We start from the raw sequence: 142,210 nt of genomic DNA on the forward strand, positions 1-142,210 counted from the left end.
ACAAAATATTGAAAAATGATTTTCCATTGGCTCACAATTGTTTATATGTATTATATACATCGAAATTCCTTGAATCTATCATTTTTAAGTAGTTTTTGACAGATTTAAATTTCAAAATTTTTTTGATTCTAAGTTAAAAACAAACAATCAAGTGATCTTTCCGCTAGCGCCTTCTATCGACAAAAATCATGACCAAAAGCTTTTCAACAAGCTTTCTACTCATATTTATACAATCTACAATCAGTTTGTTTATTTAAATATACTTTGTACAAAATAATTTAAATTATTCTTTAAAAAAAACCATGAAATTCCAAATTTTTCTCGAAGCTGGCGCCATCTAACGTCAATAACGAGTTCGAAAGCTTTTGAACAGATTAAAAATAGCTTTTTCGAAATTGCTGCATAAAATTCACCATAGAGAGCGCCAGGAAAGTGTCGAAAAAAAGCTTTTGGCAAGTGAAAATTGAAAATGATCTATAGAGAACTGAAAAATGATCAGTTTATGGAGAGAGATTTTATATTTCATTGGAATCCCTTTTCTGCCATTTAATTACCCCAATAAATAATTTATAAAGTTTTCCAACATCAAGTATTTTTTTATTTTTATTTAGAGTAAAAAACATACTTTGACACGTTTTCGTATTTATTTATTTTGCTTTTTCGACAATAAAACACAAGTAATACTATAGTCCCTCATTCTGCACGTAGTCGGAGATTGCGGCTAGTTAATGATCCTTGCGATCGCAGGATCAGAGGATGCGCAACACGTAGAGAGAATTTAAAACGAAACTTTCTTTTTTATAAAACTGAATTAGAGACACGCACACACACAGAGAGAAGAATTAAAGATTTAAAACTTTGGCATGAACAAATCATAAAAATAAATAAATATTGAATTAAAATGTATGTAAATATGTATGCTTAATATCTAAATCCACGATTTGTGCTCGAAACGTTCAAATTTCCGGTTGTGCTGGCTGCACCGAGTGGATTCATGGCGGTGCAAACGTAGCTGCCATTGTCGTCTGCAAAGATGAATCAAACATGAAAATTATGGGCTCCATGAAGCAGTCAAATTGTCGCACAGTGGTACTTTTGGTTGAATAAGCTCGGATTAATTCAATTATATCTTTTGTTTAAGAATACCTAGAGCTTGTATTTTATTGAAAACCAATAGATCTGTTCTTTTTTTGAGTGATATGGGAATAGAAAAGGGGTTTTTTTTTAGCTAAGTAAGCTAAGTTGACAAAATTATTTAATTTAAATTTTTTTAATTTAATTTAAAATAAAATTAACAGTGTTTTTGAAATATGGAAATGTGGATGCAAGGAGAATTCAGAATAGTTATTGTCTTAATTAACATGAGTAAACTAAGTTGAAGAGTTAATTTTTTTAAATTAAATTTAATTTTTTTTTAAATCTAATTTTATTTTAATTTAAAAAAAATTAAAACTTTTTTTTAAAATATGAAAATGTGGATGCAAAAAGAATTCAGAATAGTTTTTTCCTTTTTAACATGAGTAAACTAAGTAGAAGAGTTAATTTTTTTAATAAAATTTAATTTTTAATATTATAAAAAAATATTTAAAAAATATTTTTTAAATAGTTATTTGAAATATGCTAAAGTTAAGTTTTTCTTATTTATTAAGAAAACCAAGTTAAAGAGTTAATTTTTTTTAATTTTTAATATATTAAATAAATATTTTAAAAAAAAATTTTAAATAGTTATTTGAAATATGCAAAAGTTAAGTTTATCTCATTTAGTTAAGAAAAATAATTAAAGAATAAATACATTTTTTTTTTAAATTAAAAAAAAAATATAATAAAAATTAAACATAACGGGTAAAAGATTAAAAAATATGTAGGAATCCTGAACATTTCCGATTCATAAAAGTTCTTTTTTTTATGTAAGCAAACTAACTTGAAAACACTAAACATAAATTTGATAAGTAAATATATCCAATTATTTTTAAAGAATAAATTTTCCTACACTAATTCGTTTTTAGAATAAAAATTAAATATATTTCATTACAATTGTTTATTAATCCAAGCTAAAGCGAGCTAAAGAACCACTGTGTGGTGCAGATTCCGGAACAAACTTACCCGGATACGCCTGAGGCAATGTGAGACGGCACACGCCATTCCGGTACTCAATGAGATGACCCGCCGGACTGCCCAGCTCCAAATGGTGGCCATTGTGGGTCCAGTTGACCTGCGGCTGCGGATGCGCCTGCACAATGCACTCGAATCTCGCCGTGCCGCCCACGCCCACCGCTATATCTTTCAGGGGCTGTAGAGCAGTGAGGGGGAGTACACACATTACAATTGGGGGCATGAAATGGCGATTCGGGTCAGGTTAATGACTCCCGCTTACCGTTATGAATAATGGCGGCCTTTGTGCCTGTTCATCGCGGTTCAAATGGGCATTGACGGGCTCCGTATTGGGCAATTCCGGCACTAATGATGGTCGAGAATCATTAGAAACTGCAGCTTAGCTCAGACAGCGTCCATTAGTGGGATTAACACACACACACACTCAAAAACACAAACTCAACAACAAATATAGAGCAAGGCAATAACACAACACAAGCTTTAATTTCATTCGCCAATATTTGTTCACTTGAAACTTTAAAGCACAAGACACAAAATGTGGTACGAAAAACATGCAACAATAACGAGCACAACAATCAAATCAATTTTTAATTATTTTTTAATTTTATACATTTTTAAATACCCTTGCAGAAATTATAAGAAACATTTTCTTAATGTCACAAACTTAAAATAACTAAAATAATAAATAAAGTAAATAAATTAAATGTTTTTATAAAACAGGGCACATATAAAGTTTACTTCATTGAAATTCCTATTTAAGTTTTAGCTACCAAAAAATAAAGCTTCCTGTTATTTTAAATAGGTATTTAAAAACTGAAAAATAGTAATTAAATTAAAAAGTTTATTTAAAATAAGTCTCAATTATTCTATGACTGCTTTTAATAGAATTTAATTTACTATCTCTATATTTACTTTATTTAATTTAAAAATTTATATTAAAATTTTACGTTAATTTTATTTTTAAAATTTTTATTAAAATTTTAAACAACCTTGAGTTTTAATTTTCCAACAAAAAAAAACTGTCTGATTTTGAAAAGAAGTTATCTTACGTTTAATTAAAACTTTTTTTTTTTAACTACAATGGTCTGCAAGGGTATCAAAACTTCGGCAGGCCGAAGAAGACTTTTTTATTTTACATGCTTTTCAATTTTTTTTAAAAATTTTTGGTTAATTTTTGATAGACATGCACTTTTCTTTGATGGGGGATTAGCTTAAAAGGCATTTCATATCAAGTATACGCAGAGTGTAGCGCATATAAAGTATGCGCAGTGTAGTACAATAGTATGCTGCTTTAGCAGGTGAATGACAGTGACAACGACAACATGTCCTAAGCTAAGTGACAACATCGAGTAGCCGGAGTAGAGTATTCTGCCAGTGTAGAGTATCAATGTGTTCAATACCTGTGCGCACCAATTGCTCGGGTGGCAGACGAGGCGCCTGAGCGTGCAGACGATCGAGGTGAATGTCGAGGCTGTGACTGCTCGGCAGACTATAGCGCTTGTGTGCAAAGCGTTGACCTTGAGCCTGACCTTGGGCTGACCTTGGCTTGGCGCGATTCAAAGACGGTGCAAAGCTGCTGTCGGAACTGTAGCCGGTAGTGCGTTCATGTTGCACCGGAATCACGAGCTCATTGCCAGCGGCAAGTTTCAATGGATATGGCGAGTGTCGTCCATTTTTATTAATATTGATGTACTTGTTGTTGTTGTTGATGGAGTTGTTGTTGTTGCTATTTCCTTGACTGTTCCACTGGCTGCTCACAAACCTGTGACCCTCGCCCGGAAACAGTATGCCAAACTCATAGCCAAAGTCATATTTGAAATAGATTAAACCGGTATTGGGATCGACGCATTTGGTGCCTGAATTACGTTTAGGGGTTTCTTTTTATACAAAAACTTATCCATAACATGTTCAAAAATATATTGGGGGTTAGGTAAGCACACCTCATGCGAATTTCAAATATTTTTGTTGTAATTACAAAAACAAAGAAATTATAATTTAAAGCAACCAAAAGTGAGACGGAAAAAATTGAAACAAAACATAAGAAACTAAAATGAGCAAAACTTTCAAAAACTAAAATATTCCTGTTTATTAATACATATTAGGAAAACCAAGCTTTGATTATTTTGACTATATGAACAATTTTTTTTGTTATTAAAGAAGAAAATTTTAAATATATATTATTGTAAGACATTTTTAACTAAGAATTTTTTGCTCTAAATGTCTCAATTTTGCAATGTGATCTATCCAGTTATAATTTTCCTTATATAAATTAGATTTTTATACTTTTCCGACTTTTAACTTATAAAAAAAAAAAATAATTTAAATTTGTGATCCTAAATTTTTTCTGCTTGGTTTCTAGGCATTTTTAATAAAATAATTTTTGTTTTCTAAAATTTAGCGATTTTATTTTAATTTCTAAAATACATTTCTAAAATACATTTTCCTACTCTAAATTTCCTTCTTAACACTTCCTAATTTTGATATCCCAATAAGAAGTTTTTTAGTTATTTGTTCCCAATTTTGTGAACTCAATTTTAGTTTCTTCGTTTTGCTTGTCAAAATCCTTGACGAAAGTCTTAAAAGAGGATACGCTTTTTAGAGCGGGCTCGGGGTTAGTTTAATGCACTCAACAAATTTTCAATTTCAATACTTAAAATCTCAATCTCAACTTTCAATACCAATTCAAAGGGAATGTAATTTTTGATACTACAAATTAAAATTTTGGGTACTCACCATATTGAGAGACTCGAGATTCATCCCTGTAAGCCTGCGGTTGATTGCTGCCCTCGCTGGGAGCGCGTTTGAAGCCGGGACGTAATCCTGACGAGTTCTGCACATCCCTGCTGATTTCATCGATGAATTGATGCGACTTTTGCAGAAAAGTCGAGTTCATTCGCTTGCCCTGTCCCTCCGCCTGATGCTGTAGGGAACTGTAGCCGTAACGTGGCAAAGTTCCGCCTCGCTGTTGATTGTCGAGCTGATCTTGACCGTAGTGTGGTTGTTGTTGTTGTTGTTGCTGTTGTTGTTGTTGCTGCCTCATGCTGCTGTTGCGATTTAAAGACTGTGTGCGATTTTGTATGGTGACCGTGCTGCCTCCACGTTGCTCCTTTCTCAATGTATTAATGTCCACATGAATTTTACTGGGCATTTCGGGACCACGATCGAACTCCATGGGGGAAAGCACACGTTCGTAGGTGCGGGGCAAGCTGCAGGATCTTCCTCCTGTTTGTGGAGGCGCCACACGGCGATAACCCTTTGTCAGGCCATCGCCGTAGGGTGACCATAGCGGCTGTATGCGTGCCCCTTCTACCTCACTCTCGTAGTCGCTCTCCCGACACTCGCCCGGTATGAACTTGGTGGGCGTGGCCGGCGGCGGTGGCAGCTGCGAGGGCGTGCGATATTCTGTTGAACTATAAGGAAAAGGTTTATGTACTTATATTTATCAAATTGTTTCAGCTACGTTGTGTACAAATTTCAGCTTTCTAGGTCTTACGATTTAGTCTACACAATGATCAGTCAGTCAATGGGAGAGTCAGGACAAAGGCTCAAGAATATATTTATGCTTTATACTTTATGAAATTGTCTCACCTATGTTGTGTAAAAATTTCAGCTTTCTAGGTCTTACGGTTTTGTTTCCACAATGATCAGTCAGTCAGTGAGTGAGTCAGGACAAAGGCTCAATAATATATTTATGCTTTATACTTTATCAAATTGTCTCAGCTACGTTGTGTACAAATTTCAGCTTTCATAGTCTTACGGTTTAGTCTCCTCAATGATCAGTCAGTCAGTGAGTGAGTCAGGACAAAGGCTCAAGAATATATTTATACTATATCGAATTGTCTCAGCTACGTTTTGTGAAAATTTCAGCTTTCTAGGTCTTACGGTTTGGTCATCACAATGATCAGTCAGTCAGTGAGTGAGTTAGGACAAAGGCTCAAAATTTATTTATACTTTATACTTTATTGAATTGTCCAAGCTATGTTGTGTGAAAATTTCAGCTTTCTAAGTCTTACGGCTTGGTCTCCACAATGATCTGTCAGTCAGTGAGTGAGTCAGGACAAAGGCTCAAATAATATTTATTCTTTATCAAATTGTCTTAGCTATGTTGTGTGAAAATTTCAGCTCTCTAGGTCTTACGGTTTGGTCTCCACAATGAACATTCAGTCAGTGAGTCAGGATAAAGAACATTATTGATGTATAAAAACTGATTTTTGTTACCTATTGTTATCGAAGTGAATGACGCGCTTCGTCTGTTGCATGTTGACAACGCGCTGCGAACTCTCTGTGGACTCGTGCATCTGCATCACGTTCTTGGTCTCGTGTGCAACCTTTGCGGTGTGGTGCAGTGGTGCACCTGCCACCGCATTGTAGTACATGGTGGGTCGCGAGCTGGGCAGTGGTTGTTGCTGTTGCTGTTGTGTGGCGGCTATAAACTTGGCTGCCACAGGCTTTGGCTTGAAGACATGTTGTTGTTGTTGTTGCTGCTGTTGTTGTTGTTGCTGACTTTTCTTGAAGCTGCTTTCCGTGCGAATCTCATGGCGAATTTCCCTGCCAATTGGCTCGAACTTGGGTCTCGAATAGCTGCCGATTTCGGCTGGAGTTGGCTCAAATTCCATGGGAGATGGAGTAACCACAACCACTGGAGATTTGTGACCATTGGCAACATTGGTTCTCGGTGTTGGAGTTGGTGGGAAAACCACACGATAACCTTTGATCTCGGCATCGGATTCATTGGCACGGGAAACGGAACGGAAACGCTCATCAATTTCACTGCTGTAATCGCTGAATTCACCGGCGGGCGTTTTACGCTGTGCCGGCACGGGACTGGGCGTAATTAGGGGCGTGGCAGTCGAGGAGTACTTGGTCTCGTGCTGCATCGAACTGCTGCTACTTTGTTGCATACTCGAGCTGTACTTGTAATTCTGTGAAGGGAAATGCAATGCGGCATTAATTTAGGAGTAGATCAAACAACATTAAATACATATATCATTAAAGAACAACTAAAATTATATTAGAAAACAGGCAGATGCAGAAATAATTAAACAAATTCTTGAATTAAATAAGAAAACAATGCAAAACACATTAGCAATAACTAAAATAAATGCATATCAATTATTAAGTGATATACAGAATGTCCAGTAATCATTTTTATAATACAAAATAATAATAATTTTTATAGCGATCGGACATGGATATTTTCATCCTCCTAACGGAGTAAAGATGTGCAATTTTTAAAACAAGAGTTATTCTTTTATTTTAAACAAAAAAAAATGCATTTTTTATTCTGATTTATAAATAAAATAAAATTTTATATTATAATTTCATAATTTTTTTGTTTAGTTAAATATATGAGAGTATTTCTTTTTGATAAAAATCAACAAATAATTTTTATTATATTTGTATATTTTATTTTTAAATTATTATCATTCCCTGCAGCTTTTCAATCATTTTTAGGTTTCACTTAGTCAGTCTTCAGTCTGTATATTTTAAATATGTATACTTAGTAATGATATTAGACTAGAAAACTTAAACTCGAGCAATCGCTGGATTAAAATGGCATATGAAAAGCTTATCGAGATGATTTGTAGATCTCTGACTGTATGAGAGAGTAAGGCAGAAAGAGAGAGAGAGACAGAGTTAGGGGCAAGCGAGCTTATGAAGATGGTTAGAAAAGGACAGAAAGAGAGAGAGACAACAACACTGAGGCATTTGCAGAGTAAAGGAAAATGGAATTTTCTCCATTTTCCAAGTGCAACACATAATAACGACAACAACAGATAGATTTAATTGAGATCTGTAATCGATCTACGATAGAGCTGAAGAAAAATCGATTTATTTAATGTAGCAATATATTTTAGGCTGATAGCATCGATGCTTCTAAATATTCTGAAAGTTTTATTACATTTAAGAAATTAAGAATCTATCACAGAATAGATTAAAACTGAAACTTTGATTTTATGAGATATATATACTAAATAAAATAAGAAATAAAGTATTATATAATAAAATTTTATCGATGTTTTTGAAAAAAACGCAATTTAAATAATACTATGAATAGATCACTTTACATTTTAATATAAATCTTTTAAAAAAGTTAAGTTGATATTTGAAAAAATTTTAATAAAAAAAAATTTAAATAATATCGATTTATGTATGATTTTTAGACCCCGTTCTTAAAAAAGTACAGGGGTCTATTGGGTTTGTTATCGATGTTTCTTCAGCACTAATTTAAGATCGATCTATGCGAACCTTCGCCTCCTGACTGTAACTCGTCTGAGATTGTTGAGATTGCTGAGATTGCTGTGGTGGCTGTGGTGTAAAGTAAAGCTGAGCTGGTGGCTCAGGTTGTAGCTTCGTTGGTGGTGCAGTTGTGGTGGAAGAAGAAGACTTTGTCTCATAGAAACTCGACTCGGATTTGCGATAACTGGAGTGCTCCTCCGTGTCGGCAGCATAACCACTGGACTTGAAGAAGCTTGAACTCTGCTGTGGTTGTTGTTGTTGCTGTTGTTGTTGCTGTTGTTGTTGCTGTGGTTGTTGCTGTCGTGCACGTGGCTCATCGGATTCGCTGCCACTGTATTTGTAACGATCGCTTTCGTAATCGCTTTCATAGGAGGCACCCAGAAGATTTCGTGTGGGCAACACAGGCGGCGGTGGCCGATAGATGGCGCCATTCGATCTGGGTGGCGGTGGTGTCAAAGTGGGCACCGAGTGGGGCAACACTTTACTGGGACCCTGTATTAGATTCTGTTCCAATTTCTGTTCCATGCTCTCAACTAAAGATGGACGTCGCACTTCTTGCACTTTGGGAGCAAAACAAATCTCTGGTGGTTCGCCAGGCTCTAGTTCAATGTTGACACGGTGGGTAACAGTGGGTGGTACAGTGGGTGTTGCTATTGTTTTAGCCACCTGTTGCACCAAAAAGGGCGCATTCAATTCCTTTGTCGGCGTCGGAGTTGACAATTTGTTGAGGATCGTTGGCGGTTCCGGATCTGCACCACTTGAACCACCGACAACAGCGACACCACTCGGTGTCCACAGCTTGGACATGGCCACGCCCTCCGCCGAGGGCTTGGGCGAGGGCGAACGTGTGTTTTGTTGTGCCGGAGTGGCCAAAATCGCCGCAGGACGCAAAATAGGGTGACCATATTCCACTTTGACTTCCTTGGTCATGGTGGTTTCATGCTGCACACTCTGTAGATTCAAAGGTGGTGGAAAGACGGGCACACCACCCTGTGGTGGTGTCTCCTTTGGCTGCACTTCCTCCAATATTTTTATTTTATCCTGTATTAAAGGCTTTTTGGGTGTTTGTTGCTCCGTTTTTGGTGTATAACAAAATTCTGGTGGTGCTCCGGGTATCAGATTTAAGCTCCTCAGCTCCTCGGCAAGTGTTTGAGCCTGTGGCTGACGCACCACCGTCTCTAGGGGCTTCTGGGCAAGTGGTTTAGGTCTTTGGGTGACCGTATTCTCATCCATTTTCTTGAAATACTCAAAGGATGAGCTCGATTTATGTTCGTTTTTGCTGATCTCGTAACGCGTTTCCATTTGCAGTGGTTGCTCGGAGAGTGGTTGGCCAAAGGGCGTGGCCACAATGGGCGTACAGGGTTTGGGTGGCACTGGTGGTGGGATTTGTTGTGTTGCTCTAAAACTGGAAGTTTGTGTATCGATTTGATCCATGCTGGCAGTGTTATTGTTATTGTTATTGGTGGTTGTTGTGGTTGTTGTGGTGCTAGTGGTTGTGGTTGTGGGTGTCTTTGGTCGCTGTGGTGTCAGCTCATCGGGCAGATCGAGATAGGTCGATTTGTGTTCTAGACGCATTGTTGCCTCGGTGGTGCAACGATGCTCAGTGGTTACTTTCGACTCGGAGAGACCATGCATATCATTCTCAGTGGTTGCATCGCTTTGATTTCTCTGATACGACTGTGGCTCTCGATTGAAGTGGTTCTAGTGTGGCAAAACAACCCAAAATGTTGGTTCAATGAAGATGTTTTTGTTTTATGAGCAAAGCGAAACGAACAACGTCGAAATCATGAGAGAAGAGAATTCACAATAATTGTTTATTATAAATATTCAAATGGCATATATATATAAATCAAATCAACGTAACAAATTAAAGAGAAAATAAATAAATAGAAATAGTATATAGTATAGAGTATAGATAGTTTGAGAGTTATATAGCATATGTGGATGGGGTAAAATTTATAGATAGATTGTTTAATAGTTTGATAGAATTCGGAGTTTGCAGTCATGTGGTTTTTATTTAGATATTGAGCACATGCACACTTACTTCAGTTTTGAATTCACTGGTGGCTGGTGCCTCATAGACGATCGTCTTGACCACCTCCTGCATCCGTTCCGGCGATGGTTCCAATATCGCACAGTCCGCAATACTCTTCGCCTCACCTCCGGCATTTGTTGCCCTCACCATATACTTGCCAGAGTCAGAGATTTGCGCTGAGTATATAAAAAAAAAATAGAAATAAAAAAATAGATTATTAAAAATATTTAAATAAAAAAATATAAATTAAACATTTTTAAATAAAAATGGTTCAAATATTTTATATATAAAATATTAATTCTAAGTTTTTAACAGAGCTCCTAATGTACATATTTTTAAATAAAAATAACGAAAATATAAATGCAATAATTTTGTAATTATTCAAATTAAAAAACATTGAATAAGTGGTATAATTTTAATTTCTATAATACAAATTTAAAGATCGAAAAAAGAGTTGTATATTCAATATTTTTAAAATAAATTATTTATCATTCCAAGTTTGTCAACTAAATGAAAAAAATAACATTGTACATAAGTCCATTTAAAATACACTTTCCAGCCTTAAGGCATTAATTTTTTTTTATAAAATTGATTATAGGTTGTTTGATTTTAATTTTTATAATACAAATTTACAAAATGAAAAAAATTCGTATTTTCAATGTTTTAAAAATAAATTAGTGTCAACTATTCGTTTGAAAACTAAATAAACAAGATTATAAATATCTAAATATATTGGAATATTTTATTAAGAAGTCACAGCATAATGTTATTTTCTAAAAAAAAAACTTTTCTGCTTTTTTTCATTTTTTAAATTGAACATTTCTTAGAATACTGTCTAGATAATAAAAATTTTGCTATATTAATGAGGGGAACAAATTAGTAAAAATTCCGAAAAATTTTGTCAGCTTAGAAGTGGAAAGTTTTCTAAATAAACACTCCAATTCAATCGATATTTCTTTATTTTTGCTACTTAGAAAAGCAAAGAAGAGTTAAAATTAAACTAATTAGGTTATTTTGAAGGTAAAAAATAGGTCCTGTTTCAGGATACAACATCCAAAAATAGCATGCCTGAGATTTTCTTATTCATACAAATAATTTTGAATATTATTGAATTTTATCAGTTATATCAAAGATTTACTTACCTCTCTCAATGATCAGCCTGTAACAGTTGCCCTGGGCAAGCAGACGATGCTCGGAGAGTCCGGCATCCTTGATGGGTTGATCGTCCTTGAGCCAGGTAACTGTTGGCTCCGGCAATCCTGTCACCTCCACTTCCATGATCAATTTCTCACCCTTTTTGCTAACCTGCGCCTGCAAACGACGACCGAAGACTGGCGGAAAGATGGTCTCTGTAGAGTTGAAGAGAAGTCGGCAGAAGAATTGGTAAATAGTTGTGGAACATATGTTGTGGTTTGTCTGTCATTGCAATCCACTTTCGTTTGAAAGCCACAACAAACGAGCCACAGCAAAAAGCAAATGAAAATAAATATTTGCTTGGTTTTTTGTATGTATGTCATTGCAACAGATCTTAAAGATCGCCAAATAATTTATAATTTACTTGTACATTTGTCCGAGATACACAGCGATCAGCTATAATGAGTAATTCATGTAGACAGGCAGTAAAAATCTATGTATTTAAATCTTGAAACAGATTTCGGGCAGAGAAACCACACAAGACGACAAAATCCGCGAATAGAGTTCACATTTAACAAATTTGTATTATACGGAATTTACATAATTATTGCCCATTTTTCAACGTCTTTCTCTCTCTCTGTCTTTCACTTTTCTCTTTGCCTTCCCATTGAAAAAATATTTCGACAAATGCTGTAGGAAAAATCGTTTGAATCTTTGGCTGTTTTCCCTTCGGGGCCATCATTTTGAATATAAACAAAACAGAAGAAAATGCAAACAGCGAACGCCACCTAAAAACTCATCAATATGGCAAACTGGCGGCATTGACGTTTAAAGATCTATTGACGCCCCCGACAATGACACTTTAATGTTAACCCAACTGATTGATGGACCATACAAATATTGACACACGATATAGGCCATATGCCATATGCCCGACCCAATTCGAATGATTTACTCCCTAGTTTTAGCTCATAATAGTTCTGGGAAACTGTTTAAATTCTGGGAAAAAACTAGTTTCTCCAATAAGATGAACATAAATAAATTATAATAATAAAAATAAATTTTTTAGACAAAAGATCGTAAAACTATAATTTTATTTGAAATTAATACAAAGAATATTCGATTTAAAAAAATGCGTTGGACACCAAATTTTTTATTTAATTCAATGTATTACGTTGTAAAGAACTTTGATAAATAATTTTCAGAATATCGAAAGTTCAATAGCAAAATATAAAAAAAGAATTCATTAATTAATTTTAATCTTTAACGTTAAAAATTTTTTTTAATATAATATTTTTTTAAATATTTAATATCTTAATTTGAAGCTAAGAGGAAAAAACAATCCATGCATACATTTGAATCATATGGAAATAAAAAGTCAAAATATTGTAATTGTGAAATTAAATTTTTGTTAAGTAAAAAAGGAGAAAAATAAAAAAAGGCTCTATTCTATATTGCGTGATAATTAGTATATCGGATATTTTCTTTTAATTACTACTCTTCAAAAAAAAAGGAGGTGTTATTCTTTTTAAATTTTTTTTTAAAGTTTATCATAGTACATTTTTACTCACTTTTGACGACCAAATCGGCGGTGCTTGTGGATTGACCCACTGTATTGGAGGCGGTTACCGCATAACGCCCCGCATCTGCCACGCCCACTTCCTTAAGTTCGATGGTAACACGATTGCACTTGTTGGAGATCTTGGTATGGGCATTATCGAACAACTGATCGCCATTCTTTTCCACCTTGATCTCGGGCGAGGGATAACCATCATAAATGGCCTCCATGCTCACATTTGCGCCCTGATCCACAATTTTTCCACTCAGGGGTGTGGTGAAACGTGGTGCGATCTCCTTTCGCAGACGTGTGGGAGAATCGGGCAGTGGCGAAACTCCATTGGAGGACTGGACGAGAGTAAAGGATTTCTGCTGTAGACTCGGACTACTCATCTCCTTGCTCTTGTTCAGCTCCTGATAATGATGACTCTCGACGATCTCGGGTCTTTGTTGTCCGAATTGTTTTAGGGACTGATCGATGTGGGCTGAGGAATGATGCACTTCGGTCTGTGGCACATTTCCCTCATAGGAATTCACCTGAAATTAAAGATTAAGAGAAAAGATTTACTAAAAACACTAAAATATAATCAACTAGTCGGATAGGCTCAAAGTGTGAACTCTGATCCCGAATTTGACCCTCTTACAATTTGAATTTCGCAAAGCGCCGCCTTATTGCACGATAAAAGTATCTAAGTTATGTTGTGTAAAAATTTCAGCCTCCTACTCCATGTGGTTTGGGCTGTGCAATGATCAGTGAGTCAGTCAGTCAGGTCAAAGAATTTTATATTTATAGATATCGAAATATCTAATATTTGTATTTAATATATCGCCCAATATAAATTAAGTTAATTTATATGTTCAGATTCGACATTCCTACCTGCGATGTTGAGGTTGTGGTAAATGTTTGTTTCTTGATCGTGACACGAGAGGATTCCGTATTGTGTTCCTGGGTCATGGTCTGAAGATCACTTGAGGCCGGAGGACCGCTGCCAATAATGTTGAGAAAAGCAACACAGGTCGCTTTGCCAGCTTCGTTTTCAGCCACACAACTGATCTTGCCAACGGCATCATGGGTTAATTTCTGTATAGTAAGAACTTGACGATCTCCGCTCGTCGAGACGAGGAAATTGTGTCCATGCACAGGCTGATCATTGAAATACCAATGTATCTTGGGCATCGGTTTGCCAATCACAATGCACTCGAACTTGACAACATCGTCGATCTGTGCCTGTTTATCACTGAAAAGTTCCTTGAACTCGGGACAGACATGACGCTCCACGATCTCTATAGAGGATTGACTCTCCCGACGATTCTCCGGCATATTTACCGACTTGACAATCAGATGGGAGAAACACTTGGCATCTCCAGCATTATTTGAGACTTTGACAGTGTAAACACCTTTGTCATTGGCCTCCACATTGTTGAGGATCAGTTTAAAGTTCCCCTTTTCGGGATTGGATTGTGTGATCACCCGCTCGTTCAGTTGCAGTTCCTTGTTGGTCAGATACCACTGTGCTCTTAGTGGTTGATCGCCACTCGCCTGCACCTCTAGAACCACCTGTTCCCCCTCATCAGCCAGTACATCCGAGAGTAATCTCTCAAACTTCGGCTGCGTCTCCTTTGGCAGAGATTGTCGCTCGACTTGTGCTCGGGTCGCCGGCTCGGCCATGTTGAGTGGTGTCACCTTCAGCTCACAGCTGCTCGACGTTTCCCCAGCCGAATTAATGGCAACCACTTTGTAATTTCCCGCATCCTCCTGGTACACTTCCTGTATGAAAAGCGAACAGCGATCGCCCTGAAATTAGAGAAATAGATATTTTCATAGATATTATTATAGGCAAAAAAATTAATTTTTGTGCTTGATATATCTAAGAAATATTGATATTATTTATATCTAAATGAAACTTGTTTTCACTAAATATTTTTGATAATTAGAAGTCAATATAATCGATCATATTTCAAAATGAAATATTTTTTTCCTTATATTTATGACAATAAAGTATCGTTGTTATAGAAAACAATTTGAAAATGGTATATTTCATGATGAAAATCAATATTATCGATAATATTTTCAAAAAGGTGTAAATATCAATAAAACATTTTTAATCATTCTTCATAAAAATAATATTATATTGACCTGATATATTTAACAAAATTGTCAATATTTAGTCGGGTTTTCACTTATTTTCAATGGCAAAGTTTTTAATTATTTAACAACTTTTAAAAATATCGCACAAGAATATCGATATAGAAATTGTCGACTGAAAAAATATCGCTTAAAAAGAATTTGGTTGTGTAGGTAAGAATAAACTTTTTTTTTAAATTTTCTCATTATTTGCTACTTTATTTAAATGGAAATAATTACTATAGTACTTTAATAATAATCAAAAAAATTTGAATGCTAATATATCAATTTTGTTTTCCAAATCACTTTCTTTAATATTTTATCTTTATAATGATGAAAAGATCAGCTTTTAAAAATATGAATAAAAATGATCAAGCAAAATAAATACAAAATAAAACAAAATTTAATTTTTATCAAAAAAAAAAACTTTAAAATTGGATTCTAAAATCCGACATGACTTTCTTGCCAAACCAATGAAATACAAATATATTTAACGATATTAGATTCAGTAACCTACCTGAAATAGCAGCTGAACATCCGCAGATTCCTTGACAGGTCGCTCATTGTGATACCAAATGACCTCCGGTTCCGGTTGACCCACAATCACACAGTCCAATCGGACGGGCTTACCCTCGAACATGGAGACATCCTTGAGGGGCATATGGACAGCCGGTCGAATCGGCTCAATATCGCTGGCCATCTCCGAATCGGACGTCTCGTTTGGCAGACGACCCTTGACAATGATATTGCAACTGCTGTACGCCTCGCCAGCTAAATTCTTGGCACTCAACACGTAGGATCCGGCGTCGTTTGGATACGCCTGTGCGATTATTAACGTAACGCGTCCGTTTTCGTACTGAAAGATGAAAAGATGAGAAAGTCCAAGATTGTATGTGCTGTGTTAACCACTGACTGCGTATTCAACATGTGGTGAATAAAACCAACCGACCGACCAACCGAACGACCGACCGACCGATCGAGACGAGGCCGTTGTTGTATTCAACTTATTCAGCTTATGGCCAGGCTAATGCTTTCAATTTCAATTTGTGTCAGTTTATGTGCGAGTATGAGCAATTTTTATACCCTCAGTATAAGTATATTGACTTGCTGAGTAAGTGTGTAGATAATCGAAAACGTATAGAGAAAATATGTTTCCCAAATCGACAATATTTGGATACAGAATCAATTTAGAGACCAAATAATGACCAAAATGACATTCCTCTTGAATATCGGTTCAGTTTTGACAAAGTTATGCAAGTTTGAAGTCTGGTAAGACATTGCACTGACTACTTAACAAGTCAAATTTTTTGTCAGATTTCTCTTGATTTTTTACAGAAAAATGAAACCTCTCAAAATCAACTTTAAAGTGTCGATTTTTACTAATTTAGGCACCAGGAGTTGAATAAAAGTGAAAACTCGAGATTTAAAATTTTGAAAAAAATATTTTTTACGAAAAGTCAAAGGGGGGAGTACATGATTTTTTCGGAAAAAAATCGAAAATAAATTTTTTTTTAAAGTTAATTTTTTTTGAATGCAGAATCAATTAAGAGACCAAATAATGACCAAAATTACATTCCGAATGAAAATTGATTGAATTTTGACAAAGTTATGGCAGTTTGAAGTTGGCGAAACCTTTGACTGAGCAACTTTATAAGTCCAAATTTTTGTCACTTTCAGCTTGATTTTTTACAGAAAAATGAAACCTCTCAGAATCATATTTAAAGTGTCGTTTTCTACTAATTTATGTCTCAGGAGTTGTTTAAAAGTGATAGCTCAAGATTTTAAATTTTGAAAAAAATATTTTTTCCAAAATGTCAAAGGGGGGAGTACATGATTTTTTCGGAAAAAAATCGAAAACAAACATTTTTTGAAAGTTATCTATCTTTGAATGCAGAATCAATTTGGAGACCAAATAATGACCAAAATGACATTCCTTTTGAAAATCAGTTCAGTTTTGACAAAGTTATGCAAGTTTAAAGTGTGGTACTTGTGTATTTAAAGCAGGGTATCTCCTAGTCGACTTCTCGTAAACTACACAATTTTCACTTGTTTGCAATTCAATTTTCATTTTACACCCATCTCAACTTATTTATGTTGTGGCGCGGATGTGTGATCTCCAATCCCCGATCTCCTCCTGCTTTTCTTCTCCCGCCTCCTTTCTCCGCCGTAAACCGCTGCCCGGTGAGCGTATCCGGCGCGGGAGTCTTGAATACAATGTTGTACATGTATTTGGCTCTCATATTTGCCACTGACGTGTTGTTTATTTGCTATGAAAGAAACTAACAGTGGCCGCCTTTTGTTTTGGCCCAAATTGCAGGAAGCGTGTACTGAGTGTAGAGAGTGTACACACTGCACAGGTGTTGTTCTAATCGAACAATAATATAATCGCATAATGGCACAATTACAAGTACAATGCGATTAATCGTTTCGATTGTGGATTTAATTTAATCTGCAATGAGATCATGTTTTTTTGGCTTGTCAAAAAAAGCAATTAAAGCAGCAATGAAAAACATTTTGCAACGCTTTTCTTTATGAAAAATCCAAATTAAATATCAAATCAAATTTTTCAACATGAGCATATAGTATGCTTATATCTATAGAGATACGAGTATGTACTATATAGATATATAAACAAATTGCTTGACAGCGCCCACGATGACTGTGGTGAATTAAATTCGCAATGGATTCGGCTGGTTGCATTTTTTTGGGTGCTTCTTCTTATTGCTTTCTTCTCATATACTGCCTGTAATTTATAGTATTGCAACTGCAACACAGACAACACAGTATTTGCCTCAGTTGCCACGTAGTGCAGTGTACTCTATGCGTTGGCGTATTTTTAAAACATTTGCCTTGAATTTTACATTTTACAAAATATATGCATATATTTTTGCAACAAACTGATTTTTGTTGTTGTTGCTCTTCTTCATTTTGCAATAAGATCTATCTAATGATGCTAATGATTTACCCCCTTACCCCCTTTCCCTCCCTTGCCATACGCATTGCTGACGTCAGCACAAAACATGTTCATTGAATATATTTTAATTTTTTTTGGAACTATTCGACCAGAGTCTTCCAATACACACAACGCCCACCACAAAATGTTCACTGATTTTTTGCTGGAATAGCAAAAGATTGTTTATACATATCTGTATGTATTTCAAGTAAATAAATGTATGTATAATTATGTACTTGTATATATATTACTGAGAGATCGCGCCATCGACCGTTGGCGGAATTATACTCTGTGCAATTTTTATTTGCAATTTGTATATTTTCCCAAAGGAATCACAAATTGTGCACAGTCTGTGTGCGACATGAAATACTTATTAAATTTATAAGATAACTGGAAAATATTTAATAAAAATATATAGTTTTACTTTAGTTTGTTTGTCTGTTATTATTGCAGATATATTCAAGTTTTTCCATTCCACAACTCATTCAACTATTGTTCCTAAAATTCCTATGTAATATAGTGATACCCTCATTTTAAAATAACATAAAGAAATAGTTTTACTTAATCTTTTCACATGTTTTCTTTATAAATAGATAGATGGATGGTCTAGTCTATTATATCAATAATTAGCTCATCCATCTGAACAAGGTTTTATATATTATTTCTGCGGTCTTACATGCTTTTCTTTTCAAATTCCTTCCCATAATATTTATATTAACAATGTACTAGAAAATAGTTCTGATTTAATTTAAAATATATTTGATTTTTAGTTAAGAAAACAAATTTGGGATTGAATTAAACTCACTTTTAAGTCGCGTGGCTGGAAGGGTTTTCCATTGTGAAGCCAGTAGATTTCGGGCCTGGGAATGCCAGTGACCAGAGCTTCCAGTTTGATCTTCTGACCAACACGAGCCATGGCATTCTGTAGTGGCATCTTAAAACAGGGCAGCTCAGTGGGTTCCAGGGCTGCAAAAGGGAAAAAACAAATTATTTTTATATAATTACATACACATTTTGGACAGTTGCGATAATTTTAAAATGTTAGAAACCATTTTTAATTAAAGAAAAACGATATCAACTTATAAATTTTAAGTTTTTAGTTGCATTTATATTTTTATATTATATTCAGACTTTTTTGGGTAATTTTTTTTTGAAAAATGGTTTTTTAACTGTCAAATTTCAGGCAATTCTGCATAGTTGATTTGTTGAGACTTACGTTCCACAATGAGACTGGCTGAACAGTGTTCAATGCCAGCGGGATTTGAGGCACTGACAGTGTAGACGGCGTCATCCTCGAGGAAGACTTCATCGAATCTCAAGTTGGCCTCTCCATTATTATAGCTGATGACATAATCCTGCGAGTCATCGATGCATTTGTCGTTTTTGAACCACTGCACAGTGGGTAGAGGAACACCACTGACTACGCAGGAGAACTGAAAGGAGGTACCTAGTGGACATAGATTTAAAATTAAAATTAAATAAAATTAAATTAAAATAGATTAATAATTAAATTTATTTATTATTTTTTAAATAAGAAGCGCTTTTAAAATTAATTTAAATTCAATCATTACTATTTTTCAAATCATTTAAATTTGATTTTTTTTCCACTTAAGTTTAGAAATTTGTAAAAAGTCCAGGACACCTCGAAAGTTATTAAAAACTTTTCCCTTTCAAGCAAAATTTTAGTAGAGATATTACCTGCCTCAAAATTTATTTATTTTTATAAACTTGTAGAACTTTATTGCGTTAATTTAAATTATAATTGAAATTTTTAACTTCACTTAATATTAAATCAAGAATTTATTGTCAAAATTGCTATTAACAAATATATAAAATTCTCATCTCCACTAAATATTCTGTTTAGATCCATAAAATCCATAAAATTACCATAATAATAAATTTATCTAAACTAAAACTTCACTTTTTTTTCTGCTCCACTAAATATTCAATAGATCAATCTATTTTCGAAATCTTAATAAGTATTAGAACAAAAATTATATAATTTATAGCTAAATTAAATACCTTCAGTGGCCTTGCCGCTCTCCAGGAAACGCACAATTCGCGGCGCCACAAGTTGCAACTCGGCGGCATTTTCGCGGACTGTCAGTGTGGCATTTGTGTCGCACGTTCCCACCAAATTGGAGGCACGACAACTGAATCGGGCGCTGTCGGCAGCGAAGGTTTCCTCGATGACCAGACGACAGATGCCCTTGTCGAAGCTGGTCTTGTAGTCGGCATTGCTCTGGATGCTGATGCCATCCTTGAACCACTCCACACTGGGTTCCGGAGTGCCTGTAACCTCGCATTCGAATACAAAGCGATCTCCCTCGCGGGTCAAGGCGTCTTTGAGGGGACGCACAAAGAGGGGAGAGGCATAACGCAGCTCGGTGAAGATCTGATTCACCTGAATGTCCTTGCGTATGTTCTCCGTGACAATGCGCTGTTGATCCACCTGATCCCGTAGTGTCTGCAGTCGTGAAATCTCCTCTCTTTGGATGCGAGCTTCCTCCTCTCGCTTCTGTCTGCTTTCCTCCTCACGCTTGACTCTGATTTCCTCCTCTCGCTTCATTCGGATCTCCTCCTCTCGCTTATTGTGCAATCGCGTCTCCTCCTCTCTCAACATTTGCAGTCGCAGCTCTTCCTCCCGCTTGGCAATGTCCCTAAGAGTAGAAATAGGTGTATTTTTATATAAGTTTCGATATTAAAATTGGGAAAAGATCATATAATATTGAAAATATCGCATTCGAAGTCGATAAGATCCATATTACTTGGTTAAATTTAAAATAATCAGTCTAATTCAGTTTTGCTCTATCTGCTATATTTTCAAAATCGGCGTCGGATAGGCGCACAAGCACTAGAGCAAACAGTGGAGTTTGCCTATTCTTTCTGAGTAAACTAAAATATAAATATCCATATTACTTGGTTAAATGTAAAATATTCACTCTAATTCAGTGTTACTCTAGCTGTTATATTTTCGAAAGTGGCGCCGGATAGGCGCACAAGCACTAGAGCAAACAGTGGAGTTTGCCTATTCTTTCTAAGTATACTAAAATATAAAGATCCATATTACATGGTTAAATTTAAAATAATCACTCTAATTCAGTGTTGCTCTATCTGTTTTATCTTCAAAAGTGGCGCCAGCTAGGCACACAAGCACTAGAGCAAACAGTGGAGTTAGCCTATTCTTTCGGAGTATAATAAAATATAAAGATCCATATTACATGGTTAAATTTAAAATAATCACTCTAATTCAGTGTTGCTCTATCTGTTAAATTTTCAAAAACGGCGCCAGATAGGCGCACAAGCACTAGAGCAAACATTTAAATTTTTTTAAATATAATTTCTCTATATTAAAATAGTATCACTTATTACTTAATCCCACCTTAAAGTTTGTATGCGTTGTTCCTCCTCCCGCGCAGCCTGTTCCCGAGCGAACTGTTCCCTGGCCGCCTGTTCCCTGGCTGCCTGCAGTCGTGCTTCCTCTTCCCGCACCGCTTGTTCCCTCAGGGAAAGCTGTCGGGCTGCCAGTTCCCGTTGTGCCTGCTCAATGGCCGCCTGTTGACGTTGTGCCTCCAATCTGGACTGCTCCTCTCTGGCCATTCTCTCCCTGGCCTCTGCCTCTCTCAGTGCCTGATCTCTCTCCGCCTGATCGCGTGCCTCTCTCTCCTGTTGCTCCCGCTGTCGCTGCTCCTGCTTGAGGCGCTCGATAACGATATTGATGTCCATCTTCAGCTTGATAAACGATTGGAAAATGTTCATCACATCGTTGTAGAGAGTGGACACCTTGCTCATGTCATGGGCACACTGGGAGGCACTGTCCAACTTGGCACGCAGCGCCGATTCGCGACTGGTCACATACTTTTCAATGTCATTGACCAGATTGGAGGCCTCGACGGGATCCCTTAAATAGGGCACCTTGTTGGAGACGCTACTGTAGAAGTAGCTTATCTCGCGGTACTCTGCATCAATCTGCAAAGAGAGAAAAGAGAATTAGTGATGAGATTCAATTAAATTTTAAATCTAAAACATATTTATTCGGCTTATGTTTTTAATTGATTTTTATTATATCTGGTATTAATAAAAATGTTTACTTAAAAAAATGTTGTTATATATTTGTATTTTCCATTCATGCCTTGGTCTATTAAACAAAAATCTGAATTAGGTTCTTGTCAAACAAATGAAACCAAAAAATACTGTCTTTTAGATGTTTAATTCAAATATTATTTTATTTCTTTTATTACTTTATTTTATCAGTTAATTTTATTTCTGGTGTGAAATAGATTTTATATTTATTATATTAATATTTTTAATTTCCATTTAATTTTAATCATTTTATTTTTCTCTTGCGGAAAAAGATTTCATTTGAATTATATTAGTATATTCAATTTGTTTTAATTTTGGTGTTGTTAATTGAATAAATAAATTCTTAATTTTAGTTGTTTCATTTTTTTTCTTTTAATATTTTATTATCTTAGTAATTGTTCGCTCTGATTTTATTCTATGTTTGTTAATATCTATGTCCACTGCTTTAGGCGGACGTTAAAAGAAATAAATAAATATTGAAATGATTATTTGAATAAATTGAAAATTAATACAGTAGTAGAAGTAAGTACATTTAAATCATATATTTTTAAATTAAATTAAAATGATAAAAATCATAAAATAAAAAATTAATAATAAAATAAAAGATTTAAGTAATTGTAATTTTATCAATATCTAATTTTAAATTTTTGTTCTTTACTCAATACTTTTAGTAATAAATAATATTTAATTTGATTAACGACAGCTGCCGCTGTCCATTCAACGCCGCTGACAGCCAACAACAACAAATACAAAAAAAAAAAAACTAACGAAAGCATTTTGAAAGTTGAATCTTGTAGTTATTTTCGAAAATGTCCCAACGCTTTTTTGGATAATTTTGATGAATGTGCCGAGGCTGTGCCGAGCAAATTGTGAGCTCTGACCACCCAAAAGGGCCATTCACATGCACTGGGAGAAATTAAGGGTGTCTCCATAATGGGGCTACCTCAATTGTTGGCGCTGTTTGACCCCAGCGTCGTTGATGTGCCGTCGATTTCAAAAACTTGGGCATTGAACACTAGAAAATTAGTTAAAGTTTTATATCAGCTGTGTTCCACAAATCTCTAAAATTTTTGATGACAATTACTTTTGAAAACCAGTCAAATAATATTTTAAAATTATTTAAAATATATCTTGTGACTTTTAAGTCATTCTAAAATTAGTTTTAAATTTCATTTAATAAATAAAAAATAATTTTTTCCATTTTAAATGAGTTAAACTGTTGCTATTTGCCTTTAATAATAATTTAAACTGTAATTTTTGTTTATATTTTAATTAAATTCAATAATCTTAAGCAAACTTTATGTATTTTTATACAATTTAAAATCAAATGTATATTAATTCAATTACTGAAATTGTATTTTTGAGTTTTTTATGCAATTTAAAAGTGAACTTTAATTTTTTTTAATTTTAGAAATGCATATCAATTAATTAAAGAATTTTAAATGTATTGTATGTAATTTTAAAATACGTTTCAATAAATTAAAAATATTAGTATATGAGCCTTTGCATTTGTTTTCTGTTAAAAAATGAATTGAATTTAATGCAACACATTTAACATCTATTCAAACTCTCTCAACAAATCAAATCTTCAAATTTTGAAGTCAATCAAAATAAATTTGAGGAACACTGAAAATTGATTTTAGATTTTTGACTGCTGTATAGCTGCAGTAGTTAAGGATCCACAGTTTTAGGAAAATATAGCAAACTGATCGGCGATCTTTGGCTAAAGTTCAACTGGTTGAAAGGTCACTCACCTCTATGGTACGTTCAAAATACTCGAATGCCAACGATGTGGTCTTCGCAGCAGCCAGACTATCGACACTCTGCCCATTAATATCGTGCAATTGTTTGCTGACGCTATCCAGACTGCGATCGATGTCATCGAGATCGTTGCGGAATTGTTCGATCTTCTCGAGACGCTCCAGCGACGACATTCTCTCTCTGCTGTTCGACTCGAAGTGAATGCGCAGATTCTCCAACAACTTTAAAATGCGATCAGTGTCGATTTCGCGAGCACCCGGCGGTTCCAAAACTCGCACACGATCGATCAACAGTTCGGATTGTGTGATTAACGATCTAAATTTATCCATACACTGATCGCGGAATTTCTCATGCTCGGCAATGTTGCGTTCCACAGTTGTAGATCCCGTTGTAGATCCCGATCTTGCAAAATATGCATCGATCTCTGTACGCAACTGCACAATGTTCTCTAGGAATTGCAGTACACTCTCCAACAAGGTGCGATAATCGTATTTGATTCCATCTAATTTCGCCTTTAACATTCTCAAGTTGTTGATCACCTGCTCGATCTTGGACAATGATTGCTGATCCTTTGTCTGTATGCCTAAAGTGGTCTGTATGCGTTGCTGTATCTCCTCCTGAGCACGTTCAATATCCTGGCTGACAAAGGACAGCTTTTCCCGTGTGCTCGACAACAATTGCTTTGAGTCCAGACTGGAAGTGCTAAACACGGGATACAGCTGAGTATCCACCTGTGTGCTCTTGGCCACAGTCTGAAAAAAGGGAAATATTTGAGTGTAAGTCTTTGCAAATTATAAAAACTCTCTCTCTCTTAAAAAAAAAAAAGAGAGAATAGTTAGTTTATAATCTTAAGTGCTTTTCTTAAATTTACTATAGTGTTTTCAGCTTGAAACACAAAATTTTAACAAGCACTTCATCTTAATGGAATTTCTGTAATTTTTATCACCACTTTTATCACTTTCAATTAACTTTAAAATTTTTTCATATTTATTTATTGTTTATCCTTTCTTTTAAATATTAAAATTTGTACATAATTTAATACAATTTTTAATTTAGTTTTATTTATTTTTATTGCCTTTTGATTAATAACTCTACGTTGTCATTAAATAAAATTATTTAATCCACTAAAGTTTTGAAATACTGGTAAACTATATTCTTCCTTAAATTGTGACGACAATTAAATATGTCTTTAATATTTTTCCTACCACTAATTAAATATATTAAATTTATATTTGGGAACACTATAATTTTATGTGAATAAATAATAATAATAAAATTAAAATATTTAGTTCAAATATGCAATTTTACTCAACATTTTGAGTGGGAAAAGTACAAGTAAATTTTAATTGACTTGAATGTAAAATTTTAATAAATTTTCAAAAGTTCAAGTATTTGTGGAATAATAAATCAAATAATTGTAGATTTAACTATGTCAACTAATTAAATCAATTTAAATTTAATGCACTATTCACATGTCTGTTATTTATTTACCTCCTCGTTATCACTCATGACTTTTTCAAGTAGATACTCGACTTGTCGCTTTTCCTGTATATTCGTTGTCCAGTTTTCCAAACTGCTCGTCACGTCGATCTGTCGCTTACTGAAGCTGTTCAAAGTCTCTTCCACTGCCTGCACTGAGGATTTCGTCTCGAGATATGGATCCACAATCTGTTTATGTTAAAAATAGCAAAACAAAAAAAAACAAAAAATGAAATCAGTTTCTATTTATTTTCATTTTTAATTTATTTGGGTTTTTTGCCTTTTGGGCTGAAAAGTGTCTGGCTGACAAGTTGGAAAATTCGTGGAAAGCGCGTGGCACGTGGCAAGCATCTGACTTCGGCCAGGGTCTGTCGCCTTCTGTCTTCTGCCTCAATAAAAGAGTCCAGACCACAGACTCTTCTCTTTCTCTATCTCTATCTATAGACTGAAATTGCCTGCCTTTTATTTATGGACTCAACTCAACTCAACTCAACTCAAAGCGACTCAACTCAACTTGAGGCGTTGGCAGCCAAGCGAATTTTCTAATTTCAAATTTTTCTTTCTTTCCCATTTCTCTTTCTTTTTTTGCGGGGAAAAATGACGTTGTCGTTTTTCGCTATGTATTTTTGCTATTTTATGTCTAAACCAAATTCATATTGTTTGCAATTTATGTACCGCGTTTTTTGTTTGCCAGGCAAAAATGAAGTTGCCTGCAATTATCGACAATGAATTACCTTGGCCTCAGGTGGAAAATTTACTTGTAAAACTATTGCGACTAAAAAAGCAATAATTCTTAATTGAGTTATTCCAGTTGTGGCTTAGTTGGAAGAAGTTAAAAAAACAGGTAGAAGAGATACTTAAATAAAAAATGCCTCAAGTGCAAGGCAAACACATTCCTGAACACATTGTTTTGAAATTTTATATGACAAATAATGCACTCAAGCTTCAGATATAATCGAAAAACTTTAGTTGATATAATTTTTATTAATATTTGACATCAGCTTCAAAATTAAAAAATGTACTTGCTTCAATTTGTTATTTATATCTAATTTTTTAATAAACAAATGTATCATATTAATCAAATTTTTTTAATAAAAGAAATTTAAGCAAGTTTGATGCATTTCAGAAAATTTCGAATCTTGACACTTAAGATAAATAATACTTGCTCAACTTGTCTTCGATGTCATAAATTATAACAAAATAAATACATAAATATTTGTACAACATTGAAACACAACTTAATTATTCAACGAGTCAATTAATTATTGGATTTTTTAAATAAAAAGTCGCTATTATTATTTAAATTTTTTTTTTTCTGAAATAGCCTTTTTTTAAATAACGGAAACAGCTCGATGAGACAAGTAAGTCACTCCTGCTCTAAAGTATAATTTCCTCTGAAACTGATGTATTTACCCAATGTACATATATATATTTTTTTTAATTTTTTAGGTCTTTCATATTTTTAAGGTTTTAATATGCTTTTTTGATCTTAACGCTCTAAAAAATTTCCAAGTATTTCTGCTTTCTGAAAGTCATTATATTGAACTAACAACTCCTCTTAAATATTATAAATATTCCTTCCCTTTAATTGTCTTTCCCAGACTTATCTTTCCATTCTTTTTGAGAAATTCAACCACAAAACTCTCCCTCGCTGAACTAGCGCTCTCTAAAAATATATCTATTATATCTCTTTTTGGTAATAAGGCATAAATAAAGCTGTATAAGCCACGACACGATGAACTGTCGTCTGTTTTGCAATTTTCAGCCGCAAGTCTAAAAATAGCAATTGTTGCATCACATTATGGAGCATTTTAGATGAGTCTAAACTTAGTTCTTGTCTGGATCTGACAGATTTGACAGACAGACAGCAGCAAATGTGCAAAGCTGTCAGCGGTTAGTAAAAAATTAAAAAAAATGGAACTAGACTAAAGTAAACTAAAGCAAACAAAAGAAAATTGCATGCAAGGCTGAGAGAATTCCAACAAAATAAGGTTTAAAAAAGGGGAATGAAAAGAAATAATAAGTATAGATGATTGTGTTATATGGATACCGACTTTCAAGCTGATGAATCTCATTCCAGATGACTTAAGCTCCCCATAACTGGCGGCAATGTTGGCCCAAGTGGCCTTCAGGAACTGCAACTTGTGCTCGTCTGGAGTTTGTTGCAGTTGTCGCTGCAGATGATCCAGTTGACTAGAGAGCTCGTTTGCCTGCTCAAAGAACTCGATGAGCAAAGAGACATAATCGACTCGTTTCAACACCAAATCCTTAAGCTCGATCCAATGTTTGTGCAGTGACTCCGCCTTGGAGTCCACATCGTAGCGTTGTTGTGGACTGAGAGACTCCAGATGTTGTTTGATGGATTCCAATAGCAGATTAATGAGCTCGCCTTTGATCTGGAAGAAAAGGGGAAACATAAGTGAGGATATTCTGAGAGGGAAATTCAAAAATAAAGACCAAAGAACTAAGAGTCAATTTAAAGAAGCCAAAATGAAGAAGAAAATGGTTCGAATAATCATAAAGCTATTTCAAAAACTTCAAACTGTCATAACTTTGTCAAATTTGAACTGTTTTCTTGCGGATTGTCACTTTTATAAATTTTTGGCCTCCATCTTTATTCAGCTTCAAAATTTAAAAACTTAATTTTTTTCCCATCACTGTCCATTTTTTTCATACCTTTTCCCTTGACCCTTGACCAATTTAACATTAAAAAAAAAAAAAACTCTAAAACTTCAAACTGTCATAACTTCGTCAAATCTTATCCGATTTCCTTGCGGATTGTCAATTTTTTCATTATTTGGTCTCTATTTTGATTCTGCATCAAAATTGGAAAAATGAATGTTTTGTCAATCACTGTCTATTTTTTTCATACCTTGACCCTTGACCCTTGACCCATTACACATTATCTAAAACTTCAAACTGTCATAACTTCGTCAAATCTTATCCGATTTTCTTGCGGATTGTCAATTTTTTCATTATTTGGTCTCTATTTTGATTCTGCATCAAATTTGGAAAAATTAATTTTTTGTCAATCACTATCCAATTTTTTCATACCTTGACCCTTGAACCTTGGGACCATATCTTAAATTTCAATTTGTCATAACTTCGTCAAATCTTATCCGATTTCCTTGCGGATTATCAATTTTTTCATTATTTTGTCTCTATTTTGATTCTACATCAGAATTGGAAAATTGAATTTTTTGTTAATCACTGTCCATTTTTTTCATACCTTGACCCTTGACCCTTCACCCATTACACATTATCTAAAAACTGTCATAACTTCGTCAAATCTTATCCGATTTCCTTGCGGATTGTCAATTTTTTCATTATTTGGTCTCTATTTTGATTCTGCATCAAAATTGGAAAAATGAATTTTTTCTCAATCACTGTCCATTTTTTTCATACCTTGACCCTTGACCCTTGACCCATTACACATTATCTAAAACTTCAAACTGTCATAACTTCGTCAAATCTTATCCGATTTCCTTGCAGAGTGTCAATTTTTTCATTATTTGGTCTCTATTTTGATTCTGCATCAAAATTGGAAAAATGAATTTTTTGTCGATCACTGTCAATTTTTTTCATACCTTGACACTTGACTCTTGACCCATAACACATTATTTAAAACTTCAAACTGTCATAACTTCGTCATTATTTGGCTATTTTGCTGCTGCATCAAAATTAAAAATTTGAATTTTTTTCGTATATTTTATTTAAAACTTCAAACTGTCATAACTTCGTCAAATTTTATCCGATTTCATTGCCGAATGTACGTTTATTCATTACTTGGCCTCTATTTAAATTCTGCATCAAAATTGGAACACTTTTACTTCACTGTCGTATAGGGAATAAGAGGCTTACCTCCAGATCCTGCATGAGTTCGTGATGTTGGAGTAGAAACTGTTTGGCCTGCGGCAGATTGCGACCCATGTTGATGCTCTGTTGCAGTTGCAGTTGTCCCGAGGCACGCAACCAGGCGAGGAGCTCATTGTGCTGAGAGAGGAACTCGGAGAGAGCACGCTGGACACGTTCGTGATCCTCGCTGCTGTTCGCACAGATGTTCTCGATGTAGGCCTTGCGATTCTCCAGCTCGTCGAGCACTCGCTTAATGCCCTGAGTCTCCGGTTGAGTGCGTCCAACTTCATCCAAGATGCTATAACCCAAACGAAGTGGCTCCTCCGTAAAATTGCGCACATCCCGAGAGACTTTGGCGAACATGGCATAACTCTCCGGAGAATTGGGCGGCAATTTGACGCTGGCCAGCTCCAATTCGAGTTTCTCTAGGACACTCAGAGTATGCTCCGCCTTGGCAAAGAAGTCCCTTGACTGCTGTAGCCAATGCTCCCGCTGATCCACCAAATCCAGGTGCTCCGTGCAACCACTCAATACGGCGTAGGCACGAGCACAAGCTTCTTCTCCGGCAAAGTGACCGGAAGCCTGCACTTTCTCCTTGGCTCGGGTGATCTTCAAGGCGCGATCTCTTAGGATTAAAGCCTGTTTAAAAGAAAAAAATAAATAAAATTTAAAAAATTTAGTATTCTATTCAAACAATCGGAAAATAACTTTATTTGACCTTAAAGCTTACATTTATGAAATAACCCAATTTTTTTTTAAACTGCACACCATTATACTATTTTTAATTTAATTTTAGTTAGGGTTCAAAAATAGAGCTGTGAACATGAAAATAATTGATCTAGACAAATTTTAAAATCAATTTTTTTACGAAAAAGTAATGCACATACCACAATAGAAAATTATACCAAAACGAAACTAAGAATTCAAAAATTTTTAAAATATACAAATATTATGTTTAAGTCGTTTTTTAGATAGGTGCTTTCAAGTTCTGATAGAATAATCGTAAGTAACTTTTATTTTAATTTTATTTTAATAAAATTAAGTCTTTTAAAACAACTTTTATTTTTAATTTGTCTAATAAAAAGAATTAGAAATAGCTTTCATGATAAAATACAAATAAAAAGGATACCCTATAGTTTTTTAAATATACTCTTAAAATTTCTTTGCGTTTATTGTTTTTGAACTGATTTCTGAAGCTTTGCTCAAGTTCTAATCGAAAAATTGTAAAATCACTTTTCTTTTAATTTTTTTAAATAAAGTTAAGTCTTTTAGAGCAACTCTTATTTTTAATTTGTATAATAAAAAGAATTAGAAATAGCTTTCATGATAAAATACAATAAAAAAATGCTCTATATATTTCAAGGATACCCTATAGTTTTTTAAATATACTCTTAACATTTCTTTGCGTTTAATGTTCTTAAACTGATTTCTGAAGTTTTGCTCAAGTTCTGATCGAAAAATCATAAAATCGCTTTTATTTTAATTTTTTTTAATAAAATTAAGTCTTTTAGAACAACTTTTATTTTAAATTTGTATAATAAAAATAATTAAAAATAGCTTTCATGTTAAAATACAAAAAAAAGGATACCCTATAGTTTTTTAAATATACTCTCAAAATTTCTTTGCGTTTAATGTTATTGAACTGATTTCTGAAGTTTTGCTCACCTGTTGCTTCCACTCGCGGTACTTGAGGAGAGTCTGATTCGCCGAGTGCTCGCACTCTCCCAGACTGTACATGGAGTTGAGTTCGTGCCTCGCCAGCTGCAGAGACGCCTCCAGATCGATGAGCTCGCGTCCGAGCAGCTTCAATGCCAGACACTGTTCCAGTTGCGTTTTGCGCGTCTGCCAGCATAATTCCAGGGTATTGCGACGGTCGTGCAATGCCTCCAGCCATTGTTGCACCTGGTGCACCGCTCGTGTGGCATCTCTTTTAATGTGCTCCGGTCGCGTGTCCAGTGTCTCCAATTTCTCCAGCTCCTGCAGCTGGGACAACAGCTCGTTGCCATCCTTTAAAGCCGCCATAACTCCAGTTAACATATCAATTCTCAATTGTTTGAATTTATTGAGAAACTCCTGAACTCCAGCGACTTCTGTGGGCAACATGGATTCACTGCAGGCCAATTCCAATTGATCCATTCTTCGGAAACACTGCGTCATCTTGTCGTGAAATTGTGTACACAAATGCAGAATATGTTGTCGATCCTGCAGCAGATTCAATATATCCTGCCAGATGATATTTAAGGTATCTGCCATCGCATTTACCAACTCGGAGCTGATTCTTTTGCTGGCCAACAATTTGTCGGCCTTTTGCACGAATTCATCCATGGGACCAGGCAGGTTCTATTAACGAAATGATATTATTTATAGGAAATTCAAAAAATTAATTTATTATTTTTTAAAATATTTATATATATTTATTTATGAGCATTATTTTATTTAATGTATTTTATTTATTCTAAAGTATTAATATATATTTATTTATAAGCAGTACTTTATTTATTTATTTATTCAGCATTTTAGCATTTCAAGTTATACAACTGATTAATTATTGTGCTAGCCACATTTACAACTTTATTACATAACTTTTATCAGACAAGTTAATTGAAAAAACAATAAAAAAATACAGAAAAATAATATAATAGAAAATACATCATTTTAATTAGACAAATAAATAGAAAAATAATAAAATAATATAAAGAAAAAATTAATAATAAACAAATAAATTAAGAAACCATAAAATTAAATAATACAGATTTTCATAATTACTCTAAATTCATTTTAGTAAATTTAATAGGATTTTTATAAGTAGTTAATTTATGCGGTTTCCCTCTTTTTTAATTTACCTGTAGATTGCGCAGTGTTTCATCGTGTTCCCTTTGCATTTCCAGTGATTCATCAAAATTGTCACCCAATGCTGTAATCTTTGGTTCCAATTCGACAACTTTAATGTAAATCTTTTCGGGACTCTGCAAAGAGATGTGCCAAAAATCGATCGTATACAGAAGGGCAATAAAAGCAGTGACTTGATAATCATACAGATAACTCCTTATGATGACTAAAAATGGCATTTTTAACAACATAAAAATTTATTTCTAAAAGCAAATAATTGGAAAATCTAAGGCAGTTCTTCCTTATGCCCTAGAATAGCAGGAACGAATTTTTTTTTAGAATAATTTTATATTGTTCGTCACAAAATTGAATATCCAAAAGACTAAAATGAAATGAAATGAGGATTTCAAATATTGCTAATTTTATTAGTATGTACACTGATAAAAACAATGTTTTAAAATAAAAGTTTTGGTTTCAGAACTAAGATTTTTGGTCTCCAATTGTTTTAAATAAATTATTACATATTTATACTTATTTTTTGATTAATGTGTTTAGTATTAGTAATTTGGTCTTAAAATGTTTTTATTTTAAGAACAAAATATTTAGGATGAATGTTCTTGATTTTAGAAGCTGGTTTTTTTTTCAGTGTACTCTTTTCTAAAGTTTCACTGCCACTATAATTTTAGGTAGATGTTTTTGTACAATATTTGATTCGAATTTTGTCTACAACTCAAATTTTAGCTGTGATTTTTAGCTGCAATAAATTTTATGTCAAGTAGAAATTGAAATCTTTACTTTTATTTATTTTAGTTGTGCATTTTAGCTTTACGCTTTTTCAAAAAAAAATGCAGTTAAGAAACCTTTCCTTTGAAAAGGGCTAATAAAATTCTTGACTTGGCATTTTTTGGAGTCACGTTCACGGTTTTCGTTGTAGTTGTTGTTGTTGTTGTTGTTGCTGTTGTTGTTGTTGTTGTGTTCGTTCTCATTCATGAAACTTGTCGCTGACATTGTCCAAGATCTTGTGTGGAAACCTGCTTAGAAGAAGAAGACGACAATGCTGCACAGCAGCTTCTAATTTTGGTAGTCCACAAGGCGAGTCATCGATGCAACAGCAACAACAACAACAACTGCAACAACAACAACAACAACACTGTCAACTCTATTGAAACTCTTCTGCTTCTTCTTCTTCATCTTCTTCATCTTCTTCTGCTGTGTGTGATTGCAATGAAGGTCAGCATTGACTTTATATGGTAATGGCATCCGTTAGATTTTTCCTGTTGGGATATACGTGTATGTATAGATATTCCCCTGCCACCCTGCTACCCAGTCTACCCCCTTACCTTGCTGCTTACCTTTCCCCACCTTACATATTTGGCCAGAGTTATGTGGCACCAGTCACAGTCCGGGGCAACAGCGAAAGAACATTTAGTCAGTGAAAGCCAACGACTCGGAATCTCAAACTGACTCTGACTCTGCCCCATGTTGCTGCCACACATTTTCAAGTAGCGTTTGTCACACATGAAATACTTCAGAAAATTCCGCGTGGGCGTTCATTTAATTCGACAGTCACGAATTAACGAAAATGTTTTACCAAAACCAACTGACGATTTAAACAAGAAACTAACAATATATACAGCATGGAGAACTTCTTATACCCTAACAAAATTCAGTTTAGAATTGAAAACAAAGAGAATTTAAGTAATAAATGTAATAAAAAATAAAAAATAAAAAAAAATAATAATAAAAGTAACAATCCGTTATATTCTATTTTTATATTTCTGATAGCACTTGTTAGAAAATTTAAAAATTTATTTCTTTACTAAAAAATTAGGTGCAGAATATATAAATTTTTTTTATAATAACTAGATCAAATTTATGCATATTTAATATTTTGATTTATTTAATAACATATTTAAAAATTTGATTAAAACGAGAAAAAGATTTATGTCAAACGTACTTTAATTTTAATTTATTTAATTAATTGATAAATTGTTTAATAATTTCTAAAAAACTATAATTATATTCATGTCAAGTGAATTTTGTAACTGCGAGAAAGTACAATGGAAATTTTTATATATTTTTTTTACACTTTTCTAACAGACCAAATTCGAAATTTAAGTCATGTCATATTTCAAGATTAATTGAAAATACCCTTTGCAAGAGAATTTGGAAAATAAAACCGACGCATCTTTAAACCGTTTGAAAGTCGTTTAGACGTCTATTAAATCGATCTTTAATTTGTTTGCTGAGGGAACAACGAGAAATTTAATTTCCAAGTTGAGTTGAGTTAAATGTTGATGACGATGACGATGGTTGGGATTGTTCAAGATCGAAGTTAATGACAGTAATCAATCAATTATAATGGAAACTAATAACCATGCTATTAGACGGAATTTACAGCATTGGCGCCTCAGGGGCATTCAACATTGACTGCGACGCGGACTGTGCCGCACTGTGCCACACTGTGACGTGAGTTGAGTTTTCAATATGCATATACAGATGCACATTTAAATTCATATTTATACGTACACTTAGAGAAAAATAAACCAATTGAAAACTAATATTAAATACGAAAAATATTTTGATTCAGTATTTTTAAATAGTTTAATATATAAATTGGAAAATTAACCCATTGAAAATTAAAATTGAATACATAAAATATTTTAGTTCAGTATTTTGAAACAGTTTTATATAAAAATTTGAAAATGAACCAATTGAAAATTAAAATTAAACACGAAATATATTTCAATTCAATATTTTTAAATAGTTTTATACATAAATTGTGTGTATTTTAAATAAATATAATTTTAAGTTGCACTAAATATGCCGATTTTAGTAAGTATTGCCGATTTAAGTATTGTTAAATATTTTTTTTTCTAAATATATTCAATTAACTTTAATATTTTAATATTATTGTAGTAAATGCAAAGTGTTTACATACGTTGTCTAATTAAATATGATAACATTTAATAATTTATGTAGTTATTTTTAATATGCATTTATTTCTTCAAGTGTATGTATAAATTGTATGATTACACTCGTAAACTTGATGTAACGAACTTTGTTACACCCCAAAAATGAAAATCACGTCACAGTCGTCTAACTGAAATATGAACCATATATGGAATGACATCACTATCAAAACAGTCAGACCATAACTAAGTACGAGTATTCGTATAACACTCACATCACTCATTATAATAATTCACATTCACATTCATTGCGAAACATTTGAATCATATTTCATGTGGACAATTTCTGTAATAAAGAGACGGAAGTTTAAGACGATCATGTCAAAAGAAAATAGGATACCGATCGATGATATAATGCTAAACCAAAGGCAAAAAGGTTCTACACATAAATGTATAAATATATGTGTGTGTGTGTGTGTGTGTGTGTGTGTTTAGCCCCAAACACGTTTTTGGTTTATGTTTTTGTTTTTAAATTAACACAGAACACGATTTCGATATAAAATTACCTTGACGTTGTTATCGTTTTTATGAAATCATTGAGCGTTTCTTTTTTACTTTTTTTTCTTTTTTTTTCTTTTTTTGTTTCGTTTTATTAGAGCGCTCTTTCATTAAATTGATTTAGTACATTAAAGTGTAGGCGTTTTTGCGAATTTATACTTGGAAATATAAAAGAGTTTGTGATTTTGCGATTTCTTGCCAATTGACAGCAATCAACTAGTTTTCAGTTCTTGGCACGCGACACAAATTGGAGTGCATTATTCCAATTGGAGTGCAGTATAAAATCAGCTTATTATTTTATAAAGATTATAAACAAAAGTTGCCGCACGTTTACCAACATATTTGTTCTATAAAAAAACAATATTTAACTATATTTTTTCCATTTTTTTTTTACAACATTTATTAATTTTGATTTATTATAATATTTTTAATATTATAATATCTTTTCCAAAAATTCAAAGGGGGGAGTACATGATCTTGACGAAAAAACAATCGAACATGAAAAATTTTCTTAAGTTAATAATTTTTAGATGCAGAATCAATTTAGAGCTTAAATAATGATCAAAATGACATTCCTCATGAAAATCGGTTATGTTTTGGCAAAGTTATGAAGTTGTAAATAAATACAACAACATTCCAACTGGCACAAATACTTGCACACAATGTAATGCACGCATGTCTATCGATATTCTATGTTAACAGTGTTAGCAGTGTTATCCGTGCGGCGACTTAACATTAACAGTGGCCACACACGACGAACTATGTAAAGCTAACATAATGGAGTCTGTCTGTTAAACTAATAACATTACAGATTTCTGTGGTTCAGTTTGCCGGAAGGTGAAGACGGAAAATTATAAGAATTGCAATTGTTGTTGTAGAGCCGCTAGTTTTATTTGCGCACTTTAAACGGCACGGCAAAGTTGTGTGTGTGTGTTTGTTGAATGCCAATTAAGTGAAATAAGCATAAATCAAATATCTAATGTTTTATGTGCGTGCGTGTGTGCTGCATAAGTTTATGCAAATAGTCGAAGACTATAAAAACGGCATTAGCATTATCGTAGTGTGAGTGTGAATTGATGGGGAGCAAACAAAAATTGACAGATTCAACATTGGTTGACTGACACAAGCTGGCTGCTACAACTGTTACTGTTGTAGCGCATTGCCATATCAGGCAGCCCGATTCAACTTGACTTTGTTGTGTCATAAAATCGTAATTATTGTTGCGCTATTTTTTGTTTTTGTTATTGTGTTTGTTTGTTGTTGCTGCCCAGTAATTTGCATTGCGCCAGCTTTAATGATCTAACAAAGGTTAACGCGTGTGATGTCAGACTTTTGTGTTCTATAAATAATGCTTAAAATCAACTGAATAAGTATGTTCTCAGGTATGTACTACATGTTATATTTATTTACAAAATATTATTTTAATTTAATTAATTCTACTATAGACAGTAAGTCAAGTAACTGTTGTGGCAATAAATTAAATTAAAATAGTTAATAAAAGTGAAAAACAAGTATGTAAATTTTTTGTATGTTAAGAGAATTTTTTAACATAATGTATCTATTTATCGTTATGTTTTAATTCAACTTATTTCTTGATATTTATTTTAAATAATATTGTCTTTCGTAAGAAAAAAATGCATATATTTTATTACGCTAAAAAAAACATTTATATTTTTTTAAATTATAAGAATGTATATTTTATTCACATATACATCAACCAATTTTACTAGCATTATTTTTGTTTATTAAATTTTTAATTTATTTGCATTTTAATGTTTATTTGCTTGATATTTATTAATTTTTTTTCTTTGTTTTTTTTTTTTTAATTTTGTTATAATAATTGTAATATTATAATCTCATATTCAAACTATGTTTTAAATTCTCAATTAATTTTTGCTATCAGCTGCTTTAAGTTAGAGTTAAATAAATAAATGAATTTAATTTCCCTCTCTCTCTCTATCATTTTACTCTGTGTGTTTTTCCTGCGCATCGAAAAGTTTTTCTTTTCCCCAGTAAAAACGAATATTATTAGAGAGTATAGACTCTGGTATAGAGTCTATACTATGCTGTAGACAATCGCGATGTTGCCGGCAATCGAATGCAATTTAAATTTCAATTTAATTCGCAGCCAAGCGAAAGATAATTTCTATAATTGTTTGTACAAATTGCTAACCACGACTGCAGATGCTTTTCAGTCCAAAGGCATGAAGCCAAAAAAGCCGCAGTTGCCACAGTTTCCACAATTTCCACAGTTGCCGTGGCGACTTTCATTGAGCGTTTATCGGCAAATATCAGTTTTCATGTAAACATGCAATACATTTCGCATCTTCCAGTCCACAATCTCCCAATCCTCCAATTCCACAATGAACTATGGAAAAAAATTCGATTTTTTTTGGCAATAACTCTAAAAGTTTCCCTGCAGATATGGTAAAATTTTAGAAATACTATTGGTGTATCCTGGAAGCAGGATAAATTATTATTTTAAATTTTTATTTAAAAATCATAGAATAACTGTTATTTTCAATTTTTATTACACTTAAGTAAATTGTTGGTTTGGGCGTGTGCAATGATCAGTCAGTGATCAGTGAGTGATTGAGTGAGTCAGGACAAAGAGTCTTAAACATTAAGGGTACTGCTAGAAAAATTAAAAAAAATTGTTTTTCTTTATTGAATACTTAGATGTAGAAAATCAAAAAATCAAAAATTTTCATCAACAGAAAAAATAGATTTTATGTCAAAATTTCGTAAACTTTGTCCCATAGTGCAGTGCTCCAATCTCCTGGGCAGAAACGTGCCCGCATCGCATTCATTGGTAATTACAGCAGCTGCTTTGCTTCTTGGCCAACAGATAACTGGGCTGGCAATGCACTTTCTGGCCAGTTCGGGCCAACTTCGGTCTTGGCCAGACTCTGACTCTGTCTCTGTCTCTGACTTTGACTCTGGCTAACTTCGATTATCAATCAGTGCGTGCCAAAACTGTTTTGTCAGCTAACGCTAAGTAGGAGCCGCATTAATGCCAGCCTGGAGCTGGCCAAGAGAGACAGTTGGCCAACAGCTGGACCGGCTTGTGAATGCGTAGAATAAATTATTTTTAAATGCCAGACATGTTGACAACATGCAGCGCCACCTTTTGGTGTGGATACAACATGTTAGGGTTGCAACAACTGAACATTAAATCTATGCTAATTCAACATGACAACTTCTTTACTCTTTTTCTATGATAAACTAAACAGAAGTGAAGTGAGCTTCCTTTAGCAATATAAGTTTTAATAAATGGAAATTGAGTTATAGATAATGGCAAAACAAAATAAAATTAAGATATGAAAAGAATAAGATATATAATGTATACTAAGATATTGTACTTCAATTTTTTTTTGTTTTCTTTGAAGAATATTTGAAGTTTTACATACATTTTAAAAAATAAAAAAAACATCTTAATTTTATAGTTTTAGTTTTGTAATTATCTTAAGCAATATTTAATTCAATTATTAATGTAAATTAAATTAAATTTCAGCATTTTAATTCAATTAAGTATATTAATATGTTTTTATTAATATGTTTTTATGTTTTTATTATTAAAATCAAATATAACAATTATTTAAAGATGAGAATCAACAAATAATTATTATTGTATTATTTGTAATACAAAATTTTATTACGTTCCCTGCATTTATTTATGTCAAATTCTCCGCAACATTATAATATTCATTAGTTGCTTATGAGTTATTCAAAAATTTATAAGAATTTCACTATTTTCGAAGTCAGTTAGTTTTTTTATTTGTAAATTTACTTAAATATTATTAAGACGTATTCGTATTTAACAATAAAGTTTGTTCAATATAAACATTTATGTCAAATTCTTTCCAACATTTAGACATTCCTATCCATGTCTCAATTGGACGTAACAAATCTATCTTCAATTTAAATGAAGCTCAGAATTGTGAATGGGTTTTTCGCTCTTCGCATTTACAGTTGGATAATTGAGCCGCAAATCACTTTGTGAAATCACTGTGCAATAAATCACAGTGACAACGAGGCATGCTGTGACTTTAGTTGTCGTCCATCCCTCGTCCAAGTGTTGGGACTGGGATTGGGATTGAGAGAGGAATGCGCAGCTTTTCATGCGTAAATTTATGTGCCTGCCAAGCGTCGTAAACATTTCTCTAACTTGGCACACGGCTTTCTTTTGACCAGTTCCCCTTTCCCCCCGCTTTTCATAGTGCCAACTCGAACATCAACTTGGCTTAGACTGCGACTTTGTGGCCATGTCTTTTGGCCAAGTCTTTTGGCTTTTGAGCAGCTGCAGCCGTTTCTTTCACCCACGCCAGCCCAAAGCGACGGCACATAACTAATGCCAAAGTACACTCGAAAAAAATTCACAAATCACAATACACTAAGGGCTAAATATGGAATTAAACAATCTTAATTATGTGCACTTTAAATATAAATTTAATATGACCATGATTTTTTATAATTTAATAAGATTTCATATTAAATGTAAATTTCCCACATACTTAAATTTAATAATGAAATTGTGCATTTTTAAAATATGTATGTCATAAATCTTATATTATCCTATGTTCAATACTTATAAAATATTTTCATATTAAATTTAAAGCCCTAAATAAAAATAGTTCAGCCTTATAATATATTTCAAATTTATTTATTCTAAATAGTAGATAAAAATTCTAAGCTAAATATTAAAAATAAGTGTTTGACTTAAATAATTTGACTGAATATTAAAAAAAAAATGATCAAAATCTTTAATTTTATTGAGAATTCTAAATTTAATTGAAAAAGTATTTGACCTAAATCTTTTCAGTGAATATTCATAAAAGTTCTCAAACTCATTGATTTGAAATTTTATTTAAATATAATAAAAATATATAATTAAATGTATTAATAAACTTAACATTGAATGAAATATGATATAATGAATTTAAGATGTATTTAAATATGGTTAATATTAACTAATTATTTTTTTTTAAAGATAGTGTATTATTTTTAATTTAAATACGCTTTTTATTTAATATAAAAATATAACTATGTATTTATTTTGACTATGCGTTTTTTTCTCTGAGTGTATTTATCTTTGTATCTATGTGCACAAATGTATCTGCAATTTATGAGTGAAAAGTCAAGAGTTTTACAAATGAAATTGCCTTAAATTCAATTAGTGCTGCCTGCGCTTCGATTGCAAATCAGAGCATATCATATATAGTAGAAGATCTGATCAAATCTTAGAGCTGAGAGCAGTTCAAGACACTCGGAAAATGGAGAAAGAAAATCAGGCCGACTTTCCGCACCAATTGCCTTGAACACACTTTATTATTTTGTTGTTTATTACTAAGACTAATGCCAAATTAATTTCGCGCATTAGTTTCAATTATGGAGCAACTGAAGGTGTCTGTCTGTTTGTCCGTCCGTCTGTCCGTTCGTCCGTCTGTCTGTCTGTTTGGTTGGCACGCTTCAGGAAATTCCGACTAAATTTATTTAGAGTATGCTGGATCTTTTGAAGTTTTCTTGGTCTGTTTGTTTTGGCCTTTTAATGGCATGTAGTTAAAAAAGATACAATGTCTGGCCTAAAAAGCAAAGAAATGGTAAAACTATTTATAGTTTATATTAAGCTAAATAATTGACTTGATTTTCCACAGACCTTCAATGAAATTGATGCGTTGCACAAGAGTTACATGTGTCTAGTAAATGCTTTTTTATTGGGCCACATTTTAGGCAATACGTTGAAAGCTTTTTCTTGCCGAATTGCCAAGGAATTTTCAGCTTGAACAACTTTTTTTCGATTCGAAAAAAGAGTTTACATTTTATCTGCAAGCGAATCTTTGAAATGTTGCAAACATACTTGAATACTTATTTTCTATTTGCATAGTTATACAATATGAAAACTTTAATCTTTTTTCAAACTATCGAGAACTTTTGTAAGTGCTTCCGTTTTCCCCTTCCTTTTTATTTTACCATAGCAATAACAACAATAACAATAATAGCATAACAATAACAGAACTGAGCTCATCGAAAAGAATATAAATATCTCTTTAAAAAATCAAGACACGCCCTTTGTTGTAAGCTCTCTTTGCTGTGAAGTAAAGTACTATATGCTTATATATACACATCTGTTTGTATTTCTTATAATTCTTTTTTTTTTCAATTCTCTTACTCCCCCAACAACGTTGACAGCTCCTCTAATTTGTTTACCTGTGTTTATTTTCAGCACTTTAGAGTGAGATAAAGTGAGAGAACTTCAACAGGTAAGTCCACAAACAAATCAATTAAATTGTTGCCAACTGTAAAATTTAAAAATTGCTTCAATTTCATGCTAAAATAAAATATTTGTATATATTTTCTAAAGGAAAAAAAACATTCAAACTTTTTTGACATGTTTTTTCTAAGTATTACAATTTTTTATGATTTTTACAAAAGTTTAAAACAATATATAAAAACTAAATCTTTTGTATTTAGCTAGTTTTATAAATTAAAATTGATTCTTACGGTTTCCATTTTTAATTTTCAAAAATCCAAAAAAAATGTGTGAATTCTTTTCTCAGTCAAAACAATTATATGACGTTCTGTAACTGTATATAGTTTTTATATATTCGCCGAAAAACGTGTTGAAAGCAGCTAAACAAAATGTATTCTCAACTGATTCATGCATTTTGCAGACACAAATTGTGAGGGAGAAAATCAAAAAGAAGAGAAAAATCTGAAAAAAGACTGCGTGTAAATCAAATCGAATGCTAAACACATGTGAAGTGTTCAAAATGTGGCACAAAGTGGTCAAAAATTTCAATGAGTTTTGGCAAAGCGACTTGAATGAACAAAATACAGCAAAACAATAACAAAAAAAAAAGAATAAGAAAAAGAGAGGAAAAAATATAAAGTGTGTTGTGCCATAAACCTTCTTAGCCACGTCTATAATTATTGTAATTTATTGTTGTTGTTTTTGTCTGGGACATAAAACTTGTAGCGCTTCCATTTCTCAATCTTTTAAACTCAATCTCAAGTTCAGGGCAGAAATTGGCAGCCGCAAGTTTGGCCTAAAGTTTCTCATTGATTTAACATTCTTCTGTTTCTTTTTGCTACCAGTTTTCAGTTGTGGTTGTGTATTCTGTTTTTAAACAATTTTTTATATATTTTTTGTGGGGCCAGGTAGCAGCTGCGCCTAATTTGCCAAAAAGTATCTTGCAGATACATTTCTTTTGTCACGTTAGAACGCGCACGCTCGCTGTCTACGTTTCGGCTGATGTCAGACAACCTTGAACCTTTTGTTTTTGTTTCAAATACGTACACACACACACTTACACACACACACTAATTTAAAAAAATACTATCAACCACTTTTGCTTTCGTTGTTTGAGCTCTTAATGTGCTAATTGGCACGGAAATTATATTAAAGCCGGTTTAAACAGTCAAATATAACCAGTTTTTGTTTCTTAGTAAAAAAAAAACATATACAAAAAAATAAAAACATAAATCAAATGCTTGACTTTTATTTGTAATTTGGTTTTGAAGTAAAAGAATATCGATTTTTTTAAGTTAAAAATGCCAATGCCAAGTTCAAGCTACAGTTAGCTGTATTGCTTAAAGAAAATGTACATTTTAATTTACATTTTTCTTTAATTAAATTTTAGAAAATACCACCCGATGTTGAAATGTGTTTGGAACATTTTTGTTTTGTTTCTGTATCAAATATATATAAAAACATATGTTTCGTATATTTCTAAGAATTTAGGCATCTTTATGGAAGCGAAACTTTTAAAACTAGTTTGGTTGAAAGATTAATTTATGTTCGATTGGAATTCTCTTCAGAAAAAGTTAAACAATAGTTTTTAGAAAATACTGAAATAGGCTAATATTCAAAAATTAAAGACATGTTGATTTGTTTTAATACAATTCTTATTAACAATTGTGTGAACGTTTTCATAATCTAATTTTTTAGAAAGAGAATTCATATGCTTGCTGTCAGAAATTTTGTATTTCAATGAATTGAAGATTGAAGTAACTTGTATTAAAAAATTCAAAACTAAATCTTAAAAATTATAGAAATATTTTCTTGAAGTCGAAACAAATGCATGAACTGCACTCAGGAGTTATCTTTTGGTATCAGTAACTATGTGGCATGTTGTGCTCAATGCAACAACATGTAGAAAGAAGAAGAGGAGGAAGAACTCACTTGCAAAAGTGCTATCACCAGTTGTATGGGACCACAACGGACAACAACAGTGCCGATGGTTGTGGCACGGAGTGAGGATGAATTCAAGTTGGAATTGGAGTTGGAGTTAGTTGCCTGACTCGGAGTTGGTGATGATGATGACATTGTTGCTGAATAATTGAAGGCGTCTAGTTGTGACTGTGACTGCGACTGCGACGCCAAGTGCGACTGCGAAGCCGACTGAGGCAGAGGCTGTAGCTGATGTTGGCGATTCGAGGAGCTGGCCGAGTAAAGTGAAGACATCGATGAGTCTAACGTTTGGCGACGTTCCATGTTTGCCACAGCCAAGTGTCGTTGTTGTTGTTGTTGTTGTTGTTGTCAGTGGAGTGTAGTTGAGTGTTGTTGCTGTTGTTGCTGTTGCTGTTGTTGTGGTTGTTGTCGGCTTAGCGGCTACGTGTAGTTTTGTATGTTTTGTGTGGGCGTCGTTTAATCTTTTCCGTTTAGTTTTCTTTTGTTTTTTATTTTGTGTTTATTTAATTTTTTTTCGTTGTATTTCGCTTGTATTCTCTCTTCTCTCAGTCGTGGTGCATTTCTTTTATTTGTTGTTTATGGTTTTTAAGCTCTGCAACATAAATAATGCACAGCGCACTTTGTTTGTTAGTCGTTGGTTAGTTAAACTTTTGTATTTGCATTTGTTTTGTTTTGATTTGATTGCGCTGCTTTGCTTTGCTTTTTATATTTATTTTCATTTGTTTTATGTTTATTTGAATTTTTTATGATTGTTTCTATATTTTGTTTTATTAGATTTATATTTATTTTTTTAAATTTATTTCAATTTGTTTTATATTTATATTTATTTCATACATATATTTTTATTTTCTTTAAATTTATTTATATTTATTTCAATTTTATTAAATTTGTTTCTTGTGAATTTTCTCGTATTTCTCGTTGGCTAAACTTTTGTATTTGTTTTGTTTTGATTTGATTTGATTTCGTTGTTCGTTTGTTTTATTTATATTTATTTTTTTTTGTTTTATATTTATTTGAATTTTTTATATTTATTTCTAGTTTTTCTATATTTTTTATATTTATTAGTTTTATATTTATTTCTTTTAATTTATTTTAGATTGTTTTATATTTCTTTATTTATTTCATACATTTATTTTTATTTTCTTTAAATTATTAATATGTATTTCAGTTATGTTGTATATATATTTTTTGTGAATTTTCTCGTATTTCTCGTTAGTCGCACTCGCTATCAATGCTGGCGATCGTCTGACAAACACAAATCGCATAGCATACATAGAAGATTCTCAAATCTCAGAGAGGATCTCAGAGAAGAAGAAGAACTATGGCAAATAAATCGTCTATGACTTCATGCTTGTTTATTATTGTACACTAAAAGCACAACAATGTCTATATGTATATATAGATTTCAACTATACCTCAACAAATCTATCTGTGTATCTGTGTGTCTGTGTGTTTTGCATATTGGCTTGAGATACTTTTTCCCCAGTTGTTTTCTTTTTCCTTTGATGCGTGCGATGCGCCAATGCGATTTTCGCGTGTGTTTTCTACACTCAGGAAAATATACGAGTATGACACATGTTTTTATTAAAAATTCGCTTATCATATATTAATTTTTATTTATTTCCAAATAAATTAACGTGTTTAATTAATTTTTAGAAATTCTTTTCTGACATACACAAAGAGATTTCTTTTCTTAAAAATAAAAAAATGTTGCGTTGCAGTCATTTTTTAATTTTATGATGAAATTAACACTTCTAAGTTGGAACTTTTATTGAAAAATAAAAATGTTAAGAAATTATGCTAGTTAAAAATTGTATGAATATTAAAAATATTTTTTTAAATTTGCAAGTTAAATTCGAAATACTTTATTATTGAAATATGAAAAATGTATTAATTTTTTAGATATTTTTCATGCTGAAATAAATTATCGCATGTTGTTTTAAATTAGCAAAATAGCTCTTAAAAATATAAATTATTTTGAAGACTATTGTACTGAAAGTTTAGAAATTTTAGAAATATTTAGGAAAAAAAGCTCTGGTTATAAAACATAGCAAGTGTCGTATTTTATAAAAAAAATGCACGTTGCAAATAATTATCTAATAAAATTAAAATAATGTATGATTTTCAGAAAAATACTTTACGTTTATAAAAAAAACTGTCATATTGCTAAGAAATTTATTTCAATAATTAAATAAATAAATATATAATAGGAAATATATTTTATGAAAAAAATGCAATTAATGCCTGATTGTCAGGTGTAATTTGTTGTTTAAATTTTCGAGTAGAGTGTATTTGAATAGCCCACATTTTGGCGGATGTGCGTCAGGCTAATCATTGTGTGTTTGAATCTTTGAGATACTCGCGGCAGACAGATACAGATACAGATACAGATGTGCCAATTGTTGCATGTGTAACCTTTTGGTCATGTTCTGGCGCTGTCTCTCATCCGCTCAAAAATCAATTGCAACTGTTATGGCAGCATAGCATTTATTTTTGAAATATTACGCATACGCAATGTTAGCACAGTTCAAGTGTATGTGTGTGTGTGTGTGTGTGTGTGTGTGTGTGTGTGTGTGTGTGGCATTAGGTAATTTCTTTCTATTTTCCATTCTTTTTTTTTTCAATTGAAATTTTGACTTTAATAGCGTTGCTCGTTTTGGGGTAATGTAAACTATTTGAATTGTACTTTTCTGGCCCGTTTCTAAATATAGGCGGGCACTATAAAAATTTCTACACTCGGCACATGCCTGGAAACGGGACGTGGCTGCTTCGAAATTTGGCTGACTGCCTGTCGTCAAATTTTTTCCTTTGCCTTTTAGCCTAGACAATTATGCCCAGAAATTTGTATTATCTCGAGTATTTTTTACAAATATGCTTTTTATTTTATTTCTCAAGCAACAAAACAAAACAAAACATTAGCCAAACTAGCGCACAATATTTTCTCATAATATTATTATTCATATATAATATTCATATAGTATTTGTATATATATTTTTGTCATAATTTATGTTGCATTCAATGTCGTTAGCTGCTAATTTATTGTGCCGTCACAAAACAAATTCATTTACATTTCTATGCCAAAATTTACATTATTCGCACATATTTATTTGATTTGCTGTATATTTTTATTTTGAATAAAAACGTGTGTGAGACAGAGAGAGAGAGAGAAAAAATAACGCGCACACGCCGCGTTGCCAACAACCGAACGACGCGAACTTCGAACAAGACTGAAAACAATTTGAAGAACTGAAACGGAATTAACCCGAAGACACGAAGATTGGCAGATCACTCGTGTGATCGCTCGATCGCTCAATCGGATCGTGTGCGAAGAGCAACCGAGCAGCGACTAACGGGTCAACCCGGCACTTAACCGTTTCGCTCAGCTTTCGACTTGAGCTCTTTGAGCTTAGTTTGAAGAGCGGAGATTAATTCATTTATAAGGTGACATATTTCGCAAAGCTGTGCTCTTTATTAGATGAATTTAATGTTGTGGAAATAGTTTTCTTTTTAGTTCGAGAACTGACTATAAATCTAGACAGTTAACCTATTCAAACATTACAATTCAAAGATTTTTTTTTACTTCTCTGTTTATTGACACCAAAAATTTAAACAAGAAAAAATAGCCTGTTTTAATAACCCCAACAAATGCTGAAATATTTGTGAAATATAATATTATTTTTGTATAATATAAAAAAAAAATAGACATTCTCTAGTTACAATTTAAAAAACATTCCCAGGCTTTTCACATATTTGAATTTTTGTTATTATCTTTGTGAAATTGTGTGAAATTACACTTTTTATTTTATATTACTTACATTTTTTTTATAAGCTTTTTAAGTTTAAATCAAATTAAAAGATTTGAATACATGTGAAATATTTTTTATTTATATTAAATTATTTTTGTTGACTCTTTATTAACACTTGTTTAATTCTTGCAGAGTTCTAACATAACATATTCCTCCAATTCATACAAAACGTAAGATATTTAAGAGAGTAGGCTGTAGTTTTTTAAGTATCTTGAGACATTGAAGAAGGTCACCTTATAAATATTTCCCATTTGAATTTAAATGCTTCAAGCCGGCAATAAACCGCTCTCTTGGCTCTTGACTCTCTTTGAGCTCAGTTTGCAAAGCCGGCAGAGATCAGTTCTCTTGATGATTTTGTTGATGTTGTTGTGGTTGCTATAAGTATGCGAGAGCGAGAGAGAGAGAGCGAGAGAGAGGGGCGAGAGGTGTTCGGGTGACGACATAAATAAACAAGTGCTCTTGGCATTCGTTGCGTCGTTAATTCATGATTTCAATTTTTAATGCCCTGCGCCGGCAACAACAACAACAACAACAGCAAGAACAACAACTCAAGTATAGCTTGTACTTTAATAACAGACACAGCGAAGAGGCAGCAACAACAACTATAACAACAACAACAACAACTGCAATAACCTGACTGGCATCGTGTTTTAATAGAATGCAACAGGCTGCCGCCCGCATTCAAAACTCAGCCCACTTCTCCCCCTCTTTTCAAACCAATAATACTCACCCTCTTTACACTTAGAAAAAAAAAAGTACAAGTCTCCTTATTTAAACAGGCGATTTTTAAGTACAAACGATCTTAAAAGCTGTCCGAGTTCGAATTTCCATAACTGAGTACAAAAAATGTTAGAAAAAAATTTTTGGCATTTCGAAAATCAAACTTTACATAAGTTTTTAGCTTTTTGAAATCTTTAATATTTGTGGGTATATTATAGAATTATTTCAAGTCTATACAAAATAAAAACGTTCTACTTTAAGTACACAAATATTTGGAACTTATTCCAAAATTAATTGTTTCTAGTACAAAACAGTCTTTTTTTTTAGTTCATTTCAATCTTGTTAAATTACTATAACTATATAATACAGAAAAACTATAAATAACTCTGTTGTTTCTAGAGATAACATATCTCAATCAAACTCACAAATTTCATATTAGCCATGGTTTTTTTTATATCCTAACAAAATTTGGTTATAATTGAACCATTTTATTATACAGCCGTCATAGTTAGAATTTTAGATTTAAAATCGATTAATACTTAACTTTTTATTAATAATTTTCTTTTGTCATATTTTTGTGATGTCATATTTTTGTAAGTGTATTCTGTTTGATTCCACTCCTCCCCTTTCTATCTCTACCTCGCCCTTTGTTTTCTATCAAAGTTTTCCGCCACTTGAGCGCTTCAAAATGCGTGTGGCAGGCAACGGTCGACTGCTGATCGCAAGCTGCAACATGTGGCAGGCGAGTATTCAGGGAGTAGGGAGTAGGGAGTAGGGAGTGGGGAGTGGGGGGTATTCAGTTCGAGCTGTTCGTGTTGCCGCCTTTGCGTCCAATCAACGTTTTCTGTTATTATTTTGCAGCCTATCAACGAACACAAAATTTATTGAATTATATTTTCAGCGCCGCTTTTGTTGCCAATGTTGTTAGCCCAGTAAACATAGGAAATAAAGGCTTATCAATTTGTGAAAATCTCTGTCTGTCTATAAGAAAACAAAGATCTTTGAGAGTTACTCCTTTTTTGTTTACGCCACTAAAATTTATTTTTGAAAATTTTCGAAAAATAATCAAATATAAATGTAAATTTTGAAGCTTTTGTTTTAAGATTTGGCACAAGAAATCTTGACTATTTTGCTGAACTTTGAAGCTGTCTTCAGATTTGACTCAAGGAATTTTACTAGTTTGCGCAATTTTTCTAAAAATTTCACATTGATCAGTTAAATAGTTTTATTATCTATTAAATATTTATTTTTTAATGTTTGCTTTAAGCCTGCAAATATTAAAAAAAAATGGTCAAAAAATAATGTAGAATTATTAAAATACCTTAGTTTATTTTTTTTGATAAATATTTCATTTTAATATTTTTTGTACTTAATTTCATTTCTTTATTTAATTTTATTTTTTATTTATGGTAGTTTTAGATACGGTTCATAGGCATCAAACCGTCGAGCACCCTGCTTGATCTTATTGGTTATTGTTTTTTTGTTGCTCTTTTCTTGGTCAGTCACGAAATGCCAGCAAAACTGGCGGCAATTTGATTTGATTGCTACACTGGCGCTTAAATCTAAGAGCAGGTTTATACGTGGATTTTTATAAGGAATACACACACACACACACATACATATGTACAAAGAGACACGCATACACATATGTCACACATACCCATATATATTTAATTTATAACATTTTTATTGAGATTAATGTGACATTTTGAGTGGCTTGTTAATAAAGTGAGAGAGCGTGAGAGAGACAGAGAGAGAACTCCCTTTTCACCTAATTGACATCAATTAACACCCACAGACAAATACACATACACAGACAATCACAATTACAATCACAACACAACACAAACAATTTCTAATCAAACAGCTGTTTGTGTCCAAAATAAACCCCCAAACTGCACAAGGGTTAAGCGCGCTCATTAAAAACTTCAGCCTAAAGTTATGCACCACTTTTTGGTCTGAAGAAAAATTCCAAAACTTTTTTTAATCAAAATCAAAAATAGTATTAAAATTAAATTATTATTCTTACTCAATTAAAGACTTATTTTATCATTTTATTTATTTAAAATTAATTGAGCTACTTTGTGACTCATAAATGTAAAATATTTCAACCTTTTTTTGATAAATAAAAAAAAAACTAAATAATTATGTTGGGCAGGGTGATAAATAATTAATTCATTTTGTTGTAATTCTTTAATTGTTGCGCACGATTCATAAAATGTATTCAACTAAACTATATAAATAATTAAAAATAAATACAATTAGAGCATTGTACATTAAAAAGAAATAGGGAAGAAAATTGTTGCTAAATAATACAGATATTTTATAAACAATGCTGAAAAAACTGAAGAAAAAAATTAATATACAAATAAATTTGATGTGGAGAGTAATAAATAATAATTCAATTATTTTGTTATACTCTCACTGTTGGACATAAAAATGATTTAATTTATTTAACTAAACTATAAATAATTATTTATAAATAAATGCAACTAAAAATGCGCTTAATTAAATACAGAAGGGAAATTGGGATAAGCGGAAGAAAAAAACTGTTGATAAATAAAAACAAATGATAAATTATTATTATTTTGGGATTCGCTAATTGCTCTGCTCAATTTATAAAAATTATTAAACATATAATTTTCAATTTATTAAAAATGGAAAAAACTGTGAATAAATAAAAATAATTAATGCACAGTGATAAATATTAAAATAATAATGTTGGAATTCTCTAATTGTTGGGCATAATTTATAAAAGTTATTAAATGCATTTGGGTAGATTATATTCATTATTAATAAATTAATACAACTAAAACATGCGGGGAAAACTAAAGAAAATTGTTTAGCTCATTTGCTAAAATAGCCAAAATAGAAACGAAACTTAAATAAATTAGAGAAAAATTAGCTGCCAGCAATTTTTGAATTTTTTGGCAAGAAAACAACAAAATAAACTTAAAAAAATAACAAAATAGTAAAACGGCAAAGCAAATGGCGCGGGTTAATTAGGCGGGTTACGTCTTGGTCGTGGTCTGTCCTCTCTTCTCCTCTTTTCTCATCTCAATTTATCTCATATTAGCTCATTTAATTGCTCAGAGGAATCCCTTGATCGTTTGTTTCGTAATATTCTCGTAGTATTTGCTGCGACGCCAATTCGTCTTCTGTTCGTTGTTGTTGTTGTTGTTAGTCGAGGCAGAGGCAGCGCAGTCAGCAGCGGCAGCGCAGTCGGCAGAACTCACCTCCGGCGTAACAGCCGTAGAAACACTGGGCATAAATTCCGTGCTAATGACATTAGAGTCCAATCCGTAAGCTTCTATTTCGCTATCCGATTCGATGGGATGTTGCACCTCCAATTCCAATTCCATTTCCGGCGTGGGCGTAACACTTTGACTATGCAGCTCGGCCACGCCCACAACGCTATCCTGATCATCATCCGCCTCGCAGGGATGCAGCGGGGGCTGTTGAGCCGAGAAATAACTCAGCTCGGAGCTGTCAAAAGACATGTTGACGGGCGATTGAGGCAGCTCGGGAATCTCAAAGTTGCTCAACGTCGAATCGTCCGCCTCATCGAAGGAATTCTTCGCAGATCCAATATACGAAGCCGTCTGGAAGGACGAAGAGTGCGAATTGGGCGTGAAATTGCCCTCGGAGGCGGTGGCAAAGGATTCATCCTCCGTGGAGCGCGATTGCCAGTCCTGCAAAAAAAAAGTAGAAAAAGTTAGACGAAATCAAGACAAATCAGTAAAAAACTGATACTCTGTACATTTTTAGAAGCGTGTTATTGAAAAGTATTTATATATGATCAAAACAGGAAATTGAATTGATCCCAGCACTGTCCAGTTCTTTCTTTCCTACTTCCTGAACAACTTCAAACTGCCATAACTTTGTCAAATCTTATCCGATTTCCTTGCGGATTATCAATTTTTTCATTATTTGGCCTCTATTTAGATTCTGCATCAAAATTGGAAAAATGAATTTTTTGTCAATCACTGTCCATTTTTTCAAACCTTGACCCTTGACCCTTCACCCATTACACATTATCTAAAACTTCAAACTGTCATAACTTCGTCAAATCTTATCCAATTTCCTTGCGGATTGTCAATTTTTTCATTATTTGGTCTCTATTTTGATTCTGCATCAAAATTGGAAAAATGAATTTTTTGTCAATCACTGTCCATTTTTTCATACCTTGACCCTTGACCCTTCACCCATTACACATTATGTAAAACTTCAAACTGTCATAACTTCGTCAAATCTTATCCGATTTCATTGCGGATTGTCAATTTTTTCATTATTTGGCCTCTATTTTGATTCTGCATCAAAATTGGAAAAATGAATTTTTGTCAATCACTGTCCATTTTTATCATACCTTGATCCTTGACCCTTCACCCATTACACATTATCTAAAACTTCAAACTGTCATAACTTCGTCAAATGTCATCCGATTTCATTGCGGATTGTCAATTTTTTCATCATTTGGTCTCTATTCTGATTCTGCATATAAATTGAAAAAGCGAATTTTTTGTCAATCACTGTCAATTTTTTCATACCTTGACCCTTCACCCATTATACATTCTCTAAAACTTCTAACTGCCATAACTTCGTCAAATCTTATCCGATTTCCTTGCGGATTGTCAATTTTTTCATTATTTGGTCTCTATTTTGATTCTGCATCAAAATTGGAAAAATGAATTTTTTGTCAATCACTGTCCATTTTTTTCATACCTTGACCCTTGACACTTGACCCTTCACCCATTACACATTATCTAAAACTTCAAACTGTCATAACTTCGTCAAATCTTATCCGATTTCCTTGCGGATTGTCAATTTTTTCATTATTTGGTCTCTTTTTTGATTCTGCATCAAAATTGGAAAAATGAATTTTTGTCAATCACTGTCCATTTTTTCCGTACCTTGACCCTTGACCCTCACCCATTTCACATTATCTAAAACTTCAAACTGTCATAACCTCGTCAAATCTCAAACGATTTCCTTGCGAAACGTCAAAATTTTCATGATTTGAATTCTATTTTGATTCTGCATCAAAATTGGAAAAATAAATTTTTTGTCAATCACTGTCCTTTTTTTCATACCTTGACCCTTGACCCTTCACCCATTACACATTGTCTAAAACTTCAAACTGTCATAACTTTGTCAAATCTTAACCGATTTCCTTGCGGAATATCAAATTTTTCATGATTTGAATTCTATTTTGATTCTGCATCAACATTGGAAAAATGAATTTTTTGCCATCACTGTCCATTTTTTCCGTACCTTGACCCTTGACCCATTTTACGTTGTCTAAAACTTCAAACTGCCATAACTTCGTCAAATCTTATCCGATTTCCTTGCGGATTGTCAATTTTTTCATTATTTGGTCTCTATTTTGATTCTGCATAAAAATTGGAAAAATTAATTTTTTGTCAATCACTGTCCATTTTTTTCATACCTTGACCCTTGACCCTTCACCCATTACACATTATCTAAAACTTCAAACTGTCATAGCTTCGTCAAATCTCAACCGATTTCCTTGCGAAATGTCGATTTTTTCATTATTTGGCCTCTATTTTTATTCTGCAACAAAATTCGATTTTTCGGCCTACACTGTCAATTTTTTATCAACTCTCTCGAACTCACCTCGCTGCCAACTGCATGGGATCCGAGCTTCTTGGACAGGTCGACGTCGATGGCGCCACTGCAATCCCTGATCACCGCATCCAGGGACTCGGCCACCTCGGCAATTGCACTCAGCTTGTGGGAGATGGCGGCACAGGCTAATTCATTGCTTCCGGTTGGTGTCACTGTCACTGTGCTGGGCGACAGTTGCACAGTGGGGCAAGTTTCGCTGTCGGCGCTGCTGTTGCGTCCACTGTCGTGTAGGGGACTCGGATGAACGGGACTGTCGAAGGGCAGTTCCTCGGGGATAATGCTGTAATCACAGGGAAGTAAGGTCAGTTTATCGGCTGTTGAATCCTGGGAGGCGGTGCGTGAGTGCGAGGGCGTGGCATTATCCTCAGTATCGGTGTAATCACTCTGCGGATAGGTTTCACTGTCGTTGCGTATTAAAGCCTTGATCTTGTCCAGACTGTGCTGCTCTATAGCTTCCTCTTCCTCTTCTTCTATATCCGTGGGTATATCACGCTCTATGGAAGCTTTGGCTATTTTAGTTTTCACACTGGAAGTGCTGGCTGTATCATCATTATCGTCATCATCATCGTCATCATCATCTTCATTACTTTCATCATTGTCTGGCAATTTGCTGCTCAAATTAATTGCATCCAGCAGCTGAGAGAGTTCTTGACTAGACTTGCTCAGTGTTTCATTGAGACTTTCCGACTCCTCCTCCTCGCTGGCCAAAGGAGCTTTAATCTCAGTCTGATTCTCAGTTTGAATATCTTCGGAATTTTCCGCCTCTTCCATTGGTTCATTCACCACAATAATGGGCACCTCATCCGTTTTTGATTTTGCAAAAATATTGCGAAATCGGGCAAACATTTTTTCACTTTTTTCTCAAGCCTCAGTTGGTTTAAGGTTTTAAGATTTACAAAAACTAAGAAAATAACTAATAATAAAAGTTGAAGAAACCAAAATTGGATTAAGAAAAAATAGGAAGCATATAATAGGAATTTTAATAAAGAAAAAACATACAAAGTATAATAATTACAAAATTAAAATATAGAAAAATAATTTAGGGTAAAAAAAAAAACTAGACCAAGAATATTTCATTATAATTCGGAAATGAACTTAAATAAAAAAAGCATTTAGAGTTAACAATAAATAATTACATTAATGACATTAGGAAAACAGAAATCTGATTTTGTTTGAATTTTCTTTAGGATATAAGTATATATTTTAATTTATTTATACTTATATTTAAGTAAATTAAAAATGGAGGGATTGAATAATAACTTTTAATATTTCCAAATTAAATGCTTCCTAGTTCTTCTTCCCAGCTTTTTTTTTCTTTTAAATTTGAACATTTTTATTATTATTTCTCGAACTATGGGGAATTTTTGAGGTTTTCTAAATCTCTTCCCGCCTATTTCCCGCAATTTGTTTGACGCAAAACTTAAAACACGCTTTTGGCAGGCGGCCAGTCAAAAAATTATTACTTGATGAATTACTTGAAGTACACTTGAATATTCACTTGGAAGATAACCACAAGTGGATAATAAATTATATTAAGTGAGAGCGGAAAGTTGTTTCTATAATTATAGCAGAGTTTTCCCACTTTGACCCACTTGTTGACACCACACAACACGTTTTTCCAGTAGGAATACACAAGATCTCTATCTCTCTATATATATATATATATTACGAAGATTGCCGGCTGCCTTTATTTACTTGACAACTTGACAGTTGCCACACTATATATTTGTTCTTTCAATATATATTTTTGTATATATATATGTTTATGTATTTTCCCGAAACGACAGCGATGATTTTCCGACGCAACGCGCTGGATCACGCACCGAAATAGACTGATGGACCCAAAAATCACAATAGTTGGCGGCACTTTTCCGTGAGTGCTGCTCGACATTTATACCCTGTAGCCATGACAAAAAGGGGCTGTATAACTTTCAGCTAGTGTATGTGACAAGCTCAAACAGTCGCAAAAATATAATTATTGAATGACAAGACTATAATTACTCAAAATCTATTAATAGTCTTCTTCTTCTCTCCCCCATATCGGAAGATATGTTCATGAAATTTGTTGCAAGGATATATTAGCAAACTATTAAAATATCCTAAAATTTGTATGATGATTGAATTATAAACTCAAAAGTTATTTAAGAAACTGTTTTTCCATATTAAAATAATTTAAAGTTCAAGCATATAAACTTTACATAACAATATCACATACATTATCATACGCTCAAAATTTCATTGCGATGACAGAGCAAAAATAAAAGTTATTTAAAAATGTTTTATACGTAAAGGAAAGCTAAAGAAACACTGGCGCCATCTAGCGTGCTTAGCCTGCAAACATTATTATTTTTTTAGAGTCTTTAAATAAGTGTGAATTTGAGATCGATTTTAGTCATGCATACACACTAAACTATTATTTTCTACAGGGTATCTGTCAGTCAAGCAACGATTGCATTCGCCTTAGTTTTGTCAGATTTTATTTTGGTTTTATCTGATGTGATGTGTTTATTAGTGAAACTTTTGAGTGTTTTTTTGATTTTTTTCTCTTATACAAATTCAAATACCGGGTATCTCTTCGTCGTTCAGCTTTTTCATTTTGTGAGAATTTTATAATTAGTTTTATCTGATGCTTTTATAAGTGAAATAATTAAGTGTTTCTCTTGCCTTGTCGCTGAGAAGAATTCTCCCTTGCAATTAGAGTTGATTGCAGGGTATCTGCTAGTCGAGCAATGTTCTCATTTGTTTTCTCTGATATAATTTTACTTTTATCTGACGATATTTGAGTGGTTTTTTCCTCCTCCGCTCCGAATTTAACCTTCCCCTCGCTCTCTCGCCGTCGCCAACCGTTTTCGCTAGTGAAATCGTTAGTGAAAACTACTCACCTTTTGCCCGTGAGTGCGTCGAGCAGAAATGGTTCCTTCAGACGCTTCTTTAACAGCCGACCCAGTCGGACCATGCGACCCACTTCCACCAAAAGTTGCTCCCTCGCCAATAGATGGCGCTGCAGTCGCGCTCCAAGGCCGCCAGCAGGAAAGAGCTCTGTAGAGGCATCAACGTCGCCGTCGGCGTCAACGTCGGCGTCGGCGTCAACGTCGGCGTCGGCGTCGCTGCTGATGCCGCTGCTGCTGCGATTGTGTTGCTGTCGCTGCTGCTGCAGCTGTGTGGCAAGTTCATGAGTGAGCAGAGGTCGCAGATCGCGCAGTTGTCGATAATATGCCTCCACACTGCGATGAAAGACGGCGGAGACACGCAGACGCGTCATCTGCTCCTGGGAAATCGACTGTAGACTGTGCCAGGTGCGTTGCAGCTGCAGCAGAAACTGCTCCGGCTCCGACCGCTCCAACTTGCAACAGAGACGCAGTGTCTGCGATGCCTCCAGCAGCTGACAGCCATAATTGTAGATGCTCTGAGTGGGAAAATAGAAAAGGAGACAGAAATTTACATAGATGATTGTTTGTAAAATAAACACACAATATTTGTAAATTTAAATATATATTTTTCACGGACAGTAAATAATGATTAAGTTGTTTTTTTTTTTAATGAAAAAATCATTCCCTTCTAAAAAAAAATTCTAAAATTTGTTTCTTAAAGGGCAATCTGCAATTTCCCCATGATTTTAAGATTTATGATTTTTTATTAATAAACTCATTAAATAATCATTATATTTTAGCAAAAAAAATAAAACTCAAGAAAAAATAATTATATTTGAGCAAAAAAGAAATAAAATTCATGGCATAAAAATTATTTCTTGGGTATTATTATTTTTTGAATCAAAAATAAAACTCAAGTTTGTAGCTCAAAATAACAACTTTAGTTTTATTTTTGATTCAAAAAAAAAAAAACAAACTCAAGAAAAACCAATATTCTGAGTTTTATTTTTTTGCCCAAAATAATGATTATTCCTGAGTTTTATTTTTTGCTCAAAAGAAATCATAAGTAAAATACAAAAGCTCATAGAATAATGATTATTTCGTGAGTTTTATAACAAAAGTTATAAATACTTCAATCCCTGGAAAATATTTAAGTTGTATGATTTGCTCCCTTGCTTAAAATATAAAAAAGAATTAGAAAAAGAAATTAAATAAATATTAAATTTAAATATATATTTTAAAGACTGCTAATAAACATAAATGTGCTTAAAATTAGAATCAAAAAATTATTTTTATATTTATTATTTTAACTTAGACTTAATACATTTTATTCTGTCTTAGTAATTTTATAAATGTTATCTAACCAGAGCGCCACCAGTCCACCAATTGTTTTAAATAAAATAGTACATTTATATGCTTTTCTAACAATTTGAAATATTTTTTTCTGTGTTAAAAACTTTGATTTTTTGATTAATGTTTTTAGTATTAGTAATTTGGTGTTAAAATGTTCTTATTTTAAGAACAAAATATTTAAGATGAATGTTCTTGACTTTAGAAGTTGTTCTTTTTTTTTTTGTCAGTGTAAAGTCAAACTGTCTGACCAAAAATTGTATAGATATCTAATGCTCTCACTCTCTTTGGTTACATTTCTCTTTCTCTCTCTGTCACTCCGTCACTCTTTCACTGTCTTAAACTCACCCGTCCGGTTTCCTCGAACCCCTGCAGCTCGTCCTTCTGCAGCTGAATCTCGTGGATGTTGCAGCCGACATGGGAATGACAGCGCAACAACACCGCATACAGCTCGTTCATCCAGTTGAGAGCACAGTGCACCTCCTGCTCATAGCCATGAATGTGGGTCACCTGCTCCAAGGTGAGCCGCTGCAGCGCCACCCGCTCCCCGCACCGCTGCCTCCGAGCTCTGCTCGCGTCGAGGCGACGTCGCAGCTGGGCAATGTCGTTGCTGTAGTCCAACTGGAGGTCACGGCCCAAAGCGTCTTTCACCGGCATCGACAACATGTCGCTCAGCTTTTCGCCCTCGCGCACAAGTTCGCGTTCGATGTTGACTGTGAAAAAATGCCGAAAAACAACAACAACAAATCAGTTGCAACGCTCGAATCAGTTGCAACACAAGCAACAACAACAACAGCCACCATCAAAATTGATAGTGTTATCAATTGCTGTCTGATAAACTCAAAAAATTTATTTTAAATTTGGGTCTCAGAATAAAGAACTTTGATCGAAAACTTAGACACTTGTTTTTCTGGCTTAGTATATTTTTATAATTATTAAACAATTTAAGATTTTTATTCATATATTATGAACTGCTATTTTGAGATTATGATTATTAGTTATTTGGTCTTATAATGGTCTTATTTTAAGAACACAATACATAAGATAACATAAATGTTCTTGATTTTAGAAGTTGCTTTTTTTTTTCAGTGTATAGAATTGATTTGATTTGAATTTCGATTACTCTGTAGACCTTACTCCCAGAATTTTGGCCTAAAGCTGCACGAGTTGTATTTGAAATTATTTATTACCAAATGTTTCCTATTAGACGCATTTTTAAATATCCCTAAAAATATAAGAAAAACCTTAAATAAGATGATACGATCGAGCTCAAACGTATTTTCGAATATTTTATAAAAAAATCCTCCTCATCCTCTTTAGTTAATTAATGAATAGAAGCTTGATCTACACTTGGTCAGCTACAACAATAGATTAAGAAGACATTAAAACTTATATTTTTTTTGATGAAGCTTATCCAGTTATTCTTAAATTTTAATTTTTACCTTTATTAATTTTATTCAAAATTCTGTAGTATTTTTAGTTGACTGCAATGTTACGTTATTGAATCTTGAAATTTTGTTTTGTAAGAATCTAAATTTCATTTTTATTTTGAAATACTGATAAACATTTAAAGAGCTGTTATCGAGTCTCTTATCAATAGGTACGACCTAAACTCTTATCTATAAAAGTGGTTGCTGTGAATGAATATGAAATGTGTAATAAAATTCTAATGAAGTCAAAGTATGTCAAGAGTCTAATCAAATAAAAACTTGATTGATGTCATACAGTAAATGTTTTTATTGCTAAGATTGAAATGGTGATTTTACTGATGAAATTGGTTGAATTGCAATTTCAAATTTTATTTGAAGACTAATAAAAAGTGCATAAAGTGGTAGACTGTCAACTGTCTGCGAGATTAAAACACTCTCAATTGAAAGCAAGTTTGCATATATACTTAAACTGACAACTAAAATATCAGTTAAAATACAACAAAAGGCATTTGAGAAGATCGTTTACATCATCCTAAACTCGATGCAGCGACTTTCACTTGATAACTTGCCCCATTAAATAGTTACGACTGCAGTTGGTAGCATTTGAAGTTGCTTAACTGACATGGGAAGATCCCAAAGTTGCCATCGATCTCAACGATCTTTCTTCTTTCACTTACCCAACAACTTTTGACTTGTCTTCAGTTGCATTAGCAACTCTTTGGCCTGTTGGGAGTTTAATTCACTGGGTTCCGCATCCGCTGCCTGATTGGCGATCAAAAGTTCCGCCTCAAATTGATCGTATAAACGATGAAAACGCAACGAAGTCATTAGAACTTTTCGTCTTTTTTCGAGGCGTTCGGCAAAGGAGCGACAAACGAATTGCATAAAGTCGCGCTGGGAGAGAAGATCCTGGCACTTAAGCTGTGATCTCTCGCTGGAGAATTGCTCGATCTTGTAGAGCAGCTCGGCATAACAACCATATGTTTCTCGACACTCCAGTTCCAATTGATCGTGTGCCGATCGCAATGTTTCCGCGCCACGAACATCGCCTCCAATGCTGCGCTGTCGGCTCAGCAGTTGCTCGGCCTGGTTGAGAATCCAGTTGGTGACAAAGGCCACGCCCTCTTCCAAGGTACAAAGCTCACGTGCCTCACGCAGCGATCGCAGCAACTCCAACCACGCGGTTCGTATTGCCGTCTGCTTCTTCTCGATCTCATTGAGACGCAACTCGATGCGGGCCCTCTCACAACCCAGATCAGGGGGGAGAAGGGGTCTTGAAAGACCCATTGTTGTAGCTGCCGAGGTTGTTGTGGCAGTTGTTGTTGTGGCAGCAGGTGTGGCATGTGTCGCTGCCTGTGTCGGCGTCTCGTAAACCTCGTTGAAGCGAGCCAAGATCGCGTTACCTGAGGAAAAGGTTTAACCGCATTAGTTTCAATGAAAATATCTTTATTATACGCTCTTTTCACTACAAACTTTTTGTAAAAAATTATGCACATTTTCCTTTGACTTTACACATGGTTTTCTTAGCAACAAAAATTTTTTTTTTCAAAAAGTCAAAGGGGGGAGTACATGGTTTTGACAAAAAGTATCGAAAATAAAAATTTTTTAAAATGAATAAATTTTATATGCAGAACCAATTTAGAGGCAAAATTATGATCAAAATGACATTCCCCATGAATATGGGTTAATTTTTGACGAAGTTATACAAATTTTTTGTTAATATTGACATGATTTTTTACAGAAAAATTAAACATCTCAGAATCAAATTTAAAGTGTCGTTTTATACTAATTTGGGCACCAGTAGTCGACTAAAAGTAAAAACTCGAGTTTTAAAATTTTTAAAAAAATATTTTTTTCAAAAAGTCAAAGGGGGGAGTACATGATATTTTCGGGGAAAAAACCGAAAATTAAAAATTTTTTAAAGTTATTATTTTTTAGATGCAGAAACAAATAAGAGACCAAAAAATAAATAAAACGACATTCCGCATCAAAATCGAATGAGTTTTGACAAAGTAATGCAAGTTTGAAGTCTGATAAAACATTGAACTGACAACTTCACAAGTGCAATTTTTGTTGTCAGCCTTGGGAAGAATTTCCTTAAAAAAAATAAATTCTTTCGATCTATTTCTACCTTTTTTTTAAACCTTAAAATTCTGGTTACACCTTTCCCGTTTCCATTTTGAGAAATATGTTTAACCGTATTAGTTTCACTGAAAATCTCTTATAAAAAGTGTGTGTTTTGCTTGCTTAACACATTTACCACAATTTCCAGCGTTTCTATTTGCCTATTAACCCTACATAAAAGTGAAAATCACAGCTCATCTCGACTCGTCTTCATTTTTAATGTCAGTTTCGTTGCACGTCACAAAGGTGGCTCACAAATATGGAAACTAGCTTAGTGAAGGGTCACGATGTAAACAATGCCACCTACACGTGCCACAGACAAAAAGAAGAAGAAGAAGAAGAAACACCACAACACGAGCTTCAAGTGTGCGGTTTTTGTGGTATTCTCTAGAGAATCTAAACACTCTTATAAGCATGAAACACAGCATAACAAAGCTGACTGTGGGTCGTTTTTATATTTTAGATTATTAAAAACAATCTGATTTTGTGTTGTAAAAATTGTAAATCAAACAGACTAAAAAAGATGAAGCAAAAATAAGTTGCTTAATTATACAATCGTACTTATTGCAAATAAATTCTTTAATAATTTAATATATTTTTATTTGATTTAAGAATAGATCTTTATTGACTTTTACTCTTATAGCTTATACAATTTGTATGAAGAGTTCTTGATGATAAATTCTTTTGAAGTTTCATTTATTTAAAAAGAAAAGAGTTCCCAATTGGAGGGTTATTTTGATATTCAACTGAAGAATGTAAACGTATGATCTCTATTTAAGATTTTATCGTTTGAAATTACATAAAATATTTAATCTGTCAAAATTCTCTTACATTTAAAACTGAGTATTATTTATTTTAAAAAATCATAGCATTCAATAAGGTTGCGATAGAATTTATCCCTGACTCCCACAGTTTTCAAGTTCATTTTACCCATGAATATAATTCAATGTTATGCAGTGTAATAAAAGTCAACCCACAACTCAAAATGAGACACACGCAAAACAAGTTTGGCAAACATTTTCATTTCTAATTGAAACACGCACACGACTTGTTTTTGTTGTCTCAGTTGTTGATGTTGTCATTGTCTCAGTTGTTGTTGTTGTACAATAATAAATTACTTGTCACATTTCGCTTCGTAGACATTGAGAATATGTTAATTTTGTTTGGCGAACGCACGCAAAACGAAAGACTTAGGCAACGAACTTGCCGCTTACCCATCTCAATAGCTGCCTCAATGCTGCGTTGCACATGCGTGTGCAACTGGGCGCACTTCTTCAGCTCGACATCCGCTTCCGCCGGACGCAGCGACCTGTGGCCAGCGAGCAAAGTCAACAGCTGTTCCATGGTGCCCAAAGTTAGAGCATGCGTCCTGCTGAATTCGTCTATGGCCTGTAAAAGATAGAGTATCAGTTGTATATCAAAAATCTCTAGAGTTGACAGTCTTCAAATTAATTTAAATTGAATTTAACCACTTTACTAATTATTAAATTCTTAAGTCTTTCAACAAATATTTTGTGAAATAAATAAACAAATTTCAAATATATTATACACTTATTATTATAATTTTTATTTAATTTAAAAATGAATTTAATTTAATGGAAAAACATATTTTTATTAAATTAATACATATATTTTATATATACTTTGGTATATTCAATGTAATCAAAAATTAATTTAAAAAATAAATATTTATATTTAATCTTATATAAAAATTAATACAAATTAATTCCATCAAAGTTGTCAAATCTTTTTATAAATACTTTGGCATATTGTATACAAAAAAAAAAATAAACAAATTAAAAATCTGCTTATGTTAATTGATTTAATTTAAATACAAATCATTCAAATCTCCCACTGCTCTTTAAGTTTCGAAACAATTACTAGAAATTGATTTTGACTTCTTTTGAGTTGCTTAAAATATGTAGAAATGACTGCTTATATAAATTATATTTTTTAATTTTTTTGTGGCACTTACCTTGCGCTGTTGCAGCCACAGATCATAATTGAATTGCAGAGTGCCGCCCAATTCTTCGGGCAGATTCTGTGGCTCGATAAATTTGGCTAGACGTGTCTTCGAGAGCACCAAGGGCTGTAGAGTAGAGAGTTGGAATTTCAAAGCTGTTTCATTTGCAAGTGGCATGCGGCATGCGGCATGTTGCATGTCTTACCTCGCCTTTGATCTGCGACTTGGCGCATGGCTCCACGTGCTTCTCCCAGAAACCCTCCGCTCTGACTAGATACAAATCGACGCTAATGTCGCCACCAAAGAGCGCATAGATCTGACGCACGTGCTGTCTGGAGATGCGAGAGCTGCTCTCCTGAGCATTGACAATGACACTGACGCCATTTTGCAATATGGCAGCACTGAGTGCGAAAGAGAGAAAGGAGTCAAAATTAACAATAAATTTAAGGACAATAATTAAATGACTTTACAAATAATTATTTGGCTACAAAAATGAGAGTTTAATTATTATTTAAAAATATTAAAAATATAAATTTATTCTCTCCAATATAATCAATTTAAAATAAGTGTATCTGCGATTTTCATTCTAATTTATTAGGGTTTATTTTCTTAAACTCATCACACTTAATTGCGGTGCCTGTTTTGAAGCTTGTTAAGCATTTTGATTGTCGTTTGTAACTAAAATTTGTTCGCTTGATTGATTACATACATGTATTCAGCCATAATTTATTTCGTTGTTTGTTTTATTGCTTTTTGGTTAACAAATTCGCTTGTAAGAAAGTTTTGCTGTATTATAAAATTCAGCTGAAGTCTAGCAAGCAGGTTGATCCATGTTTCGGCTTTTTTTTTAACTTTTATCACAAAAAAAAGAACAGAACGTAAGAAGATCATAAAGTAGAATTCATATGCAAATAACAGAGAGTGATATTAACTTATCTTTAGACTATAGAACACGGCCCGAAACTAATGAAAAGACTTAAATTTTAAAAGCCTAAATTATCATTTGCATAAGAGACTTTGTCGTCTTATGTTAATTAATTTGTTTTCAACTTTTTAGTTTTTTAGAGTCTTCGCTCTCTGCTTGGACTCACCTGAGTGAACGCTTTAGATAGTCGAGTGTCAGTTGAAGACAGCGACGATTCCACAATTGTTGATCGTTGAATGCATTCACAATGAATATTATACGTTTCTCCCGATCGTAGCCACCCGAAAGATACGCACAGCGCATTTGCAGCGCATTCAACACATCTTCCTCCATGAATTCAGCGGATTCTTTTTTCTTTTTTTTTTTAATTATCAAAGGGCCTCAAAGTTTTGAAACGCGTCATTTCTATAAACGTGGCAGAGTAAGAATGTTAACTTCAAAAAAAAAAGACTAAAGACTTCTGACTATTTGTTTTTCATCGTTAGTTTTTGTTATTTATTCATTTGTTGTTGTTGTAAATTAATACCGAGTCACAGTTGTTGCAGCAACTGTTGCTGCTGTTGCTGCAACTGCAACTGTTGCTGCCACACAATGCACATTTTCCAATGCCGTCTTGGAACACGTTTGACAAGTCTGAAGACTCAAGTTGAGAGACTCACATGATTTTCACTATTTTCATGTTAGCTTAAGAGCCTAAGCTCAACGCTGTTTGTTGTTGTTGTTGCTAATGGAAAATGGAAAATGGTAAATGGAAAAATTCCATTTTTTTCGCATGGTATTTAGACCCTGTAGTTAGTATAAAAAGTCTGCTAAAATTGTCGCAAAAAGAAACAAAACATCTCGTTTTATATTAGAATTTTTTTTTGTATTAGGAATATTTGTATTTATTTAATTTCCTTTTTTTAAAAATAATTAAAATTAATTTATTTAATGTGACTACTAGTTCAAAGCTTAAAAAAGTTTTAAGACTCGGTTTTTAGAAGAAAGTAAAGAATGTCTGTAACACTTATTTTAACTTTTTTTGTATTAAAAACTTTTTACAGGCATATTTGTATTATTTTTGACTAATTTGCAAAATAAACACAGGGTCTTTCACAGTCGGGCTTGTTGGATTTTTAGCCTTTTTACTAGTTTTTTTTGCATTTTTTTTTTTACGAAAATTGCTTGACACAAATTGAAGTCAACAGGGGGGAAAAGAAGAGAGCACTAAACTTTTTCTATGCCAACAGCTGCAGGCTTTTGGCTTAATTTGTTGCCAACTAACTACTGATAAGAGGCGTGGCAGAGGCACACACACACATACACACAGTGAACACACAGCTATATGAGTGAAAATCCTGTTTCTGTCTGTTTCTATCTTACAGTTATGCGTAAATGACTGTAAAACTTGCTCCGTTTTATGGACAAGAATTCAACAACAACAACAACTACAACAACAACTACAACAACAATTTGCAGCACTTTGCGGCAACCTGTTGCCCGTTGCCCCAACTGATAATTGTGAAGACTACGGTTATGGTCCGTCTCCCTCTCCCTCTGCCTCTCCCTCTCCTTCTCCGTCTTCCGCATTGAATTACAATTACAGCAGCAACAACGACAACAGCAACTATGACAAACAACAACTTCAACATGAATTTCAAGTCTCAAATGTCAGATTCAAATTGAATAATTCGCTAGGCAGCAAAAAATAAAAATGTAGCAAACGCGGCAACAAATTTTATGCAAGAAATAAAATAAATCAAAGACAAAAAAATATTAATTTTCAGCATAAGAAAGGAATAGGCAGAGAAAGAGAGAGTGAGTGAGAGAGCGAGAGAGAGAGAGAGAGGGGGAAGAGGAAGGTAGACAGCCGCGGGGGCTTAAATGCTCCGCTTTTGTTTTGGGGCACACCTTTCATGGGGTTTTTAGGCCTTGCGGCATCTTAAAAATGCTACTAAAATAGGCAGAAAAAGTAAAAACACTGCAGCTGAGGTGCTCGACTATTAAAAGCCCAGTAACCGAAAAAAATTGAAGTACAAATTATAAAAAAAAACAATAAAATTAAAAAAAAAAGTATATTTGATAGTAAAGTGCTTCGAAAATACATTCCTAATAGCAAATAGAACATTTTTTATAGAAATATATATTAATTTAAAAATAAAATAAATTTTTGCTAGTTTTCTTTTAAACAATATTTTGTTTAACTGTTCTTAATTGACATTAAATAAATATTTTTTGCATATGTTACATTTTTTAAATAATAATAAAGAACTAATACTACTAAATAAATAACCTTAGAAGTCTCCTTAAAATAAATTTTTTATTTACATAATTTGCATTGTTTCTTAACTTTTTTTATTTTTTTTTTAAATATTTAATTTTTTTATACCAAACCAATTTTTTTTTTGTCAATTTCAGAAGTTTTAAAGTAATTTTGTTCAACTGTTTCTAGTTGCAATTGAATAAATAAATCCATAAGCTTATAATCCTGTATACTCTGCTGGCTACTGGGCTAACAACAACAAAAACAATAACAAAAAAAAAACAAAAGCAAACAGAAGAGCCGTTATTTTTCCACCGTTTAGTAAACTTTCTTGAAAAGAATTGAGTTTTGTGTGTGGTTTTATGATATGACGATAAGATCCATGCGGAGCAGGCGAAAATGAGAGACGTCTCTGCTTCCTCGGGTTGTAAAATTAATTGAAAAGTTCCACAACAACACAAACAACCGAAAGCAACAACAACAACTTGAAAGCCATTAGCATTTCTCGAGCTAAGAATTTGTTTTAGCAGCTGACAAATGTTCTTCGGCAACTCTTGACTTCATTTCGTATTTATGTTTAATTAATTATTTTTCGACTTTTTTATGCGCCACTCAAATTGTAATTTGACATTAAATCTCGTTTAATGTTTATCTCTTTTTATTTTTTTTTGTGGCACACACAGTTTGTAGAGACTTTCAAAAAATTGCACTTGAGTTGTTTATTTATTTCGCTGTTTTATTTGCATTTATTTTGGTCAAATACGAACCCGACCAACCGACGATCCGTTAACTCTCGTGCTTCGTGCGTTTGCCGACAGTTTGCGCGCTCGACTGAAGTTCGTTTTGTATCTTGTAGGTTGTATCTGATGGCTTGTATCTTGTAGGTTGCTTGGCGCGTGCGTTGATCGCTTTGCAACCCGGTTTGAGTTGCACTTGCAACCTCAACTTCAATTCTTGCGTGTCAGCTGTTTTTTCCTCTCAGTTGCATATCAATTGGTTGTTGTTATTGCCTCGGCAGGTTTTGCCCTTTTTATTAGTTTCTCAGTTGTTTGTGTTTTTTATCAAGTTAAAAGTGCATAAAAAACCTGTTCACATGCGTGATGCCAACTTGAAGTTTCTTTTCCGCCAGCTAAATTAAAACAAAACATGCGTTTTGTCTGCCACTTCTGATATCGGAGTCTGTGTTCTCTGATTACCCTCAAATTTAAAGGGTACATTCACTTTATGATGACAGCAATTGCAATCAAGTCATGAGTTTTTAAAAATTATTGCAAACATCTTATCTACATATTTTTTTTTATGTGTTAAAGTAAAAAATATTATGAAATTATTAGAAAATGTTCAATTTAATTATATATATTAATATTTAAGTTATTTGTGCATTTTTTTTATTGAAATGTTTGTAAATATTTCAATGTTATTAAAAATAAAAGTATTAAAGCTATTTGAATTTTTGTTTGTTCAAGATTTCAATGAAAAATTTAACGCAAAAAAATCAATAATATACATTGAGATATGTTAATGAAATTTTCCATTTTATTAAGTAATAATATTTTGGCAATTTATACCTAGTGTGAAAAATGGACAGTTCCTAAGTCTATCATTATTATTACACTGTCTAATGAAAATACCTTTATAATTTAATTATTTCTATAAATTTATTGACTCTCATTGTAATAAACATTTTTTAATTTTACATATAAGTTAGCAAAATGGTAAATTTTAAAATGTAACATTTTTTTTTTGAACTTGCTATCTTAAATATTTATTTTTATCTATTTCAAGTACAGCTCAATTACTTAAAGAGTATGCAATTTTCAGTATACAGTTGTTAACTTTAGTTTATCATATTGTTTTATTCATGGCCCAATCGCAACGTGGGAACTTTTAATTATGTGTGCGTATGGGATTCCAGGAATTTGAGTTGTGTTTTGTTTCTGCTTCTGCTTCTTCTACTTCTTGCTGTCTCAATAAAGCACTTGAAGTGCAAAAGGATATTTAGTATGCTCGGACAGTGCGAATATCAAAGATTTATTGAAACTAGAAAGAAGGAAAAAGAAAAGAAAAGGGAAGGAAAACCAGTTTTGGGCTTCACTTGTTATGGAGGTCCAATTCAAGAGGTTGGAATCCCCCACTGCTCTAAAAGGGAATAGGGAAACCTGAGTAAGGAAAAGAGCATGAAAGAATCTTTAGTTCCTGCTGTGTGTGTGTGCGACCCTTATAAACATGTCAATCACAAGTAAATTGTAGCAGATTTAATGGGCAGCCGGAATGTGGGTCGAAGTATGGCGATGGAAATGCAAAATGTTTGTCCTGTGGTGTTTCCACTTTCCTCTCTCCTCACTCCTCACTCTCTCCACTCTCCAGCTGTGTTGCTTTGTCAGCAAGCACTTTTTTCTACCCATTTTTCCACACATTTCTACCGTGTTTCCATCTCGCTGCTTAGCAACAATTTATTGGCAATCTTCTAGCATAGGCGCGTTTTTAAGACCCTGTACTTTAAAAGTACAATGGGGTATTAAGTTGTTTAATAAAAGGGAATAAATTGAAGCAAGAGACTAAAAAATATATCAATGCTTGTCCTGACTGACTGACTGATCATTAACGACCTAAAGAAAATATATATTTCTTCATTTTTAATGTATTTTTTGTTAAAATTATAGTTTTTGTGTCAAAAATTTATTTACCATAAAATATATACATTTTTTAACTGAATAAAATTATATACAGGAAAGTTCTTTCGATTTATAAGCTCCAGCAATTTTCAGAAGTAAGTCAGTGAATGCTAGGGCATAAAAGAGCATGAATGCTGGGTATCTCGTGTTCGGGCACTCTTAATTAAAGTTTTTTGTATATGTTTTTTCTGCTGGCTTTATTCATTTTTTGTTGCTGGTGCTTTGACTGGAGGTTAAAGTGCGTGATGACCTCAATGAGCACGTAGCAGCTGATAAAGAGCATTCAAGAATCCCGTGTGCTTTGTAGCTCGGACTTTGGCTGCACTCTCAATTGCAGCACTGCCTGCTTGGCCATAAAAAGTCGACCACAAAATGGCGTCGAAAGCACTTCCGGCCCAAGTTAAAAACAAAAACTCGAGCTTCTCTCTCTGTTTTCTCAACTCGCTGCGTACGTGAAATGTGTTTTGGCTTGTTTTACTTTTTAATAACAGACCCAATGGTTCTTACTCTCTCCCACTCTCTCTGTCACCTTCTCTCTCTCTCTGTTTCTCCTTCTCCTTCTCGCTTCTTTGATGCGTTAGCGGCTATTAGAAAATTGCGAAAATTGCGCGCACGTTTCTAGTAGCAGTCAACTTTGACGTCTCCGTCTCTGTCGCAGTCTGCGTTGACGTTGACGTTGACAGCGACGTCGGCAGCGACAGCGACAGCGACGCCTGATGTTGCATGCGTGCTGGCAATTGAGTGCAGTTTCAGATTTATTGCAGCGTCGAACGTGGCACACCAAGAATTTTAAACAGTTTTTAGTTTTCAGTTCTCAGTTTAGTTTAGTTTATTAAGCGGCCAGCTGAGAATCATGTGATGACCTCAACATGCATAATTTATACAGCCTAAGGCTTTTTTTCCGCTCTTTCCAGAACTTATTCCATTTGATTTGACTAGTTTCCAACAAATTGCTCTTCAATTTACACCACAAATTCTTACAGTCCGCCCAAAAGTATGCTATAATAATTAATGCAAAATGTTGAATAAAAAGTAATGAGTATCCTATTATAAATTACTATTGTTGTGTTGTAATGCTACTATTTTTTGCATTGTATGGATTCAACTCTTTAAAAAAAAAAAAAAAAAAAATAAATAAAAAAAAAAAATGAGTATCAGAGTCTAAAAAAAATATTGAAAGTATTAATAAACAAAAATTATACTTATAAACAGTTATTTTAATAGCTCTAATATTTATTTCTTTATATTTTTAATTGTTTTGTATCATTTTGAAGTTTTAAATATATAAATTGTTTTTTAATTTTTATTTTTATTTTCAGTTGTAGAATTTTAAAGTTCAATTGTAGAGCTAAAAAGCATTTTACTTAGAAATAAATGCAAAATAAAATATTTATAAATATAAATTATAAATATTTATTGTTTTCTAGGTTACATTACCAGAAAATTGTATTTATTTTCGGAATTTTCTCGTTCCCTTGTAAAAACATTTTTATTATTTTTTAAATTCCTTTTTTTGGATTTTCTTATAACTTATAACTCTTAGTAGCTAACTCTGTGGCAAAGTGAACCATTTTGCGTTGATTTTCATTTAAAAATCTAGGCAAGTTATCAAGTTGAGTTTATGGCTTCACTTTTATTCACTTTCATCTCCTGCCACAAAGAAGAGACGCCTCCTGCGGCGCTGAGGCGTCTCCGTTTACACATTTTACTTAGTAAGCCACATGTGTGTGTTGTGTTTGTGTGTGTTGTGTTTCATTTGCGAGTTAAAAAAGCAGCAGCTAAATTACAAAATCGATATTGCTTAAATGTTGTTGTTTAATCAGCGTATGAAAATATGCAAGAACTTTGCTTCGTTAATTGATTCGCATTTGCAGTCGCAAAACTTTAAGCATAAATATTAATATTTATATTAAAATGTACGTGCAATCAAAATGTATGACAAGAAATTATGCGACCAAAAAGTAAATACATATTTAATATTCAGCATTTGTGGCAATGCGGCAGCTGACAGCAGACACAGCCCAACAGATGTTTCAAGGACATTATAAAAATAATTAAACCAGCTAATAAAAATACCCTGTAAATATAACACTTGTCAATCATTTCTTTTCTGATCAGTTGTTAGGGTTTCTTTTAATATATTAGCTGATTTTGTAGTTGTAAGGAAATTAAAAATATTTGGCACAGCTGCCAGATACCCTGTAATGCTTATAATATTTAACAATAAATTGTAGTTTATCTTAATATATTATTTATTGATTTTCATTTGAAATTTAAGAATTGTTTATATCTTTTAGCGGTGAGATACATTTTAATTATATTACTAAAAATTATTTTATTTTATTTTTAAGTTATCAAAAATTTCTTATTGATTTTTAATAATGTTATTTTTTTTTTTAAATTTTAATTAATTTTTTTTATATTCCAATTCAGCACAGCTAGAAGATACTGTCTTAATATAGCTATTTATGGTTATTTTAAATATTCAATTTTTTTTTTAATTTTGTACGTCTACTGAGACCCCTAAAATATAATGATATATTATATTAATTTTAATTTAAATTACTCTTCATTTGCTGTGCAAATATACTCTTTGTCATGTGTATATTATAAGCATTTGAGACAGTGGGAAACTGCTTAAATTAAATAAAGTATGCGCCTCGTTGTTTCCCGTTCCGTTGCGGCTTCTTCTTCTGCTTCTTCTTGTCAGTTACTAGGCGGCACCTAAAAGTAGGCGTGGCAACTGCTGAGCGGATGCCAGAAATTAATTTTCACTGAGGCCGCCCGAAAGTAGGCAACGCCTATTGTTGTCACGCCAACAATAAAATGATTTTCAAATGCTTTTTGGGGCCAACAATTGATTACACTTCGCCATATTTAAGTGAGTTTACATGTACATGAAAGTGTTTATGTATATGTGTGTAGCTAAAGCTAATTGTTCGATAGATGCTCAGAGTTTCCTGCGTTGCCTTTTTGCTGATTATTTCATATATCATTGCTGTAGGCAACAATGGCTTAAGTTATAAGCCAGTTGTCAAGCAGACAACCACTAAAGACTGAAGACTCTACTCGAGAGAAAGCCCTGATTGTTGCTTAACTTTGGCAACTTGGCCAAGTCAAAACCAAAGCCAAGGCAATGCCAATCGCATTACATGTGCCACAGCTAATTGTTCTAAAGCGCTCAAGTGTAGTTAAGCAGCTTAAACTTGCTAAAATTACACAGCAGAAGGCATAACAAATATGTTCATATGTCTGAGACATAAGTAACATAATAGAATAACAGCCAAAAACAAAGACACAGGACTCTTTTTAGTTTTTATTACTTTTGAAGTAATTTTTCAAAGAAAATGTATTTCATCACTTATCTTTAAAAAGGTAAAAAGAGAGTGAGAAAAAACTAATTGGGTTTTGTCTAAGACTTTTAGTTTTTTATTTTAATATTATTTAATAAAATATTAATTTCATATTATCTATAAAAATTCATTGTCCATTCGTCTGTCTGTTTACAGAGTCAGAGAAAGACAGATTATTCGCTTCTTTTAAGACTTTTTGTTGTTATTAATATATATTTTTATCGAAAACTGTTCTCAATGATTTATCTGCACTGATAAAATAAAATTAATACTTAATCTGTACTTGACTACTGTACAAATTTTAGCCTTCTAGGTCTTATAGTTTTGAGTCCCCTTAAAACCCGCCTTCTTTCTATTTACCCCTTCATAACTCTTCTCTAAGCAAAGGCAGGCACAGAAAATTAAACAAAATATTTAATATTAAATCTAAGACATTAGGAGAGTGAGTAGAGTACTAGTAATTGGACTTTCGATTATGTTTATTATATTATCTGTTAACTTAAAAATTGTAGGAACATTTAAATTTTACTTATGTGTGAGAAAATTAGAGAAAATAAAAGAGAGAGAGAAAAGAGAATAAGACTGAATATGACTGACTGCTAAATCTTGAATTTAACGCACTTGCAGGTCAAATTTTTCAAAACGCCGTCCCATCTTCCTATGAAATTTTTATAACTTTGCTGTCCCAATTCGTAATTTCAAACTTGTATCTCGAGCAGTTTGTACTGAACAATGATGAGTGAGTGAGCAATGAGGTTAAGCAATTTTATTATTATATATTTTAATTAATTTATTTTTTTTAAATTAAATGTTACTTGAACGAATTTATATTGAATACCCGTCGACATGAATTTTATACACATACAGTAACCAAATGTTGCTACAGTTTGCCTTTTCCCGGTGAATTCACCACTCCTGCTGCAGGGGGCGGTCGGTGTCGCCTCAGAAAGGGAACTATAAACTTGGCACACTCTGTGGCATTTGTTAGATGCACATGATGTAGTCCAGACACTTCATGAAATTCAAAGTAAGGATTATTCTTGGCCAAAAAGGAAATAACCTCCTCTGATCTCGAGTCAATAAATGGAGAGTCCGAGCCCTTAATGATGAGATAGGGCTTGTCCTTAATACGTTTCGCCATTTCGAGACCCTTTTCAGCACAAAATGGTAGAAGAGCGTGATATTTTGAGCGACCATCACGAAAGAAATAGAATTTATCTGGATAGAGCTGCGATTTCCTCACACTTCGGTTGAGCAAATGTTGAGCAAACTCCACAGGAACCGAGTTGAAGGTTCCCCGACTAAGAACTTTTCGTAGCTGGGACATCGTATAGGAAGGAGGTTCCTGAACTTCCATTAGCCTAGTGCGATCTTCTTCCACCAGATGTCTTTCCATATATTGAGCCCTCTTCTCTATGCATTCAGGGGCATCAAAGGGGGGCAAACAAATGTCCAGTGTGATGATCATGTCCACAGTTTGAGGAGCGAGTGAGGCATGAATATAGCTCAAGATGCCGCCCAGAGAGTGACCCATCAAAGAGACCTTCTTCCAGTTGTACTCCTTCATCACTCTGCCTATGACAAGGACCCAATCATCGGCACTGTAATGCATTCCAGCTGGCAATGGTGAAGAGTATCCATGTCCTGGTAGTTCGATGCACAGCACTCCCAGATAATCAGGTAATAGCGGTATCAACGTATCAAAGCTTCCCAGATTGTCCTGCCAACCGTGTAGGGCCAAAATAGGACGGTCCTTTCGATTGCCGTACCAACGACCCATCAAATATCCATAGGGTGTTTCGATGCTCACATCTTCAAACTGTCCAAATATAATTGCATGTAGTAGAGTGTAACAAATAACGACAGATTGTAACTTTTACCAAATCCACTAATTTTTACATAAATTAAATTGGGTTTTCTTTAAATAGCTTGATCTAGTACACAGAAAAAAATCCGGGATTTCGGGATAAAATTAATCCAATGCGATGTCAGAATTGCGGTAACCCCGGATTCTCATAAACAAAGTACAAAATACTTAAATCAAGCTCGATTTTTCATAACATTATTTTCTTTCTTGCAGTAAATAAATTAATTTAAGCTTCTTTGGATTTTTTATTGTCGATTTTTTTATATCGTTGCGTTTTTATCTACATATTATATTAATTTAGGAAGTATATCCTGTATATATACTTAAACAAATTTATTAGAATGGATTTTCTTTAGAATGGATTTTCTTTTCTGTGTATATATTTAAATATTCCAACGTCACTCCTAAATTAATTTGATTATAAATTTAATAAATAAGGTGCATTTAAGCAAGAAATTTTGTAAGATATTAACAATTTTTTTTTAAAACATTTTCCTTATTTAGGTTTGGTAAAGTTGCAAGCAAATAAAATATAATTTTTAAGCCTAATATAATTGCTTCAAACTCTAATTGTGTTTTACTTACATCGTTCAGCGACAAATTTCCCATGACAACTCTCTGAACTTGTCACAACCCTTTGACTTCAACTTCTTGACTGTTTGATTATTCGACTGCCTTCAATGTTTGTCTTGCTTTGTATTATCTATTTATTTATTCAAATTCAGTGGGTTTATCTTAAGTTTGTGTGCTTTATCTTAACTAACCGATTAATTGATTAGTGCTAGAATTTTAATTAGATTTTCAGTTATCCAAAACTAATTATAAATAGATTCTATTTCTAATAGCTCAAACACTTGGCCAGCAACTAAACAAAAAATTGAGCTTTAACCATTCAAAACTTTTCTCAAAGCTTTTACGATTTGAATGCGATCGCAACTTATTATTGTGATCAGTCAAATAAGCTTTAGCTTAAACGTAGGTCAGGTGTGAGAAGCTTTTTGTGAGGTAAACAAATCGAATCAGCTGTTTGAGAATAGAGCTTACCTTCCAATCTTATCACAACAGAATTCCCACTTTAGCTTTAAGCTTTATCAATTTTACTATTACTTTCTGCGAATCGCATTCCACATAAATTATAATCATCGTAATAAAGTTTTATTAGTGCATCGAATGTTAATCGCTAAATTGATATTGAAATAATTTGCTTCCATTGTATAGAAACTAATTTTTGCTTAATAAATTAATGTGAAACAAATCCAACATTTAAACGGATTAAAATTTCTATTTTAGTCGTCATTAAAAGAATTTGCTAGACCCTTTTGCATGTCGAATTTCCCAAAAAGCCGTCTCATTGCACGATGAATTTTTCTTAGCTACATTGTGTACAAATTTTAGTCTTCTAGGCTTTACCGTTTGGGCTGATCAATGGTCAGTCATTGAGTCAGTCAGGACAAAGATTTTTACAAATATAGATTACAAAACAATAATTAATTTTAATTTTTATTGATTTACCTACAATATATCTTTTGCTTTTGTTTTTTGCTTTGCTTTTTGTCAATAAAATCATTAATTATAATCCCTTTATTTTTTCGCCTACAATCTATGTTTGGTTTCCTCTTTTTTGGGAGGTGGTCGATGTTGTCTCAGAAAGGGAATTATGTACTTGGCGCAATCTTCGGCATTTGAGAGATGTACGTGGTGTTTTCCAGGCACTTCATGAAATTCAAATTGAGGATTTTGATCTCTCAAAATAGTTATAACTTGATAGTCGTTATCGGTTATATAGTGTGAATCGGAGCCTTTGATAATGAGATACGGTTTATTCCTAATGCGACGTGCCATTTCTGTTCCGAGTTCCGGAGTCATGACAAAGTCATTGACAAACTTGGTGCGATTGTCCCTCAAGAGGTAGAACTTATCCGGATACAGCTGCGATCTGTGCATGACACGATTGAGCAAATGTTGAGCACGATCTGTGGGCACAGATTCAAAGGTGTAGACATTGAGAAAATCGCAGAAATGCTGCAGTGTATGGGAATTGGCCTCATAGATTGTCGAACTAGAACTGCGTTCCACCTCCTCCACAAACTTGTCAATATTGAATGCATATGCCGATAAGTCCTTGACCCTTCCAACTGGATTCAGTACTGCCTCAATTGTGATGATAAAGTCCACTGTGTGCGGTGCGAGACAGGTGTGAAGGAAGCCCATGACACCGCCCATGGAGTGACCCATCAAAGAGACCTTCGACCACTTGAACTGCCTCATTATCCTGTTGATGACATAGGACCATTCAACGAATGTATACTGAATGCCCGGAGGCAAACCAGAGGAGCATCCATGTCCAGGTAAATCGATGCAGAGCACTCCCAGATAGTCCGGCAACAATGGAATCAATCTATCGAAAGTTCCCAGGTTATCCGTATAGCCATGTATGGCCAAAATAGGTCTCTCCTTTCGGTTGCCATACCAACGACCCGAAATGTGACCCCAGGGAACCCAGATGCTCACATCCTCATACTGTTGAAAGTCAAATTGATGAGATAATCGAGTAATCAATATGAGGTTTACTAACCTCGCTCAATGACAAAGTTCCCATAATGTTAATGTTGTTACAATTGATTAGAATTTGAATTTATATGCTTATCGCTTGAATATGATCTAGATTCTAGAAAATGGATTATGTCCGTCTGGTTTAACACTTTGCCGGCAACTGATCAAGTTATGTTTTACCCAAGAGCAGGAAAACTTTTGGAATAGCTTATCAGCTAACTAATCTGATCTTAATTACTTTACTTTCCCTTTTTGCAAAAACAGTTAAACTTATCATTAGCTCAATATAATCAATACAACTTGCAAATTTATAATGAGATTAGATTTTTTGCTGATATTATAGTTTTTTTATTGTTCTGTGAGTTAAGCAAATGATTCGAGAATGGCTCTAATCTCATTTTAGATTAGATAACAAAACAATTATCGAATCAAATTTTTGTAATAATATGAATTTTTAGTTTTATTATGCTAAGAAATGTCTTCTTTTTTCCGTCTATAATTTGTGTGACTTTCTTGAAAATGCCTTCTCTTCAGAATTTGCTCGATGTTGATTTAGAAAGGGATTTATGTACTTGGCACACTCTGTGGCATTGGAGAGATGTACGTGGTGTAGACCAGACACTTCATGAAATTCAAATTGAGGATTTTGATAACCTAGAATGGATATAATTTCATTGCTCTGTTCGGTTATAAAAGGCGAATCGCAGCCTTTGATGATGAGGAAGGGTTTCTTCCCAATGCGACGAGCCATCTCTGCTCCAAATTCCGGACCGAACAGTAACTCATTGAAATACTTTACGCGATTGTCCTTTGCGATATAGAACTTATTCGGATACAATCGCGACTTGCAAATAGTTCGTTTAAGCAGATGATGGGCAAATTCCTTCGGCACAGACTGAAAGGTAATTTTACTAACAAAATCGGTGAGGCTTTCTAGCGTGTAGGAAGTTGGCTCATAGATTATAGCACTTGCATTACGTTCTTCTTCCTCGAGATACTTTTCAATACGTAACTTTTTTGTCTCCGTAAAGTCCGGGGTCTCCATGGGGCTGAGAACTGCCTCAATTGAGATGACAAGGTCCACTGTGTGCGGTGCGAGGGAGGTGTAAATAAAGCCAAGCAAGGCGCCGAATGAATGACCCATCAAGGAGACCTTTGACCATTTGAACTCTTTCATTATCCTGGCTATAAGAAAGGCTGAATCAAAGAAGTCATAGTGAATGCCCGGTGGCAAAGGAGAAGAGTATCCATGTCCAGGTAGATCGATGCAGAGCACTCCCAGATAGTCCGGCAACAGAGGAATCAGTCTATCATAGCTGCCCAGATTATCCAGAAAGCCATGTATGGCCAAAATAGGTCTCTCCTTTCGGTTGCCATACCAACGACCCGCAATGTGACCCCAGGGAACCCAGATGCTCACATCCTCATACTGTTGAAAGTCAAATTGATGAGATTATCGAATAATTCATTATTAATAATATTAATCTTACGTCGTTCAATGACAAAGTTCCCATGATTTTTTTTCTTTAGCAAAGTCTTTACTATATAATTTCAATAAGGCCAACGATCGATTTGAAGTCAAACTAAAATGCTTAGTGCTAGCTGTTATTGAATGTGATAAATAAAATTGATTAGGTCCGTCTGGTTAAGCAGTTTGTCGGCAACTGACCAAATTATGGTCTACTGAAGAGCATGAAAACTTTTCGAAAGCTTTGCAAATTACTGATCAGATTTCACTTCTTGCATGTACAGCTAAACTTATGAGACAAGCTTATCAGGCTCTTTCTAACCAATGTTTCTTGTTTTATCTATGTTGTGTGCAAATTTCAGCCTTCTACGTCTTACGGTTTGGACTTTGTTAGTGAAACTAGGAACTTTACCCCAGTTTTGTCAAAATGAATGAGCTTTAGTTTAGACATAGGTGAAATCTAATCAAATCTCTTGTCATAATATAAATCTATAGTTTTATTTTGTTACAAATATTTTTCATATCAGTGCAATAGTTTTCATACTGGATTGATTGATTTTTTCTGCGTTAATTAATACATATTAATCTTTTGTCATAATATAAATTTATAGTTTAATTTATCAATAGTTTTCATACTGGATTAATTGATTTTTCCTGCGTTAATTAATACGTTTTAAGCTTTTCCCCTCTCCATTTTCGCTTTACAATTTGCTGCGTCGCTTGAGGTTCCAGGAAAAGAAACGTTCCTGTGCCTTGCGTCTCTCCTTTTTGCTCAGGGTTGCCTCCTCGCCGGCCAGCGACCAACTTGCCACGGGGGGAGGACGGTGGTGTCTCAGAAAGCGAACTATATGCTTGGCCACCTCGGTGGGATTCGTGAGATGGACGTGATGAGCACCTGACACTTCGTGGTACTCGAAATGCGGATTCTGGCTTCTCAAAATGGAGATGACCTCTTCGGACGTGGAGTTGATATAAAAGGATCTGGAGCCTTTGATTACTAAATAGGGTTTCCGCTTAATACGTCGCGCCAGTTCGGCAGCAATTTGCGGATACATGGGGAATATGACATAATACTTGACGCGACCGTCTTTGGAGAAGTAATATCTATCCGGATACAGCTGAGACTTGGTCACACTGCGATACAGCAGATGATGAGCTGATTCTGGAGGCACCGACTCGTAGGTTCCCTTGCTGAGCACACTGCGCAGCTGGGCGAGGGTGTAGGAGGGTGGTTCGTGCATTTCCAGCTGCTCCGAGCGCTCCTCCTCCACCAGATGCTTGTCGAAAAAGGGGGACCAAGAGGATAATAATTCGGGTGACTCCAACGGAGGCAGCACAATGTCCAAGGCGATGACCATGTCCACGGTGTGAGGTGCGAGTGCAGTGTAAATGTAGCTCAAGACACCGCCCAAGGAGTGACCCATCAGGGAGACCTTCGACCATTTGTACTCCTTCATTACGCGGGCTATGATCAGCACATAGTCGGCCACACTGTAGTGCATCCCTGGCGGCAGTCGAGAGGAGCATCCATGTCCAGGCAGATCGATGCAGAGCACTCCCAGGTAATCCGGCAACAGCGGTATCAATGTATCAAAGCTTCCCAGATTGTCGAGCCAACCGTGTATGGCCAAAATAGGTCGCTCCGTTCGATTGCCGTACCAACGACCCGAAATGTGACCCCAAGGCGCCCAAATGCGGACATCTTCATACTGAAATCATTTTCAAATTGTTATGAAATCAAATTTTAAATAAATAAATCAATTTGAAGGAAATATGCTTAAACAATCTTAAACTTTTAATCGCAATTTCCGAAATCAATTTACAATTTATTCAGTACATATAATGTTAAATTCTCATTTTAAAAAGTAAAAAAATAATATGATGATAATATAATTATTTTAAATTGAAATTTGATATTTACTTTATTCTTTTGAAAAATGATTTTAAAAAATGTTTTTTTTTAGCTTTGCTTTAACACTAGATAGTATTTTTTTAATAGAATCTATAAAAGGTAATTATTTTTAAGTTTTTAGTCATCAATTAACACAAACCTTTAGATTATTTCAAGAAAAATCCTAATAATGTCATATTAATATATTTTATATTTATTAATATATTTATATTTTATATTATATTTTGTTAAATTAAAAAATGTTTTTTTTAGCTAAGTTTTAACTCTAAATATTATTTTTTTATAATAAGAATCAATAAAAGATAATTCTTTTTAAGTTTTAGGTCATCATTTAACACAAACTTTTAGATAATTTCAAGAAAAATCGTAATAATGTCAAATTGAAATTTAAACTAAATTTAGTTTTTTTCTAGAGTTTTTATATTTAAATAACAAGTGATTCATATTCATGGTTTTGTTTATAATAATCAAAAATAAAACTTTCGGTTCTTAGTACAGAAACTATTACATATTTCACATACATGTAATTGCTCAAATGACTTGAATTACGTGTAGCGCAGTGTATAAACAAATGTTGTTGTTGCTTTAGCATATGGTCTTGAGCTTTTTATAATGCTTACTCACGTCGCTCAATGATAATGTTCCCATTGCGCCTCTCTGAACTTTGGTCGACCCTTTGTTGTTGTTGATTTGTTGCTCTTGTTCTTTTTGGCACTTCCAAAGGTTATTTTCTATAAACTTGATTGAGTTGAAACGATAATCTAAGTAGCATGCGATTAATGCTAGTCATTTAATCACATAACTTTTATTTTTTTAAACTAATTCAATGTATGATTAATCGATTAAGCGACGTATGTCTTTCTACTTAAAGAGCTGACCGGCAACTGAGGCTAAATGTGTGACTAGTGTGCTTTCCATACTAGCAAAAGCTTCTCACAGAGCTTTTCACTCAATTTTCTCTCTTGAGCGAGATTCGATCGTAAGAGAACATTCGAGTGAAAAAGCTTTGACTCTGAGTGAAACCTGTTTGAATTCCACTTGAAGAGTCAGTGGCTTATTATTTGAGTTGGGAATGCAGCTTTGCACTTGAATATCTATTATTATCTTGAGGCTCTAATGACTTTTTCCGTATTTTTCCTCTTGACACCAACTTCGAACTGTCATAACTTTGGCAGAACTCAGCCGATTTCCAAGCCGAATGTCATTTTGATCATGGTTTGACCTCTTAATTTATTCTGCATTTAAATTTGGTTTATTTAAAATATTTTATATTTTTTGATCATAGCCATAATTTGATTTTGAAAATTCAAAATTTAAAATCTCAAGTTATCACTTTTAATCGACTCCTTATATCGTAATTAGTATAAAACAACACTTTAAATTCGATTCTGAGAGGTTTCCTTGTCAAACCTAACAAAAAATTGTACTTGTAAAGTTGTCAGACCAAAGTCTTACCTTATTTAAAATTCCCATAACTTTGCCAAAACTGGACCGATTTTCATGCGGAATGCCATTTTCATCATTATTTGGACTTTTAATTAAGTTTGCATTAAAATTTTATTTATTTACATTGATTTTTTATTTCATTTGATTTTTTTCCTTACTGTCCACTATTTGCACTTTTCGCCTTAATATTTCAAATTTCTTCCAATTTCGCAATAGTACCAATTAAATTTTCAAGTGTTTGATTTTTAAACTTTAAACTCTTACTTGCAATCTCTGTAAACATGTAAATAGAGAGTAAAATCAAGTGACTTTTTAAAGTGCAATACCAAGCGACGAATGTTACTCACTTTCAATCTACTTACCGAGTGAATACCAGAAGGATATTGTGAGGAGAGACAAAGCTCACCCAGGTGGCCATGTTATGCATCCAGCCGTAAATACCCCTGGAAATGCGAGGACTCTCTTGTCCCTGTCAAAGTCCATAAACAGTCTGGAGGTTTTGGGAATGCTGCGATTAGCACGTGACTTTCGAATCGAATTTTCCGCTTCAGTCACCGCATTGCTGGTCATTGCTTGGTGTCCATCGAATCCAATCCATTGAGGTCTTTCTGGTCAACTGAACGACACGTACTCGAACTTTGCCGCATTCACCTCGATCTGAAAAATGTGGAGAGACAGGAGTTGGGTCTGTTATTGGAAACTGACCTTGTGGCGATTGTAAACCGATTTGTTCAACTTTAGATATCGTGTGATGTGACAGACAGTTATACAAGTACACAAAATATCCAAAAAAAACTGAAATTTAGTTTTAAATTTAATATTTACGTACATATATTTTCATTGTCAATTTATAAATCTATTTCGGATTTAAGTTTAAGTAATTTATTCATACTTATTTATTACTATCGATATGTTAAAATTAACTAAAATATATCGTAGCGAAAAGAAAACTATTTGATTTATAATAATTAATTTTCATACCAAATCGAAAATATTTCTTATATATATAAAAGATCCTTAAGTAACCTTAAAAAGCTAATAGAAATAAATTGTATTTATAGAACTTTTTAATTGCAACTTAAAAGAATTGCATATACCATTTAATGTCTCAGTATTTATTTTTTATTGCTTTTAAGAACAATTTTTTATTTGATAACGATGAGGAAGGGAAATCAAATCAATGGGAGAAGGAGACAGGGAAAAGGAGAAGTAGTAGAGTGCTCTCAAGTTGAGTTTTCTCAACATTTTCCTTACACTTTCCGCCTGTCAGTCTGTCTGTCTGCTGGTCTGGGAATTTCCCCAGTCTGTCATGCTTTCTGCACCTTTTGAGTGACATTTTCTGCAGCTGTTCGGTTCCGTTTAAACCTGTCGCCTGAGTTGGCAGTGTTTGAGCTATATCCTGCAACTGTCTCTGCTCCTGCCCCTGCCACGCCCCCTTAAAATGCGAATGCATTGTGTAAATTTCCTGTGCATTACAGGCGCGTTAGGTATGATTTATATTTAATTCGTGTTTCAGTAATTTATCATGTCTGGCTCTGAAATGTCCTCTGCTGTCCGACTGCAACTTCCAGTGCTTGCCACATGCCCCATGCCACATGCCACATGCCACAACCATACTCAACCCCAATCCCAATTGAGTTGCTGTCTCACTCCCTCTCTCTCTTTCTATCTCTCTCTCTTGGGGAAAATGCTATGCAAATTGTCTTGAGCACACGCCCCAAAGTGAAAGTGCCATTTCACTAGCCCCAATTTAAGTGATATATATATGTGTACACTTAGAGAAATATGTTATTCTAAAATTAGGTACGTTCTTGAATTTATACTGTTTACATTTTAAGTTTGCTATATACTAAAATTCTTAATTAAACAATAGAGTCATTAGCTTTAAATTTAAATTTCTGACGGACTATCTAAATTAATAGTTCTAATATAAAAGACCATGTCTTATATACATTTTGTAAGTTCTGTTGAATTAGCTTCAGAAACAACAGAGATTTTATACTAAACATGAATAGTTTTTTTTTAGTTTGAAATGAACTTAAAAATGAACCTGTTTTGTACTACAAACAAGTACATTTTGGGATTATTTGTTTTGTTGCTTTTAAAGACTTGAATTAATCCTAAAACCTAAATAAAATTTCCGAAAAAGTCTCATTAGATTTCCAGAATTACAAAGACCAAGATATGGTTATATTGTACTCAGTTTTGGAAATTCCGTTAAGCTTGTTAGTGTTTAAATATTCCATGTTTAAGTGCGAAAATCTTGACTTTTTTTTAAGTGTACATATATATGGTTGTTTATTTATATGCATATATGACTGGGTGTTCTCTATGTACACATCATTTTATGGGAGCATTGTATGCTTGAAATCTTGGCCTGGCCTTGAATCCATAATTTGCCTGTCAACGACAGCAAACCCAAAATTTGTGCACATAATTGAGTTCAAGCATTTGGAAGCCAATTATGATTTCACATTTACCACGGTTGCCCTCGCCCTCCCCTTCCTTCCCTTCTCTTCTCCTCTTCTCCTCTTGCTCATTCTCTTCTCTTCTACTGGCAGAGTAGTCAGACTTGAATTGCTGCTCCTTCGCCTTTTCCTCTTTCTTTGTGCGCTTTTTCACATCTCAATCAACCGCGTCCTGGCAGCGACTTCGTCTCCCTCTTCGTCTCCCTCTCTGCCTCCCTTTTTGTCCCTTTGGTTGCGTGCCAAGGCTTTAATTGCTTCTGCCACTTAACATATGCAAATTAATTTCCATTCTTTTCTTTTTTAGACCCTGTACTTAAAAAAAGTACAAAGGCCTATTAAGTTTTAAAAAAAATAAATAATTTAATTTAATCCTATTTTCTGCAGAAACAATCGTTGCTCACTTTAGAAGTTTTTGGTTTAATAATTTTTGGATACTCCTAATTTAAATAATGTATTTAACTTATATTTATTGCCTAAAAATAACAAGTTTTTCTAATATTGACTTTTTTTAATAATATTTGTATGTAGGAGTTTTAATTTAGTTTTCTAGATATGCCTGATTTTGATTTCTCGTGTTTTGTTTTAATACTATTTAAGATCATCTATTTTCTATTAAGTTACATTTATTCATGTTTAAATTCAATGCATTTATTCTGCGATTAATATTTATTATTATATTTGTTTAACTCTATTTTATTAATTTTTTGTTTGTTTTTATTTGCAATCTATTTATTCTTCTTATAAGTATTTAAAAGTATTAATATTTTTAAATGTATTTAAAACAATATATTAATTTTATATTTTTTTTTTATTTTTACAGAATAAGTACAGGGTCTTTCGCAGTCGCTTTCTCTAGTGATTTTTGTGTTCGCTTTTCCAAATTATCCTGTTCTACTTTTGCTGTGTGGTTAACACTTATTGCTTATTGTCCTCACACTTTTTCGCTCTCTCTCGCTCTCTCGCTCTCTTTCTCTGTTCCCTGTACCTTTTTTGACACCTTAAGTGCGAAGCCCGTTGACAGCATTTCATTTGATAAATATTTATGATGTCGCTGCTGATAAGAGCAACCAACAATGCCAGCCAAAAAAAGGGTTAAAGTGTGAACTTTGGGTCTCTACATACATATCGCATATTCGTCATTTCCTAGCGTTTATTTTTCATTTTGCTCAACGGTAGTATATAAACAATTCAATTCTATAGAATAGTGCACTCGTCTCTCAACTGTCACCTTCAAACTGTCTGCTTTAAGTGTGTCTGTGTGTGTGTGTATGTGTGTGTGAGTGTGTACATACGTCAGGTCTTTATTTCAGCCAGGTTGAATTCTCAGCTCTCAGTTCTCAGTCCTCTTCCGGAGATGTTTCAACAAAGGAAAACACCGGAAGTCTCCTCCACATCAGCCAAACAAAAAAGTCTGTGTATCGAGAAGGGAAAGTGGGGGAAAACTCTCGGCTATTATTCTTTATGTGCTTTTTACCTGTTTTCCCTCCCCACTCTCTCCTGAGTGTGTGTGTGTGTGTGTGTGTGGGCTTTAAGAGCAACAATGGCATCCGGATTTCGGTCTCATGACCCGTACCCAAAAAACAAACTTTAGCAGAAATTGCATTAAGAAATCATTTGCCAAAATTGTGCAGTCCGTTCAAGTTTTACATTTTATGTCATTATACACTTTGATAACTCCTAAATAAGGGCATAATAATTTTTTTTTAAATGAGTAACAGGCAAAAGGACAAATCTTTAAATATAAAACGTATATATATTAAGGTGGGTAAATTTTTTAAAAATCGTAATCTAATTTTAAGACGAATTGCCCAGAAAACCATTTGTCTAAAATCAATATCGAGCTTTCCCTTTTTACGGAGAAGCTATTCGAGTTTTTTATATGGGAATTGTCTAATAGGTGAAACTTACCACATAAAAAAATAATATAACTTAGATTTTGATTACAAAACTTTTTTTTAGTTTAAGTCAGCTAGTTTTTTTAATTAATTTAAGAAATAGTATTGATTGTTAAAAAAATTTTAATATAATAATTCGAGGACTAAATATAATTATTAAATTGTATATTATTATTAAAATATTGATAAGAAAAAAATATTTATTTTAATGGAGTATTTTATAATATTCATAACGTTTTTTAATATAAATCTATCACGTGCTTTGTAGACTCCGAAAATGTTCTCAAGATTAAATAAGCAAGTTATTCAAGAAATCTGTGCTAGGGTATCTTATAGTCATGCATTCTCGCTTAGAGCGCTTTTATTGCTTCGTTTTGAGGTTTTTGGTTTTTTTTTTCAGTAGCCAGCGAACATTTTAATCTAATTTTAATGAATTATTTTCACATGAAAATTACTTAAGCTATCAAGTTTCGTTTTGTGGTTTCATTTCATGGCTTGGCATTTTATTTTATTCATATGCTTTGTCCATTTCAGCACTGATGCATTTAATTTACGTGTGTGCATTACAGGATTATTAAATAGTGTATGTGTGTGTGTGTGTGTGTGTTCGTGTGGTAAAACAATTAGAAAATTTACATTTTTGGCAGAGTTTATAAATTGCATTTGTAATTTGGACAGGTATACAAGGTTTCAAATGCCCTTTGGCTAAGCTTAAGGCTATATACAATTCTGTGAAAATGAGAAACACAAACAATTATAAGCTAAATTTAGTGCAGGGTATCCTCTATTCAAAAAAATATATAATGTATATATATATATAATTTTAATTAAGTTCTCAATTTATTTTCTTTTATTTTCTATTTAGGTGAGAATTTAACCTGTGTTGCAAATTTAATTAACTGCATTCTGTAAATTCAAATACACATTTATCAAATTACCTGCAGAAAATGAGAAACAAATGTGTAATTTGCGGAGGTGTGAAATTATTTTCCATTTTCTAGCTGGCGATCAAATTATGCAATTAGCATTGTCACTTGTATTTACTTTACTTTTAATTAAATGCTGAGTATTTAATTTTAACCGACTTACACGTATATCAATTGCATCACCTTTCTATTTACTGTTGTCGCTTAAGGAAATTCTATATATATATATTTTGTTCTAATTTCTCTGCTAAATAATTTTGTGATTTTATAAAAGCGCTTATAAGTATGCTATAATTATTTGTTCCTTAAGAAGAATATTTTGTTTCTATGTAGTTAAAAGAATCAAAACATTTGTTTTATTACATGCCAATCTATCAAAGTATTATTGTTATAATTAAAATTAAAACTATCTGCTTTGTTTTTTTCCGCTCGTCAGCTAATTTTGTCGCCTGAAAGTAAGCAAAGGATTTTTGTCTCTCATAGTACGTATACTTAATATATTTAATACTTTGCTGCCACAAGCCATATTCTGTGGCAAATGCGGAAAGCCCAATGTCGATAAATTAATTAGCTACACAATTTATGATACTATTCGAGTCAAGTTATTTTTTTTTTGTTCCGTTTGTTTGTTTTGTTTATTCGTTTATTAGTTGAACCGTTGGTTTTGTGTGCTCATAATTAATGCGATTTATTTATGCATTGTCATGGCACAGAGTCATATATATTTGGGCATTTGTCAGGCATAAATCTGTTTAGCTTCCTCTCTCAGTCTTTATCTTTTTTACTCTCTCTCTCTCTCTCTCGCACAGCATATCATAATTCAAATAGTTCGATTTATCTGTGAACTCCGTTGTTGGCCACTTGAGTCGCATGCCAATCGTTATTTACGATCGACCAACAACACGCACTGCAATTTCCCCCGGCTTGCCGAAATTTCCGAGTTTTCCGAGCTGGTTTTCCGTGTGTAATGCCAAGACAATTGCACCAAAATCGCCAATATCTGGCAACAGACTCCAAATTGCAACTGCAACAACTACTCGTATTCGTATTCGTACTCGTATTTACTGCCTCGGTGCTTAGTCTGGTCATAAATTTGCGTTTTTGGTTAACTGCTGTTGCAACACTTGCTTGCAACTTAGTCCCCAGTGTGTTTTGCCAGTTTTTCGAATTCCCATTGAGCGAAAGGATACTTGCTCTGTGAACTAGGTAATCGAAACACACAGAGAAAGAGAGAGAAAGAGAGACTGAGAAAAAAGGTTACAAATACAAACGAGTGCCAACATTTTTGGTACACAGGAAAAAATACAAATATAATTCTTACTATTTACACATAATTCAAACTATTTTTACCTGCAGTTTTTTGGCTGATTTAATGTTTGTATCCTTAAATTGCTATTTTAATATGGAAATATAATTTATTAAAATAATAACATAAAATCGTTGTTAAATTAAATTGAATTATATACAATTTTTAAATATAAATAAAAGATAAATATAATACAAATTTATTATCTTTCGAAAAATTCTGTAAATTAATGAAGTTCTACAACCCATTTATTTTTATCAGTGTATTAAATTGAATTATATACAATTTTTAATTTTTAAATATAAATAAATACATAAATATAATAATATTATATTATCTTTCGAAAAATTCTGTAAATTATTAAAGTTCAATAACCCATTTATTTTTATCAGTGTATTAAATTGAATTATATGCAATTTATAATTTTTAAATATAAATAAATAGATAAATGTAATAATATTATATTATCTTTCGAAAAATGCTTTAAATTAATTAAATTCTACAACCCATTTATTTTTATCAGTGTATGGGTTGGGGGCTTTAAAATGTATATGCCTGAGCCTGGAATTGGCCAGAAAATGGAACTGCAACCTTATGGGTTGCTTTGTAATTGGAAATTGTAGTTAAAAAGTTTGTAATTCAAAGTTTATTTTAGATTTCAGTCTGAGGAAAACAGTTTTTGGGATTTGTATTTGCCAATTTACGTGCAGTGTTTCACTGTGTGTGTTTGTGTGTGTTTTTGGTTGTAACTTTTGGCATTTTGACCAGTAATTGAACTCTGAACTGTCACAATAGCTCAACGGGGTCAGTAATTAGAATTTGGCATTGTGACTGCTCTTTCAATTGTGGCTAGAAAGTTGCAAATTTGCTAGAATTGCGATTAATTTCTATGTATAAAGGGTGAAATATATGCAAGTCAAATAAATCGCTGGCTTTTAATTAAAAACAAATTCATAAATGCAATTTGCATGAAATCCAATTAAACTTTTTATCTAATAAATCATACGCACTGTTGTACCCAGCTATAGGACGACAAAAGGCCAATCAAGATAAATATCTCTGAGCTGGGAGACAGCTTGAAATGTGCACATTAGTTGCTCATCCAGATAAACTCTTCTTCTGCTCATTGTTGTTATTTTTGTAGTTTATTTAAGCCAACATTTGCTGAAATTTGCTTGCGGTGAAATGCCAGCAAATATATATGCTTTAGTTGCCACACGAACGTGCCGCAAAAAGAAGTTAACGAGAGGAAAAAAAAGTGGCACGTACATGGCCTAAAATTCCCCTCTTCTTCCCCTTTTCCACCACACTTCCTCCCCTCTTCCTCCCTTCTCTTTGTTGCCTGCTCGTCATTTGCATTTGCATCCTTCGTTTTGTTTATTTGCACTCGTATTTATTCACTTTTTGGCTGCTTGTTTGCCATTGGCGAATGGCGAATAATTTGTTGCAAGTGCACCATCAACTTTCTGATATCAATGTAAATTTTAATTTGTTTGGCAAATATTTTAGCCAACATTTTGTGGCAGGAATTGAGCTGTGAAATTGCCAGCAGCAGCACAAATACAACTAATTTTAATATAAATAAAATAGCAAAGGGAAAATGCAACCACGGAAATTGCCATTTTGGCAACTCTAAATAACACAGCATATTGCCAAGTGTTTAGTGTTGCAATACCCTGTAAAGCATTAAAGTTTACTCTATTTTATTCAAATTACTAAATGTCAAACTTTTTAATTGAATTTTTAAAGTCAAAATATAAGTTATAAAAATTTTAAATACATTTAAATATGATAAAAAATGGAGATAGTTTCAGATCATAAAAAAATGTTCAATAAATTATTATAAAAAGAGGAAAAATTCTGAGAATTAACTTATTAATTTTATAATACTAGTATTAATATGTATAAAGAAGAAATAAAGAGATTTTAATTAAAAAACATAGAATACAAAGAAAAAATAAATTTTAATACATTTTAATTTAATTAAATAAAATTTGACATACTAAAGCTTAATAATTAAAATAAGTATTTGTATTTGACTCGAAATTCTTGTCGAGGGTAAGGAAAAATTAATGCTTTAAATTTAGATTAAGTTTTTGTTCATTTTATACCAATTCTAGCATTTCTCAGCTGTATGTAGATCACTGAAAAAATCCCAATTCGTTCAAAATAAATAGCTATAATTTAAATTAGTCCAAAAAGGGAATTTCGTAGTCGTCACTTACGGAATGTGAAAAGTTTTTCTACTGAAAACCAAAAGCATTTACCCAAAAAAGCAACTGCAAAATGCAGCGGGTAAATTTCTCGAACTCAAGTTGTTGTTTCTTTGGCGAAAGTTGTTTTACTTTTGATTGTCGGAACGTTTGAGTGCAAAGGGAGAATGTAAAGTTTTCCCCAGCTACATAAGAGTTGTTTATCAAGTAGCTAGTATGAGTTAAGTGGAAAAGTGGAAAATTTGCACGCATGTCAGTGTCCTCTTCACTGTCCTGTTAACAGTGCGTATGAGTAACAGCTGCTCTCTTCTCCAACACACACTCTCTCTCTCCCACTCTCTCTCCCACTCTCTCTCACTCTCTCTTTACCTTTCTATGTCCTGCTGTGCTGCTGACAGACTGTTTTCAATTTTGTAATTTTCTGCTTAGGCGTCGCGTCGTCACTTGTGAATTTCTTTAGCGACAGTTTATAAATGTGAGTCAACTCCTCATGCTGACGCTGACGACGAAGCTGACGTTGTTGACAGGCCGCCAGTCAGCGAGCCAATTGCCACTCGTGTCTGGCGCTGTCAGGCACGTGTGCTGCAGTGTTGCCACATTTGTTAGTGTTAAAAATGTGGCCAATTTGATACAATAAAGTAGCTTAAAAATTATGCAATTTCTTAAAAAATATATTTTTAAACTATACAACTTTAAAAGTTTTATTTGTATTACGCTTTCATTATTTCAATTAAAATTATGTAATAATATTAACTGCTTATTTAAAATTAAATTTTCTATATTAATTATAAAGCTTAATAAATTTTGTAAATGTAATATTTTAATTTAAACATACTTTGAAACTTGAATTGCAGTCTATTTAAGGTATCATGTAAATAACAAAAAATATTATATGATACTAGGAGGCTCCGTCCATTTATTTGAACCACTTGCAGTTTAAATTTCGCAAAAAGCTATGAATTTGTCTCATCTATGTTGTGTCAAAATTTCAGCCTCCTTGGTCTTACTGTTTGGGCTGCACAATCATCAGCCAGTCAGTATATCAGGACAAACAGCTTTATATACATACATTTTTAAAATTTTTAAAGTTTGGCAATTAAAAAACAGATAAGTCTAGCTATAAAAAAGCTAAAACAGCAACACTGTTGTGCTGGCCCTGGGCCACTTTCAATGGTGTTGCTGGTGTTGCATGCCCCCTGTGAGTGCCCCAGGTGGAGTCTAGACAGTGTCGCTGCCTGGCTTCGTCCTGTCGAACACTCGCGATAATTGCCAGTAGCCAAAAAGTTGTAATTGAAATTGGCTTCACAAGTGAGCTAAATATTTATGCACTCGCTACAGAATTGCATTCAACTTTTATACGCTCAGTTTTTCAGCCCTATTTGATTGACAGACTCTTTGGCTGGAAGAGAGCTTTGTTCTTTCTGCCTTTTTTGCTGTTTCTTATCGCTATAAAAAATTTTAAATTTCAGCTGAAAAATTGGAGGCGCCAACAAAGCTGACGCGCAACTAAATGAGCCCAGCTTGCTTTTGCTATTCTCGTTTTGTGCTATAAAATAAATAAAATTGACAATTTATGCAAATGGCAAAAGCTGAGAAGGAGACTCCAATTGTAGGCAGGGGTCAAATAAATATGCTCAGAATAAAATAGAGACAGGCTTGAAAAAAAATAACAGTGGAAATAAAGATAAACTGCAGATGGGCAACTAAATCAATGCAGTAGCAAAAAAAAAATGGCTCACAACAATTGAACGAAGCAAAGAATTTAATATTTAATAACATCGTATTATTAAACGGCACTGAATTTAATTTAATGTGACGTGTTATACTAAGATGGGCACCAGAAATTGATTAAAAGTGATTACTCGAGATTTTAAAAAATATATTTTTTCCAGAAAATCTAAGGGGAGTACATGATTTTATCGGAAAAAAATCGAAAATAAGTTTATTTTTAAAGTTATTGAATTTTTAATTCAGAATCAATAAAGAGAGCAAATAATGATCAAAATGGCATTCCCCAAGAAAATCAATTCAGTTTTGACAAAGCTATGAGATTTTGAAATCTGGTAAGATTTGGTCTGACAACTTTACAAGTCAAATTTTTCGTTAGTTTAGACATGATTTTTTACAGAAAAATTAAACCTCTCAGAATCGAATTTAAAGTGTCGTTGGAGTTGATGAAAAGTAAAAATCGAGTTTAAAAAAGGGGGGGTATATGATTTTGACAAAGAAATAGTGAAAATAAAATGGCGAAATATAAATGTGTAGAGCTGTTTGCCTCACGTGGCTTATGAAGCTAAAGAATTGATTTTACAAAGAAAAAAAGGATCAAGCTGCTGCTCATTATTCAATTAATATTCGAACCGTAGCTCAGCATTTAATTAGAGCTCTTAACTTGGCCAAACACTTGTAACCAGAGAAATGACACATTTGTTCATCCTTATTTCGAGTCATTACATAATTAATAATTACACAATTGGATAGTTGTCGTCCAAAAAGTATTTTAATAACCCATCGTGAGGCTTGAAAACAGCAGCAAATGGCAAATGGCTCAAACCAACAACTTGGCCAAGTTCTCAAGTTCGCTTTTGGTCAAATCAATGTGCGAAACGTGCTAATTGCGGCAGCTGTGCAAATGTGTGCTTTGCCATTTGATAGTTGGCCATCATTTTGATGGCTTTGGGGCTCAGTCAGTTAGCCACAGTCCGGCCACACCCCCAACGCCCTCGTCCTGGCATTGGACTAGTTAGCTCAGTCTTAAAAAGCTACAGAGGGTTATTAGTTTGTGGGAATGTCTGTCTCTTCTCACATATATATTTTATAACTTAATATATTTATTACTGATAACACCATCGATTTTAAATGTAAACTAGTTAATACTTAAATTTTTTTTTACTATCGATTTTATTTTTTTAATCTTTAATATTTTTATATTTCTCCATTAGAATATTTAATTATTTAATAAACAATCCATAGTAAATTTGTGTTCAATAATAGTTTTATTATTTAATTATTTTATTATTTATTAAATTTTATTATTTAACAAATTATTTGTTATATACATATTTGAATTATTTAATATTTTTTAGACTATCAAATTCAACATTTTTATTTTTTTTTTAAGTTATTCACTAAAAATTAAATAAAAATATTTTTATTGTTTATTAAATTACTTTTTTACATGGCTTTAATTTATCTGCAAATATATAAAATTTTTAAGATATGTAAAAACAAATACATATTCAAATTGCAGTGGAATCTTCGGTGAAAAGCCAATTTATAATACAGGAAAAAATACTTTTTTTCAATATTTCCCTTTGTATTTTTTGTGTAACATATTTTTTTTTTTTTTTTTATGCTTTCATTTATTTTTTATTTTTTAACCACTACTGGGCTTTTAAAAGTCGATCAGCTCCGCTGCAGATTTCTCACTTGCTTAATGTGTGAGCGTCGTTCTCTTGGCCATTGCCAAAAAACTAATTGCCAAAGCTTCAGAGTTTGAGGCAGACACCAAAAACTTTTGCATAAAATGCCTTTAGGCAACATACACACATTTACACACTCTCACACACACACACACACACACACTGACAGATACACACCCAATTTTGTGGCATACTTTTAGGCCAAACTACTCGAAACTTTTTCAGTGTTTGACTGACTCCCGTGTAGAGGGAGGGGGTATGATAGAGGAGGGGGTGGGGGGGTCGTGACAGTGCGTCGTAAAAAATTGCCATACTCATAGCTGCCGTAAGACGTAATGAGATACTTCAAAATGATGTTATTGCTTTATTTATAGCGCCACATAAAAGCTGGCAACGCGTTGGTTTTGGCCTCAGCTTTGGTTTAGGACTTAAATTTGTGAAAAGAGAGAATTAGAGAGGGACAGGAGGAGGGGGAGGGGGGGGAAGAGATGAAGGTGTGTATTCGCTTGAAGAGTTATTTTTCTCCTTTTACTCGAGTCCATAATCTCGTCTTTTTATGTAGTTTTTTGCCAGTCGCATTTTTACAGTCGCCATTTATTCAACTGTCGCACACACACCTGAAAATACACACACACAAACACACACATATGTATATATCTACTTTGCAAATAAAAACTGCAGCCTAATAAATTTCATAAAAAAATGCGCCATGAATTTTGAGTAATTGCTCGTTGACTTTGTTTGAATAGATGATAATAAAATAGAACAAAATAATGGGTACAAAAGTAGATAAAGGACTAAAAGGCAAAGTTATGCTATAAGAAACAGCAAAATCAGGTGTGTTTCACAAATCTTGACACTTAAAGGAAATGGCTCGCAATTAAGATTTTTGTAGCAGATAATTCTTTCTTCTCATAAAAATGTAGAAAAGCAAAAATTCATATAAAATAAATGAAAAAAAAAAAAATAAATAAATAAATAAATTAAATAAAAAATAAGTTGCTAAAGGACGAAATTAAGTGGTCCATGCTGATCAAATCTTTTATCGGATAGGAATCTTCACAAATGTTAACATCATCTAAAATGCATTGGTTGCTTGGTAAAAAAAAACACTATAAAATGCTAATGCTTAAATATTTTTAGAATAAGTTCTTTTTAATCCCCAGGGCTTGTCAGTTTTCACACAGAGGGGGGAAAACGGATAAACGAGAGAAAGAGAATAAATTATGATAAACCTTTTGAAAGAAAATGGCTGACAGCTACTCAACCTAATTTAAAGCAGCTTTAAAATGGAATACACTTTCAACGCATTTTCAATAAAATTCTATAAAATGTCCCCTGGTTATCCAGTTACTCAGTTTTCGCTCAGTTTTCCCATTTTCCCCAGCTGCATGAGGGATTAACAAACAGGGCGAGCATTTAAAATGCACTTTGACCACGCAACATTGCATTAAATAACAAGGGGGCTCCGCCCCCTGCTCGCTTCGCTCGCCTACCCCCGGCTCGCTTCGCTCGCGGTGAGGTGCGGCTACAGTCGAGCACGCTCGACAGTAGGATACCCTGAGCCCATGTACTCTTTTATAAAAGTTGATTGTTGCCCATTTTCGATGGGCTCAGGGTATCAAAATTACACACGCGAAACTATGAACAACTTTCGGTTTTCTGAAGTCACTGTGCTTATCACTGCAGACTACGTTATTAATGCCTCACTGAACTAATATCTCGATTACGATTACGACTTCGATTTACAATTTATCAATTTCTAATTAATTTTAAATAAGTTTAATATAATAAACTTTAATATAATAAACTTGTTTAAAATTAATTAGAAATTGATAAATAAATCGCAAGTCGTAATCGTAATCGCTTGCAATCGATGTAGTCAAGAGTAGCCACAAACTACAACTTTGCTCAGCCTGCAATCTGGCAGCACCCATGTTCCTCTCTCACTCTCTCCCACTTACGCAACAAATTCAAGCCTGCCAAAGGCTGCTGCAGTGCTCGCGAAATTTGAAATAAAAGGCAATGTCTAATTTTATGAGATTCTTAAAGCGGAAAATGCTAAGTTTTCTTTTACAACGATAATAAGCAGATACTTATTATATATATGTGTAAGGAATCGAAAATATTAATAATTAAAATTATTATTTTGCAGCTTTCAGTGCTCGGCAAAGATGCAAGAGTAGTGCTGCAAAATGATCGCTATTTCTCTCATGCAATTTCATACATACATAGCTATCAGCTTCTGCTGATTTTTGCCATGCAAAAATACATATTTATATATTAACACAATTATATTTAAATCAAATTGTATATTTGTATATACATAAATTATACATTAACATTTTCATTACATGATATCGATAATATTTTTGCTTATCGCTTAATTCTTATTTGGTACCTAAAAAAAAATGGGTACTTATTCGTTCTGTCTTTGTGCGCGCCTTGCATACAAACGTGAACATGCTGTCTCGCTCGCACGTTTGATTTGCCATCCAAACGTAATTATTCAACTAAATCTAAATTCCGAAATAACTTCTTTATTTATGGGTCAATCGCTTTGAAATTTTCAGGGTAGTTTAATACGCATACTTCTCAACTGATTGTTCAGTTAGGGAGTGCTATGTCAAAAATTGCGCCTGTAAATCGTTATTTTTCAATTTGTGGGCGAAGGGGGCGTGGCATCAAAAATTGGAAACAAACTTGACCTGCCTATGGTATTCACAAACCTGCATTCCAAATTTGAAGTCTCTAGCTTTTACAGTCTCTGAGATCGACGCGTTCAAACAGACGGACAGACGGACAGACGGACAGACGGACAGACAGACGGACAGGGCTAGATCGACTCGGCTGTTGATCCTGATCAAGAATATATATACTTTATGGGGTCTGCCACCCCTCCTTCTGCCTGTTACATACATTCTGCCAAACACATTATACCCTTTTTTGCCCATTTTCAATGGGCTCAGGGTATAAAAATAAAAAAGAGTGCACTGTAAAAAAATAAAAGAAAATTGTATGCAGTAAAAGTAAAAAAGGGAGAGAAAGAAAACAGAACGTAAATTAAAGTGCATCAATTTAATAACGCAAACATGCAGCAAGTAGCATTAATTTTTCCCTTAAATTTGCATAATTGTTGCGACTCTGGCAAGAGATAGAGAGAGAGAGGGAGAGAGTGAAAGGGAGAGGGAGACAGTGTTGTAATTGTTGCAAATGGCAACACATGCGTGCGTCCAGCACTTGGCACAATTAACGATTTTTCATGATTTTCCATGATTTTCCATGCAAGCAATTTGCATAAATCAGTGCAAAGTATCTGTGACAACAAACTGCGTGTGTGTGTGTGTGTGTGGGAGAGAGAGAGAGGGAGAGTGTGTGCAAGTTGCTGCTGAAAAATGTTTACACATTTGCAAATGTCTGAAGGTCAGGTCGGGGGCTGTAAGGGGGCGTGGCAAGGGGCGGCTGACTGAGACTGCGACATGATTTAGGCGCCAGGCCACTGAGGCACTGAGTAATTGCGCGGTGGCTTTATGCCACTGTTATTCCTGCCCCTTACATACAGTTGGTCAAGAAAGTACTTTGACAATATAAAAATTCATATACTTTTTTTTCAATAGTTAATATGCCAACTGCCAGAGATGTGTGTTGGACTTAGACTCAAGAGGTTCAGAGTTCGAATAGTTAAATTTAATTAAAGTTATTTTTATATAAAACTGCTTGACCTCATTCATTCATTCACTGATTAGGCATTGCACAGGCCAAACCGCTTAAGTTACATAGTTGAAATTTGGACACAAAATACCTAAGATAATTTCATCGGGAGATAAGTCGGCGTTTTGCTAAATTCGACCTGCAAGTGCGTTAAAATCGTTAAATAATTTATTTTGATTTACATATAGCAATGTTTGGTCAGCCAGAGGTATTACATATATACATTTTTTTTTATATATACTTAAAGTGCCGCATGCCAGAGAATATGTGTATTTGACTCAGACGCAAGAGGTCCAGAGTTCGAGTCGTCGTGTGTGCATAAAGGAATCTATAAAAAAAAGTTTTAATTCAAGAAAATTATTTTTTTTTAATTTTAACTTGTTCTAAAAACTAGAGGCAGAAATAATAAAATAAAAATGCTTAAAAAATAAATTTTGTCATTTTGTCAAAACACTTTCTTGACTAACTGTACCATCTGACCCTGTCTCTCTTGGCCTGGTCACGATTTGTTGCTGTTGCTTTAAATTAATTTATGCACAACAACAAAAACAGCAGCAACAACTGCAACGAGGAGTAGTGTAGAGGGGAGAGGGAAAGATGGGAAAGAGGGGAAATGGGAAACGACTAAGTGGCCGCTTCAGCAAAATTAAATGCACTCAACAACGTTGTCGTTGTTGATGTTGATGTTGTTGTTACCACTCGTCAGTGTTGCCATCATTTGACAGAGTTTTTATCATCTTTTTGTACAAAATTTTATAACAATTAATTGATTTTTTTGTAATTTTAATTTTTTATTATACTTTAAAAGTAATTTTATTTTGAGTAAATATGTAAACATATGACAAATTTTATTGTATTTATTTAATGTATAAAATATTGTCTCAGCTATGTTGTTTAAAAATTTCAGACTCCTACGTCATAGGGTTTGGACTGTGCAATGATCAGTCAGTAAGAGAGTCAGTCAGGACAAAGAGTTTTTATGTATTGATACCACTAATAAAATAATTTAAGGGAAAATTTTTAAAATAAGCTTAAGGCAACGGATTTTTTCAGCAAATTCGAGATTTCCAATAATTTAAAAAAAAAGTAAGTGTCAGAAAAATTTTTAAACTTTTTTTAAAATAACTAATTTTCTTGACCGCTTTAGTTGAAGTTAAATAAACATAAAATTGCCAATAAATAAGCTAAACTGACAACACTGTTGACTGGTTGCTGTTGCAGCTGCCTTAGCTTGAAATTTATTGTTATGGCAACACAATGTGTTTAGTTTTATGGGCCATAAGATGCATAATGTCCATGCACTAGACTGCATTTAGCAGCTGAGTTATTTAATGCGTAATTACAACTTTAAAAAAAGCGAATGGACTTAAGCAGCATCCTTAGCAAGGACACAGGATCAAGCAATGTCCTGTTAGGTCCTTTTTTTGTAAGTGGAGGAAGGCAGCTTAGAGTTCACTTCATTGAATTCCATAAGCAACTTGCAGTCAAAAGCAAAATCCCCAAGTGAACAAAAGACTAAAAGCAAAATGTGAAATGCGAAATGCAAAGTAAGCATAATAAAAAGCAATGGCAACTGCAACAGCAACAACAACAACAACAACTGGAACAACCGCAATGGGTCGTCAAAAGTCAATTAACTGGCAACACTGGCAACAACTTCAACTAATTAGCCTGTGCTTCGCCTCAAGGGTTGTGCCCTCTTCAACCCTATCCGCAGCAGATCTCCACTCGCATTTTACGCCACCCTTCACTCCCCTTTCCCCTCTCACTCCCTCTTTTTACTCACCTTTAGCGCATCAAGCTGCATGCTCGCTATGAAAAAAAGCGTTGCCTGCTTTTAGGCGACTGCTTAGAATCCACATAGAATCCAACCAAGCACTTCAAGTGAAAACAAAATGACTATCTATGTGTAACACTTTCCAACACCTTGAACATATGTATGAACATTATTTTTTTTAAACACCCGATTCTTCATGGAGTAAATTTGCAGGGCACACTTTTTTAAAATATCTAAAAATACAATTTAATTGTATTTTGTTATAAAAAATAAAATACAATTTCAATTTATTTTTATATTAAACTTATAAAACAATTATTGATATTTTTTTTGAAATTTTAAGTAAAAAGTACAAGTATATAAATAAAAAAAACAACGAACACAATATAATATTTTACTTATCTTTCTTTATCTTTATCTTTTTATTAATAAAGAATTTTTCATTTGTCCAGAAGCTAATATGTTAAATAATATTAGCTTCTGGATATCCCAAAAATACTTATTTTGCGCAGTTCCAAATATTTTTTTTTATAATTTTTGGCATAATTTAGATATTTAATTGAATATCGTTCTTCACAAAATTGAATATTACAAGTTTTGGGGCATCTAGAGTCTCGTCACTCGATTTTTAGCTTATGAAGATTTACATAAGTATAAAATTAAAGGCTTACTAGGCTAATAATAATAAGTTGGCAAAAGACACAAGTAAGTTACGCATGGTAGGTCGCTCCTCTGGATTTGAGTGCCAGCACTGGGTGATCAAATCTTTTATCGGACCGGTATTTTCACAAATGGTAAGATCATTAGGATTAGGACGAGTTCCTGCAGAGCCATAGCCATATTATAAGACTGTTTAATATTAATTCTGTTTTCTCACCTTCCACAATTCGATTCAACAGTTCCAGGGAGGAGACTTGGGACAAATGGGAATATGTTGGTTTTCTTGACATAACTTCCCAGAGCACAATCCCAAAGCTGTAAACATCGCACTTCTCCGTGTATTTATAGCCACTCATAACCTACATAATAAAGGGATTTTTTCATTTCATGTTAATTTGTCTAATTAAAGTAATAAAATACAAACCTCTGGGGCCATATAAGTCTGGGTGCCACATAGTTTACTCATCAAAATGTCCACTTCATTCACGAGGCTCAAACAACAAATCTTTAGTGTTTGAAAATTGCGCATAAATAGCAATGTTGTTGGTTTCAGTTCACGATAGATAATTTTCCTATCATGCAAGTATGTAATTCCCTAGAATTGAATATATTATATTCTATACGATGTTATTTATAAAGGCAGATTGCTCGAATTTACCTTGGCACATTGATGCATCCAATTCAAGGCGTCAAAATAGTCGTATTTCATATTTATTTTATTCCCATGCAGGACATTATAAAGTGATCCACAATCCGCATACTCATATAGGAGAAAAGTTTTACCATCCTTATCAACACTGATGCCATATAATTTTAGAATATTATCATGATTAAGACACGATATGTTCTCGACTTTTCTCCTAAAGAAATGACTTAAAATTTTAAGCTCATTATATCTTTTGGCCGCAATTGTCTTTTCGCCATCTCTAGCTTTCCATTTGGCTTTGTAGACGTCACCAAATCTGCCAGAGGCATAAGCCTATAATTTACAAAAAATCGAAAAAAAAAAACCTATTGACTCAATGTAAATAATTTAATTGAATATAGTACCTTTCTCTCTAATGTAATGGCTTCACTGGGAACTACATTTAAAATGCTCGGCTTAAATTCCAAGCAGTCATTCGTTTTTGGTATCAGCACATTGGAGAAATTATTTTCGAGCTTAATATATCCATAAGGTTCAATTTTTTTGAGTACATTCTGCATTGTCGGTCGTTCCTTTGATTGCATATGCCAACATTTTGCTATCAATTCTTTTACTGCATTAAAATTGATTGAGTTTTTGATGTCACTCATTGATGGACGAATACCTGCAATGGTCAAAATTAAAGTAAATTTTTGCATATATGTTCGATTTCTTACCCTGACTGACTCTGTTTTGAAGAGCCAAAGCAGGAATCGTTCCCAAGTGGTAAAATGGAATTTTTCGCGACATTACCTCCCAGTAAATTATACCGAAACTATAAACATCGCTTTTTGTGTCGTATATATTACTATTTGCGACCTACTCATAAAAGTTTTCTTTAATTGGATATCATTGTTATTTACATTGTACTCAACATACAAACCTCTGGTGCCATATATTTTGGAGTTCCAATTTCGGATGTTATATTAGATGCAAGTTCTCTCACTGTGCCAAAATCACATAATTTAAGTGTACGATAATTATTAGAAAGCAATAGGTTTGCTGTTTTCAGATCCCGATGGACTATATTATTCTCATGCAAGTAAGCAATACCCTGTAAAACAGAATGGAATGCCAATTTAAATCAGTATATATATAGGTTCTTTACATTTTTTTCTTTTCGGTTCTAATGACGTCACTGATATTTCTAAAGTATGAATAGGGAACTTGCAAATTCAACACCCTCATCGTTTGGATGTGGTTATTATAATTATTTTTAATATCTAACTTTGTGTAGGTTGTAATTCTTAGCTTAGATGAAAAAAAATTTTCATTAATTCGCAGCAGTGCTGAATAGCTTTCGTAAAAAAATAAATAAAATAAAATAAAAAAAACATACCTTGGCACATTGAAGCATCCAAAAATATTTATATATATCTGGAGCGATATTTTTTTCGTATTTCTTACTGTGCAATAATTTATAGAGAGATCCGCACTCTGAGCACTCGTACAGTATGCAAAATTTATTTTCGCTATCTATAGAGATTCCGTATAAATAGACAATATTTGGATGCTTCAAACGCGATAAAATGTTGAGTTCTCGCTTAAGACTTCTGATTAATTCTTTTGGAAGCCTCATCTTTTTCACCGCTATTAATTTATCGCCAAATTCACTGGGACACTTTGCACTGTAGACGTCGCCAAATGCACCTTGTCCAATCTAAATGAAAAGTTGAAACACATTTAATCTAGCACGCATACAAAAATATTTAAGTAATTTGCTAAATGTTTAAAATGGAAGTGAAATAAATTCTTGGACATAAATACAATTGAATCTAACTATTCTTACAAGATCTATTAACTTTATTTCTTTAATGTCTACACTTAAAACAACCGTGTTATTCATGTTTGATCGATTAAAATGTATTTAATAAACTAAATTGTTGATTTGTGCTCGTAGTCCAGCTATGTTGAATTTAAAATATGACTAACACCTTTATAAGAAATATCGATACTTAGTGCTGGAAAGTACATCGATAAGAGAAGGCACTTAAACACATAGAACTTCAATATAAATAAAAGTACTTTAACGAAATTACTACCTAATAAAAACTACTGCATACTTTTAGGTGATTATATTGAAATAATAACTTTATTAATAACTTTGGTTAGCTATTACTCCCGTTTTACTTGTCCGATCTTGCTGCGGTTAAGTGAGATTATAGATCTCTTTAATAGATAACAGTTTTTACCATAACCACTGTAATATCTTAAAAACTGCGTATTTGGTGGTTTTTTCCGATTTTCGGGGGCGTGTCAAAAATTTAAAACAAACTTGACCTGGCCACAGTGTTACATAAGTATAACTCGTTCATATAATATAGCATTTTATGAGGGCGATGACGAATTTTTGTCACAGCAAATATTTAATGCAGCAGCCCTACGTAAGTTTTCATTGTTGTTGCTTTTGAGCTAGATTAACAAAAGCGAAAACGAAGAACAAAAAAAATATAATCAAAACATAATGCAAAATATAGCCAAATATTATAAATAAATATCAAATAAATAAGTTCACGGTAGGTTTTTTAAGACCATGCCTTAAATTTACGATTAACTTACGCACTTAATTCATTATTTTATTCATTATATTTGACATTAGTTAGTTATTAAGAGATAAAAAAATAAATAAAAGAAATCTTTTTCTGAATATTTATTAAACATATTCAAATTCATTATAGACAAGTTTGACTGCACCTTTAACTAAATAAATATTTGCTGGCATTTAAGTTTTGCTTTCGAATTTGATTTATCATGTTTCATTTTCTCTCCCATCGACTTGTCAGAGTATTTAGTCAATTTATTAACATCCTTCCGAATCAATTACTGAAAACTGTTTGTTAACAAGCAAAAGCAAGAATATTTGTCAATAATTGTAGTAAATATTGCTTCATTTGATCAAAATCAAATATTATGCCTGGGAAATAAATCAATAAATAAGCAAGCAAGAAATAAATTTTAGTTTGAGTAACATATTTGAAACTGCTACCAAATTGCTTTCCTGAATTGTTTAAAGTGTCACAAGTGAGCTCAGAACTGAGCACGGCCAGTTTAATTACGATGTTTTGTGCTTATCTTATCGGCTTGTATTGTCTACTACAAGATACTGATAACAGATATCAAGAGTTCTCGTTAGTTCTTGGCATAGTTTCATTTCAAAACAAACTCTCAGCACGCACAGATGTCAACTCGAATCAATCGATGGCTGATTCCATTTGGCAGGGATTACGCATCATGTGGCAACTGCCGGATCTGCTAGGTAAGCTCAAGGACTCTACAAAGGATCAACAAAAAAATTAAAGGAATACTTGGAGAAACGAGAAAATCAGAGCTAGAAAAATTTAAATTAGGAAATTTAAAATCGAAAAATCATATTAGAAAAATAAATTTGTTAAGGTATAAATTTGATAATCTCCAATAGAAAATATTTTTTATTAAATAACGCATAAATTTAACCAAATTTTTGCCATTCCATTTTTATATTTCTTAAAACTTTATTGCCTGTTTTTTTTTTATGTTTGTAACTCTTATAAAAATATTCCTTATCACCTCCCAACTTGACAGTCTTCTGTTGTCTGTGGGGCAGCGGTTTCTCCTTTGGCTATTACCTGAAATCGGCTTTTGTCTACGACAATCTCTGGCCACATTGGTATGCCTTGGTGGGTGCATTGGTGGCCTTGATCCTGGCCTTGGGTTGGACTCTACGTAAGCGTGGCAAGCAGCGATATAGCTATGATCATTTCTATATCATCTTTTATGGATTATTGTGTTCCTTACTTGGCAGCTGCTTTATGCTCACTAAACAGTTGGGTAAGTTCAATTTTGGGTCATTTCAACTATTTTTTAATGCTAATGTACTAAATTTTTCAATTCATTGGCATTGAGCAAACTAATGAAAATACAAATACTGAAAATCACATTTTTCTAGCTAATGAAATGACATTTTATGAAAATTAAATAATATGTTGCTTATAAAATTAAATTATACAAGTAAATCAATTTTTTACCACATTTTTTTGCTAATGGAATATAAATATTTCATATATACTATTTGTCATTTTATTTTCATTACACGAAAATTATAGTTTTTCTGGCATTAAAAATGGTTCTGCTGATTAAAATCAATTTCTATATAATAATCGAATTAAGTTTTCATTATAATTTAGAAGGCAATCATTAAAATTTGTATAAATGTTTCAACTTATAATTTTTAATACAATGTTATTAATTACTCCTTTTTTTTAATTATTTATCATATTACTAATGTAATGTAAAATAATTTCATTAGCAGTACTACTTTTAATGTTAATGAAATGTGTTTATTAGCATTACTTTTTGATGCTAATGAAGTGTGAATCATTATCATTATCATTAAGTTTTTAATGATCCACTACTTTTACTTTTACATTAGCATTACTTTTTTGATACTAATGAAATGTGAATCATTTATATAATCATTAAATTATTAATGATGCACTACTTTTATCAACGCTAGTTAAATGTGACTTCCATATTATGAATTTTTTAATGATACTATAAGTAACTGTGAATCATTTTCATTAAATTTTTAATTATCCACTACTTTTTACAACGCTAGTTTAATTGAATTTTAGTATTGTGAATTTTTTTAATGATATTTAAAGGAACTGTGAATCATTTTCATTAAATTTTTAACTATCCACTACTTTTTTCAATGCTAGTTTAATGTGACTTCAGTATGATTCATTTTTTAATGATACTAAAAAAGTAATGAATTTTTCTAAAGTTCCAACTTTCTTTGAGTTGAGCTTTCTTTTGAACTTGGAATATCTTCTCATCTGTCTCCTTCTCTTCCTGATTCTCTTTCTCCTTCTCTTTCTCTATCTTTGCAGCTGTTAGCTATTATTTCAGCTTCGTTGGCTTGAGCGTCGTCTTTGTGTCGAGCTTCAGTTATGTGAGTCTTCGGAGTGAAGCCTCTGGACTTCGTCCTGCCCGAATTGCCTTGGGGAATGCCTGTCATGCGTGTGGTTTAACCTGTGGCTTTGTGCTCTTCAACGAGTTTGAGCCACAGCGTTGTGGACTGATTGCGCTGGGAGTGAACTTATTGCTGCTACTGTTTGTCTGCCTCAATGAGTTGCTGCAACATTTGGGCATACACAACTACAAACAGTCCAGGGATCTGGTTTTCAATCTGCTCAACGAGGAGCGTTTGGTTTTCCTGCCTCGTCATGCGATTCTCGTTCAATTCGTGGATCGTTTGGATTATAAATTGCTGGCGAGTCGACAGTGGTTAATTCTTTTATCAGGTGGCATTGTGGTGCTTCTACAACGTTGCTGTCTTCTGCATTCTCCGGCTCATCTGCAACTCATGTGGAGTGCAACTTTGGGATTTGTGGAACGTGCTCAGCTCTACACTCCATTTGCTCTCTATACCTCGGGTTGTGTTTTGAGTGCCTTGATTCTACTCAGATATACTCCCAAACTGGTTTATCTGCTTTTTGGTGTCATACAAATTACATTGGTGATTGCATTACTTTGTATTTATGATGAGGAACATCCAGAGCATTGTTTTCTCTTTCTCTGTCTCATCTATGCCAGTGCGGGAGTTCTCTCCTCTCAGCTGATTCACTGGCTACTCGAGTGCTCTCCCTTTCTCTATGCCGAACTCTCACTTGCTGTGGGATTTTCTCTGCAGTTATTTATAATGGAAGCCTGCAAATATGAGTTGAATCTGGACTTTATTTGGTCTACACTTTTGGCCAGCAGCTTAACCAATTTATTTATCACTTTGTTGGCTATAATTTTGGTTCTTTTTCTACAGCCTCGATCGGCCAGTCTCGTGGATGTTCGGAATCGTCTGCTCGGCATTCGTCGCCTCAATCTTCCAGCTGCCCAGACTCAATTCTGGCACACAAATCATTTTCTTGCTCACAATAAACAACCACATGAATTACAATCCGTTCAATTGGACAAATCACGCATTTTCCAACAGTTTCCAATTAGCGATTCGAATGCCAAAGCGGACAAGTTCTAAGAACAGAGCAATCTTCGAGACCCCGCTCTCATTTCTCATCATTTTTATCATCATCATCAGTTCGAATTTGCCTCTTTATCTTATCAATTTATCAGCGATACATTGTCAACTTTTCGACTGTCAAACGAGGCGCATATTAAACAAACACTTACCTATTTTTCAATTCAAGTACAAGTTTAATGAAAATCATTGCTCAACTAAAGCTACACAGAAAAAAAATTGATTTTATATTTAAGTATACATTAAATTGCAATTAAATTATTTAAAATGTTGAATTTTTAACATGGTTTTTCATTCTGATTTTAAATCTATATATATAAGTATAAAATATTTAAAAAAAACTTAATATTAAATGACTTTATCTTAGTTACAGAGAACCAATGGGAATAATTTTTAAAAATTATTTTCCAAAACTTTATATTTTGTAATATTAAATATTTGTTGTTTTTACAATTCCCAAAACAAACTTATTTATAAAAGTGATAAAGAGAGAGAGAACAACTTTCACAAATTATTCCAGTTAATAAATATTGTTCTTAAACAAATCCAATCTCCAGACCTGGAAACAAGACTAATTATTTCTAATAATGATTAAACCCTCGTCTTCCATAAAAATTAATCTTTTTCTTTCAGATCTTTCAATTTGCATATATAGCTTATACAGTTGGCTATAACTGATTTAACCTCCTTCCATCATCAAATTTTCTTCCTCTTGTGCTTTTTGTCCATATTTAAGGGATAACTGAAAATGTGCGGCATAAATGATTTTTATTGATTTTAAACAAATTAAATTGTGCGTTAACCGCAAGCTGAATTTATCATAAAGATGGTTTATCAGTGCGTCCAGAAGTAACTGGTCTTACCCCTACCATGGTTCCCTTCTACCCCCTTTCCACCTCTTTTAACCCCCTGACTGTTTCCTCCCATCACTTTTCAGTGGTTTGCCAGCCTTTTGCCACAATTTTATTGCCAAAACATTAAACATTTATATCCGCTATCAATTTCGTTACGTCGAAAAAAACGTAATCGCATTGCAGCCTCAGTCGCAGTCAGCGTCGCTGCCTCTGTCAGCGTCGCTGCTTCAGTTCGGAGCTGGCACAATTTTTCCGGCTCCTACCTAATTTAATTTACGTAGAAACCCGGCCGCAACGTGCTATGGCAATAAAAACGTTAAATTTGTTTATTTTTCCAAAGGCACATAGTAGGAGAAAGGGAGAGGAGAAGGGAGAAAGAGAGAGAGAACGAGGAGAGGTAGAGAATATAGGAGAGACGCTCTGGGGGACTTTTGGCCATTGAATGGTCCCAGTTCGATTTCGATGTTTGCTCTTTCTGTGTTGTAGCCCAGTAGCCAAAGAGTACAAGGGATTATAAATTTGTGACATTGTCTATTTGTTTATAAAAAACCTAGATCTCTGAAACAAAAAAATTTGCTGACAATACTGCTATATTCTGCATGCAGTTTTTATCTATTTGTAGAATCTTGACGCCCCCGAAAATTGAAAGAAATCGCATAACAAGAGCAATTTGAATGCTAGAGTTTTGAAATTTGGCACACAAAATGTTTGCTGTTTTTTTGACGTCTGTTGCAGATTTCAGCTCGATCGGTTAGTAAACAAAAAATATACTTAGTACATAGTTAATAATGTTTTCATGCAGATCCAACAAGGAACAATTGCTTTGGCTGTCAACGGTTCAAAACCCACTGTCGTTAAAAAAAAATTATATTTTCAAGTCTCTTAGTTATTTACGATTTTTTTTTAAAAATGGGAAAGTATCAATGCCTTTTTTTTTAAAATAATTTTTTTAAATTGAGTTTTTTATTGTAATATGATACATCATTTTGTTTTGTGTGTATTTTATTTTCATTGAATTTTTTGAATAAAGATAAAAGACTGTTTAGATACGGCTACTGGGCATTTGTAAGTCGATCAGCTGAACTGTTGCGTTCTTATTTCAACTCATCCGTGTTGTCGTTGTTGCTTCAACTTCTGATTCTGCTTCTGTTGCTGCTTAGTGTAGCATACCTCGAGGCGCACTTTGAAAATGCTCACACACACACAGAGATACACACACACACCCACACACACATTCCAGCACACACACACACAGAGAGACTACAACAGAGAACACACTCTGGAGGCAGTTTGTGTCCCTTTTGTTTCCTGCAACGCCATTGTTTTTAAGTGGATGCCTTTGCTCCTTATTCCCCTCCCCCTTTACCCCTGGTCTGCCCCCCTTTGCCTTTGCCTTATCACTAATGAAGTGGCCAATGAACTGCGAGCCAAAGATTAAAGCCGAATTAAATAGCTCCCCAAAGTTGATTGATCGAAAAAGGTGCATGTGGTAATTTGGGCAAAAAGGAATTCCTGGAAACAAAACAAGTTTCCCATATGTTCCTACATTTATGTATAAAATGAACTCCTGCTCAGAATGCGTGGGGATTAAAACAAATTTCAAATGTCAAAACAATTGAGTTTTGCGGTGCTTAAAAAGTAATTAAACAGGAGCAAAACTTTCTACAAAACACCTGATATTCGACAGCTCCCAATAAAAAGTTGTTAAAACACAAAGAAAAGTTGGCGAATTGGCCGAGATAGTGGTTTGCAAATCTCTTTCTACGCTAAAACTTACAATTTGACATGTTAAATCTGTAGTTAGACGTAATATAAGTTGGCAATAGTTGTGAGAACGTAAAAAAAGAGTGTTCCAAATCCCTTTTTCCCTTAAATCTTAATTAAAACATATGGAAAGTTGGCGAAATTGTAGCGAAAATGTTTTGCAAATCGCTTGCTCTATAAAAAGGCTTAAAGTCATATTTGGAGTTGTTGAAATTATAATAGAATTGTTTTTAATGTCTTCCTTTATGTTAAATATTACTTAAATCTTTTTAAAAATTGACTAAATTATAGCAAAAGATGTATTTATTTATTTATTTTTTTTTTAAATTGCAGTTTTCTACAAACAATAAATTTTTGTGATACTCTAAGGTAAGTGTTTTTCAAATCACTGTTGATTTTTTTATACACTTTTATACATTATAAACTGTAGAATTTAAGATACAATAGTTTTAAAAACTTCTTTTTACATATGTAAGAGTTTAAACATAATTTAACATAAATTTTATATTAAGACAGAATTTTTAATTCTTGTCTCAAATTCTTTTTTATGATAATAGATTTTCTAAATGTAGTTTGAATTGAAAGGTAATGCAAGCTGGCGAAATAGCAGCAAAAGTGTTTTAAGTCTGTTGAATCACATTTTTCTTTACAACAAAATTAAATCTAAGTTGTGGCTTGATTTTAATCAATTTTAGTTGATTGAAAAGCCTTTAGTCCTCAAGTTAGGTTGGGTTTAAAAAACATCTCGCGCTGTCGACGCCTCTCAGATGTGAGTGCAACAGCTATAGGTTGCTTTTTCTCTTTCTCCGCTTGACATTCTCGGCATCATCCACCTGAAGAGCGAATTGTTGAATTGCCTCGGGCAACTCTGCGGATTCAGCGGGATCCACAGTCCAAGTCTCGAGATGTGGCGGCCTGTGGTGCATGATGAAGGGATTTATAATATCTGCCACACCTGGGGCATTATTGAGGTGTACATGGTGTGTGCCTGGCACCTCGTGGATTTGAAAGTGCGGATTATTGGAGCGTAGTATATCAATCACCTCCTGACTCTCCTCATCAATGAAATTCGACTCGGAACCCTTGATCACACAATAGGGCACATTGCGAATAGTCCTTGCCAGTTCAGCGGCAAACGGAGGACTCGTGTGGAATTCAAAATAATACTTGCAACGTCCATCACGAGAAAAGAAATACTTGTCGGGATATTTAGTGGATTTGGCCACATTCCGTGCAAGTATGTGATGACTGTTCTCCAGGGATACGGAACCCGAGGATCCCTTGTGTAGCACCAGTTCCATTTCCTGCCAGGTATAGGCTGGTGGTTCCTCTCTTTTGGCATTCGCAAAACGCTCATCTTCGATCATATATCGCTCGATATTTGTGCGTAAGTAATCGATTTGTGAGGGCGGCTTACGATATCGGGTCCTCACTATATCAATGCTGATCAGCATGTCCAGCCGATGCGGATAGAGGGAGGCAAAGATGAAGCACAACATGGCGCTCATCGAGTGTGCCATTAAGGAGACCTTCTGCCAATTGTATTCCTCCATAATTCGCAGTATCACACACAGGTAGTCCGTAAAATGATACGCAATCCCCTCCGGCAGCTTTGAGGAATAACCGTGTCCCGGCAAATCGATGCAAAGGACGCCCAGGTGCTTGGGCAACAGCGGCAACAATTTGTCCCAGGTGCCCAAATTGTCCAGCCAGCCGTGTAGGGCCAAAATGGGACGTACCTGACGATTGCCATACCAACGACCTACCACATATCCCCAGGGCATATTGATGCGCACATCCATGGGCTGAAACAGATACAGAAAGAGAGAGAGAGAGTGTGAGAGAGAGAGAGAGAGAGTGAGTGTGTGAGAGAGAGAGAGTGGCTGTTAGCGGCTAATTGACAGGCCAAACTTCGGAATAACCCCAGGCAGCAGAATGTTCAACAAAGGACAACAGTCTGTTTGTCAGTATGTTCCCCATATTTTGGGTTAATAATACCTAACCGAAAACACAAAGGGTAACTGCACATTTTCAAATATCCTTAACATCTTTACCTGCAATCGCATGTACAGTCCTGCTCATACAAATAGTACAAGTCATATATAAAATTCATTTATTTTTTTATTTATTTACTTATAATTTATCGCACTAGTCACTATGTTGAAAAAAAATGTCTTTAATGATGTTACAATTTGCACAACTATATATATAAAAAAATTCAGACAGTATTAAAGCTATTCACATAGTTACTTAATTATATTTACTATTATTATTATATATTAAAATACCTATTCATTTTATTAAAGCATGATTTTCAGCCACTAAATTATTTATTTATTTAGTTATTATCTACTATAATTTGGCCATGCAAAAATCTAATAAATTGCATAAATAAATATATATATAAAAAAATTTTAATTAATAAAAAAAACTAATTTCAATATAGATAATTTAAAGACATATTTAATTTGTTAATCTGTTCAGTTATAATAATTAAGTGTGGTATCCATTTTATAAAATTTTTTTTACATCAAAAAAAATATTCTTACGTGCAAAAATTTTACATTATATTAAAAACTGTTTAATCATACAAAATTATGGTTTTTCGCTTCAAGCATTTTAATAGTTATTTATTTATTTTTAAGTAAAGCAGTAGACAAAATAAAACTTATTCGCAAAAAAATGTAATTGAATTTTAAATTTAAAAAAAAATATGTTTCTATTTGCAAAGAAAAGTTTGTACTGTTTTCTTAAATTTAAAATTACAATTATTTATTATATACAATTTTTAATGTTTATTTTTGAACCTTATTTTATTAAAATTTTTTTTTTACTTTAGACGAAATAATAGATTTTATTCTTGTACTATTTGTATGACCATGACTGTGTATATAAACCAAAGTCCATAAATAGATTTACCTTAAAGTGTTGAACATTTCAAAACACAAGATAACGACATATTTAAAAGAATTCGCATTGTATGAACTTATCATATATAGAAACCAAATTGATAGCAGCTAATCTGTTGCTTTTTAGTCAAGTTAGTGTAGAGTATGTTAGAGTCGTTGTCAATTCGTTAGATTTGCTGTGATTTGATCAATCGTTTGGTTTACACGTGAAAAAGCTCAAACAATTGGAAACTCAGGTGCAGATTGATGGCCAGCATTCAAAATGACGCTAGTCGACAATTTATCATCTGACTCTCTCTTTTTTAACGCTTGACAACACGGGAGGTAGAAAGAGAGAGAGAGAGAGAGAGGGTAAGAGTAGGGTGTCAATCGATTGTGGGGGGTATTCAATTCTGCAATTGACTGCAGCACATGCAAACTTTAAATGTCGACAAATGGATTTTCGTAGTTTTGCGCCACAAAAAAAGTTTTCACAGTTGTTGTGATCCAAAAGTTGTTAGCCCAGTAAATAGCAAATAAAAAGGGCTTTAAGTTTGTTACACTGTTTGGCTGTTTGCATAAATAGTTAGCTCGCTGTGTATATAAACAAGTCTGATAAAATGATTTTTGAAATTGAAGAAACTAAAATATCAAGTGGAATTTTAACACTATATATATAAGATAAAGCACATGAAATGCATCTAATTTTGTGGATATGTGCTATAAATATCATCTCGATCGGTTAATAATAGTAATAATTTAATTGTTTAACGAAGCTCTTAAAGTTGTGGATTTTATTATTTCTCAAATTCTATCTTCACTTGTTAATAATTTAGTCTGAGACTATTGCATAACTTAAATAAATTTTAAATATAATTTTAGCATTTAAATATTGAATTTTCTATTAGTGAATAATTTTATTATTCGCTCGATTTTATATATATCATGTCGTTTATTAAATTGTTATCCTTAAAGTATTTTTAAGCAGTATTTTTTATTTTTCGATAATTTCTTAAATATGTTATTCATTTAAGCTGCTTTAATTGATTAGTTGCAAGTGCTGGGCACTGAAAAGTCGAGCAGACTCTGCTGTTGCTTTTGCTGTTGTCGAAGAGTTTAACTCAAGTTGAAAATTAGCGCAAAATGCTTTCAAGTGTGACAGAGAGAGGGAGAGAATGAGAGAGAGGAAGCAAAAGTTGTATCTTTGAGCCAAAACACATTGATGAACTTCTAATGAGCTTAATAAGAGAAAAGAGATAAGGCGTCACAAGTTCTCAACTTCGCAAGTTCGCAAGTTCTCAAGTTCCACAACTGCAACAAGTTCCACTTATCACAAACTCGAATCGGAATGTCAACTTAAAGAGGAGGAAGAAGAAGAATAGGAAGAGGAAGAATTACAGTAGCTGTTGTTTCATGTCTAGAGTACAAATTCGGAATTGACTTTTGATTATGACGGCTTTAATCTTATCAAAAGCAGACATCGCCAGCGACTTAATGCCACTGATAAGCCAATATCAATATCAATATCAATAACAATAACAATAGAAATAAAACTGCAATTGAACAGGTTCACAGTTAAGGGTTCAAAGGTTATTTCAGACACACGTCTGCATTTTTTACAACTTGTTTGATAACATTTATTAAATGTTTATGATTGACACTTTGATATTTAATTACCTCTGCATGTTCCGTGTCTATTCCACTGCCCTCGGCTGTAGTTGTTGCTGTTGTTGTTGTCATTTTGTTTTCACCTCACACTATTTTACGTATATATTAATTACGTGTACATTTAATCACATGTGTTTGCTATTTTTAATTTACGCGCTTGTATTAAAAAAGCGACTAAAGCGACTAAAACACCGCACGCTCTCAGCGCTTTAAATAAACTGAAGCCAAATCGCTTTGTTCTGCTCTTTAAATAACTTGGAGAGTGTGAGCGAATTGGCGCTCAGAGAGCAAAAAAGCCAGAGAGTGACCTTTAATCAGTCAATTAACGCACACGCTTTTAATAGCGGGCAGAGAGAGCGAGAGCGGGAGCGAGAGAGAGGAATAGTCTGGCGCTTGATCGCGTGTGAAGAGCGCAGCTAAACATCGATACTTCTCACACATACAGCCAAAGGCAAAGAGAGTCAGAGCGAGAGTGAGAGCGAGAGCAAGACAATGAAAAAACAGTTGTCCAACAACTAAAATACTCTCTTAGTCAATTTGTTCTGTTTGAGAGCAAGAGTAACTAAATACCCAGCTTGATTTAAAATTTATGTATTGTAAAATAGTGTAAAATCTTTCTATTAGTAAAAAATCTAATTTGGGCACCAGGAGTTGATTAAAAGTAAAAACTTGATAGATACAATTCTGAAATAAATGTTTAATGCAAAAAGTCAAAGGGGGGAGTACATGATTTTGACGGAAAAAAATCGAAAATTAAAAATTTTTTAAAGTTATTAATTTTTAGATGCAGAATCAATTAAGAGCACAAATAATGATCAAAATGGCATTCCGCACAAAAATCGGTCCAGTTTTGGCAAAGTTATGAGAATTTGAAATCTGGTAAGACTGTGATCTGGCAACTTTACAAGTCAAATTTTTTGTTAGTTTTGACATGATTTTTTACAGAAAAATGAAACATCTCAGAATCAAATTAAAAATGTTGTTTTCCACTAATTTGGGCACCAGGAGTTTAATAAAAGTAAAAACTCGAGTTTTAAAATTTTGAAAAAAATATTTTTTCCAAAAATTCAAAGGGGGGAGTACATGATTTTGACGGAAAAAAATCGAAAATTAAAAATTTTTTAAAGTTAATAATTTTTAGATGCAGAATCAATTAAGAGCACAAATAATGATCAAAATGACATTCCGCATTCAAATCGGTTCAAAATTGACAAAGTTATGAGAATTTGAAATCTGGTAAGACGTTGGTCTGACAACTTAACAAGTCAAATTTTGTGTTAGTTTTGACATGATTTTTTACAGAAAAATGAAACATCTCAGAATCAAATTTAAAGTGTTGTTATCCACTAATTTGGGCACCAGGAGTTGATTAAAAGTAAAAACTCGAGTTTTAAAATTTTGAAAAAAATATTTTCTAAAAAAAATCAAAGGGGGGAGTACATGATTTTGACGGAAAAAATCGAAAATTAAAATTTTTTTAAAGTTAATAATTTTTAGATGCAGAATCAATTAAGAGCACAAATAATGATTAAAATGACATTCCGCATGCAAATCGGTTCAAAATTGACAAAGTTATGAGAATTTGAAATCTGGTAAGACTGTGATCTGGCAACTTTACAAGTCAAATTTTTTGTTAGTTTTGACATGATTTTTTACAGAAAAATGAAACATCTCAGAATCAAATTAAAAATGTTGTTTTCCACTAATTTGAGCACCAGGAGTTTAATAAAAGTAAAACTCGAGTTTTAAAATTTTGAAAAAATATTTTTTCCAAAAAATTCAAAGGGGAGTACATGATTTTGACGGAAAAATTCGAAAATTAAAAATTTTTTAAAGTTAATAATTTTTAGATGCAGAATCAATTAAGAGCCCAAATAATGATCAAAATGACATTCCGCATGCAAATCGGTTCAAAATTGACAAAGTTATGAGAATTTGAAATTTGGTAAGACTTTGGTCTGATTTTGACGGAAAAAATCGAAAATTAAATTTTTTTAAGTTTAAGAGACCAAGTAATAACTGAAATGAAATTCCAAATGAAAATCGGTTTAGATTTGACAAAGTTATCCAAGTTTGAAGTCAGGCTAAAGATAAATATTTTTTTTATTAATTTTTAATAATATAATATTCATAGAATAAAAAAAAAACTAATGCAAACACTTGCTGTTGTCAAAACACTCTCTTGACTAACTTTTTATATTTTCTATACATCTCTATATGTGTTTACTTTTAAAGCTATTTATAAACTGTTTTATTTTGATGCAAATGTTCTTAATTCAAATGTTTGTCATGGCAAAAATCAAAATTAAATATTCCTTAACCATAAAAAAATCAATGAAATTTGATTTCTTTTCTTGACAGATTAAAGCTATAAAATATTTCATTAATGCACAGCATAAATATTTTTTATTGTTAGTAAAGTTTAAAGTGGTTTTGTTTGAAAAAAGTGGCAATTTAGTTGAATTTTTATGCAATATTTGGCAAGTGGAAAAAGCATTTCAATAAATATAATTGGATTCAATTGCAGTTATTGTTGCAGTTTATTTTTATTATTATATTTTTTTTAGTTGTATGTGAAAATCGCAGCGTAAAAAGTACTAATAAAAAAATAACAATAAATATTTATAAAGCTCTGTGGCACTTGTATAAACATATTCAAAAATCCATTAGCATCAAAATGACGATGTCGACAACAGTTTACACAATAAATATTTTGGAGGGTTAGTTTTTCCGCGGAAAATCCCACGTTCAGCCGCAAAAATGAACAGTCGGAAAATTGAAGCCTGCGGTTACTTTTTCGTTTAGAAAATGAATGGAAAAATCCAAAAATAAAAAGAGAAAAAAGTAAGAAATGATGCCAAAAACATAAATCTTGTTGGTATTGAAAATTGAAAATGGTCAGCCAATAGGGGGAGAATGATAAGGGGTGGAAGTAGGGGGTTGGGGGCTTGGGAACAGGGGTTGATAAATAACGAATTGCAATCATAAATCTGGCGCCGAGAAGTATGCAAAGCGTTTTAATTTCAATGCAATTAAAAAGCAAAGGCCACAGACTCGCACAAGTGGCCAAAGCACAGTGGGTGAGAAAGCTAGATTTACACAGATTTATTTAAATTTTCGAATTAAACAAAATGAGCGTTAGAAAGCGTTTAAAATTAATTAATTTAAAATTTTTTGAGTGTTTTTTGCGTTAATTTGTTGCAGTTGATTCCAAAATAACTGATCTGATTATATGTATTAAAAAAATTCCATAGTTTGACATAATACACATCAACAATGTAAGATGTAATCGCCTTTTTGGCCCACTGTGCAGCGGGTGTGTGAGAAAGAGATGGTAGTAGGTCGAAAGCAATGCAGTTGCGGCAGCATTTAATCAAACGCATCTGGAGCAGGAAACCGATTCCGATTCCGATTCCGACTCAGAAGTGGACATCCAGCAATTTGCGCTCGTTTCGAAATGAAATTACGAGCAAAGTACAACGAGACCTTGCCACATGGCCCTCTCCCTCTTTGCCCCCCTGCCTCACCTGCTGCAGTTGCAACATTGCTTGACCCAAAGCATTGCACTAATGACATTTGAATGACCCACAGTGCACAGTGGGTAACCTGGATACTGAGCCAACAGCTGCTGCAAAGATGAACAGTCGACCAATCTGTCAGTCTCTCATTCTCTCACTCTCTTCCATTCTCAGTGCCTCAATTGGCCCATCTCAGCCACAACCCAAGTTGGCTAATGACTCAAAGCAAAAGCCGTCGTGACTTCCACTGAGATAACGATTGCAGATATACTGTTGATACCACAAATACACTGAGAATAATCCTTGATTTCAAGTTGAGAAAATTTAATTTCGATTTCGGAAAATTGATAAAAAAAAAATTGATTTCTTATAAAAATGTAATACTAAAATGTAATGCTTTAGTTTTATTGACCGTTTGTTGTAGATTTTGTAGTGCTCCCGGTATGGAGACCCTCGCAAAAACACAAGCGAGTGGTAATTAAAAAAATATAAAATAGTGCTTTAACTTAAGAGGTTTGTATCTGTATATGAATTATGTTGACGGTAATAAGTTGCCAAGAATCACAATTAAGTCTTTCATGGAAGGTCGCTTCTTGGGATCTGAATCCCAGCACTTGCTGATCAAATCTTTTATCGGATCGGAATTTGCAAAAATGTTAACATCATTCAAATCCAAGCGAATACCTGCAGAGGAATATATATATATATATAACTGTTTGATATTTATTTAGATTTCTCACCTTTATCAAGTCTATTCAGAAATATGAAAAATGGTTTCTTCCTTGACATAACCTCCCAGAGTATAATTGCAAAACTATAAACATCGACCTTGTCCGTATGTTTCAGACTTCTCAAAAACTACATAATTAATAAATTCATTAATATGGAGGTAATTTCTATATACAGTTTAAATAAACAAACCTCTGGAGCCATATACACGGAGTTGCAATATACGCGATCCATTCTAGTTGTCAGTTCAGTCATGCAGATGTCGTTACAAATCTTGAGTGTTTGAAAATCGTGCACAAATAGCAGTGTTTTTGAATTGAGATTACGATGGAGAATCTTCTTGTCATGCATATATGCCATTCCCTAGATATGATATATTAGATTTGATAAGATGTAATTATTCTATGCAGTTAGCTTGAATTTACCTTGACCAATTGATGCATCCAATTCAAGGCGTCAAAATATGAGTATTTCATATATCTTTCATTCCCATGCAGGACATTGTCAAGTGATCCATAATCAGCATACTCCAATAATAGGACAGGTCTATTATTATTATCTTGACTGATGCCATATAATGTTAAAATGTTCTCATGCTTAAGACGCGATATACACCTCATCTCTCTCTGAAAGTTTTTACTAATACATCTGTTTCGATATCTTTTGACCGCAACTGTCTTTTCGTCATCCAGAACTCTCCATTTGGCCTTGTAGTAGACGGCATAAGGGTCAAATGCAAAAGCCTATATTGTACAGAAAACCAAATCAACGAACTTGTGGCATCAAAATCATAATCATTAAATCAAAAATAGTACCTGCTCCTCAAATATAATGTCTTGCCAATGAACTATGTTAGTGTATCCAAAAGGCTCAAGTTGTTTTAGTATTTGTTGCATTGTCGGTCGATCCATTGATTTCTTTTGCCAACATTTTTCTATCAAACCTTCTATCTCCTCTAGATCATACAAAGTTTGGATGTCACTCATTGGTGGACGATTACCTGAAATGGTACAAATACAATTACACTATTTTTATATTGCGTTTGTGATTAAATTTTAAAAGCAATCAACAGAATTAATCAAACAAAATAATCAAAAAATTAATAAACCAACAAAATTAATTAAAATTTCAATAAAATTGAGATTTCATTTTAAACTATCCAATTAAAAAGAAAATTACTTTCCTTTTACAATTATAATTACAAATTTGTCATTAACACTTATTTTTCAATGCTAGTTAAAAAGTAATGTTAATGCTTATTTTTAAATATTCTTTTAGATATTTTCCTACCCTCAACGACTTTTTTTTGAAGTGCCACTGGATAAATGTCTCCCAAGTGGTAAAAAGGCTTCTTCCTTGACATTACCTCCCAGAAAATAATCCCGAAACTATAAACATCGCACTTTGTATCGTATTTTTCACCATTTGCGACCTACTAAATAAAAGAGAGAGAAATCACTCTTCTTTACATATGGAAGTTGAAAAATAAAAACCTCTGGTGCCATATAATTTGGAGTTCCAGTGTTTGCTGTATTATTTGATGCAATTTCTCTCACTGTTCCAAAATCACACAATTTCAGTGTATGAAACTTGTTAAAAAGCAAAATATTTGCTGTTTTTAGATCCCGATGGATTATATTTCTCTCATGCAAGTACGCAATACCCTGTAAAATATAACGGAATGTAATATTATATATGTTATACTATGTTATTAATCAATACAAGGGTTATATAACATACCTGGGCACATTGAAGCATCCAAAAAAGTTTAGTAATAACTGAAACAGTATAGTTTCCACTGTGCAAATAGTTGTACAGAGATCCGCACTCTGCATACTCTAAGAGTATGTGAAATCTATTCGCTTGATCCTTAGATATACCGTATAATTCGACAATATTCGGATGTCTTAAACGCGATAAAATAATGAGCTCTCGTTCAAGATATTTGATAGAATCTTGTGAGTGCCTCAGCTTTTTGACAGCAACTGTCTTGTATCCAAATTTAGTGGGACATTTTGCAGTGTAGACATCGCCAAATTGGCCGAATCCAATCTATAAAGATAAAAAAATATAATTACCAGCAAACATATATTATATGAGTCGTTTACTAAAGATAAACTAAGTACAAAAGATACCGAATATAAACACAATTAATTCGAGCAATTCTTACATTTTCTAGTAATATTATTTCATTAATGTCCACGTTGATATCCACCTCGTTTTCCATGTTTGTTCGACGATACTGAATTTAATAAACTAAAATATTGCTCGACAATTGCAGTCTACATTTGTCGAGTGCACTAAAGTGACTAACACACTGATAAGAAATATCAAAGCATAGTAATGGGAAGATAATCGAATCTGGTGTTGGGTTGCTCATGAGTGAGGGAACCAAAAAGAGTTGATCACTGAACTGAGCGAGTGAATTTATTCCTTCCAAGTTGTTCGTTATTGCTCACTTGCTCTTTTTCGCACACTAGCTCTTTTTTGCTCACCTGTTCTGTCTTGCTCACTATTGTTCATTTTGCGCTCGTAGTTCGTTTGGGCATTTTGCGTAGATTCTGGTAGCTCATTTTGCGTTCTTGACCATCTTTGCGTTTGTTTTCCTTGGATTCACTCGCTTTAAGCGGAAAATCTTTTTTTTTTTGTATAACAACATGAAGTAAGTATAAACAAATTTTTACAGTGTGAAATGTAATAGTTTTGTTTCCATCACAGCAATAGCATAGTCAGAGCACAGTGGAGCCAAGTATGTTACCAAATAAAGAGATCACAGTACTATTATTATTTTTTATTATTTAATTTTGTTTTTTTAATTTTATGTATGCCAAGATTAACCATTTATTAAGTTGAATTTAAGAAATAGATATAATTTAAACGCAACGTATATTATTATTGTCAATTTGCGTGAAGTGCGAAGAGCAGTGAACAACGGAGCAGATGATCAGCTGAACAAGTGAGCAATCTGAACAAGTGAGCAATCTGAGTGAGTTGACTCAGCTCAAAAAAAAGAACAAGTGAACATGGTCATCTAAATGGGCCGTGTTTACCCAAGACTAATCGAATCACACAAAAAAAACCTTTACACGAGGTAAAAGTCTAGTGACGAAAGCATATTCCAGCCCCAAAATTTCTGATATCCAATTTTGTGACGAACAAAATAAAGTTTAATATACAAATTTTTAATAAATATATAAATGAATACAAAATAAACACGAAATTTAGAGACAACTGAAAAAAAAGGAATTTTTTATACAGTCGCGAATGGTAAATAAAAAATGATTATCATCGTATTCTATACATGTTTAGGAACAATATTGCGTTAAGAAATGCAACAATGTGCTGACTGTAATATGTTTTCAAAATATGATACTAAGTCTTTCATGGTAGGTCGCTTCTGTGGATCTGAATCCCAGCACTTGGGGATCAATTCTCTTATCGGATTCGAATTTTGAAAAATATTAGCATGATTGAGATCAGGGCGAGGACCTGCGGAGGAAAGTATTATAAAAGTGTTCGATAATTATTTGGCTTTCTTACCTTTCACAAGATGTTGCATGAGTACCCAGGAAGAGACTTGGGACAAATGGTAATGTGGTTTCTTTCTTGACATAATCTCCCAGAGTATAATCCCAAAGCTGTAAACATCGCACTTCTCCGTGTATTTCTGATTACTTATGACCTACATAATTAAGGTATTCATTCATTTGGAGTAAATTACTATATAGACAAGAAAGTTAAAAAAAGAATACAAACCTCTGGTGCCATATAACTGAGAGAGCCAACTTCAGTCATGCAGTTGGAGCTCCCAATTTTTAGTGTTTGAAGATTGTGCACAAATAGCAGTTTTGATGGTTTCAGATCATGATGGATAATGTTACTGTCATGCATGTAAGCCATTCCCTAGAAATTATAATAAAGATTCAATACGATATAATGATAAAATGAAGATAGTTGAAATGTACCTTGACACATTGAAGCATCCAAAAAATGGCGTCATAATATGAGTATTTCATATTTCTATTATTCCCATGTAGGACATTGTCAAGTGATCCACAATCCGCATACTCCATTAGTAGGGCCACTTTTGTATCATTATATACACTGATACCATATAGGGTTAGAATATTATCATGGCTAAGACGTGATATGTACTTGAGCTTTCTATCAATGTATTGATCTTCATTTTTGAGGTATTTATACGTTTTGACTGCAATCGTCTTTTCTCCATCTACAGCTCTCCAATTGGCTTTGTAGACTTTAGTAAGTCTGCCAGATCCAATAGCCTATATTTAACAGATAACCAAATTCAAAAACTTTAAGCTTAACGTGATGAATTTAATTGAAAACTGTACCTGTTTTAATATAATGTCTTGCCAATTAACTTCGAATATCAAGTCTTTTCCTTCAATGCTGTCTTTTAAATTCGCTACTGTGCAGATTTTCTTTTCAAATTCAATATATCCATAAGAAGATTCAAGTTGTTGAAGTACTTGTTGTATTGTCGGTCGTTCCTTTGATTCCGTATGCCAACAGCGTTCAATCAACTCTTTTATTCCATCCAAATTTTCTAAACCTTGGATATCACTCAATGGTGGATGTTCACCTGAAATGGTACAAATTAAAGTAAATTGCTAGATATTTGTTAGATTTCTTCAGAAAGTTCCTCACCTTGAGCGACTTGAATTTGAAGAGTCAAAGGAGTAATATTTCCCAAGTGGTAAAAAGGCTTCTTCCGTGACAGTACCTCCCAGAAAATAATGCCGAAACTATAAACATCGCACTTTGTGTCGTATTTTCCGTCAACCATGACCTAGGTAAAAATTTATTCGTCACTGCGCGATCATTCTTCTTTATATATGGGAGTTGAGAAATTCAAACCTCTGGTGCCATATAATTTGCAGTTCCAGTATTTGCTGTATTATTTGATGCAATTTCTCTCACTGTACCAAAATCACATATTTTCAGTATACGAAACTTGTTAAAAAGCAATAAGTTATGTGTTTTTATATCCCGATGGATTATATTTCTCTCATGCAAGTACGCAATACCCTGAAAATGAGAACGGAATGTAGTATTATATAAACTACTTTATTTTTCAGTACATACATTACCACATTGAATCATCCAATAATGTTTATGATTATCTGGAACAGTCGTTTCATTATTGTGCAAGAATTTGTAGAGAGATCCGCACTCTGAATACTCCTGCAGTATGTGAAATCTTTTCTCTTGATCTATAGAGATACCGTATAATGTGACAATATTCGTATGTTTTAAACGCGATACAAAATTGAGTTCTCGCTCAAGATTATTGCTAGAATCTTGTGGGTTCCTAAGCTTTTTTACCGCTATTATTTTGTCTCCAAATTTAGTGGGACATTTTGCAGTGTAGACATCGCCAAATTGGCCGTATCCAATCTATAAATACGAAAAATATACGTAATTACCAGCAAACATATATTATATGAGTCGTTTACTAAAGATAAACTAAGTACAAAAGATTCCGAATATAAACACAATTAATTCGAGCAATTCTTACATTTTCTAGTAATATTATTTCATTAATGTCCACGTTGATATCCACCTCGTTTTCCATGTTTGAACGACCCAACTGTTTTTGCTTAACTAAAATATTGGGCGACAATGCAGTGAGTTCTTCGAATCTGTGTATTTTTGATCGCTATCGCATACGAAATCTTTACCATACATTTGCTTTCTGCAATAAAATTGACGTTCAAATTTATCGTAGATTTTAAACTGCTGTGCACACTGGTCAAAATTACCAAATTTTTGTCAAAAATTAAAAAAAAAATGCAGACAAGATAGTCGATATATACTTAAATGGTGAGAAAATTTTCAGATAGGTTTGGCTACGCCTTCAGTGCCCGTCCGTATAAAACTTGAATAAATGTTATCTAGAAATTTAGCAATTAACCACGACTTTGTCTTTTACTTATTTTTATTTATAAATCATTTTTATTATTATTAACTTCTTTCTAACATGTAAATTTATTTTAAATACCTGTATTTTTAATATACATATTTCTATTGGAGTTATTTGGACATTTGAACCACTGTGCAGCGGTGTGAATACCCGACAAGAAAACAACAACAACTTACTAATATTTTATTACCCGTAAACAAATTGAAAATAAAAATCAACAAATGCTTGATAACAAACTTCCTCTTGAGACTAATAAGTGATAATTTTGCAATAGCTTATGACTCCGGAAGTCCAACCCATAAAATTCTACATGTTCTTTTGAGTATCGAAGAAACTTATCGCGTATCCAAAAGCACTGATAAAATATGTTTTAAAATCAAGATTTTGGTTTCAAAACTTAGAACATGTAATTTTTAGATTAAGGAAACACATCTTGTGTTAATAATTAAAAATTAATATTAAATTCGTGCTGTCTTAGAATCAATAATATGTTTATAAATAAACATATAATTTATCTTGCGAGTAGTCTCAGAATATTAAGAACAACCCTCGCTAAGAAATTAGCATGTGGTCATATAACTCATAAGCTAAATATAGAAAAGGGTCAGCCACAAAGGTCAAAAGGAGATGCGAGTCCTACGCCAACACATACGATTAGTGGGAACGCCATCTTGTTAGTCCTTATCTAACTATAACTCAAGTAGGTACCAAACACACAAATTATACTGTAAAAAATTTCAATATTTACAATTTGGAGTAAATCTTCGTAATAAAAAACCGAAATATTTTCACTCAAAAACTTTAGATTTAATAGATCTAAGAATTACGGTTACTTGGTGAAAACATTTTAGAATTGACCGTAGACTTCGAGTTTGGCTTACTATTTTTTTTTCTAAAATATCGATGCACCCTAATGTACATATAGCTTCAGAGGAAGCTTATTTAGAAGGAAATGTTTCAAGATTTGTGAAGAGTAAATATCGATGAACATTTTAGAATTGACCGTAGATTGCGAATTTAGGCTACCATTTTTTTTTCTAAAATATCGATGCACCCTAATGTACATATAGCTTCAGAGGAAGCTTATTTAGAAGACAATGTATCAAGATTTGTGAAGAGTAAATATCGATGATGATTACCACACATGTAACTCTTGAATTCATAGATATCTGAGTTTAAATTGTTATTTATTGTTTGTTGTACGTGTAAATATATATACATATAAGCTTAAAAATTAGGGTGTTCCAGAATTGTAAGCCAACCGAAAACCAACCAAAAAGAGTGGTTTTTTGGTCGGACTCCTGTTGGTTTGTATGTTTCGAACACATCTGTATATGAATTATGTTGATGGTAATAAGTTGCCAATAGACTCAATTAAGTCTTTCATGGAAGGTCGCTTCTTGGGATCTGAATCCCAGCACTTGCTGATCAAATCTTTTATCGAATCGGAATTTGTAAAAATGTTTACATCATTCAGATCAGGACGTTTTCCTGCAGAGGAAAGTATTATAAAACTGTTTGATATTGATTTAGCTTTCTCACCTTTTACATCTTCAATCGCCATTCGGAGATGTGAGTCCATACTAAAATATGGTTTCTTCCTTGACATGACTTCCCAGAGTGTAATACCAAAGCTATATACATCGCTCTTCTCCGTGTTTTTACCACCATTCATCTCCTACATAATTTAAATGATTTGGAGTCAATTTCTCTATACACCAGTAAGTTAACAAATTTATACCTCTGGGGACATATACTGAGGAGTACCAGCTACTGAAGTCATCATAGTGAACTCATCATTCATATAACTCGAGCTACAAATTTTTAACCTTTGAAAATCGTTTACAAAAAACATCGTTGTGGGTTTTAGATGACAATGGATAATACCCCTGTCATGCAAATATGCCATTGCCTAAAAAATTATGTATTAGTTTCAATACGATGTAACTAATATATGCAGATAACTTGAATTTACCTTGACACATTGATGCATCCAATTTAAGGCTTCAATAAATGAGTAATCCATACTTCCTTCATTTCCATGCAGGACATTATAAAGTGATCCACAATCCGCATACTCCATTAGAAGAGCAAATCTATTATTATTATCTTGACTAATGCCGTATAATCTTATAATATTATCGTGGCTTATACGCGATATGTACTTGAGCTTTCTCTCAAAGTATTGACCTTCATTTTTGAGGTATTTATATGTTTTGACCGCAATCGTCTTTTCTCCATCTACAGCTCTCCAATCGGCTTTGTAGACTTTAGTAAGTCTGCCAGATCCAATAGCCTATATTTTACAGATAACCAAATTCCAAAACTTTAAGTTTAACGTGATGAATTTAATTGAAAACTGTACCTGTTTTAATATAATGTCTTGCCAATTAGCTTCGAATATCAAGTCTTCTCCTTCCATGCTGTCATTTGAATTCTCTACTGTGCAGATTTTCTTTTCGAATTCAATATATCCATAAGAAGATTCAAGTTGTTGAAGTACTTGTTGTATTGTCGGTCGTTCCTTTGATTCCGTATGCCAACAGCGTTCAATCAACTCTTTTATTCCATCCAAATTTTCTAAACCTTGGATATCACTCAATGGTGGATGTACACCTGAAATGGTACAAATTAAAGTAAATTGTTAGATATTTGTTAGATTTCTTCAGAAAAGTTTCTCACCTTTAGCGACTTTATTTTGAAGAGTCAAAGGAGTAATATTTCCCAAGTGGTAAAAAGGCTTCTTCCGTGACAGTACCTCCCAGAAAATAATGCCGAAACTATAAACATCGCACTTTGTGTCGTATTTTCCACTAACCATGACCTAGGTAAAAATTTATTCGTCACTGCGCGATCATTCTTCTTTATATTTGGGAAATTGAGAAATTCAAACCTCTGGTGCCATATAATTTGCAGTTCCAGTATTTGCTGTATTATTTGATGCAATTTCTCTCACTGTACCAAAGTCACATAATTTCAGTGTTTGAAACTCGTCATAAAGCAATAAATTAGCTGTCTTTAGATCTCGATGGACTATATTTTGGTCATGCAAGTACTCAATACCCTTTAAAGTGAATGGAATACCAATTTTATATCATTATATCTATCAGTACATAGACCATAAAACATACCTTGGCACATTGAAGCATCCAATAAAGTTTATTTTTGTCTGATACACTATTTTTTTTTACATGCAAGAAATTGTAGAGAGATCCGCACTCTGAATACTCTAAGAGTATGTGAAATCTATTTACTTCATCTTTAGAGATACCGTATAATGTGACAATATTCGGATGTTTTAAACGAGATAAAATAATGAGTTCTCGCTCAAGATTTTTGCTAGAATCTTGTGAGTTCCTAAGCTTTTTTACGGCTATTATTTTGTCTGCAAATTTAGTGGGACACTTTGCACTGTAGACATCGCTAAATGCACCTTGTCCAATCTATAAAGATAACAAATATAATTACCATCATTCAAATATTGTATGAGTCGTCTGCTAAGGGTAAAAGAAGTGAAAAATATACGGAATATAAGCACAATTATTTCGAACCACTCTTACATTTTCTAGTAATATTATTTCATTGATGTCCACGTTGATGTCCACCTCGGTTTTCATGTTTGACCGCCCCAAATGAGTTTTGTGAACTAAAATGTGGCTTTGTGTTCGTAATCTACCATTGTCGAATTTAAAAAAAAGAACAACACACTGATAAGAAATATCGATACATAGTACTGGTGAGATAATCGAATTCGATAATGTTTCGATGTATTAGAGAGGAGAATAACCCACACACTTAAATTAACTCACATTCAATTTGAATTATTTAGTCTTAATCTAACTAATTAATTAATGTATTATTAATTAATTAATGTATGACAAAACTTATGTCAAAATTAAAAAAATGATTGACATAATAGTCAATAGATACGTCAAATTTTAGAAAAGTTTCAGACCGATCCGATTATCTAGAAATTAAACAAATTTATAGCAATTTCAGCTGATTCAATTATTTATTAAATATAATCTATAGTATAATTTGTTATTTATAAATTTTAATCAGACTATCAAGCCGAATCAATTAATGTTTTTTTTTTTATTTTGTAGGTTTCGGTGCCGAAAATATACAAAAATATAAAAATAATAACTAAATAATTTTCATAAGCATACATTTTTTCTTATAAGTAAATATATTCGAAATACCTGTATTTTTAATTTCCATATACGTATATTACTTCTAATTGAAGTTATTTGGTCATTTTGACCACTGTGCAGCGGTGCGAATGTGTTTACTCTACAAGAAGATTGCAAAAACTGACTAATGTTTTACTATCCCAATAAAAATAACAACCTTTCAGAAAATGCTCGATAACAAACTTGCGATTGGGATTATTAAAATGATAATTTTGCAATAGATAACTTAAGAGTCCGGAAGTTGTGCCCATAAAATTCATCATATTGTTTTGTGTTTCGAAGAAACTTCCTGACCTTACTAATACTAATAACTTGTTATTCTACTTTATACTAATCTAACATTCATACTATTGTTATTAACAATACTAATCTTAATTGATCTGATTGGTTTTTTCTGGGTTTTCCCCAATTCTAGCAACAAATGTTGGATCATTTATAATTTTTGCTTACCCCAGATCTATCTATAATTTTTTTTTTCTCGTTACAGTTCATAATTTATTTTTAATTGTATTTGTATTTTTAATCTTTAACTTAATTTTTACACTTGGTAATTTTTTGTTTGCCGACTGCTTTTAGTCGAGCATTAATAAATAAATAAATAAAAATAAATAAAATAACTTGATTATCTTTAAAAAAAAGTGCGGTGAACACGTCGCTAAACAGATCTAAACAATCTTATTTATTTTGTTATTGTTATGTCCCTATTGGAAAACCCGTTAATATGTTGCCAAGAGACACAATTAAGTCATTCATAGTAGGTCTCTCCTGTGGATTTGAGTCCCAGCACTTGGATATCAAATTATTAATCGGTTGGAAATCTCTAGACATGTTATCCCAGTACTTGTTGATCAAATATTTGATGGGACTGGAATTTCTAACAAAAATGTTAGCATCATTCAGGTCAGGACGGGTTCCTGCAAATAAAAAGTATTATTAGACAGTTTGATATTTATTTGGCTTACTCACCTTTCAAAACTAGATAACGAATGAGTGGATAGCCTTTATTGGCAAAGGGTCTTTTTCTTGACATGACCTCCCACAGTATAGTTCCAAAGCTATAGACATCGCAGCTCTTCGTGAATGTCTGACCATTTAAGACCTATTTAATTGATTAATATTTTTGAATTAAATTTCTCTAGACTTGAAAGCTAAAAAATACACACCTCTGGGGCCATATAAACGGGTAGATCAGTTGCGAAAGTCATCTGAGTAGAGACTTCAGTCATGCAGCTCGAGCTACCAATTTTTACTGTTTGAAAATTGTGCACAAATAGCAGTTTTGATGGCTTCAAATTACGATGAACAATATTCCTGTCATGCATAAATGCCATTCCCTGGAAATTTAAATGCAATACGATGTAATTCATAAATGCAGCTAGCTGGAATTTACCTTGACCAATTGATGCATCCAATTCAAGGCGTCTGTATATGAGTAGTCCAAACTTCCTTTATTTCCATGCAGCATATTGTCAAGTGATCCACAATGCGCAAACTCATATAATAGAAGAACTCTATAATCATTATCCACACTGATGCCATATAATGTTATAATATTATTGTGGCTAAGACTCGATATGTATTTGAGCTCTCTCTCTAGGTAACTATCAACATTACCAAGGTATCTATATCTTTTGACGGCAATCCTTTTTTCGCCGTCTAGAGTTCTCCATTTGGCTTTGTAGACGTCGCCAAATGCGCCAATTCCAATATTCTATATTTTACAGAAAACCAAGTTGAAAACTGTTGTCTAAATGTGATTAATTTACTTAAGGTTATTACCTTTCCCTCTAATATAATGTCTCGCCGATAAACTTTCTCAATTTTGCTCGGTACTTGTAATATTAAGTCTTTCACTTTCAAGCTGTCATTCGTTTCCGATATCTCCACATTGAAGAGATCCTCTTCGAATTCAATATATCCATAAGAAGTCTTAAGTTTCTTGAGTACTTGTTGTATTGTCGGACGATTCCTTGATTCCATATGCCAACAGTTTTCAATCAGTTCTCCTATCCCATCCAAATTTTTTAAACTCTGGATGTCATTCATCGGTGGACGATCACCTGAAATGGTATAAATTCAATTAAATTATTTTTGTGCGTTTGTCATTAAAATTTCACAAAATTTAATTTTTCCACACAAGTAATTGAGATTCTAAAAAAATTTAGATTTCTTTTAGAAATTTTCTTACCCTTAACGACTTTTTTTTGAAGAGTCACGGGAGCAATATTTCCCAAGTGGTAAAAAGGCTTCTTCCGGGACATTACCTCCCAGAAAATAATTCCGAAACTATAAACATCGCACTTTGTGTCGTATTTTTCACCATTTGCGACCTAATAAATAAATTCTTTCCTTGAAGATCATTTTGCTCTACTTATAGAATTTAAAAATTTAAACCTCTGGTGCCATATAATTTGGAGTTCCAGTGTTTGCTGTATTATTTGATGCAATTTCTCTCACTGTACCAAAATCACACAATTTCAGTATACGAAACTTGTTAAAAAGCAAAATATTTGCTGTTTTTAGATCCCGATGAATTATATTTCTATCATGCAAGTACGCAATACCCTGTAAAAGAGAATGGAATGCCAATTTTTTATCAGTATATATACTATAGATCGCTACAAGGGCTATAAAACAAACCTTGGCACATTGAAGCATCCAAAATGGTCTACAAATATCTAGAACAGTATATTGTACACTGTGCAATAAATTGTACAGAGATCCGCACTCTGCATACTCTAAGAGTATGTAAAATCTATTCGCTTGATCCTTAGAGATACCGTATAATGTGACAATATTCGGATGTCTTAAATTTGATAAGATAATCAGCTCTCGTTCAAGATATTTGATAGATTCTTGTGAGTGCCTCAGCTTTTTGACAGCAATTGTCTTGTGTCCAAATTTAGTGGGACATTTTGCAGTGTAGACATCGCCAAATTGGCCGAATCCAATCTATAAATACGAAAAATATACGTAATTACCAGCAAACATATAATATATGAGTCGTTTACTAAAGATAAACTAAGTACAAAAGATTCCGAATATAAACACAATTAATTCGAGCAATTCTTACATTTTCTAGTAATATTATTTCTTTAATGTCCACGTTGATATCCACCTCGTTTTCCATGTTTAATCGACGATACTGAATTTAATAAACTAAAATATTGCTCGACAATTGCAGTCTACATTTGTCGAGTGCAAAAATATGACTAACACACTGATAAGAAATATCAAAACTTCGTATTGCTCGATTTACCCTAGTTGACACAACGTCAATTTCCGAAAGGTAGGCTGTGTTGATTATCAAGTAAACACATTTTTGTAGGGTGTTGACCACCGATTACACTAGAATTGGCCAAGGTGACATCAAAATATACAGTCTACTGGGATGAAAATAACTAGCTTGTCAACTAGTGTAAATCAAGCATATTGGGAAGATTATCGAATGCGGTAATGTTTCGATATGTTAGAGAGGCATACTTCAAGATCTTCCAAGAAAAACAAATTTTAAAAAGCTTTACACTTCCAGAAAGCTATAGAATTTAACTGCAACTTATTAAAACACAGAGATACAGGGTGATTCGCTTCAAATACGAAATCTATTCGATAAACTTGCTTCCGTCAATAAAATTGATTCATTTTTATCGTATGCTTTAACCCTACAATGCTGGGTACACTGGTCCAAATGACAAAATTTTTGTCAGAAATTATAAAAGTTTGGTACAAATGAAAGTCAATATATATATATCTATATAAATAAAACTGTAAGACCAAGGAGGGTGAAATTTGAGCACAACATAGCTGAGAAAACTTCATCGTGCAATAAGACGGCTTTTTGCGAAATTCGCACTGGAAGGGGGTCAACTATATATTCTATATATATAGTATTTAGAGCAATATTGCATTTACACTTGCAGCAATAATTTTCATTCATGAAAGACAGAAACTTTTAGTTAAGAACTGTTAAAAACATGAATTCGCAAAAATACTTAAATCTTTTTGAAATACCTGTTTCTTAAAATTGCATGTATCTTTTTATTTAAGTTATTTGGTCATTTGGACCACTGTGCAGCGTTGCGAGTTCGTTTCCTCTACAAGAAAATAACAACAACGTCGGGGAAGAAGAAGATAACAAGCAACACAAACACAGTAAATACTCTATATGCGTCATGATGAGTAGTCTTGAAACGAACTTGCCATCGAGACTGTTGATTTTTGCAATAATTTATGACTCCGGAAGTTGTGCTTATAAAACTCTAAATGTTGATTTTATTCAAAAAAAGTATGTTATCAAAAACAGATTGCCAATGGTTCGAAAAGCCATATCTGAATAATTTTACGAATTTGGGTTTTTTTTTTATATGACATGACAGAGGGACTTTTTTAAAGTCGCAAATTTTTTTAGACCATTAAAAGCAATAATTTCTTTTTCCAGGCACACCAAGAATTGCTTTTCGGTTGCTTTATCGCTCTTATAAATTTGTAAGCAATTTTATTTTATTTGAAAATCAATTTTATTTTATTCAATAATTTTGGGGCATAGAATATTGCTTTTTCTATGCTTTTTATAGAACATTTTTAGAACGTGCCTGAATGCTCTTTTAAGATTATGTATGGTGAGTGCGCACATAAAACTACTCTCCGAAAATGTCTTAACTTATATAGTTTTGCAAAAAATTCACGAATACTAATAACAAATGATAGTTGAAATTTTAAATAATTTTATGGCAGTTGACTTCAGTGACTTTGGAAATACATATTGTATATCAAAACAATGAAATCACTGACATTTTTTAAGCTCTGAATTTTTAATTTTTAAATTTTTTTGGCTCCTTCACCCCTACGCACAAAGCTGCCCTTGGAATTCAGCATAAACTTAAGGTTCAAGTTGTTGGAGTACTTGTTGTATTGTCGGTCGTTCCTTTGATTCCATATGCCAGCATTTTTCTATCAATTCTTTTATCCCATCAATATTTTCTGAGCCTTGGATGTCATTCAATGGTGGACGTTTACCTGAAATGGTATAAATTAAAGTATATTGTTAGATATTTGTTAGATTTCTTCAGGAAAGTTTCTCACCTTGAGTGACTTTATGTTCAAGAGTCAAAGAAGCAATATTTCCCAAGTGGTAAAAAGGCTTCTTCCGTGACAGTACCTCCCAGAAAATAATGCCGAAACTATAAACATCGCACTTTGTGTCGTATTTTCCACTAATGACCTAGTAAAAAATTATTCGTCATTGCGAGATCATTCTTCTTTACATATGGGAGTTGAGAAATTCAAACCTCTGGTGCCATATAATTTGGAGTTCCAGTATTATGTGTATTATTTAATACAATTTTCAGTGTTTGAAACTCGTCATAAAGCAATATATTAGTGGTCTTTAGATCTCGATGGACTCTATTTTGGTCATGCAAGTACTCAATACCCTTTAAAGTGAATAGAATACCAATTTTATATTATTATATCTATCAGTACAAAGACCATAAAACATACCTTGGCACATTGAATCATCCAAGTGTATTTATAAATAACTGGAATAGTCGTTTCCATATTGTGCAAGAAATTGTAGAGAGATCCGCACTCTGCATACTCTAAGAGTATGTGAAATCTTTTCTCTTGATCCTTAGAGATACCGTATAATGTGACAATATTCGGATGTTTTAAACGAGATAAAATAATGAGTTCTCGCTCAAGACTTTTGCTAGAATCTTGTGAGTTCCTAAGCTTTTTTACCGCTATTATTTTGTCTGCAAATTTAGTGGGACACTTTGCACTGTAGACATCGCTAAATGCACCTTGTCCAATCTATAAAGATAACAAATATAATTACCATCATTCAAATATTGTATGAGTCGTCTGCTAAGGGTAAAATAAGTGAAAAATATACCGAATATAAACACAATTAATTCGAACAATTCTTACATTTTCTAGTAATATTATTTTATTAATGTCCACGTTGATATCCACTTCGTTTTCCATGTTTGATCGACGCAACTGAATTTAATAAACTGAAGTATTGCTCGACAATTGCAGTCTACATTTGTCGAGTGCAAAAATATGACTAACACACTGATAAGAAATATCAAAGCTTGGTAATGGGAAGATAATCGAATACGATTTCTGGATAAGATAGCGGTAGGATACTAAAACCCACAATGTTATTAAAATTAATTAAAAAATTTATTTGAAATCTTTTAAAATTTAAATGTTAATTTAATTTATTTATTACCTATTTCTATTATTTTATATTAATGTATATTTGATTTTAGTTAACATATTTTTTAGCTCATTCTCCCTCAATATTACCAAATTTTATTAGGCTGAACAATATCCGTTTTTTTTTTTGAGTGTGTATTTGTTTGTCTGGATCTATGCCAAGAGGCATTCATAGTTGCCACAGCAACAACAACAATAAAGCACCTTGCCACCTTGTTGTCAGGTGTAAAATGCAAAGTAATGGCCTTAAATATGCCTTGGCTAAGAGCCTGGCAGCCACATCGCCATTGCCAGCAGCCTCAACATTAACATCAACATCGACATCGACATCATAACGACCTTTAATACCCTTTTCCCCCTAACAAGTTTATGTGCAATTTTCTTTTTTTACCAAGCCAAGACCCTCTAAAATTCTAGAAAAGTTTCTGTTTGATAATTCGTATCATAGTGCAATATTTTGATTGTTGTTTACGGTTTCAGACAGTTAAAATAATATATTTTATATTTTTCCAATTGCTTTCCTATATGTCTTGATTTTATATACCTGTAAAATTGGTTAATATTAATAAAACCAGCATTGATATAATAATAAAAACATCATCTTATATTGGGTATTTTAAAAATTATTTTTTTAATTAAAGGAATTTAAAATAAAAGTGCTGGTCAAATATAAATTAATAAAATTTATGTGAAAGAAAATTCTTTGAGTCGGACATTTTTTTTTTTTATTGTTTTATTTTAAAGATTTGATTTAGAATCATCATATTATATTATATTATTTCTAATGTTATTTCATTCACATATTCATTAAGAAAACGACAGTATAATAAATTTATTTTCCACTGTTAGAAAATGCAGCTTAATTAAAATCGTAGTTATTAAATGATAAGAAACTATAAAATTTATTTTAAAACAAAATTTATTATATGGAAAAGCTTACATTTTTTGCATGTACAGATTCACAATAAATGTAAAAAATAAATACATAAAAAAATGTGAATAAATAATGAATAACAATACTACAACTTTGTTGTAATAAGAGTTTTACAGATTTAAAAAAATAAAAATAAAATTTAAAGTAAATATAATATGGAACAACTGACGAGTCGAATATATATTTTTTTACGAAATCTAAGAATATTAAAGAAACGATATTTGATCAGTTTGCAGCCTAAGATACAACATGTAAATTTTACAAAATTAAAAACTCGCAATAAATGAACAAAATGTATGCAAAAAAATTTATAACATTTCACAGGATGTGATGATTTTTAAATAAAATTATTTTTTTTTGTAAAGTCCAAAAGAAAAGCATTTAAAATTCGACTTGATTGCTTGCTGTGTCTAATGCCAACATTTCTCAGCCAGGTTTTGTGCCTGCTGTTGGCTTTTGTCCCGGCACTCGACTGAAAAGTGAAAAGTGAAAAGTGAAAAGCTTTTGTCAGCGCATGGAAATTTGACGGAAATTGTTTGCTCTGATGGATGCAGATGCTGCTCTTCTTCTTCTGCTGCTTCTTCTTATCAGTGTTGTTGTTGTTGTTGTTGTTGCTGTTACCAAAAAAAAAAGGCCTACAATGAGCTGTGTCTCTTAATGGTCTCGGGCAGCGTCTGGGCTAAGTAAGCAGAGAGTTTTAGCCAAGCTAACTGCACTCTGCCTTTTTGGGCCAACAATTCCAATAGAATTAAAGGCGCAATTTGTTGCCAAGTGATAGAGAAGGAGAGAGAGAGAGAGGAGGGAAAAGGAGAGAAGAGAATGAGTAGCAACCAAGCGAAATAAATGCAAATCGCATTCAAATAAATTTTGTCTCGTTCTCTCTCTCCCTCTCTCTCTCTCTATTTATACCTCTTTCAGCTGCTTTTGTCCTGGTTTTCGTTTCGTTGCTGCATAATGTCCTTAAAATAGCTGGAACAACAAACTTTGGCGACAGGTAGCAAACAGATAATTCCGGCTGCTTGTTGCAGTGGCACAAACCAAGGGGCATGCAACATGGGGCACGATGGAAGGGGACAGGGACAGGGGCCCTGTGGCATGCAGCATCGCCGCCAGCACGCGTTGCCCCGCAGCAATTACTACGCTAGAAAACACAATCAAAATCAAGTTGAACGTTGAACTTTTTAATGCATAATTTATGGCCAACTGGCGGGACAGAGTCGAGGGGAAGGAGAGTGGAATGGGGGTACAGTGTAGGGACCAAAAGGTGACTGCATGTTGCCACTGCACAGTGGTAAATTTCGTCATTTTAGCTTACACTAATTCTTTACTAAACAATTAATTTTGGCAGCTAAATTTCGGCGTTTTTCATAAATTTTATAATTTTTTCTTAAATATTAATTCAAGTGCTTTTTATACTATAAAAAATTGTACAAAAATTTTTTTTTTATTTTTACATAACTTTGTTAAAAAATAATTTATCTATTATTAGAAAACTTATTTGTGCATTACAAATACCAAAGTTTGTTTATTTAATTCATTAATGTTTTATTCAAGTTTATTTAAGATTTTCTTGTTTTTCAAAATTTTGCATTTTTTTCTTTATTTTAGTAAAGTAAAAAATTTGTGAAAAGCTGTTAAATTCTTAAACAAATTTGTTTAATAAATATGTAAAGATTTTTTTTATTTTTTAAATTTATTGTGAAATTTCAACATAGTTTTTTTATAGCAAAATTTTTTGTGCGCATAATTTTTTTTTTAAATTAAAATTTGTAATTTATACGACTAAGGGTATTTTTACCACTAACTGATAGAAAAAAAATACATATAAGACAATTATCTGAAAACAGTACAAGATGTTAAAAAAAATTTGATTATTAAGATTGATTTATCAAAAAATTGGTTATTTCTATATATTTTAAATTTGCGCTGAAAAATTACAATAAATTGAATAGAAAATCATGTTTATAAAAATTTTAGATTTCAGAAATCTCTTGTTTTATCGTATAGTAAAAATGTCGTATAATAACAATACGCTTACATTTATAAAAGATTAAGAAATGAGTAAAAAAATCAAAAGAAATAATGTTGGAAAAAATTTAAGAAAAAATGATTTTAAGTTAACCACAATCCATTGTTTTTGAACATTAAAATGACCACTGTGCAGTGGCGGTTTAAGGCAACGCACCTTCTTCTTTCTGCATGTGTGTGTGTCTGTGTGTGTGTGTGTGTAAGTGTGTGTTTGTGTGTGTGTGTGTCTCTCAGTCTCAGACATATCAGTTATAGCGAGGTACAGCTGTGGAATGGTTCGCTGTCATATCATAAATATTTATGAAAGCTGCCAAAAGTGCTCATTGAGAGTGAGGGAGAGGGGTAAAAGAGAGAGAGGGAAAGCGAGAGCAAGCAGAAAGAAGAATTCAGTTCTTGTCTCAGCACGTGCGCCGTGTGGCATGCCACGATTTATATGCCGGCATTGGAGGCAATATATATTTGCTTTCATCAAAAACTCATCTTAAATGCCAACACATGCGGCACATAAATATTGCCACAGGCTGAGAAATCCATATACTCTCTCTCTCTCTCTCTCTCTCTCTCTCTCTCTCTCTCTCACTCTTTCTCCATCTGTCTTGCATAAACAAATATATGCAATTGCCTCGATTCTTATCAACTTTGCTTAAGCTGCAACAAGCTGTGTTAAGCCACAAAATGAATCACTTTTAAGACAGTTAAACCAAAAAATTCATAAAATCATAATCAAATTTGGCATATTGTAAAAATATTCACAATTCAAATTGTAATTTAAGCAGCCTAATAAAAAAGTGAGTATAAATATCAGCAAACAGATTGCAACTCTGAGGAGAAAAGAGGGACGGGAATCAAAATTCCAAAAAATTGAATCCCATATCTAGAGGGAAAATTGGATTTGAGGAAATTAATTAAATTTGAATGCATAATGAATTATGAGGCCAAACCATGATCCTAATGACATTCCGCTTGAAAATCGGTTCAGTTTTGCCAAAGTTATGACAGATTGAAGTTTGTCAACACTCTGACCTAGCAACTTTACAAGTCAAAATTTTTGTCCGATTTCACATGATTTTTTACAAAAAAATTAAAGGTCTCAGAATCAAGTTTAAAGTGTTGATTTATACTAATTTTGATATAAGAAGTTGATTAAAAGTGAAAATTTGAGATTTAAAATTTTGAATTTTTGAAATATCAAAGGGGGGACCCTTGGCATCGAACCCGTGATCAAGAGGAAAATAACTTTTCTTACAAAATTAATTAAATTTAAATGCAGAATGAATTTAGAAGCCAAACCAAAATCAAAATGACATTCCGTTTGAAAATCGGTCCAGTTTTGACAAAGTTATGGAAGTTTTAAGTTGGTCAGACTTTGGATCTAACAACTTTACAAGTCATAATTTTTGTCAGATTTCACATGTTTTTTTACAGAATTTTGAAAGGTCTCAGAATTTATTTTAAAGTGTTGTTTTATACTTATTACGATATAAGGAGTTGATTAAAAATGAAAATTTGAGATTAAAAATTTTGAATTTTTGAAATTTCAAAGGGGGGACCCTTAGAATCAAAACATGGCTATAATCAAAAAATATAAAGTTAAAAAAAATTAAATTAAAAAAAAATTTAAATGCAGAATGAATTAGGAGGCCAAACCATAATCAAAATGACATTCCGCTTGAAAATCGGTTCAGTTTTGGCAAAGTTATGACAGTTCAAGGTTGGTCAAGCCTCTGACCTAGCCACTTTACATGCCAAAATTTTTGTCCGATTTCAGATGATATTTTACAAAATAATGAAAGGTCTCAGAATTCAATTTAAAGTGTTGTTTTATACTAATTACGATATAAGGAGTTGATTAAAAGTGAAATCTTGAGATTTAAAATTTTCAATTTTCGAAATATCAAAGGGGGGACCCTTACCATCAAACCCATGATCTAGATGCAAATAATTTTTTTTACAAAATTCTTTAAATTTGAATGCAGAATAAAATAAGAGGCCAAACTAAGATTAAAATGACATTCCGCTTAAAAATCGGCTCAGTTTTGATAAAGTTATGAATGTTTGAAGTTGCTTGAATCTTTAAGTGGAAAGCAAGTATTTGTGTCCGAAAAAGTCTTCAATTTAATGGGAAGCTTAATGATGTGATCTAAAAATGCAATAGATGCTCCTGATTATCTCTTAGCTAGACAGCTGGTCAATTTGGCAACAGTTTTCCCAACTGGCCTTAACCCACATAGGAAAACCCACACAAACACACTCAGTCAATTATTTTCGAACATTTCAAAGCTTTTTCACACATCCTGACGCTAAACTTGCTCCTTTGGCTGATTGGTGTCTGAGAGAGAATAGAAAAAAGAAGAAGCAGCTGGCGAATAGTTGTAAGCCAGGCCAAAAACTATCAATTAAACTAATTAGGTTGATTTCCCTTCAGGCTGAGCACGAAACTGGCGCAGAAATTCAATCAGCGCATTGCAGAGAAAAACGCAATCAAATGATTAAGTCAACAAATGAAGGCAAATTGTTGGACTGCCACAAGTTGCACAGTGTTGCCACAAGTTGCATAGATTGGCAAATTGCGCAGAAATTTGCAATTGCAACAAAAAAAGAAAAACCTTAAATTAAATCATTGAAGCAGATGCAACCAATCGGAGCTTTGTCCAAAAAAATGAAGGTCTTCCCTTAAAGTTTGTCCAACTTTTTGTGCCACAAACAAAGAGGAGGGGGAAGGGGGCAGGTAACAGGTATCAGGTAAATTTTAGATTTTTCAGCTGCACAAAAAGTGGACCAACTTTTTGGCTTCTCTAATGAGCGGTGGTTTTTTTTTTGAATTTGACACTTTGAATTTTCCCATTTATCGGAGCATCTTTTTTTGTGCACTTGCTTAAATTCGCATTGAATTTGTTAAAGTTTGGGGCGTGGCATGTGCCACATGCAGAGCATAAGCTCACATTTTATACTAGAGATTGAATTCGCTTCCTTTTTTAAGCCCTGTACTTGCCAAATTCAAAGATTGTACTAAGCAGAAGATTCCTTTTAAATTACAGCAACCCTTTAAACATTTTAATAAAGGCAAGCAACGTAATTGTTTTGAAAAAGATAAAATACTTATTGTTTTTCTTTATTAAATTTCGCAAAAAGCCGTCTTGTTGCACTATAAATTTGTCTCAGCTATGTTGTGTCAAAATTTCGGCCTCCTAGTTCTTGCCGTTTGCATTTTATTATTATCTTCCATTATTTAAAAATGAAGTATCTATGTATGTTTTAAAACACTAGTATTATAATACATGAATAATACTGATAATAAAGACCGCTTTCTAAAAATATTTTCCATTATTTTCTATTATTTAAAGAACTTTTAGTTGAACAAATGGTCTGAAAATCAACATTTTCATAAAATTAGAAAATTTAGTTTAAAAAGATTTAAACACTTAATTTTAACAACAAAATTTAGAGTAACAAAACTTAATTTTACCATAAAAATATTCTATTATTCTAATTGTTATTATGGTTATTTAATATTACGATAATTCTCTTATTCCTTCATTAATTACAGGGTTTTTCACTGACTTGTTCACTCGATTGTAAGTACATTTATCTACTATTGTATATAATAATAGCATAATTCTTAATTTAAAGATATTTGTTTAATAATTTTTGCATGGATTACAGTGTCTTTTAGAGTCGAGTTTACTTATCTGTCATATTTTTGTACTATTTTGTGTTCGTTGCTGCTGCAGGAAATTTATTTATATTCAATTTGTGAATTTATGCCATACGTTTTTTTCTCAAGACGGGAAATTCAGTTTTCCGTCATGTGTAACTTGCACTCAAAGTGTGAGTGTCTGCCTGAGTGTCAGTGTGAGTGTGAGTGTGAGTGGTGTGAGTGTATTCGCTTTGTATTCGTTCGCTGGAAATATCGAGCTGGTAGCTCAAGCAAATTTCAAGTTAATATTTTCCACAAACTCATAAAGACATTTGGCCAAGACTTAGCGGCTGATTACCTAAACTGAAGGATCTAAACTGACGGGATTTTTACCTAGCTGCAAGTACAGTTACAGTTACCTGACTGACGTAAATTTCCCTACCTAAATGAGGATCAAAAGGTAGTCAGCGAGAACTATAAATACTCGAGTGTTGTTTGTTCTATTCACTCAGTCAGCGTTTGGTTCTTCAAGTGCGAAAGTCGTCAGTTCACCAGCAATTTTTGTCAGTGTACTGTGATA

At 33.1% G+C, this 142,210-nt stretch overlaps 14 protein-coding genes across 19 annotated transcripts in view; 2 read left to right on the forward strand and 12 right to left on the reverse strand.

Moving 5' to 3' along the window:
- Window positions 1-625: 625 nt before the first annotated feature.
- Window positions 626-47,079, reverse strand: LOC117786691. The gene is made up of 25 exons (XM_034625039.1): window positions 46,894-47,079; window positions 43,816-44,416; window positions 32,178-32,300; window positions 31,000-31,674; window positions 29,341-29,973; window positions 27,534-27,875; window positions 25,492-25,668; window positions 23,990-24,752; window positions 23,241-23,254; window positions 21,539-22,125; window positions 20,179-20,816; window positions 19,373-19,603; window positions 18,962-19,122; window positions 15,721-16,059; window positions 13,956-14,873; window positions 13,093-13,615; window positions 11,530-11,736; window positions 10,397-10,563; window positions 8,362-10,053; window positions 6,331-7,034; window positions 4,846-5,522; window positions 3,513-3,968; window positions 2,375-2,457; window positions 2,104-2,290; window positions 626-1,025 (listed from the first exon to the last, which is right to left on the reverse strand). The coding sequence occupies exons 2-25, from the start codon at window positions 44,125-44,127 to the stop codon at window positions 922-924; spliced, it is 10,713 nt and encodes a 3,570-aa protein (XP_034480930.1). The 5' UTR covers window positions 44,128-44,416; window positions 46,894-47,079; the 3' UTR covers window positions 626-921.
- A 4,316-nt stretch (window positions 47,080-51,395) lies between these two features.
- Window positions 51,396-65,044, reverse strand: LOC117788691 (SEC14 domain and spectrin repeat-containing protein 1-B). Of its 2 annotated transcripts, none has more exons than XM_034627524.1 (10): window positions 64,826-65,044; window positions 63,940-64,135; window positions 63,747-63,860; window positions 62,986-63,160; window positions 60,325-61,050; window positions 58,566-58,930; window positions 57,077-57,403; window positions 56,880-57,034; window positions 53,986-54,277; window positions 51,396-52,043 (listed from the first exon to the last, which is right to left on the reverse strand). In XM_034627524.1, the coding sequence occupies exons 1-10, from the start codon at window positions 64,990-64,992 to the stop codon at window positions 51,441-51,443; spliced, it is 3,120 nt and encodes a 1,039-aa protein (XP_034483415.1). In that variant the 5' UTR covers window positions 64,993-65,044; the 3' UTR covers window positions 51,396-51,440. The 2 variants fall into 2 exon arrangements, with proteins under 2 accessions (XP_034483415.1, XP_034483414.1); XM_034627523.1 differs by having other exon boundaries at window positions 53,986-54,850.
- An 8,600-nt stretch (window positions 65,045-73,644) lies between these two features.
- On the reverse strand, window positions 73,645-75,438 carry LOC117788026 (probable serine hydrolase). Its single transcript, XM_034626681.1, has 2 exons — window positions 75,382-75,438; window positions 73,645-74,748 (listed from the first exon to the last, which is right to left on the reverse strand). Exons 1-2 carry the CDS (start codon window positions 75,403-75,405, stop codon window positions 73,810-73,812), a joined length of 963 nt encoding a protein of 320 aa, XP_034482572.1. The 5' UTR covers window positions 75,406-75,438; the 3' UTR covers window positions 73,645-73,809.
- Window positions 75,439-76,314: 876 nt separating this feature from the next.
- Window positions 76,315-77,477, reverse strand: LOC117787971 (probable serine hydrolase). The gene is made up of 2 exons (XM_034626614.1): window positions 77,372-77,477; window positions 76,315-77,316 (listed from the first exon to the last, which is right to left on the reverse strand). The coding sequence occupies exons 1-2, from the start codon at window positions 77,393-77,395 to the stop codon at window positions 76,390-76,392; spliced, it is 951 nt and encodes a 316-aa protein (XP_034482505.1). The 5' UTR covers window positions 77,396-77,477; the 3' UTR covers window positions 76,315-76,389.
- A 322-nt stretch (window positions 77,478-77,799) lies between these two features.
- Window positions 77,800-78,863, reverse strand: LOC117788021 (probable serine hydrolase). Its single transcript, XM_034626676.1, has 2 exons — window positions 78,840-78,863; window positions 77,800-78,778 (listed from the first exon to the last, which is right to left on the reverse strand). The coding sequence occupies exons 1-2, from the start codon at window positions 78,861-78,863 to the stop codon at window positions 77,843-77,845; spliced, it is 960 nt and encodes a 319-aa protein (XP_034482567.1). The 3' UTR covers window positions 77,800-77,842.
- A 602-nt stretch (window positions 78,864-79,465) lies between these two features.
- LOC117788718 (probable serine hydrolase) lies at window positions 79,466-81,638 on the reverse strand. Of its 2 annotated transcripts, XM_034627559.1 has the most exons (3): window positions 81,548-81,617; window positions 81,354-81,490; window positions 79,466-80,526 (listed from the first exon to the last, which is right to left on the reverse strand). In XM_034627559.1, exons 2-3 carry the CDS (start codon window positions 81,375-81,377, stop codon window positions 79,519-79,521), a joined length of 1,032 nt encoding a protein of 343 aa, XP_034483450.1. In that variant the 5' UTR covers window positions 81,378-81,490; window positions 81,548-81,617; the 3' UTR covers window positions 79,466-79,518. The 2 variants fall into 2 exon arrangements, with proteins under 2 accessions (XP_034483450.1, XP_034483449.1); XM_034627558.1 differs by having other exon boundaries at window positions 81,354-81,638.
- Window positions 81,639-100,498: 18,860 nt separating this feature from the next.
- Window positions 100,499-100,909, reverse strand: LOC117786693 (putative mitogen-activated protein kinase kinase kinase 7-like). Its single transcript, XM_034625042.1, has 2 exons — window positions 100,771-100,909; window positions 100,499-100,715 (listed from the first exon to the last, which is right to left on the reverse strand). The coding sequence occupies exons 1-2, from the start codon at window positions 100,907-100,909 to the stop codon at window positions 100,564-100,566; spliced, it is 291 nt and encodes a 96-aa protein (XP_034480933.1). The 3' UTR covers window positions 100,499-100,563.
- A 3,492-nt stretch (window positions 100,910-104,401) lies between these two features.
- Window positions 104,402-107,450, forward strand: LOC117786293. Its single transcript, XM_034624475.1, has 3 exons — window positions 104,402-104,494; window positions 104,800-105,045; window positions 106,107-107,450. Exons 1-3 carry the CDS (start codon window positions 104,437-104,439, stop codon window positions 107,246-107,248), a joined length of 1,446 nt encoding a protein of 481 aa, XP_034480366.1. The 5' UTR covers window positions 104,402-104,436; the 3' UTR covers window positions 107,249-107,450.
- Window positions 107,451-110,399: 2,949 nt separating this feature from the next.
- LOC117786295 (probable serine hydrolase) lies at window positions 110,400-114,636 on the reverse strand. The gene is made up of 2 exons (XM_034624476.1): window positions 114,432-114,636; window positions 110,400-111,671 (listed from the first exon to the last, which is right to left on the reverse strand). Exons 1-2 carry the CDS (start codon window positions 114,492-114,494, stop codon window positions 110,649-110,651), a joined length of 1,086 nt encoding a protein of 361 aa, XP_034480367.1. The 5' UTR covers window positions 114,495-114,636; the 3' UTR covers window positions 110,400-110,648.
- A 3,682-nt stretch (window positions 114,637-118,318) lies between these two features.
- Window positions 118,319-122,944, reverse strand: LOC117786297 (putative mitogen-activated protein kinase kinase kinase 7-like). 3 transcript variants are annotated; one of them, XM_034624481.1, is made up of 5 exons: window positions 122,635-122,944; window positions 122,426-122,572; window positions 122,210-122,351; window positions 119,659-119,669; window positions 118,319-118,613 (listed from the first exon to the last, which is right to left on the reverse strand). In XM_034624481.1, the coding sequence occupies exons 1-5, from the start codon at window positions 122,740-122,742 to the stop codon at window positions 118,473-118,475; spliced, it is 549 nt and encodes a 182-aa protein (XP_034480372.1). In that variant the 5' UTR covers window positions 122,743-122,944; the 3' UTR covers window positions 118,319-118,472. The 3 variants fall into 3 exon arrangements, with proteins under 3 accessions (XP_034480372.1, XP_034480369.1, XP_034480371.1); XM_034624478.1 differs by lacking the exons at window positions 118,319-118,613; window positions 119,659-119,669 and adding exons at window positions 119,089-119,105; window positions 121,967-122,158 and having other exon boundaries at window positions 122,635-122,942; XM_034624480.1 differs by lacking the exons at window positions 118,319-118,613; window positions 119,659-119,669 and adding an exon at window positions 121,923-122,158 and having other exon boundaries at window positions 122,635-122,942.
- A 757-nt stretch (window positions 122,945-123,701) lies between these two features.
- Window positions 123,702-124,316, reverse strand: LOC117786696 (serine/threonine-protein kinase TNNI3K-like). Its single transcript, XM_034625044.1, has 3 exons — window positions 124,212-124,316; window positions 123,784-124,090; window positions 123,702-123,721 (listed from the first exon to the last, which is right to left on the reverse strand). The coding sequence occupies exons 1-3, from the start codon at window positions 124,266-124,268 to the stop codon at window positions 123,702-123,704; spliced, it is 384 nt and encodes a 127-aa protein (XP_034480935.1). The 5' UTR covers window positions 124,269-124,316.
- Window positions 124,317-125,784: 1,468 nt separating this feature from the next.
- LOC117786291 (probable serine/threonine-protein kinase DDB_G0271682) lies at window positions 125,785-132,017 on the reverse strand. Of its 2 annotated transcripts, XM_034624473.1 has the most exons (10): window positions 131,883-132,005; window positions 131,598-131,761; window positions 127,748-127,895; window positions 127,510-127,680; window positions 127,299-127,440; window positions 126,982-127,232; window positions 126,592-126,912; window positions 126,358-126,528; window positions 126,159-126,294; window positions 125,785-126,107 (listed from the first exon to the last, which is right to left on the reverse strand). In XM_034624473.1, exons 1-10 carry the CDS (start codon window positions 131,937-131,939, stop codon window positions 125,956-125,958), a joined length of 1,713 nt encoding a protein of 570 aa, XP_034480364.1. In that variant the 5' UTR covers window positions 131,940-132,005; the 3' UTR covers window positions 125,785-125,955. The 2 variants fall into 2 exon arrangements, with proteins under 2 accessions (XP_034480364.1, XP_034480363.1); XM_034624472.1 differs by lacking the exon at window positions 131,598-131,761 and having other exon boundaries at window positions 127,748-128,059; window positions 131,883-132,017.
- On the reverse strand, window positions 129,432-130,399 carry LOC117786296 (mitogen-activated protein kinase kinase kinase 7-like). The gene is made up of 4 exons (XM_034624477.1): window positions 130,200-130,399; window positions 129,973-130,143; window positions 129,776-129,908; window positions 129,432-129,723 (listed from the first exon to the last, which is right to left on the reverse strand). The coding sequence occupies exons 1-4, from the start codon at window positions 130,272-130,274 to the stop codon at window positions 129,503-129,505; spliced, it is 600 nt and encodes a 199-aa protein (XP_034480368.1). The 5' UTR covers window positions 130,275-130,399; the 3' UTR covers window positions 129,432-129,502.
- Window positions 132,018-142,197: 10,180 nt separating the features above from the next.
- The window catches only part of LOC117786298, a 621-nt gene continuing 608 nt past the window's right edge, over window positions 142,198-142,210 (forward strand). Inside the window, exon 1 of the mRNA XM_034624482.1 lies at window positions 142,198-142,210. This exon is cut by the window's right edge and continues 608 nt beyond it. The gene's annotated coding sequence lies outside the window, so the exon portion shown is untranslated.

This window comes from Drosophila innubila, assembly GCF_004354385.1.
Source record: "Drosophila innubila isolate TH190305 chromosome 3L unlocalized genomic scaffold, UK_Dinn_1.0 0_D_3L, whole genome shotgun sequence".
NCBI lineage: Eukaryota > Metazoa > Arthropoda > Insecta > Diptera > Drosophilidae > Drosophila > Drosophila innubila.

What these genes read in the sequence shown, in the direction of transcription:
- LOC117786691 (XM_034625039.1), bottom strand. Translation starts at nt 44,127, where the DNA reads ATGGAACGTCGCCAAACGTTAGACTCATCGATGTCTTCACTTTACTCG. An exon ending in TCCAGCCACGCGACTTAAAA is followed by an intron (nt 16,060 to 18,961) that starts GTGAGTTTAATT and finishes TTCATCTTTCAG; the next exon opens with TACGAAAACGGACGCGTTAC. An exon ending in CGAGCAATTGGTGCGCACAG is followed by an intron (nt 2,458 to 3,512) that starts GTATTGAACACA and finishes GACCATCATTAG; the next exon opens with TGCCGGAATTGCCCAATACG.
- LOC117788691 (XM_034627523.1), bottom strand. Translation starts at nt 64,992, where the DNA reads ATGGAGGAAGATGTGTTGAATGCGCTGCAAATGCGCTGTGCGTATCTT. An exon ending in AGTCGCAGATCAAAGGCGAG is followed by an intron (nt 63,861 to 63,939) that starts GTAAGACATGCA and finishes TCTACTCTACAG; the next exon opens with CCCTTGGTGCTCTCGAAGAC. An exon ending in TGTGGCTGCAACAGCGCAAG is followed by an intron (nt 63,161 to 63,746) that starts GTAAGTGCCACA and finishes TATCTTTTACAG; the next exon opens with GCCATAGACGAATTCAGCAG.
- LOC117788026 (XM_034626681.1), bottom strand. Translation starts at nt 75,405, where the DNA reads ATGGGAAATTTGTCGCTGAACGAT. An exon ending in GAAATTTGTCGCTGAACGAT is followed by an intron (nt 74,749 to 75,381) that starts GTAAGTAAAACA and finishes ATATTTGGACAG; the next exon opens with TTTGAAGATGTGAGCATCGA.
- LOC117787971 (XM_034626614.1), bottom strand. Translation starts at nt 77,395, where the DNA reads ATGGGAACTTTGTCATTGAGCGAG. An exon ending in GAACTTTGTCATTGAGCGAG is followed by an intron (nt 77,317 to 77,371) that starts GTTAGTAAACCT and finishes GACTTTCAACAG; the next exon opens with TATGAGGATGTGAGCATCTG.
- LOC117788021 (XM_034626676.1), bottom strand. Translation starts at nt 78,863, where the DNA reads ATGGGAACTTTGTCATTGAACGAC. An exon ending in GAACTTTGTCATTGAACGAC is followed by an intron (nt 78,779 to 78,839) that starts GTAAGATTAATA and finishes GACTTTCAACAG; the next exon opens with TATGAGGATGTGAGCATCTG.
- LOC117788718 (XM_034627558.1), bottom strand. Translation starts at nt 81,377, where the DNA reads ATGGGAACATTATCATTGAGCGAC. An exon ending in GAACATTATCATTGAGCGAC is followed by an intron (nt 80,527 to 81,353) that starts GTGAGTAAGCAT and finishes AAATGATTTCAG; the next exon opens with TATGAAGATGTCCGCATTTG.
- LOC117786693 (XM_034625042.1), bottom strand. Translation starts at nt 100,909, where the DNA reads ATGAGTGGCTATAAATACACGGAGAAGTGCGATGTTTACAGCTTTGGG. An exon ending in GTTGAATCGAATTGTGGAAG is followed by an intron (nt 100,716 to 100,770) that starts GTGAGAAAACAG and finishes ATGGCTCTGCAG; the next exon opens with GAACTCGTCCTAATCCTAAT.
- LOC117786293 (XM_034624475.1), top strand. Translation starts at nt 104,437, where the DNA reads ATGGCTGATTCCATTTGGCAGGGATTACGCATCATGTGGCAACTGCCG. An exon ending in GCAACTGCCGGATCTGCTAG is followed by an intron (nt 104,495 to 104,799) that starts GTAAGCTCAAGG and finishes CCAACTTGACAG; the next exon opens with TCTTCTGTTGTCTGTGGGGC. An exon ending in TATGCTCACTAAACAGTTGG is followed by an intron (nt 105,046 to 106,106) that starts GTAAGTTCAATT and finishes CTATCTTTGCAG; the next exon opens with CTGTTAGCTATTATTTCAGC.
- LOC117786295 (XM_034624476.1), bottom strand. Translation starts at nt 114,494, where the DNA reads ATGACAACAACAACAGCAACAACTACAGCCGAGGGCAGTGGAATAGAC. An exon ending in TAGACACGGAACATGCAGAG is followed by an intron (nt 111,672 to 114,431) that starts GTAATTAAATAT and finishes TATCTGTTTCAG; the next exon opens with CCCATGGATGTGCGCATCAA.
- LOC117786297 (XM_034624478.1), bottom strand. Translation starts at nt 122,742, where the DNA reads ATGGAGTATGCGGATTGTGGATCACTTGACAATGTCCTACATGGGAAT. An exon ending in GGATGCTTCAATGTGTCAAG is followed by an intron (nt 122,573 to 122,634) that starts GTACATTTCAAC and finishes TATAATTTCTAG; the next exon opens with GGAATGGCTTACATGCATGA. An exon ending in CATGCAACATCTTGTGAAAG is followed by an intron (nt 122,159 to 122,209) that starts GTAAGAAAGCCA and finishes TTTCCTCCGCAG; the next exon opens with GTCCTCGCCCTGATCTCAAT.
- LOC117786696 (XM_034625044.1), bottom strand. Translation starts at nt 124,268, where the DNA reads ATGGAAAACGAGGTGGATATCAACGTGGACATTAATGAAATAATATTA. An exon ending in AAATAATATTACTAGAAAAT is followed by an intron (nt 124,091 to 124,211) that starts GTAAGAATTGCT and finishes TCGTATTTATAG; the next exon opens with ATTGGATACGGCCAATTTGG. An exon ending in TTATTGGATGATTCAATGTG is followed by an intron (nt 123,722 to 123,783) that starts GTAATGTATGTA and finishes TCTCATTTTCAG; the next exon opens with GGTATTGCGTACTTGCATGA.
- LOC117786296 (XM_034624477.1), bottom strand. Translation starts at nt 130,274, where the DNA reads ATGCTGCATGGAAATAAAGGAAGTTTGGACTACTCATATACAGACGCC. An exon ending in CCGTTTATATGGCCCCAGAG is followed by an intron (nt 129,909 to 129,972) that starts GTGTGTATTTTT and finishes TCAATTAAATAG; the next exon opens with GTCTTAAATGGTCAGACATT. An exon ending in TCGTTATCTAGTTTTGAAAG is followed by an intron (nt 129,724 to 129,775) that starts GTGAGTAAGCCA and finishes TTTTATTTGCAG; the next exon opens with GAACCCGTCCTGACCTGAAT.
- LOC117786291 (XM_034624472.1), bottom strand. Translation starts at nt 131,939, where the DNA reads ATGGAAAACGAGGTGGATATCAACGTGGACATTAAAGAAATAATATTA. An exon ending in GGATGCTTCAATGTGCCAAG is followed by an intron (nt 127,681 to 127,747) that starts GTATGTTTTATG and finishes TTCACTTTAAAG; the next exon opens with GGTATTGAGTACTTGCATGA. An exon ending in GGATGCATCAATGTGTCAAG is followed by an intron (nt 126,529 to 126,591) that starts GTAAATTCAAGT and finishes ATAATTTTTTAG; the next exon opens with GCAATGGCATATTTGCATGA.